The sequence below is a fragment of the Hyperolius riggenbachi genome, chromosome 11 (genome assembly GCF_040937935.1).
Source record: "Hyperolius riggenbachi isolate aHypRig1 chromosome 11, aHypRig1.pri, whole genome shotgun sequence".
NCBI lineage: Eukaryota > Metazoa > Chordata > Amphibia > Anura > Hyperoliidae > Hyperolius > Hyperolius riggenbachi.
Window position 1 is genome coordinate 29304267 of NC_090656.1, and position 144179 is coordinate 29448445.

At 45.7% G+C, this 144179-nt stretch overlaps 3 protein-coding genes across 5 annotated transcripts in view; 1 reads left to right on the top strand and 2 right to left on the bottom strand.

Annotated features, from left to right (window-relative positions):
• Positions 1-1290: 1290 nt before the first annotated feature.
• Positions 1291-59675, bottom strand: LOC137538674 (5-hydroxyisourate hydrolase-like). The gene is made up of 4 exons (XM_068260960.1): positions 59549-59675; positions 56793-56929; positions 3651-3786; positions 1291-1642 (listed from the first exon to the last, which is right to left on the bottom strand). Exons 1-4 carry the CDS (start codon positions 59597-59599, stop codon positions 1553-1555), a joined length of 414 nt encoding a protein of 137 aa, XP_068117061.1. The 5' UTR covers positions 59600-59675; the 3' UTR covers positions 1291-1552.
• A 9825-nt stretch (positions 59676-69500) lies between these two features.
• LOC137538149 (cadherin-1-like) lies at positions 69501-79407 on the bottom strand. Its single transcript, XM_068260172.1, has 4 exons — positions 79285-79407; positions 74980-75094; positions 72536-72741; positions 69501-69636 (listed from the first exon to the last, which is right to left on the bottom strand). The coding sequence occupies exons 1-4, from the start codon at positions 79324-79326 to the stop codon at positions 69625-69627; spliced, it is 375 nt and encodes a 124-aa protein (XP_068116273.1). The 5' UTR covers positions 79327-79407; the 3' UTR covers positions 69501-69624.
• A 14493-nt stretch (positions 79408-93900) lies between these two features.
• The window catches only part of DHX38 (DEAH-box helicase 38), an 81463-nt gene continuing 31184 nt past the window's right edge, over positions 93901-144179 (top strand). Inside the window, exons 1-17 of one of the 3 annotated variants that reach the window (XM_068260860.1) lie at positions 93901-94010; positions 106746-107113; positions 107985-108151; positions 110909-111022; positions 111144-111297; positions 112423-112541; positions 114805-114881; positions 118515-118670; positions 118790-118951; positions 121066-121173; positions 121252-121367; positions 123153-123290; positions 124068-124440; positions 134062-134202; positions 138397-138507; positions 138582-138698; positions 140285-140392. In XM_068260860.1, coding sequence (XP_068116961.1) covers positions 106815-107113; positions 107985-108151; positions 110909-111022; positions 111144-111297; positions 112423-112541; positions 114805-114881; positions 118515-118670; positions 118790-118951; positions 121066-121173; positions 121252-121367; positions 123153-123290; positions 124068-124440; positions 134062-134202; positions 138397-138507; positions 138582-138698; positions 140285-140392 — 2460 coding nt within the window. In that variant the 5' untranslated portion in view covers positions 93901-94010; positions 106746-106814. Of the gene's footprint in view, positions 94031-94056; positions 94131-106745; positions 107114-107984; positions 108152-110908; positions 111023-111143; positions 111298-112422; positions 112542-114804; positions 114882-118514; positions 118671-118789; positions 118952-121065; positions 121174-121251; positions 121368-123152; positions 123291-124067; positions 124441-134061; positions 134203-138396; positions 138508-138581; positions 138699-140284; positions 140393-144179 lie in introns of those variants that run through there. The other 2 variants (XM_068260861.1, XM_068260862.1) reach the window with 2 other exon arrangements.

A 144179-nucleotide genomic window follows, 5' to 3' on the forward strand; every position in this document is an offset into this window, starting at 1 on the left:
GGGGCCCATACACTCAGCCGATTTTCTGGCCGGTCGATCAAAATCGATCGATTGCTAATCGGTTGACCGATCGACCGATTGGCGGCCGATTTCGATTGCTTTCAATCGATCTGGCAGGATAGAAAATCCAGGTCAATCTGTTGAGATTGCTTATCATTTTGCATTGTCCCTAATGGAAATCTGATGGCAAAAAAATGGCATCAGATCGTTTTTTCAATAGATTTCAAACTGAAATCTATTGGAATTCTAATCCTAGTAAAAAATGTTCCTAAACACATCAGATAGATAAGAAATCTATCTGATGATCTATCTGCTGCTAATCTGACCAGTGTATGGCCACCTTTAGAATTCCAGTAGATTTCAGTTTGAAATCTATTGAAAATCGATCTGATGGCATTTTTTTTGCCATCAGCTTTCCATTAGGGACAGTGCAAAATGATAAGCAATCTCAACAGATCGACCTGGATTTTCCACCCTGCCAGATCGATTGAAATCGGCTGCCAATCGGTCAACCGATTTTGATTGATCGGCCAGAAAATCGGCTGAGTGTATGGGCCCCTTTAGATCTGCTGTCATCTATCCTGGGAGATCATACAATCACTGACACTTCTCTGTGTGTGTGTATGGTGAGATCTGCTGTCATCTATTCTGGATACAGGGACATCATACAATCACTGATACTTCTCTCTGTGTGTATGGTGAGATCTGCTGTCATCTGTTCTGGATACTGGGAGATCATACAATCACTGACAATTCTCTCTGTGTATTGTGAGATCTGCTGTCATCTATCCTGGATACTGGGAGATCATACAATCACTGACACTTCTCTCTGTGTGTGTATGGTGAGATCTGCTGTCATCTATCCTGGATACTGAGACATCATACAGTCACTGACACTTCTCTCTGTGTGTGTATGGTGAGATCTGCTGTCATCTATCCTGGATACTGAGACATCATACAATCACTGACACTTAAGATAGCCATACATCTAGTAATGATGGTCAGATCGACCAAGACAAAGATCTCTCTCTGATAAAATCTGATCATAGAGAGATCTGTCGGCGGCCCATAAACGGCAGGCCGATTTCCAACCAATTTCAGCATGAAATCTCTCAGTAATCGGCCTCATGATACTGCCAACTGGCTGCTGTCCCCGCAAATGTCAATACTAAATAATAATAGTTAATTTTTAAAAGTGGTTAAATATTGATTATTACTACACATGAATGTAGCACCAATAGAACTGTGTTTTACATGAAAATTGCTAACTCAGACAAAGACCAGATCAGCTTAGCCTGGGGCAGATTGTCAGCTACCCAAAGTTCCAGTTTATTTTAAAAATAACTTTTCTTGTTTCTTTGTAAATAGCTGCAAAGAGTATACAACATTCAGGGCAATTACAGCTCTCCAAGCTGATCAGCTAGCAGAAACCAGCAGGACGCAATTATCCATGGAGGTAAACCTAGACGCCCGGTCAGAGCAATCTTCTGAGATCGTTTCATTTCTGCGCAAGCTCGGAAATCTCCAGAAGCATTCAGATTTTTGCAGTGCTCTAGCTCCCTCTGTAGGTGGAATAGGAGTATGGACTGAGCAGAAGCGGTACATGATATTTCTGCTTTGGGTCAGTAATGGCGAAAACAACCTAAAGAAAAGAACAGAATAAACAGTTTAAAAATAGCTTGAGCAGTGGTGCAGCAATAAGGGAAGCGAGCCCTGGAGGTCCCAGCAGAGAAGTAATGATCACATCTGCATTTTATAATAGTGTTTACTATTATCAAAGTGTTCCCCTCCGTCACACCGGTCCAGGTGACCAAAGCTGGTTTCATGTATAGTGCTGGGGCAGAGGAGTTTGGTTATGCACTGGGGCATGTGGGTCTCTAGCTATGCCATTTGTGGTCTACGCTATGCAAAACAGAAATGTGCCTTCTTAAAACAAGCGACTTGCGATTATTCAGGTTGGAGTGAGCACTGAGGTCTCCCACAATGCTTCACTGCATCGTCCCACATAGCATCCTCAGCTACTATTAATCCACAAACAAAAGATATGGGCAGGCACACAGCAAAGGATGATCTGCAGGGCTGAGGGGTGTGAACGCACTAGATTGATAGAACACTCCAACGTACTCAAAGGATACAGACCAGGGTGCTGAGCAATACAACAAGATACCAGAATTGCTTGGCACTATATGAAGTGTTTAATTGCCAAAAAACGGTAAAGCTGATTTCCAGTGTAAAAACATTTACATACAAATGATTGAAGGATGGAACTTATCATTGCTGTCGGTGAAGGGGTGTCTTGGTGGACAGCCTGACGACCGTTTCGCTTTAAGCAAGCTTTTCCTGAGGCTCTTATGTGCACCTTGCGCCCACTGTCCACCAAGACACCCCTTCACCGCCAGCAATGATAAGTACCATCCTTCAATCATTTGTATGTAAATGTTTTTACAATGGATGTCCGCTTTACTGTTTTTTGGCAATTAAACACTTCATAAAGTGCCAAGCAATTCTGGTATCTTGTTGTTTTGCTCAGCTACTATTAAACAGCACTCTATCACATACAAATCCCACCCTCACCTCTGTCTACTACTCCTACTTGCTGCTGAGGACATATCACCAAATCCAGGGCTCTCTACCAGTCCTCATTCTGCCACCTTCATTCCCACCTTCCTCACCTCTGCCTGGTTGCTCACTCACCAGAAACTACCCCTCCCCCTTTTCTTAGGGCTTTCGCTGGTTTATCCAAACAGCAACATTCTTCACTAATCTCTAAAGCCCACCTCACCACCTGTGCTCTGTTCCCTACTCCCTTATTCTTATCCCCAGCTCTCCTTTTCCTTCATCCCTGCTCTAACCACTATCTTCAACCACTCCATCTCAACTGGCATTTTCCCTTTCTCATTTAAACAAGTAATCATAACACCACTAATCAAAGAACCTTCTTTGGACCCTACAGCCCTCTCTAAGTAGTGTCCAGTCTCGTCTTTGCTTCCAAATTGCTGGAAGTACACATCTATCCAGAACTGTCTGACTTTCTGTCTACTAACTCTGTGTTAGACCCTCTCCAGTCTGGCTTCTCACCATTTCACTGAAACAGTCCTCACTAATGTTGCAAACGACCTCCTTGTTGCAAAATACAAAGGCCAATTTACTATACTAATACTCCTTGACCAGTCCTATGCCTTTGACTCTGTGGATCACTCTCTGCTTCTGACATGCATCACTGGGTGTCAAGGTTCTAGCACACTCTTGGATTAGCTCCTACCTGTCTGGACACTTTACTGTCTTCTATTCCAACACTTACTTCTCTCCATGCCTGCCACCTGTTTGTGTACCATAAGGCACTGTTCTAGGACCTCTTCTCTATCCTATGGCAATTAATATGCTCAGTGTCACCTCATTGGTGATGACAATCAAATCTATCTCATCTCCTGATGTCTCTACGCTAATATCTCGAGTCGCTGGTAACTGCTCACTGAGCGCACAGTTCAGCTGCCTGTGGAAAAGGGCCCTTAGAGCCTCTACATAGCAGAAGACTGCAGCTACCATGTCCAAAGCCTGAAATAAGCCAATCGCAGAGATAGGAAGCTTCCCAATCTGCTCACGAGATGATCAGTACAGGTGATGAATAGGATCAGGATGACGACATATACCTCTACGTATGGGAAGAAGGTCTCCAGCTGTAGTGTCTTCCAATAGTCGCCAGTATCAAAGCGCAGCTGGAAGGTCCCGGCAGTGAGAGGCTCTCCTCGTAAAATCCCCGGACACCGCCCATCCTCATTGGTGACACTAGACAAAACAAATCAGTGCATGCGTTACACTGTGTCCCCATGTCCTCCATGGTTGGTTGCATCTCAATGACCACCCCCTAAGGTCACACACCATACAATCTTGGTTGTACAGATTTACCAAATCTATGTAGTATAAGGGGCCGGGCCAACGGATTGAAAATACCTTGAATGATTGATTGAATAAGCTCTTAAGCCTCATCTACATGTGTAGATGAGGTGGCGATCCGGCGGCTCGATTAGCCGCCGGATCGCCTCTTCCGTGTCCCCGCCGCGTCACCGCTCGTGCGCCGGAATCAATACCTGCTCGATTCCCGCTTGTCGCCGCGCCGCTTATCTTCCGCTCGATTCCCTGCCATTGTCCCCTCGCGGGGAGCGAGCAGGGAATCGGCGGCGGGGAGATCCGTCCTGTCGTATCTTATCAATCGAGCCGCATCAGCAGATCGCGGCCGCATCTACGCGTGTAGATGCGGCTTTATACTACATGATAGTGGTAAGATTGAACAATCAAGATTGTATGGTGTGTGTTGAGCCTTAAAGAGACTCCGTAACAAAAATTGCATCCTGTTTTTTATCATCCTACAAGTTCCAAAAGCTATTCTAATGTGTTCTGGCTTACTGCAGCACTTTATACTATCACTGTCTCTGTAATAAATCAACTTATCTCTCTCTTGTCGGCCTGTGTCTGGAAGGCTGCCAAGTTCTTCAGTGTTGTGGTTCTGCTATGAACTCCCCCTTCCAGGCCCCTCTATGCACACTGCCTGTGTATTATTTAGATTAGGGCAGCTTCTCTCTTCTCTCTTATCTTTTACAAGCTGGATAAATCGTCCTCTGAGCTGGCTGGGCTTTCACATACTGAAGACAAGGGCAAAGCTGTTTGCAGGAAGAAAAGAGCAGCCTGAAACTTCAGTGCATGAGAACAGGGGAAATAAACACACAAATGATCTCTTGAGATTCAAAAGGAAGGCTGTATACAGCCTGATTGTGTATGGATGTATTGTCTATGTGTGGACATACTGTACATCAACCTACTTCCTGTTTTGGTGGCCATTTTGTTTGTTTACAAACAAACTTTTTAAAACTGTTTTTCACCACTTTTAATGCGGCGAGGAGTGGCGAAATTGTGACAGAGGGTAATAGGAGATGTCCCCTAACGTACTGGTATGTTTACTTTTGAGCGATTTTAACAATACAGATTCTCTTTAAGGTGACCATACACTGGTCGATTTGCCATCAGATTTGACCAACAGATAGATCCCTCTCTGATCGAATCTGATCAGAGAAGGATCGTATGGCTACCTTTACTGCAAACAGATTGTGAATAGATTTCAGCCTGAAACCGATCACAATCTGTGGAGCTGCCGCTCTACTGTTTAAACTTCCTGCCGGGACAGGAAGTTCTGTGTAGCTGGAGCCCAGCGCGGAGAAGAAGCAGCAGGGAATCGCGCCGGCCGGAACAGGTAGTGTATACCCCCTGTATTGCGTCGGTCGTCGAGCATTCGGACGTCGCTATCGACGCACTCCTGACCCGCCGGCGATCGAGAAAAATCTTCCGCACGGACGGATCGACGGGAACGATCGATTTCGGACGGAAATCGATCGTTCTGTCAGCGGTGTGCGCGGCGATTTCACAGCCGATTCGATCACTGTGATCGAATCGGCCGTATATCGGCGGCAAAATCATTAGGTGTATGGGCCCCTTAAGAGAGAGTCATTTAGATGCTAATGATTTCAGCCTGCATGTAAATATAATGCAATTTGTGTACAGTTTGAAATGGGGCCCATCCAACGCCACAGGAAGTGCATCTGATTGGCCAAAATTTCTCCAAGCTGCATTTAATTAGCAACCGATCTGCACGCAAACCAGAATTATTGGAATCTGACTGACTACCCGTACCTGCTGCATCATCATGACCCAGTGCATATGTATGACTCACTGCCATGGCCAGTTCTGGACTTTTTGCTGCCTGAAGCAAATTTGTGAGGATGCATTCCCCCCCAACCCTCTGATTTGGAATGATCGCACAGCACCTGACAATTTGCACAGATATGCACAGTGCATTACAGCCACAGTGCGCCCCCTCCAAAAAAAAAAAAAAAACCCTGACTCAGTATAGGTAGGTAGGTAGCCAGGTACAGGTGCCCCTAGTATAGGTAGCCAGGTGTAGGTGCCCTCAGTATAGGTAGCCAGGTATCGGTGTCCCCAGTATAGGTAGCCAGGTAAGGTATAAGTGCCCCCAGTATAAGTAGCTAGGTGTAGGTGCCCCCAGTATAGGTACCCAGGCACAGGTGCCCCCAATATTGGTAGCTAGGTGTAACTGCCCCCAGTATAGGTAACCAGGTATAGGTGCCCTCAGTGTAGGTAGTTAGGTGTCACTCTTCAGGGCCCCCAGCGTCCTCTCCATGGTTACAGTGCTTCACTCTGCCTGTGAGCGCTGATCATAGAGAGAGGACGCTGGGGCTGCTGCTGAAGAGTGATGTCAGTTCAGGAACGCAGCGTCCCCTCCCCGCTGCAGATTGAGGGAGCCGCCGCAACAGCTACCTATACTGAGGGCACCTATACCTGGTTTCCTTTACTGAGGCCACCTATACCTGATTTCCTATAGAGTGCATATGTGTGACCGCTGCCTCATCATGGCCCAGTGTGCATGTGTGACCTGCATCACCATGACCCGACATGCTGTATTAGTGTGACCCATAAGAGTGATGTGCTGTATTAGTGTGACCCAAGTGATGTGCTGTATTAGTGTGACCCATAAGAGTGATTGTGCTGTATTAGTGTGACCCATAAGAGTGATTGTGCTGTATTAGTGTGACCCATAAGACTGATGTGCTGTATTAGTGTGACCCATAAGAGTGATGTGCTGTATTAGTGTGACCCAAGTGATGTGCTGTATTAGTGTGACCCATAAGACTGATGTGCTGTATTAGTGTGACCCATAAGAGTGATGTGCTGTATTAGTGTGACCCAAGTGATGTGCTGTATTAGTGTGACCCATAAGAGTGATTGTGCTGTATTAGTGTGACCCATAAGAGTGATTGTGCTGTATTAGTGTGACCCATAAGACTGATGTGCTGTATTAGTGTGACCCATAAGAGTGATGTGCTGTATTAGTGTGACCCAAGTGATGTGCTGTATTAGTGTGACCCATAAGAGTGATGTGCTGTAGTAGTGTGACCCATAAGACTGATGTGCTGTATTAGTGTGACCCATAAGACTGATGTGCTGTATTAGTGTGACCCATAAGAGTGATGTGCTGTATTAGTGTGACCCATAAGACTGATGTGCTGTATTAGTGTGACCCATAAGAGTGATGTGCTGTATTAGTGTGACCCATAAGAGTGATGTGCTGTATTAGTGTGACCCATAAGACTGATGTGCTGTATTAGTGTGACCCATAAGAGTGATGTGCTGTATTAGTGTGACCCATAAGACTGATGTGCTGTAATAGTGTGACCCATAAGAGTGATGTGCTGTAGTAGTGTGACCCATAAGACTGATGTGCTGTATTAGTGTGACCCATAAGACTGATGTGCTGTATTAGTGTGACCCATAAGAATGATGTGCTGTATTAGTGTGACCCATAAGAGTGATGTGCTGTATTAGTGTGACCCATAAGAGTGATGTGCTGTATTAGTGTGACCCATAAGAATGATGTGCTGTATTAGTGTGACCCATAAGACTGATGTGCTGTAATAGTGTGACCCATAAGACTGAGGTGCTGTATTAGTGTGACCCATAAGACTGAGGTGCTGTATTAGTGTGACCCAAGTGATGTGCTGTATTAGTGTGACCCAAGTGATGTGCTGTATTAGTGTGACCCATAAGACTGATGTGCTGTAATAGTGTGACCCATAAGACTGATGTGCTGTAATAGTGTGACCCATAAGACTGATGTGCTGTAATAGTGTGACCCATAAGACTGATGTGCTGTAATAGTGTGACCCATAAGACTGAGGTGCTGTATTAGTGTGACCCAAGTGATGTGCTGTATTAGTGTGACCCAAGTGATGTGCTGTATTAGTGTGACCCAAGTGATGTGCTGTATTAGTGTGACCCATAAGACTGATGTGCTGTATTAGTGTGACCCATAAGACTGATGTGCTGTATTAGTGTGACCCAAGTGATGTGCTGTATTAGTGTGACCCATAAGACTGATGTGCTGTATTAGTGTGACCCATAAGACTGAGGTGCTGTATTAGTGTGACCCATAAGACTGATGTGCTGTATTAGTGTGACCCAAGTGATGTGCTGTATTAGTGTGACCCAAGTGATGTGCTGTATTAGTGTGACCCAAGTGATGTGCTGTATTAGTGTGACCCATAAGAGTGATGTGCTGTATTAGTGTGACCCATAAGACTGATGTGCTGTATTAGTGTGACCCATAAGAGTAATGTGCTGTATTAGTGTGACCCATAAGAGTGATTGTGCTGTATTAGTGTGACCCATAAGACTGATGTGCTGTATTAGTGTGACCCATAAGAGTGATGTGCTGTATTAGTGTGACCCATAAGACTGATGCGCTGTATTAGTGTGACCCATAAGAGTGATTGTGCTGTATTAGTGTGACCCATAAGACTGATGTGCTGTATTAGTGTGACCCATAAGAGTAATGTGCTGTATTAGTGTGACCCATAAGACTGAGGTGCTGTATTAGTGTGACCCAAGTGATGTGCTGTATTAGTGTGACCCAAGTGATGTGCTGTATTAGTGTGACCCATAAGACTGACGTACTGTATTAGTGTGACCCATAAGACTGAGGTGCTGTATTAGTGTGACCCATAAGACTGATGTGCTGTATTAGTGTGACCCATAAGACTGATGTGCTGTATTAGTGTGACCCAAGTGATGTGCTGTATTAGTGTGACCCATAAGAGTGATGTGCTGTATTAGTGTGACCCATAAGACTGACGTACTGTATTAGTGTGACCCATAAGACTGAGGTGCTGTATTAGTGTGACCCATAAGACTGAGGTGCTGTATTAGTGTGACCCATAAGACTGATGTGCTGTATTAGTGTGACCCATAAGACTGATGTGCTGTATTAGTGTGACCCATAAGACTGATGTGCTGTATTAGTGTGACCCATAAGACTGATGTGCTGTATTAGTGTGACCCATAAGACTGATGTGCTGTATTAGTGTGACCCATAAGACTGATGTGCTGTATTAGTGTGACCCATAAGACTGATGTGCTGTATTAGTGTGACCCATAAGACTGATGTGCTGTATTAGTGTGACCCATAAGACTGATGTGCTGTATTAGTGTGACCCATAAGACTGATGTGCTGTATTAGTGTGACCCATAAGACTGATGTGCTGTAATAGTGTGACCCATAAGACTGATGTGCTGTATTAGTGTGACCCAAGTGATGTGCTGTATTAGTGTGACCCATAAGAGTGATGTGCTGTATTAGTGTGACCCATAAGACTGATGTGCTGTATTAGTGTGACCCATAAGACTGATGTGCTGTATTAGTGTGACCCATAAGACTGATGTGCTGTAGTAGTGTGACCCATACGACTGATGTGCTGTATTAGTGTGACCCATAAGACTGATGTGCTGTATTAGTGTGACCCATAAGACTGATGTGCTGTATTAGTGTGACCCATAAGACTGATGTGCTGTATTAGTGTGACCCATAAGACTGATGTGCTGTATTAGTGTGACCCATAAGACTGATGTGCTGTATTAGTGTGACCCATAAGACTGATGTGCTGTAATAGTGTGACCCATAAGACTGATGTGCTGTATTAGTGTGACCCAAGTGATGTGCTGTATTAGTGTGACCCATAAGAGTGATGTGCTGTATTAGTGTGACCCATAAGACTGATGTGCTGTATTAGTGTGACCCATAAGACTGATGTGCTGTATTAGTGTGACCCATAAGACTGATGTGCTGTATTAGTGTGACCCATAAGACTGATGTGCTGTATTAGTGTGACCCATAAGACTGATGTGCTGTATTAGTGTGACCCATAAGAGTGATGTGCTGTAATAGTGTGACCCATAAGAGTGATGTGCTGTAATAGTGTGACCCATAAGACTGATGTGCTGTATTAGTGTGACCCAAGTGATGTGCTGTATTAGTGTGACCCATAAGACTGACGTACTGTATTAGTGTGACCCATAAGAGTGATGTGCTGTAATAGTGTGACCCATAAGACTGAGGTGCTGTATTAGTGTGACCCAAGTGATGTGCTGTATTAGTGTGACCCATAAGACTGACGTACTGTATTAGTGTGACCCATAAGACTGATGTGCTGTATTTGTGTGACCCATAAGAGTGATGTGCTGTATTAGTGTGACCCAAGTGATGTGCTGTATTAGTGTGACCCATAAGACTGATGTGCTGTAATAGTGTGACCCATAAGAGTGATGTGCTGTATTAGTGTGACCCATAAGACTGACGTACTGTATTAGTGTGACCCATAAGAGTGATGTGCTGTATTAGTGTGACCCATAAGAGTAATGTGCTGTATTAGTGTGACCCATAAGACTGATGCGCTGTATTAGTGTGACCCAAGTGATGTGCTGTATTAGTGTGACCCAAGTGATGTGCTGTATTAGTGTGACCCATAAGAGTGATGTGCTGTATTAGTGTGACCCAAGTGATGTGCTGTATTAGTGTGACCCATAAGACTGATGTGCTGTATTAGTGTGACCCATAAGACTGATGTGCTGTATTAGTGTGACCCATAAGAGTGATGTGCTGTATTAGTGTGACCCATAAGAGTGATGTGCTGTATTAGTGTGACCCATAAGAGTGATGTGCTGTATTAGTGTGACCCATAAGAGTGATGTGCTGTATTAGTGTGACCCATAAGAGTGATGTGCTGTATTAGTGTGACCCATAAGACTGATGTGCTGTATTAGTGTGACCCATAAGACTGATGTGCTGTATTAGTGTGACCCATAAGAGTGATGTGCTGTATTAGTGTGACCCAAGTGATGTGCTGTATTAGTGTGACCCAAGTGATGTGCTGTATTAGTGTGACCCATAAGACTGATGTGCTGTATTAGTGTGACCCATAAGACTGATGTGCTGTATTAGTGTGACCCATAAGACTGATGTGCTGTAGTAGTGTGACCCATAAGAGTGATGTGCTGTATTAGTGTGACCCATAAGACTGATGTGCTGTATTAGTGTGACCCATAAGACTGATGTGCTGTATTAGTGTGACCCATAAGAGTGATGTGCTGTATTAGTGTGACCCAAGTGATGTGCTGTATTAGTGTGACCCAAGTGATGTGCTGTATTAGTGTGACCCATAAGACTGATGTGCTGTATTAGTGTGACCCATAAGACTGATGTGCTGTATTAGTGTGACCCATAAGAGTGATGTGCTGTATTAGTGTGACCCATAAGAGTGATGTGCTGTATTAGTGTGACCCATAAGAGTGATGCGCTGTATTAGTGTGACCCATAAGAGTGATGTGCTGTAATAGTGTGACCCATAAGACTGATGTGCTGTATTAGTGTGACCCATAAGACTGATGTGCTGTATTAGTGTGACCCATAAGACTGATGTGCTGTATTAGTGTGACCCATAAGAGTGATGCGCTGTATTAGTGTGACCCATAAGAGTGATGCGCTGTATTAGTGTGACCCATAAGACTGATGTGCTGTATTAGTGTGACCCAGAAGACTGATGTGCTGTATTAGTGTGACCCAAGTGATGTGCTGTAGTAGTGTGACCCATAAGACTGATGTGCTGTATTAGTGTGACCCATAAGAATGATGTGCTGTATTAGTGTGACCCAAGTGATGTGCTGTATTAGTGTGACCCATAAGAGTGATGTGCTGTATTAGTGTGACCCATAAGACTGATGCGCTGTATTAGTGTGACCCATAAGACTGATGCGCTGTATTAGTGTGACCCATAAGAATGATGTGCTGTATTAGTGTGACCCAAGTGATGTGCTGTATTAGTGTGACCCATAAGACTGATGTGCTGTATTAGTGTGACCCATAAGACTGATGTGCTGTATTAGTGTGACCCATAAGACTGATGTGCTGTATTAGTGTGACCCATAAGAATGATGTGCTGTATTAGTGTGACCCATAAGACTGATGTGCTGTATTAGTGTGACCCATAAGACTGATGTGCTGTATTAGTGTGACCCATAAGACTGATGTGCTGTATTAGTGTGACCCATAAGACTGATGTGCTGTAATAGTGTGACCCATAAGACTGATGTGCTGTATTAGTGTGACCCAAGTGATGTGCTGTATTAGTGTGACCCATAAGAGTGATGTGCTGTATTAGTGTGACCCATAAGACTGATGCGCTGTAATAGTGTGACCCATAAGACTGAGGTGCTGTATTAGTGTGACCCAAGTGATGTGCTGTATTAGTGTGACCCATAAGACTGACGTACTGTATTAGTGTGACCCATAAGACTGATGTGCTGTATTTGTGTGACCCATAAGAGTGATGTGCTGTATTAGTGTGACCCAAGTGATGTGCTGTATTAGTGTGACCCATAAGACTGATGTGCTGTAATAGTGTGACCCATAAGAGTGATGTGCTGTATTAGTGTGACCCATAAGACTGACGTACTGTATTAGTGTGACCCATAAGAGTGATGTGCTGTATTAGTGTGACCCATAAGAGTAATGTGCTGTATTAGTGTGACCCATAAGACTGATGCGCTGTATTAGTGTGACCCAAGTGATGTGCTGTATTAGTGTGACCCAAGTGATGTGCTGTATTAGTGTGACCCATAAGAGTGATGTGCTGTATTAGTGTGACCCAAGTGATGTGCTGTATTAGTGTGACCCATAAGACTGATGTGCTGTATTAGTGTGACCCATAAGACTGATGTGCTGTATTAGTGTGACCCATAAGAGTGATGTGCTGTATTAGTGTGACCCATAAGAGTGATGTGCTGTATTAGTGTGACCCATAAGAGTGATGTGCTGTATTAGTGTGACCCATAAGAGTGATGTGCTGTATTAGTGTGACCCATAAGAGTGATGTGCTGTATTAGTGTGACCCATAAGACTGATGTGCTGTATTAGTGTGACCCATAAGACTGATGTGCTGTATTAGTGTGACCCATAAGACTGATGTGCTGTATTAGTGTGACCCATAAGAGTGATGTGCTGTATTAGTGTGACCCAAGTGATGTGCTGTATTAGTGTGACCCAAGTGATGTGCTGTATTAGTGTGACCCATAAGACTGATGTGCTGTATTAGTGTGACCCATAAGACTGATGTGCTGTATTAGTGTGACCCATAAGACTGATGTGCTGTAGTAGTGTGACCCATAAGAGTGATGTGCTGTATTAGTGTGACCCATAAGACTGATGTGCTGTATTAGTGTGACCCATAAGACTGATGTGCTGTATTAGTGTGACCCATAAGAGTGATGTGCTGTATTAGTGTGACCCAAGTGATGTGCTGTATTAGTGTGACCCAAGTGATGTGCTGTATTAGTGTGACCCATAAGACTGATGTGCTGTATTAGTGTGACCCATAAGACTGATGTGCTGTATTAGTGTGACCCATAAGAGTGATGTGCTGTATTAGTGTGACCCATAAGAGTGATGTGCTGTATTAGTGTGACCCATAAGAGTGATGCGCTGTATTAGTGTGACCCATAAGAGTGATGTGCTGTAATAGTGTGACCCATAAGACTGATGTGCTGTATTAGTGTGACCCATAAGACTGATGTGCTGTATTAGTGTGACCCATAAGACTGATGTGCTGTATTAGTGTGACCCATAAGAGTGATGCGCTGTATTAGTGTGACCCATAAGAGTGATGCGCTGTATTAGTGTGACCCATAAGACTGATGTGCTGTATTAGTGTGACCCAGAAGACTGATGTGCTGTATTAGTGTGACCCAAGTGATGTGCTGTAGTAGTGTGACCCATAAGACTGATGTGCTGTATTAGTGTGACCCATAAGAATGATGTGCTGTATTAGTGTGACCCAAGTGATGTGCTGTATTAGTGTGACCCATAAGAGTGATGTGCTGTATTAGTGTGACCCATAAGACTGATGCGCTGTATTAGTGTGACCCATAAGACTGATGCGCTGTATTAGTGTGACCCATAAGAATGATGTGCTGTATTAGTGTGACCCAAGTGATGTGCTGTATTAGTGTGACCCATAAGACTGATGTGCTGTATTAGTGTGACCCATAAGACTGATGTGCTGTATTAGTGTGACCCATAAGACTGATGTGCTGTATTAGTGTGACCCATAAGAATGATGTGCTGTATTAGTGTGACCCATAAGACTGATGTGCTGTATTAGTGTGACCCATAAGACTGATGTGCTGTATTAGTGTGACCCATAAGACTGATGTGCTGTATTAGTGTGACCCATAAGACTGATGTGCTGTAATAGTGTGACCCATAAGACTGATGTGCTGTATTAGTGTGACCCAAGTGATGTGCTGTATTAGTGTGACCCATAAGAGTGATGTGCTGTATTAGTGTGACCCATAAGACTGATGTGCTGTATTAGTGTGACCCATAAGACTGATGTGCTGTATTAGTGTGACCCATAAGACTGATGTGCTGTAGTAGTGTGACCCATACGACTGATGTGCTGTATTAGTGTGACCCATAAGACTGATGTGCTGTATTAGTGTGACCCATAAGACTGATGTGCTGTATTAGTGTGACCCATAAGACTGATGTGCTGTATTAGTGTGACCCATAAGACTGATGTGCTGTATTAGTGTGACCCATAAGACTGATGTGCTGTATTAGTGTGACCCATAAGACTGATGTGCTGTAATAGTGTGACCCATAAGACTGATGTGCTGTATTAGTGTGACCCAAGTGATGTGCTGTATTAGTGTGACCCATAAGAGTGATGTGCTGTTTTAGTGTGACCCATAAGACTGATGTGCTGTATTAGTGTGACCCATAAGACTGATGTGCTGTATTAGTGTGACCCATAAGACTGATGTGCTGTATTAGTGTGACCCATAAGACTGATGTGCTGTAGTAGTGTGACCCATAAGACTGATGTGCTGTATTAGTGTGACCCATAAGACTGATGTGCTGTATTAGTGTGACCCATAAGACTGATGTGCTGTATTAGTGTGACCCATAAGAGTGATGTGCTGTAATAGTGTGACCCATAAGAGTGATGTGCTGTAATAGTGTGACCCATAAGACTGATGTGCTGTATTAGTGTGACCCAAGTGATGTGCTGTATTAGTGTGACCCATAAGACTGACGTACTGTATTAGTGTGACCCATAAGAGTGATGTGCTGTAATAGTGTGACCCATAAGACTGAGGTGCTGTATTAGTGTGACCCAAGTGATGTGCTGTATTAGTGTGACCCATAAGACTGACGTACTGTATTAGTGTGACCCATAAGACTGATGTGCTGTATTTGTGTGACCCATAAGAGTGATGTGCTGTATTAGTGTGACCCAAGTGATGTGCTGTATTAGTGTGACCCATAAGACTGATGTGCTGTAATAGTGTGACCCATAAGAGTGATGTGCTGTATTAGTGTGACCCATAAGACTGACGTACTGTATTAGTGTGACCCATAAGAGTGATGTGCTGTATTAGTGTGACCCATAAGAGTAATGTGCTGTATTAGTGTGACCCATAAGACTGATGCGCTGTATTAGTGTGACCCAAGTGATGTGCTGTATTAGTGTGACCCAAGTGATGTGCTGTATTAGTGTGACCCATAAGAGTGATGTGCTGTATTAGTGTGACCCAAGTGATGTGCTGTATTAGTGTGACCCATAAGACTGATGTGCTGTATTAGTGTGACCCATAAGACTGATGTGCTGTATTAGTGTGACCCATAAGAGTGATGTGCTGTATTAGTGTGACCCATAAGAGTGATGTGCTGTATTAGTGTGACCCATAAGACTGATGCGCTGTATTAGTGTGACCCAAGTGATGTGCTGTATTAGTGTGACCCAAGTGATGTGCTGTATTAGTGTGACCCATAAGAGTGATGTGCTGTATTAGTGTGACCCAAGTGATGTGCTGTATTAGTGTGACCCATAAGACTGATGTGCTGTATTAGTGTGACCCATAAGACTGATGTGCTGTATTAGTGTGACCCATAAGAGTGATGTGCTGTATTAGTGTGACCCATAAGAGTGATGTGCTGTATTAGTGTGACCCATAAGAGTGATGTGCTGTATTAGTGTGACCCATAAGAGTGATGTGCTGTATTAGTGTGACCCATAAGAGTGATGTGCTGTATTAGTGTGACCCATAAGACTGATGTGCTGTATTAGTGTGACCCATAAGACTGATGTGCTGTATTAGTGTGACCCATAAGAGTGATGTGCTGTATTAGTGTGACCCAAGTGATGTGCTGTATTAGTGTGACCCAAGTGATGTGCTGTATTAGTGTGACCCATAAGACTGATGTGCTGTATTAGTGTGACCCATAAGACTGATGTGCTGTATTAGTGTGACCCATAAGACTGATGTGCTGTAGTAGTGTGACCCATAAGAGTGATGTGCTGTATTAGTGTGACCCATAAGACTGATGTGCTGTATTAGTGTGACCCATAAGACTGATGTGCTGTATTAGTGTGACCCATAAGAGTGATGTGCTGTATTAGTGTGACCCAAGTGATGTGCTGTATTAGTGTGACCCAAGTGATGTGCTGTATTAGTGTGACCCATAAGACTGATGTGCTGTATTAGTGTGACCCATAAGACTGATGTGCTGTATTAGTGTGACCCATAAGAGTGATGTGCTGTATTAGTGTGACCCATAAGAGTGATGTGCTGTATTAGTGTGACCCATAAGAGTGATGCGCTGTATTAGTGTGACCCATAAGACTGATGTGCTGTAATAGTGTGACCCATAAGACTGATGTGCTGTATTAGTGTGACCCATAAGACTGATGTGCTGTATTAGTGTGACCCATAAGACTGATGTGCTGTATTAGTGTGACCCATAAGAGTGATGCGCTGTATTAGTGTGACCCATAAGAGTGATGCGCTGTATTAGTGTGACCCATAAGACTGATGTGCTGTATTAGTGTGACCCAGAAGACTGATGTGCTGTATTAGTGTGACCCAAGTGATGTGCTGTAGTAGTGTGACCCATAAGACTGATGTGCTGTATTAGTGTGACCCATAAGAATGATGTGCTGTATTAGTGTGACCCAAGTGATGTGCTGTATTAGTGTGACCCATAAGAGTGATGTGCTGTATTAGTGTGACCCATAAGACTGATGCGCTGTATTAGTGTGACCCATAAGACTGATGCGCTGTATTAGTGTGACCCATAAGAATGATGTGCTGTATTAGTGTGACCCAAGTGATGTGCTGTATTAGTGTGACCCATAAGACTGATGTGCTGTATTAGTGTGACCCATAAGACTGATGTGCTGTATTAGTGTGACCCATAAGACTGATGTGCTGTATTAGTGTGACCCATAAGAATGATGTGCTGTATTAGTGTGACCCAAGTGATGTGCTGTATTAGTGTGACCCATAAGACTGATGTGCTGTATTAGTGTGACCCATAAGACTGATGTGCTGTATTAGTGTGACCCATAAGAGTGATGCGCTGTATTAGTGTGACCCATAAGAGTGATGCGCTGTATTAGTGTGACCCAAGTGAGGTGCTGTATTAGTGTGACCCATAAGACTGATGTGCTGTATTAGTGTGACCCATAAGACTGATGTGCTGTATTAGTGTGACCCATAAGACTGATGTGCTGTATTAGTGTGACCCATAAGAGTGATGTGCTGTAGTAGTGTGACCCATAAGAGTGATGTGCTGTATTAGTGTGACCCATAAGAATGATGTGCTGTATTAGTGTGACCCAAGTGAGGTGCTGTATTAGTGTGACCCATAAGAATGATGTGCTGTATTAGTGTGACCCATAAGAGTGATGTGCTGTATTAGTGTGACCCATAAGAGTGATGTGCTGTAATAGTGTGACCCATAAGAGTAATGTGCTGTATTAGTGTGACCCATAAGACTGATGTGCTGTATTAGTGTGACCCATAAGAATGATGTGCTGTATTCGTGTGACCCAAGTGAGGTGCTGTATTAGTGTGACCCATAAGAATGATGTGCGGTATTAGTGTGACCCAAGTGAGGTGCTGTATTAGTGTGACCCATAAGACTGATGTGCTGTAATAGTGTGACCCATAAGAGTAATGTGCTGTATTAGTGTGACCCATAAGACTGATGTGCTGTATTAGTGTGACCCATAAGACTGATGTGCTGTATTAGTGTGACCCATAAGAGTGATGTGCTGTATTAGTGTGACCCAAGTGAGGTGCTGTATTAGTGTGACCCATAAGAATGATGTGCTGTATTAGTGTGACCCATAAGAGTGATGTGCTGTATTAGTGTGACCCATAAGAATGATGTGCTGTAGTAGTGTGACCCATAAGAGTGATGTGCTGTATTAGTGTGACCCATAAGAGTGATGTGCTGTATTAGTGTGACCCAAGTGAGGTGCTGTATTAGTGTGACCCATAAGAATGATGTGCTGTATTAGTGTGACCCATAAGAGTGATGTGCTGTATTAGTGTGACCCATAAGACTGATGTGCTGTATTAGTGTGACCCATAAGACTGATGTGCTGTATTAGTGTGACCCATAAGAGTGATGCGCTGTATTAGTGTGACCCATAAGAATGATGTGCTGTATTAGTGTGACCCATAAGAGTGATGCGCTGTATTAGTGTGACCCATAAGTGTGATGTGCTGTATTAGTGTGACCCATAAGTGTGATGTGCTGTATTAGTGTGACCCAAGTGATGTGCTGTATTAGTGTGACCCAAGTGATGTGCTGTATTAGTGTGACCCATAAGAGTGATGTGCTGTATTAGTGTGACCCATAAGTGTGATGTGCTGTATTAGTGTGACCCATAAGAGTGATGTGCTGTATTAGTGTGACCCATAAGAGTGATGTGCTGTATTAGTGTGACCCATAAGACTGATGTGCTGTATTAGTGTGACCCATAAGACTGATGTGCTGTATTAGTGTGACCCATAAGAATGATGTGCTGTATTAGTGTGACCCATAAGAGTGATGTGCTGTATTAGTGTGACCCATAAGACTGATGTGCTGTATTAGTGTGACCCATAAGACTGATGTGCTGTATTAGTGTGACCCATAAGAGTGATGCGCTGTATTAGTGTGACCCATAAGAATGATGTGCTGTATTAGTGTGACCCATAAGAGTGATGCGCTGTATTAGTGTGACCCATAAGTGTGATGTGCTGTATTAGTGTGACCCATAAGTGTGATGTGCTGTATTAGTGTGACCCAAGTGATGTGCTGTATTAGTGTGACCCAAGTGATGTGCTGTATTAGTGTGACCCATAAGAGTGATGTGCTGTATTAGTGTGACCCATAAGTGTGATGTGCTGTATTAGTGTGACCCATAAGACTGATGTGCTGTATTAGTGTGACCCATAAGAGTGATGCGCTGTATTAGTGTGACCCATAAGAATGATGTGCTGTATTAGTGTGACCCATAAGAGTGATGCGCTGTATTAGTGTGACCCATAAGTGTGATGTGCTGTATTAGTGTGACCCATAAGTGTGATGTGCTGTATTAGTGTGACCCAAGTGATGTGCTGTATTAGTGTGACCCAAGTGATGTGCTGTATTAGTGTGACCCATAAGAGTGATGTGCTGTATTAGTGTGACCCATAAGTGTGATGTGCTGTATTAGTGTGACCCATAAGAGTGATGTGCTGTATTAGTGTGACCCATAAGAGTGATGCGCTGTATTAGTGTGACCCATAAGTGTGATGTGCTGTATTAGTGTGACCCATAAGTGTGATGTGCTGTATTAGTGTGACCCAAGTGATGTGCTGTATTAGTGTGACCCAAGTGATGTGCTGTATTAGTGTGACCCATAAGAGTGATGTGCTGTATTAGTGTGACCCATAAGTGTGATGTGCTGTATTAGTGTGACCCACAAGACTGATGTGCTGTATTAGTGTGACCCATAAGTGTGATGTGCTGTATTAGTGTGACCCATAAGAGTGATGTGCTGTATTAGTGTGACCCATAAGTGTGATGTGCTGTATTAGTGTGACCCATAAGACTGATGTGCTGTATTAGTGTGACCCATAAGACTGATGTGCTGTATTAGTGTGACCCATAAGTGTGATGTGCTGTATTAGTGTGACCCATAAGACTGATGTGCTGTATTAGTGTGACCCATAAGAGTGATGTGCTGTATTAGTGTGACCCATAAGACTGATGTGCTGTATTAGTGTGACCCATAAGTGTGATGTGCTGTATTAGTGTGACCCATAAGTGTGATGTGCTGTATTAGTGTGACCCATAAGACTGATGTGCTGTATTAGTGTGACCCATAAGAGTGATGTGCTGTAGTAGTGTGACCCATAAGACTGATGTGCTGTATTAGTGTGACCCATAAGACTGATGTGCTGTATTAGTGTGACCCATAAGTGTGATGTGCTGTATTAGTGTGACCCATAAGACTGATGTGCTGTATTAGTGTGACCCATAAGACTGATGTGCTGTATTAGTGTGACCCACAAGAGTGATGTGCTGTATTAGTGTGACCCATAAGACTGATGTGCTGTATTAGTGTGACCCAAATGATGTGCTGTATTAGTGTGACCCAAGTGATGTGCTGTATTAGTGTGACCCATAAGACTGATGTGCTGTATTAGTGTGACCCATAAGACTGATGTGCTGTATTAGTGTGACCCACAAGAGTGATGTGCTGTATTAGTGTGACCCATAAGACTGATGTGCTGTATTAGTGTGACCCAAGTGATGTGCTGTATTAGTGTGACCCAAGTGATGTGCTGTATTAGTGTGACCCAAGTGATGTGCTGTATTAGTGTGACCCAAGTGATGTGCTGTATTAGTGTGACCCAAGTGATGTGCTGTATTAGTGTGACCCATAAGACTGAGGTGCTGTATTAGTGTGACCCATAAGAGTGATGTGCTGTATTAGTGTGACCCAAGTGATGTGCTGTATTAGTGTGACCCATAAGAGTGATGTGCTGTATTAGTGTGACCCATAAGAGTGATGTGCTGTATTAGTGTGACCCAAGTGATGTGCTGTATTAGTGTGACCCATAAGAGTGATGTGCTGTAATAGTGTGACCCAGAAGACTGATGTGCTGTATTAGTGTGACCCATAAGACTGATGTGCTGTAATAGTGTGACCCATAAGACTGATGTGCTGTATTACTGTGACCCATAAGACTGATGTGCTGTAATAGTGTGACCCATAAGAGTGATGTGCTGTAATAGTGTGACCCATAAGAGTGATGTGCTGTATTAGTGTGACCCATAAGACTGATGTGCTGTATTAGTGTGACCCATAAGAGTGATGTGCTGTATTAGTGTGACCCATAAGAGTGATGTGCTGTATTAGTGTGACCCATAAGAGTGATGTGCTGTATTAGTGTGACCCATAAGAGTGATGTGCTGTATTAGTGTGACCCAAGTGATGTGCTGTATTAGTGTGACCCATAAGACTGATGTGCTGTATTAGTGTGACCCATAAGAGTGATGTGCTGTATTAGTGTGACCCATAAGACTGATGTGCTGTATTAGTGTGACCCATAAGACTGATGTGCTGTATTAGTGTGACCCATAAGACTGATGTGCTGTATTAGTGTGACCCATAAGACTGATGTGCTGTATTAGTGTGACCCATAAGAGTAATGTGCTGTATTAGTGTGACCCATAAGAGTGATGTGCTGTATTAGTGTGACCCAAGTGATGTGCTGTATTAGTGTGACCCATAAGAGTGATGTGCTGTATTAGTGTGACCCATAAGAGTGATGTGCTGTATTAGTGTGACCCATAAGAGTGATGTGCTGTATTAGTGTGACCCATAAGAGTGATGTGCTGTATTAGTGTGACCCATAAGACTGATGTGCTGTATTAGTGTGACCCATAAGACTGATGTGCTGTATTAGTGTGACCCATAAGACTGATGTGCTGTATTAGTGTGACCCATAAGACTGATGTGCTGTATTAGTGTGACCCATAAGACTGATGTGCTGTATTAGTGTGACCCATAAGACTGATGTGCTGTATTAGTGTGACCCATAAGAGTGATGTGCTGTATTAGTGTGACCCATAAGAGTGATGCGCTGTATTAGTGTGACCCATAAGACTGATGTGCTGTATTAGTGTGACCCATAAGACTGATGTGCTGTATTAGTGTGACCCATAAGAGTGATGTGCTGTATTAGTGTGACCCATAAGAGTGATGTGCTGTATTAGTGTGACCCATAAGAGTGATGTGCTGTATTAGTGTGACCCATAAGAGTGATGTGCTGTATTAGTGTGACCCATAAGAGTAATGTGCTGTATTAGTGTGACCCATAAGACTGATGTGCTGTAATAGTGTGACCCATAAGAGTGATGTGCTGTATTAGTGTGACCCATAAGAGTGATGTGCTGTATTAGTGTGACCCATAAGAGTGATGTGCTGTATTAGTGTGACCCATAAGAGTGATGTGCTGTATTAGTGTGACCCATAAGACTGATGTGCTGTATTAGTGTGACCCATAAGACTGAGGTGCTGTATTAGTGTGACCCATAAGACTGATGTGCTGTATTAGTGTGACCCATAAGACTGATGTGCTGTATTAGTGTGACCCATAAGACTGATGCGCTGTATTAGTGTGACCCATAAGTGTGATGTGCAGTAGTAGTGTGACCCATAAGACTGATGTGCTGTATTAGTGTGACCCATAAGACTGATGTGCTGTATTAGTGTGACCCATAAGAGTGATGCGCTGTATTAGTGTGACCCATAAGAGTGATGTGCAGTAGTAGTGTGACCCATAAGACTGATGTGCTGTATTAGTGTGACCCATAAGACTGATGTGCTGTATTAGTGTGACCCATAAGAGTGATGTGCTGTATTAGTGTGACCCAAGTGATGTGCTGTATTAGTGTGACCCATAAGACTGATGTGCTGTATTAGTGTGACCCATAAGACTGATGTGCTGTATTAGTGTGACCCAAGTGATGTGCTGTATTAGTGTGACCCATAAGACTGATGTGCTGTATTAGTGTGACCCATAAGACTGATGTGCTGTATTAGTGTGACCCATAAGAGTGATGTGCTGTAATAGTGTGACCCATAAGAGTGATGTGCTGTATTAGTGTGACCCAAGTGATGTGCTGTATTAGTGTGACCCATAAGAGTGATGTGCTGTATTAGTGTGACCCATAAGAGTGATGTGCTGTAGTAGTGTGACCCATAAGACTGATGCGCTGTATTAGTGTGACCCATAAGAGTGATGTGCTGTAATAGTGTGACCCATAAGAGTGATGTGCTGTATTAGTGTGACCCAAGTGATGTGCTGTATTAGTGTGACCCATAAGAGTGATGTGCTGTAATAGTGTGACCCATAAGACTGATGTGCTGTAATAGTGTGACCCATAAGAGTGATGTGCTGTATTAGTGTGACCCAAGTGATGTGCTGTATTAGTGTGACCCATAAGAGTGATGTGCTGTATTAGTGTGACCCATAAGAATAATGTGCTGTATTAGTGTGACCCAAGTGATGTGCTGTATTAGTGTGACCCATAAGACTGATGTGCTGTATTAGTGTGACCCATAAGACTGATGTGCTGTAATAGTGTGACCCATAAGACTGATGTGCTGTAATAGTGTGACCCATAAGAGTGATGTGCTGTATTAGTGTGACCCAAGTGATGTGCTGTATTAGTGTGACCCATAAGAGTGATGTGCTGTAGTAGTGTGACCCATAAGAGTGATGTGCTGTATTAGTGTGACCCAAGTGATGTGCTGTATTAGTGTGACCCAAGTGATGTGCTGTATTAGTGTGACCCATAAGACTGAGGTGCTGTATTAGTGTGACCCAAGTGATGTGCTGTATTAGTGTGACCCAAGTGATGTGCTGTATTAGTGTGACCCAAGTGATGTGCTGTATTAGTGTGACCCAAGTGATGTGCTGTATTAGTGTGACCCATAAGAGTGATGTGCTGTAGTAGTGTGACCCATAAGACTGAGGTGCTGTATTAGTGTGACCCAAGTGATGTGCTGTATTAGTGTGACCCAAGTGATGTGCTGTATTAGTGTGACCCATAAGACTGAGGTGCTGTATTAGTGTGACCCAAGTGATGTGCTGTATTAGTGTGACCCAAGTGATGTGCTGTATTAGTGTGACCCAAGTGATGTGCTGTATTAGTGTGACCCATAAGACTGATGTGCTGTATTAGTGTGACCCATAAGAATGATGTGCTGTATTAGTGTGACCCAAGTGATGTGCTGTATTAGTGTGACCCATAAGACTGATGTGCTGTAATAGTGTGACCCATAAGACTGATGTGCTGTAATAGTGTGACCCATAAGACTGATGTGCTGTAATAGTGTGACCCATAAGACTGATGTGCTGTAATAGTGTGACCCATAAGACTGATGTGCTGTAATAGTGTGACCCATAAGACTGATGTGCTGTAATAGTGTGACCCATAAGACTGATGTGCTGTAATAGTGTGACCCATAAGACTGATGTGCTGTATTAGTGTGACCCAAGTGATGTGCTGTATTAGTGTGACCCAAGTGATGTGCTGTATTAGTGTGACCCATAAGACTGATGTGCTGTATTAGTGTGACCCATAAGACTGATGTGCTGTATTAGTGTGACCCATAAGACTGATGTGCTGTATTAGTGTGACCCATAAGACTGATGTGCTGTAATAGTGTGACCCATAAGAATGATGTGCTGTATTAGTGTGACCCATAAGAGTAATGTGCTGTATTAGTGTGACCCATAAGACTGATGTGCTGTAATAGTGTGACCCATAAGACTGATGTGCTGTAATAGTGTGACCCATAAGACTGAGGTGCTGTATTAGTGTGACCCAAGTGATGTGCTGTATTAGTGTGACCCAAGTGATGTGCTGTATTAGTGTGACCCAAGTGATGTGCTGTATTAGTGTGACCCATAAGAGTGATGTGCTGTAGTAGTGTGACCCATAAGAGTGATGCGCTGTATTAGTGTGACCCATAAGACTGATGCGCTGTATTAGTGTGACCCATAAGAGTGATGTGCTGTAGTAGTGTGACCCAAGTGATGTGCTGTATTAGTGTGACCCATAAGACTGAGGTGCTGTATTAGTGTGACCCATAAGACTGATGTGCTGTATTAGTGTGACCCATAAGACTGATGTGCTGTATTAGTGTGACCCATAAGACTGATGTGCTGTATTAGTGTGACCCATAAGACTGATGTGCTGTATTAGTGTGACCCATAAGACTGATGCGCTGTATTAGTGTGACCCATAAGTGTGATGTGCAGTAGTAGTGTGACCCATAAGACTGATGTGCTGTATTAGTGTGACCCATAAGACTGATGTGCTGTATTAGTGTGACCCATAAGAGTGATGCGCTGTATTAGTGTGACCCATAAGAGTGATGTGCAGTAGTAGTGTGACCCATAAGACTGATGTGCTGTATTAGTGTGACCCATAAGACTGATGTGCTGTATTAGTGTGACCCATAAGAGTGATGTGCTGTATTAGTGTGACCCAAGTGATGTGCTGTATTAGTGTGACCCATAAGACTGATGTGCTGTATTAGTGTGACCCATAAGACTGATGTGCTGTATTAGTGTGACCCAAGTGATGTGCTGTATTAGTGTGACCCATAAGACTGATGTGCTGTATTAGTGTGACCCATAAGACTGATGTGCTGTATTAGTGTGACCCATAAGAGTGATGTGCTGTAATAGTGTGACCCATAAGAGTGATGTGCTGTATTAGTGTGACCCAAGTGATGTGCTGTATTAGTGTGACCCATAAGAGTGATGTGCTGTATTAGTGTGACCCATAAGAGTGATGTGCTGTAGTAGTGTGACCCATAAGACTGATGCGCTGTATTAGTGTGACCCATAAGAGTGATGTGCTGTAATAGTGTGACCCATAAGAGTGATGTGCTGTATTAGTGTGACCCAAGTGATGTGCTGTATTAGTGTGACCCATAAGAGTGATGTGCTGTAATAGTGTGACCCATAAGACTGATGTGCTGTAATAGTGTGACCCATAAGAGTGATGTGCTGTATTAGTGTGACCCAAGTGATGTGCTGTATTAGTGTGACCCATAAGAGTGATGTGCTGTATTAGTGTGACCCATAAGAATAATGTGCTGTATTAGTGTGACCCAAGTGATGTGCTGTATTAGTGTGACCCATAAGACTGATGTGCTGTATTAGTGTGACCCATAAGACTGATGTGCTGTAATAGTGTGACCCATAAGACTGATGTGCTGTAATAGTGTGACCCATAAGAGTGATGTGCTGTATTAGTGTGACCCAAGTGATGTGCTGTATTAGTGTGACCCATAAGAGTGATGTGCTGTAGTAGTGTGACCCATAAGAGTGATGTGCTGTATTAGTGTGACCCAAGTGATGTGCTGTATTAGTGTGACCCAAGTGATGTGCTGTATTAGTGTGACCCATAAGACTGAGGTGCTGTATTAGTGTGACCCAAGTGATGTGCTGTATTAGTGTGACCCAAGTGATGTGCTGTATTAGTGTGACCCAAGTGATGTGCTGTATTAGTGTGACCCAAGTGATGTGCTGTATTAGTGTGACCCATAAGAGTGATGTGCTGTAGTAGTGTGACCCATAAGACTGAGGTGCTGTATTAGTGTGACCCAAGTGATGTGCTGTATTAGTGTGACCCATAAGACTGAGGTGCTGTATTAGTGTGACCCAAGTGATGTGCTGTATTAGTGTGACCCAAGTGATGTGCTGTATTAGTGTGACCCAAGTGATGTGCTGTATTAGTGTGACCCATAAGACTGATGTGCTGTATTAGTGTGACCCATAAGAATGATGTGCTGTATTAGTGTGACCCAAGTGATGTGCTGTATTAGTGTGACCCATAAGACTGATGTGCTGTAATAGTGTGACCCATAAGACTGATGTGCTGTAATAGTGTGACCCATAAGACTGATGTGCTGTAATAGTGTGACCCATAAGACTGATGTGCTGTAATAGTGTGACCCATAAGACTGATGTGCTGTAATAGTGTGACCCATAAGACTGATGTGCTGTATTAGTGTGACCCAAGTGATGTGCTGTATTAGTGTGACCCAAGTGATGTGCTGTATTAGTGTGACCCATAAGACTGATGTGCTGTATTAGTGTGACCCATAAGACTGATGTGCTGTATTAGTGTGACCCATAAGACTGATGTGCTGTATTAGTGTGACCCATAAGACTGATGTGCTGTAATAGTGTGACCCATAAGAATGATGTGCTGTAATAGTGTGACCCATAAGACTGAGGTGCTGTATTAGTGTGACCCAAGTGATGTGCTGTATTAGTGTGACCCAAGTGATGTGCTGTATTAGTGTGACCCAAGTGATGTGCTGTATTAGTGTGACCCATAAGACTGATGTGCTGTATTAGTGTGACCCATAAGAGTGATGTGCTGTAGTAGTGTGACCCATAAGAGTGATGCGCTGTATTAGTGTGACCCATAAGACTGATGCGCTGTATTAGTGTGACCCATAAGAGTGATGTGCTGTAGTAGTGTGACCCAAGTGATGTGCTGTATTAGTGTGACCCATAAGAGTGATGTGCTGTATTAGTGTGACCCATAAGAGTGATGTGCTGTATTAGTGTGACCCATAAGACTGATGCGCTGTATTAGTGTGACCCATAAGAGTGATGTGCTGTAGTAGTGTGACCCAAGTGATGTGCTGTATTAGTGTGACCCATAAGAGTGATGTGCTGTATTAGTGTGACCCATAAGAATGATGTGCTGTATTAGTGTGACCCATAAGACTGATGTGCTGTATTAGTGTGACCCATAAGAGTGATGTGCTGTATTAGTGTGACCCATACAAGTGATGTGCTGTATTAGTGTGACCCATAAGACTGATGTGCTGTATTAGTGTGACCCATAAGACTGATGTGCTGTATTAGTGTGACCCATAAGAGTGATGTGCTGTATTAGTGTGACCCATAAGACTGATGCGCTGTATTAGTGTGACCCATAAGAGTGATGTGCTGTAGTAGTGTGACCCATAAGAGTGATGTGCTGTATTAGTGTGACCCATAAGACTGAGGTGCTGTATTAGTGTGACCCAAGTGATGTGCTGTATTAGTGTGACCCAAGTGATGTGCTGTATTAGTGTGACCCAAGTGATGTGCTGTATTAGTGTGACCCATAAGACTGATGTGCTGTATTAGTGTGACCCATAAGACTGATGTGCTGTATTAGTGTGACCCATAAGAGTGATGTGCTGTATTAGTGTGACCCAAGTGATGTGCTGTATTAGTGTGACCCAAGTGATGTGCTGTATTAGTGTGACCCAAGTGATGTGCTGTATTAGTGTGACCCTTAAGACTGATGTGCTGTATTAGTGTGACCCATAAGACTGATGTGCTGTATTAGTGTGACCCATAAGACTGATGTGCTGTATTAGTGTGACCCATAAGACTGATGCGCTGTATTAGTGTGAACCATAAGAGTGATGTGCTGTATTAGTGTGACCCAAGTGATGTGCTGTATTAGTGTGACCCATAAGACTGATGTGCTGTATTAGTGTGACCCATAAGACTGATGTGCTGTATTAGTGTGACCCATAAGACTGATGTGCTGTATTAGTGTGACCCAAGTGATGTGCTGTATTAGTGTGACCCAAGTGATGTGCTGTATTAGTGTGACCCATAAGACTGATGCGCTGTATTAGTGTGACCCATAAGACTGATGTGCTGTAATAGTGTGACCCATAAGACTGATGTGCTGTATTAGTGTGACCCATAAGACTGATGTGCTGTAATAGTGTGACCCATAAGACTGATGTGCTGTATTAGTGTGACCCATAAGACTGATGCGCTGTATTAGTGTGAACCATAAGAGTGATGTGCTGTATTAGTGTGACCCATAAGACTGATGTGCTGTAATAGTGTGACCCATAAGAGTGATGTGCTGTATTAGTGTGACCCATAAGAGTAATGTGCTGTATTAGTGTGACCCATAAGACTGATGTGCTGTAGTAGTGTGACCCATAAGACTGATGTGCTGTATTAGTGTGACCCATAAGAGTGATGTGCTGTATTAGTGTGACCCATAAGACTGAGGTGCTGTATTAGTGTGACCCAAGTGATGTGCTGTATTAGTGTGACCCAAGTGATGTGCTGTATTAGTGTGACCCAAGTGATGTGCTGTATTAGTGTGACCCATAAGACTGATGTGCTGTATTAGTGTGACCCAAGTGATGTGCTGTATTAGTGTGACCCATAAGACTGATGTGCTGTATTAGTGTGACCCAAGTGATGTGCTGTAATAGTGTGACCCATAAGAGTGATGTGCTGTATTAGTGTGACCCATAAGACTGAGGTGCTGTATTAGTGTGACCCAAGTGATGTGCTGTATTAGTGTGACCCAAGTGATGTGCTGTATTAGTGTGACCCAAGTGATGTGCTGTATTAGTGTGACCCATAAGACTGATGTGCTGTATTAGTGTGACCCATAAGACTGATGTGCTGTATTAGTGTGACCCAAGTGATGTGCTGTATTAGTGTGACCCACAAGAGTGATGTGCTGTATTAGTGTGACCCATAAGAGTGATGTGCTGTATTAGTGTGACCCAAGTGATGTGCTGTATTAGTGTGACCCATAAGACTGATGTGCTGTATTAGTGTGACCCATAAGACTGATGTGCTGTATTAGTGTGACCCATAAGACTGATGTGCTGTATTAGTGTGACCCATAAGACTGATGTGCTGTAATAGTGTGACCCATAAGAGTGATGTGCTGTATTAGTGTGACCCATAAGACTGATGTGCTGTAATAGTGTGACCCATAAGAGTGATGTGCTGTAGTAGTGTGACCCATACAAGTGATGTGCTGTATTAGTGTGACCCATAAGAGTGATGTGCTGTATTAGTGTGACCCATAAGAGTGATGTGCTGTATTAGTGTGACCCATAAGACTGATGTGCTGTAATAGTGTGACCCATAAGAGTGATGTGCTGTATTAGTGTGACCCAAGTGATGTGCTGTATTAGTGTGACCCATAAGACTGACGTGCTGTATTAGTGTGACCCATAAGACTGATGTGCTGTATTAGTGTGACCCATAAGACTGATGTGCTGTATTAGTGTGACCCATAAGAGTGATGTGCTGTATTAGTGTGACCCAAGTGATGTGCTGTATTAGTGTGACCCATAAGACTGATGCGCTGCATTAGTGTGACCCATAAGAGTGATGCGCTGTATTAGTGTGACCCATAAGACTGATGTGCTGTATTAGTGTGACCCATAAGAGTGATGTGCTGTATTAGTGTGACCCATAAGACTGATGTGCTGTAATAGTGTGACCCATAAGACTGATGCGCTGTATTAGTGTGACCCATAAGAGTGATGTGCTGTATTAGTGTGACCCAAGTGATGTGCTGTATTAGTGTGACCCATAAGACTGATGTGCTGTATTAGTGTGACCCATAAGACTGATGTGCTGTATTAGTGTGACCCATAAGACTGATGTGCTGTATTAGTGTGACCCAAGTGATGTGCTGTATTAGTGTGACCCATAAGACTGATGCGCTGTATTAGTGTGACCCATAAGACTGATGTGCTGTAATAGTGTGACCCATAAGACTGATGTGCTGTATTAGTGTGACCCATAAGACTGATGTGCTGTAATAGTGTGACCCATAAGAGTGATGTGCTGTATTAGTGTGACCCATAAGAGTGATGTGCTGTATTAGTGTGACCCATAAGCCTGATGTGCTGTAATAGTGTGACCCATAAGAGTGATGTGCTGTATTAGTGTGACCCATAAGAGTAATGTGCTGTATTAGTGTGACCCATAAGACTGATGTGCTGTAGTAGTGTGACCCATAAGACTGATGTGCTGTATTAGTGTGACCCATAAGAGTGATGTGCTGTATTAGTGTGACCCATAAGACTGAGGTGCTGTATTAGTGTGACCCAAGTGATGTGCTGTATTAGTGTGACCCAAGTGATGTGCTGTATTAGTGTGACCCAAGTGATGTGCTGTATTAGTGTGACCCATAAGACTGATGTGCTGTATTAGTGTGACCCAAGTGATGTGCTGTATTAGTGTGACCCATAAGACTGATGTGCTGTATTAGTGTGACCCAAGTGATGTGCTGTAATAGTGTGACCCATAAGAGTGATGTGCTGTATTAGTGTGACCCATAAGACTGAGGTGCTGTATTAGTGTGACCCAAGTGATGTGCTGTATTAGTGTGACCCAAGTGATGTGCTGTATTAGTGTGACCCAAGTGATGTGCTGTATTAGTGTGACCCATAAGACTGATGTGCTGTATTAGTGTGACCCATAAGACTGATGTGCTGTATTAGTGTGACCCATAAGAGTGATGTGCTGTATTAGTGTGACCCATAAGACTGATGTGCTGTATTAGTGTGACCCATAAGTGTGATGTGCTGTATTAGTGTGACCCATAAGTGTGATGTGCTGTATTAGTGTGACCCATAAGACTGATGTGCTGTATTAGTGTGACCCATAAGAGTGATGTGCTGTAGTAGTGTGACCCATAAGACTGATGTGCTGTATTAGTGTGACCCATAAGACTGATGTGCTGTATTAGTGTGACCCATAAGTGTGATGTGCTGTATTAGTGTGACCCATAAGACTGATGTGCTGTATTAGTGTGACCCATAAGACTGATGTGCTGTATTAGTGTGACCCACAAGAGTGATGTGCTGTATTAGTGTGACCCATAAGACTGATGTGCTGTATTAGTGTGACCCAAATGATGTGCTGTATTAGTGTGACCCAAGTGATGTGCTGTATTAGTGTGACCCATAAGACTGATGTGCTGTATTAGTGTGACCCATAAGACTGATGTGCTGTATTAGTGTGACCCACAAGAGTGATGTGCTGTATTAGTGTGACCCATAAGACTGATGTGCTGTATTAGTGTGACCCAAGTGATGTGCTGTATTAGTGTGACCCAAGTGATGTGCTGTATTAGTGTGACCCAAGTGATGTGCTGTATTAGTGTGACCCAAGTGATGTGCTGTATTAGTGTGACCCAAGTGATGTGCTGTATTAGTGTGACCCATAAGACTGAGGTGCTGTATTAGTGTGACCCATAAGAGTGATGTGCTGTATTAGTGTGACCCAAGTGATGTGCTGTATTAGTGTGACCCATAAGAGTGATGTGCTGTATTAGTGTGACCCATAAGAGTGATGTGCTGTATTAGTGTGACCCAAGTGATGTGCTGTATTAGTGTGACCCATAAGAGTGATGTGCTGTAATAGTGTGACCCAGAAGACTGATGTGCTGTATTAGTGTGACCCATAAGACTGATGTGCTGTAATAGTGTGACCCATAAGACTGATGTGCTGTATTACTGTGACCCATAAGACTGATGTGCTGTAATAGTGTGACCCATAAGAGTGATGTGCTGTAATAGTGTGACCCATAAGAGTGATGTGCTGTATTAGTGTGACCCATAAGACTGATGTGCTGTATTAGTGTGACCCATAAGAGTGATGTGCTGTATTAGTGTGACCCATAAGAGTGATGTGCTGTATTAGTGTGACCCATAAGAGTGATGTGCTGTATTAGTGTGACCCATAAGAGTGATGTGCTGTATTAGTGTGACCCATAAGACTGATGTGCTGTATTAGTGTGACCCATAAGACTGATGTGCTGTATTAGTGTGACCCATAAGACTGATGTGCTGTATTAGTGTGACCCATAAGACTGATGTGCTGTATTAGTGTGACCCATAAGAGTAATGTGCTGTATTAGTGTGACCCATAAGAGTGATGTGCTGTATTAGTGTGACCCAAGTGATGTGCTGTATTAGTGTGACCCATAAGAGTGATGTGCTGTATTAGTGTGACCCATAAGAGTGATGTGCTGTATTAGTGTGACCCATAAGAGTGATGTGCTGTATTAGTGTGACCCATAAGAGTGATGTGCTGTATTAGTGTGACCCATAAGACTGATGTGCTGTATTAGTGTGACCCATAAGACTGATGTGCTGTATTAGTGTGACCCATAAGACTGATGTGCTGTATTAGTGTGACCCATAAGACTGATGTGCTGTATTAGTGTGACCCATAAGACTGATGTGCTGTATTAGTGTGACCCATAAGACTGATGTGCTGTATTAGTGTGACCCATAAGAGTGATGTGCTGTATTAGTGTGACCCATAAGAGTGATGCGCTGTATTAGTGTGACCCATAAGACTGATGTGCTGTATTAGTGTGACCCATAAGACTGATGTGCTGTATTAGTGTGACCCATAAGAGTGATGTGCTGTATTAGTGTGACCCATAAGAGTGATGTGCTGTATTAGTGTGACCCATAAGAGTGATGTGCTGTATTAGTGTGACCCATAAGAGTGATGTGCTGTATTAGTGTGACCCATAAGAGTAATGTGCTGTATTAGTGTGACCCATAAGACTGATGTGCTGTAATAGTGTGACCCATAAGAGTGATGTGCTGTATTAGTGTGACCCATAAGAGTGATGTGCTGTATTAGTGTGACCCATAAGAGTGATGTGCTGTATTAGTGTGACCCATAAGAGTGATGTGCTGTATTAGTGTGACCCATAAGACTGATGTGCTGTATTAGTGTGACCCATAAGACTGAGGTGCTGTATTAGTGTGACCCATAAGACTGATGTGCTGTATTAGTGTGACCCATAAGACTGATGTGCTGTATTAGTGTGACCCATAAGACTGATGTGCTGTATTAGTGTGACCCATAAGACTGATGCGCTGTATTAGTGTGACCCATAAGTGTGATGTGCAGTAGTAGTGTGACCCATAAGACTGATGTGCTGTATTAGTGTGACCCATAAGACTGATGTGCTGTATTAGTGTGACCCATAAGAGTGATGCGCTGTATTAGTGTGACCCATAAGAGTGATGTGCAGTAGTAGTGTGACCCATAAGACTGATGTGCTGTATTAGTGTGACCCATAAGACTGATGTGCTGTATTAGTGTGACCCATAAGAGTGATGTGCTGTATTAGTGTGACCCAAGTGATGTGCTGTATTAGTGTGACCCATAAGACTGATGTGCTGTATTAGTGTGACCCATAAGACTGATGTGCTGTATTAGTGTGACCCAAGTGATGTGCTGTATTAGTGTGACCCATAAGACTGATGTGCTGTATTAGTGTGACCCATAAGACTGATGTGCTGTATTAGTGTGACCCATAAGAGTGATGTGCTGTAATAGTGTGACCCATAAGAGTGATGTGCTGTATTAGTGTGACCCAAGTGATGTGCTGTATTAGTGTGACCCATAAGAGTGATGTGCTGTATTAGTGTGACCCATAAGAGTGATGTGCTGTAGTAGTGTGACCCATAAGACTGATGCGCTGTATTAGTGTGACCCATAAGAGTGATGTGCTGTAATAGTGTGACCCATAAGAGTGATGTGCTGTATTAGTGTGACCCAAGTGATGTGCTGTATTAGTGTGACCCATAAGAGTGATGTGCTGTAATAGTGTGACCCATAAGACTGATGTGCTGTAATAGTGTGACCCATAAGAGTGATGTGCTGTATTAGTGTGACCCAAGTGATGTGCTGTATTAGTGTGACCCATAAGAGTGATGTGCTGTATTAGTGTGACCCATAAGAATAATGTGCTGTATTAGTGTGACCCAAGTGATGTGCTGTATTAGTGTGACCCATAAGACTGATGTGCTGTATTAGTGTGACCCATAAGACTGATGTGCTGTAATAGTGTGACCCATAAGACTGATGTGCTGTAATAGTGTGACCCATAAGAGTGATGTGCTGTATTAGTGTGACCCAAGTGATGTGCTGTATTAGTGTGACCCATAAGAGTGATGTGCTGTAGTAGTGTGACCCATAAGAGTGATGTGCTGTATTAGTGTGACCCAAGTGATGTGCTGTATTAGTGTGACCCAAGTGATGTGCTGTATTAGTGTGACCCATAAGACTGAGGTGCTGTATTAGTGTGACCCAAGTGATGTGCTGTATTAGTGTGACCCAAGTGATGTGCTGTATTAGTGTGACCCAAGTGATGTGCTGTATTAGTGTGACCCAAGTGATGTGCTGTATTAGTGTGACCCATAAGAGTGATGTGCTGTAGTAGTGTGACCCATAAGACTGAGGTGCTGTATTAGTGTGACCCAAGTGATGTGCTGTATTAGTGTGACCCAAGTGATGTGCTGTATTAGTGTGACCCATAAGACTGAGGTGCTGTATTAGTGTGACCCAAGTGATGTGCTGTATTAGTGTGACCCAAGTGATGTGCTGTATTAGTGTGACCCAAGTGATGTGCTGTATTAGTGTGACCCATAAGACTGATGTGCTGTATTAGTGTGACCCATAAGAATGATGTGCTGTATTAGTGTGACCCAAGTGATGTGCTGTATTAGTGTGACCCATAAGACTGATGTGCTGTAATAGTGTGACCCATAAGACTGATGTGCTGTAATAGTGTGACCCATAAGACTGATGTGCTGTAATAGTGTGACCCATAAGACTGATGTGCTGTAATAGTGTGACCCATAAGACTGATGTGCTGTAATAGTGTGACCCATAAGACTGATGTGCTGTAATAGTGTGACCCATAAGACTGATGTGCTGTAATAGTGTGACCCATAAGACTGATGTGCTGTATTAGTGTGACCCAAGTGATGTGCTGTATTAGTGTGACCCAAGTGATGTGCTGTATTAGTGTGACCCATAAGACTGATGTGCTGTATTAGTGTGACCCATAAGACTGATGTGCTGTATTAGTGTGACCCATAAGACTGATGTGCTGTATTAGTGTGACCCATAAGACTGATGTGCTGTAATAGTGTGACCCATAAGAATGATGTGCTGTATTAGTGTGACCCATAAGAGTAATGTGCTGTATTAGTGTGACCCATAAGACTGATGTGCTGTAATAGTGTGACCCATAAGACTGATGTGCTGTAATAGTGTGACCCATAAGACTGAGGTGCTGTATTAGTGTGACCCAAGTGATGTGCTGTATTAGTGTGACCCAAGTGATGTGCTGTATTAGTGTGACCCAAGTGATGTGCTGTATTAGTGTGACCCATAAGAGTGATGTGCTGTAGTAGTGTGACCCATAAGAGTGATGCGCTGTATTAGTGTGACCCATAAGACTGATGCGCTGTATTAGTGTGACCCATAAGAGTGATGTGCTGTAGTAGTGTGACCCAAGTGATGTGCTGTATTAGTGTGACCCATAAGACTGAGGTGCTGTATTAGTGTGACCCATAAGACTGATGTGCTGTATTAGTGTGACCCATAAGACTGATGTGCTGTATTAGTGTGACCCATAAGACTGATGTGCTGTATTAGTGTGACCCATAAGACTGATGTGCTGTATTAGTGTGACCCATAAGACTGATGCGCTGTATTAGTGTGACCCATAAGTGTGATGTGCAGTAGTAGTGTGACCCATAAGACTGATGTGCTGTATTAGTGTGACCCATAAGACTGATGTGCTGTATTAGTGTGACCCATAAGAGTGATGCGCTGTATTAGTGTGACCCATAAGAGTGATGTGCAGTAGTAGTGTGACCCATAAGACTGATGTGCTGTATTAGTGTGACCCATAAGACTGATGTGCTGTATTAGTGTGACCCATAAGAGTGATGTGCTGTATTAGTGTGACCCAAGTGATGTGCTGTATTAGTGTGACCCATAAGACTGATGTGCTGTATTAGTGTGACCCATAAGACTGATGTGCTGTATTAGTGTGACCCAAGTGATGTGCTGTATTAGTGTGACCCATAAGACTGATGTGCTGTATTAGTGTGACCCATAAGACTGATGTGCTGTATTAGTGTGACCCATAAGAGTGATGTGCTGTAATAGTGTGACCCATAAGAGTGATGTGCTGTATTAGTGTGACCCAAGTGATGTGCTGTATTAGTGTGACCCATAAGAGTGATGTGCTGTATTAGTGTGACCCATAAGAGTGATGTGCTGTAGTAGTGTGACCCATAAGACTGATGCGCTGTATTAGTGTGACCCATAAGAGTGATGTGCTGTAATAGTGTGACCCATAAGAGTGATGTGCTGTATTAGTGTGACCCAAGTGATGTGCTGTATTAGTGTGACCCATAAGAGTGATGTGCTGTAATAGTGTGACCCATAAGACTGATGTGCTGTAATAGTGTGACCCATAAGAGTGATGTGCTGTATTAGTGTGACCCAAGTGATGTGCTGTATTAGTGTGACCCATAAGAGTGATGTGCTGTATTAGTGTGACCCATAAGAATAATGTGCTGTATTAGTGTGACCCAAGTGATGTGCTGTATTAGTGTGACCCATAAGACTGATGTGCTGTATTAGTGTGACCCATAAGACTGATGTGCTGTAATAGTGTGACCCATAAGACTGATGTGCTGTAATAGTGTGACCCATAAGAGTGATGTGCTGTATTAGTGTGACCCAAGTGATGTGCTGTATTAGTGTGACCCATAAGAGTGATGTGCTGTAGTAGTGTGACCCATAAGAGTGATGTGCTGTATTAGTGTGACCCAAGTGATGTGCTGTATTAGTGTGACCCAAGTGATGTGCTGTATTAGTGTGACCCATAAGACTGAGGTGCTGTATTAGTGTGACCCAAGTGATGTGCTGTATTAGTGTGACCCAAGTGATGTGCTGTATTAGTGTGACCCAAGTGATGTGCTGTATTAGTGTGACCCAAGTGATGTGCTGTATTAGTGTGACCCATAAGAGTGATGTGCTGTAGTAGTGTGACCCATAAGACTGAGGTGCTGTATTAGTGTGACCCAAGTGATGTGCTGTATTAGTGTGACCCATAAGACTGAGGTGCTGTATTAGTGTGACCCAAGTGATGTGCTGTATTAGTGTGACCCAAGTGATGTGCTGTATTAGTGTGACCCAAGTGATGTGCTGTATTAGTGTGACCCATAAGACTGATGTGCTGTATTAGTGTGACCCATAAGAATGATGTGCTGTATTAGTGTGACCCAAGTGATGTGCTGTATTAGTGTGACCCATAAGACTGATGTGCTGTAATAGTGTGACCCATAAGACTGATGTGCTGTAATAGTGTGACCCATAAGACTGATGTGCTGTAATAGTGTGACCCATAAGACTGATGTGCTGTAATAGTGTGACCCATAAGACTGATGTGCTGTAATAGTGTGACCCATAAGACTGATGTGCTGTATTAGTGTGACCCAAGTGATGTGCTGTATTAGTGTGACCCAAGTGATGTGCTGTATTAGTGTGACCCATAAGACTGATGTGCTGTATTAGTGTGACCCATAAGACTGATGTGCTGTATTAGTGTGACCCATAAGACTGATGTGCTGTATTAGTGTGACCCATAAGACTGATGTGCTGTAATAGTGTGACCCATAAGAATGATGTGCTGTAATAGTGTGACCCATAAGACTGAGGTGCTGTATTAGTGTGACCCAAGTGATGTGCTGTATTAGTGTGACCCAAGTGATGTGCTGTATTAGTGTGACCCAAGTGATGTGCTGTATTAGTGTGACCCATAAGACTGATGTGCTGTATTAGTGTGACCCATAAGAGTGATGTGCTGTAGTAGTGTGACCCATAAGAGTGATGCGCTGTATTAGTGTGACCCATAAGACTGATGCGCTGTATTAGTGTGACCCATAAGAGTGATGTGCTGTAGTAGTGTGACCCAAGTGATGTGCTGTATTAGTGTGACCCATAAGAGTGATGTGCTGTATTAGTGTGACCCATAAGAGTGATGTGCTGTATTAGTGTGACCCATAAGACTGATGCGCTGTATTAGTGTGACCCATAAGAGTGATGTGCTGTAGTAGTGTGACCCAAGTGATGTGCTGTATTAGTGTGACCCATAAGAGTGATGTGCTGTATTAGTGTGACCCATAAGAATGATGTGCTGTATTAGTGTGACCCATAAGACTGATGTGCTGTATTAGTGTGACCCATAAGAGTGATGTGCTGTATTAGTGTGACCCATACAAGTGATGTGCTGTATTAGTGTGACCCATAAGACTGATGTGCTGTATTAGTGTGACCCATAAGACTGATGTGCTGTATTAGTGTGACCCATAAGAGTGATGTGCTGTATTAGTGTGACCCATAAGACTGATGCGCTGTATTAGTGTGACCCATAAGAGTGATGTGCTGTAGTAGTGTGACCCATAAGAGTGATGTGCTGTATTAGTGTGACCCATAAGACTGAGGTGCTGTATTAGTGTGACCCAAGTGATGTGCTGTATTAGTGTGACCCAAGTGATGTGCTGTATTAGTGTGACCCAAGTGATGTGCTGTATTAGTGTGACCCATAAGACTGATGTGCTGTATTAGTGTGACCCATAAGACTGATGTGCTGTATTAGTGTGACCCATAAGAGTGATGTGCTGTATTAGTGTGACCCAAGTGATGTGCTGTATTAGTGTGACCCAAGTGATGTGCTGTATTAGTGTGACCCAAGTGATGTGCTGTATTAGTGTGACCCTTAAGACTGATGTGCTGTATTAGTGTGACCCATAAGACTGATGTGCTGTATTAGTGTGACCCATAAGACTGATGTGCTGTATTAGTGTGACCCATAAGACTGATGCGCTGTATTAGTGTGAACCATAAGAGTGATGTGCTGTATTAGTGTGACCCAAGTGATGTGCTGTATTAGTGTGACCCATAAGACTGATGTGCTGTATTAGTGTGACCCATAAGACTGATGTGCTGTATTAGTGTGACCCATAAGACTGATGTGCTGTATTAGTGTGACCCAAGTGATGTGCTGTATTAGTGTGACCCAAGTGATGTGCTGTATTAGTGTGACCCATAAGACTGATGCGCTGTATTAGTGTGACCCATAAGACTGATGTGCTGTAATAGTGTGACCCATAAGACTGATGTGCTGTATTAGTGTGACCCATAAGACTGATGTGCTGTAATAGTGTGACCCATAAGACTGATGTGCTGTATTAGTGTGACCCATAAGACTGATGCGCTGTATTAGTGTGAACCATAAGAGTGATGTGCTGTATTAGTGTGACCCATAAGACTGATGTGCTGTAATAGTGTGACCCATAAGAGTGATGTGCTGTATTAGTGTGACCCATAAGAGTAATGTGCTGTATTAGTGTGACCCATAAGACTGATGTGCTGTAGTAGTGTGACCCATAAGACTGATGTGCTGTATTAGTGTGACCCATAAGAGTGATGTGCTGTATTAGTGTGACCCATAAGACTGAGGTGCTGTATTAGTGTGACCCAAGTGATGTGCTGTATTAGTGTGACCCAAGTGATGTGCTGTATTAGTGTGACCCAAGTGATGTGCTGTATTAGTGTGACCCATAAGACTGATGTGCTGTATTAGTGTGACCCAAGTGATGTGCTGTATTAGTGTGACCCATAAGACTGATGTGCTGTATTAGTGTGACCCAAGTGATGTGCTGTAATAGTGTGACCCATAAGAGTGATGTGCTGTATTAGTGTGACCCATAAGACTGAGGTGCTGTATTAGTGTGACCCAAGTGATGTGCTGTATTAGTGTGACCCAAGTGATGTGCTGTATTAGTGTGACCCAAGTGATGTGCTGTATTAGTGTGACCCATAAGACTGATGTGCTGTATTAGTGTGACCCATAAGACTGATGTGCTGTATTAGTGTGACCCAAGTGATGTGCTGTATTAGTGTGACCCACAAGAGTGATGTGCTGTATTAGTGTGACCCATAAGAGTGATGTGCTGTATTAGTGTGACCCAAGTGATGTGCTGTATTAGTGTGACCCATAAGACTGATGTGCTGTATTAGTGTGACCCATAAGACTGATGTGCTGTATTAGTGTGACCCATAAGACTGATGTGCTGTAATAGTGTGACCCATAAGAGTGATGTGCTGTATTAGTGTGACCCATAAGACTGATGTGCTGTAATAGTGTGACCCATAAGAGTGATGTGCTGTAGTAGTGTGACCCATACAAGTGATGTGCTGTATTAGTGTGACCCATAAGAGTGATGTGCTGTATTAGTGTGACCCATAAGAGTGATGTGCTGTATTAGTGTGACCCATAAGACTGATGTGCTGTAATAGTGTGACCCATAAGAGTGATGTGCTGTATTAGTGTGACCCAAGTGATGTGCTGTATTAGTGTGACCCATAAGACTGACGTGCTGTATTAGTGTGACCCATAAGACTGATGTGCTGTATTAGTGTGACCCATAAGACTGATGTGCTGTATTAGTGTGACCCATAAGAGTGATGTGCTGTATTAGTGTGACCCAAGTGATGTGCTGTATTAGTGTGACCCATAAGACTGATGCGCTGCATTAGTGTGACCCATAAGAGTGATGTGCTGTATTAGTGTGACCCATAAGACTGATGTGCTGTATTAGTGTGACCCATAAGAGTGATGTGCTGTATTAGTGTGACCCATAAGACTGATGTGCTGTAATAGTGTGACCCATAAGACTGATGCGCTGTATTAGTGTGACCCATAAGAGTGATGTGCTGTATTAGTGTGACCCAAGTGATGTGCTGTATTAGTGTGACCCATAAGACTGATGTGCTGTATTAGTGTGACCCATAAGACTGATGTGCTGTATTAGTGTGACCCATAAGACTGATGTGCTGTATTAGTGTGACCCAAGTGATGTGCTGTATTAGTGTGACCCATAAGACTGATGCGCTGTATTAGTGTGACCCATAAGACTGATGTGCTGTAATAGTGTGACGCATAAGACTGATGTGCTGTATTAGTGTGACCCATAAGACTGATGTGCTGTAATAGTGTGACCCATAAGAGTGATGTGCTGTATTAGTGTGACCCATAAGAGTGATGTGCTGTATTAGTGTGACCCATAAGCCTGATGTGCTGTAATAGTGTGACCCATAAGAGTGATGTGCTGTATTAGTGTGACCCATAAGAGTAATGTGCTGTATTAGTGTGACCCATAAGACTGATGTGCTGTAGTAGTGTGACCCATAAGACTGATGTGCTGTATTAGTGTGACCCATAAGAGTGATGTGCTGTATTAGTGTGACCCATAAGACTGAGGTGCTGTATTAGTGTGACCCAAGTGATGTGCTGTATTAGTGTGACCCAAGTGATGTGCTGTATTAGTGTGACCCAAGTGATGTGCTGTATTAGTGTGACCCATAAGACTGATGTGCTGTATTAGTGTGACCCAAGTGATGTGCTGTATTAGTGTGACCCATAAGACTGATGTGCTGTATTAGTGTGACCCAAGTGATGTGCTGTAATAGTGTGACCCATAAGAGTGATGTGCTGTATTAGTGTGACCCATAAGACTGAGGTGCTGTATTAGTGTGACCCAAGTGATGTGCTGTATTAGTGTGACCCAAGTGATGTGCTGTATTAGTGTGACCCAAGTGATGTGCTGTATTAGTGTGACCCATAAGACTGATGTGCTGTATTAGTGTGACCCATAAGACTGATGTGCTGTATTAGTGTGACCCAAGTGATGTGCTGTATTAGTGTGACCCACAAGAGTGATGTGCTGTATTAGTGTGACCCATAAGAGTGATGTGCTGTATTAGTGTGACCCAAGTGATGTGCTGTATTAGTGTGACCCATAAGACTGATGTGCTGTATTAGTGTGACCCATAAGACTGATGTGCTGTAATAGTGTGACCCATAAGAGTGATGTGCTGTATTAGTGTGACCCATAAGACTGATGTGCTTAATAGTGTGACCCATAAGAGTGATGTGCTGTAGTAGTGTGACCCATACAAGTGATGTGCTGTATTAGTGTGACCCATAAGAGTGATGTGCTGTATTAGTGTGACCCATAAGAGTGATGTGCTGTATTAGTGTGACCCATAAGACTGATGTGCTGTAATAGTGTGACCCATAAGAGTGATGTGCTGTATTAGTGTGACCCAAGTGATGTGCTGTATTAGTGTGACCCATAAGACTGACGTGCTGTATTAGTGTGACCCATAAGACTGATGTGCTGTATTAGTGTGACCCATAAGAGTGATGTGCTGTATTAGTGTGACCCAAGTGATGTGCTGTATTAGTGTGACCCATAAGACTGATGCGCTGTATTAGTGTGACCCATAAGAGTGATGTGCTGTATTAGTGTGACCCATAAGACTGATGTGCTGTATTAGTGTGACCCATAAGACTGATGTGCTGTATTAGTGTGACCCATAAGAGTGATGTGCTGTATTAGTGTGACCCATAAGAGTGATGTGCTGTATTAGTGTGACCCATAAGAGTGATGCGCTGTAGTAGTGTGACCCATAAGACTGATGCGCTGTATTAGTGTGACCCATAAGACTGATGTGCTGTATTAGTGTGACCCATAAGACTGATGTGCTGTATTAGTGTGACCCATAAGACTGATGTGCTGTATTAGTGTGACCCAAGTGATGTGCTGTATTAGTGTGACCCATAAGAGTGATGTGCTGTATTAGTGTGACCCATAAGACTGATGTGCTGTATTAGTGTGACCCAAGTGATGTGCTGTATTAGTGTGACCCATAAGACTGATGTGCTGTATTAGTGTGACCCATAAGACTGATGTGCTGTATTAGTGTGACCCAAGTGATGTGCTGTATTAGTGTGACCCATAAGACTGATGCGCTGTATTAGTGTGACCCATAAGAGTGATGTGCTGTATTAGTGTGACCCATAAGACTGATGTACTGTATTAGTGTGACCCATAAGAGTGATGTGCTGTATTAGTGTGACCCATAAGAGTGATGTGCTGTAGTAGTGTGACCCATAAGACTGATGCGCTGTATTAGTGTGACCCATAAGAGTGATGTGCTGTATTAGTGTGACCCATAAGAGTGATGTGCTGTATTAGTGTGACCCATAAGAGTGATGTGCTGTAGTAGTGTGACCCATAAGACTGATGCGCTGTATTAGTGTGACCCATAAGACTGATGTGCTGTATTAGTGTGACCCATAAGACTGATGTGCTGTATTAGTGTGACCCATAAGAATGATGTGCTGTATTAGTGTGACCCATAAGAGTGATGCGCTGTATTAGTGTGACCCATAAGAGTAATGTGCTGTATTAGTGTGACCCAAGTGATGTGCTGTATTAGTGTGACCCATAAGACTGATGTGCTGTATTAGTGTGACCCATAAGACTGATGTGCTGTATTAGTGTGACCCATAAGAGTGATGTGCTGTATTAGTGTGACCCATAAGAGTGATGTGCTGTATTAGTGTGACCCATAAGACTGATGTGCTGTATTAGTGTGACCCATAAGACTGATGTGCTGTATTAGTGTGACCCATAAGAATGATGTGCTGTATTAGTGTGACCCATAAGAGTGATGCGCTGTATTAGTGTGACCCATAAGAGTGATGTGCTGTATTAGTGTGACCCATAAGAGTGACGTGCTGTATTAGTGTGACCCATAAGAGTAATGTGCTGTATTAGTGTGACCCAAGTGATGTGCTGTATTAGTGTGACCCATAAGACTGATGTGCTGTATTAGTGTGACCCATAAGACTGATGTGCTGTATTAGTGTGACCCATAAGAGTGATGTGCTGTATTAGTGTGACCCATAAGAGTGATGTGCTGTATTAGTGTGACCCATAAGACTGATGTGCTGTATTAGTGTGACCCAAGTGATGTGCTGTATTAGTGTGACCCATAAGACTGATGTGCTGTATTAGTGTGACCCATAAGACTGATGTGCTGTATTAGTGTGACCCATAAGACTGACGTGCTGTATTAGTGTGACCCAAGTGATGTGCTGTATTAGTGTGACCCATAAGAGTGATGTGCTGTATTAGTGTGACCCATAAGACTGATGTGCTGTATTAGTGTGACCCATAAGACTGATGTGCTGTATTAGTGTGACCCATAAGAGTGATGTGCTGTATTAGTGTGACCCAAGTGATGTGCTGTATTAGTGTGACCCATACAAGTGATGTGCTGTATTAGTGTGACCCATAAGAGTGATGTGCTGTATTAGTGTGACCCATAAGACTGATGTGCTGTATTAGTGTGACCCATAAGACTGATGTGCTGTATTAGTGTGACCCATAAGACTGATGTGCTGTATTAGTGTGACCCATAAGACTGATGTGCTGTATTAGTGTGACCCAAGTGATGTGCTGTATTAGTGTGACCCATAAGACTGATGTGCTGTATTAGTGTGACCCATAAGACTGATGTGCTGTATTAGTGTGACCCATAAGACTGATGTGCTGTATTAGTGTGACCCATAAGAGTGATGTGCTGTATTAGTGTGACCCATAAGAGTGATGTGCTGTATTAGTGTGACCCATAAGAGTAATGTGCTGTATTAGTGTGACCCATAAGAGTGATGTGCTGTAGTAGTGTGACCCATAAGGGTGATGTGCTGTATTAGTGTGACCCAAGTGATGTGCTGTATTAGTGTGACCCATAAGACTGATGTGCTGTATTAGTGTGACCCATAAGACTGATGTGCTGTAGTAGTGTGACCCATAAGAGTGATGTGCTGTATTAGTGTGACCCAAGTGATGTGCTGTATTAGTGTGACCCATAAGACTGATGTGCTGTATTAGTGTGACCCAAGTGATGTGCTGTATTAGTGTGACCCATAAGAGTGATGTGCTGTATTAGTGTGACCCATAAGACTGATGTGCTGTATTAGTGTGACCCATAAGAGTGATGTGCTGTAGTAGTGTGACCCATAAGACTGATGTGCTGTATTAGTGTGACCCATAAGACTGATGTGCTGTATTAGTGTGACCCATAAGAGTGATGTGCTGTATTAGTGTGACCCAAGTGATGTGCTGTATTAGTGTGACCCATACAAGTGATGTGCTGTATTAGTGTGACCCATAAGAGTGATGTGCTGTATTAGTGTGACCCATAAGACTGATGTGCTGTATTAGTGTGACCCATAAGAGTGATGTGCTGTATTAGTGTGACCCATAAGAGTGATGTGCTGTATTAGTGTGACCCATAAGAGTAATGTGCTGTATTAGTGTGACCCATAAGAGTGATGTGCTGTAGTAGTGTGACCCATAAGAGTGATGTGCTGTATTAGTGTGACCCAAGTGATGTGCTGTATTAGTGTGACCCATAAGACTGATGTGCTGTATTAGTGTGACCCATAAGACTGATGTGCTGTAGTAGTGTGACCCATAAGAGTGATGTGCTGTATTAGTGTGACCCAAGTGATGTGCTGTATTAGTGTGACCCATAAGACTGATGTGCTGTATTAGTGTGACCCAAGTGATGTGCTGTATTAGTGTGACCCATAAGACTGATGTGCTGTATTAGTGTGACCCATAAGACTGATGTGCTGTAGTAGTGTGACCCATAAGAGTGATGTGCTGTATTAGTGTGACCCATAAGAGTGATGTGCTGTAGTAGTGTGACCCATAAGACTGATGTGCTGTATTAGTGTGACCCATAAGACTGATGTGCTGTATTAGTGTGACCCATAAGAGTGATGTGCTGTATTAGTGTGACCCAAGTGATGTGCTGTATTAGTGTGACCCATACAAGTGATGTGCTGTATTAGTGTGACCCATAAGAGTGATGTGCTGTATTAGTGTGACCCATAAGACTGATGTGCTGTATTAGTGTGACCCATAAGAGTGATGTGCTGTATTAGTGTGACCCATAAGAGTGATGTGCTGTATTAGTGTGACCCATAAGAGTAATGTGCTGTATTAGTGTGACCCATAAGAGTGATGTGCTGTAGTAGTGTGACCCATAAGAGTGATGTGCTGTATTAGTGTGACCCAAGTGATGTGCTGTATTAGTGTGACCCATAAGACTGATGTGCTGTATTAGTGTGACCCATAAGACTGATGTGCTGTAGTAGTGTGACCCATAAGAGTGATGTGCTGTATTAGTGTGACCCAAGTGATGTGCTGTATTAGTGTGACCCATAAGACTGATGTGCTGTATTAGTGTGACCCAAGTGATGTGCTGTATTAGTGTGACCCATAAGAGTGATGTGCTGTATTAGTGTGACCCATAAGACTGATGTGCTGTATTAGTGTGACCCAAGTGATGTGCTGTATTAGTGTGACCCATAAGACTGATGTGCTGTATTAGTGTGACCCATAAGAGTGATGTGCTGTATTAGTGTGACCCATAAGAGTGATGTGCTGTATTAGTGTGACCCATAAGACTGATGTGCTGTAGTAGTGTGACCCATAAGACTGATGTGCTGTATTAGTGTGACCCAAGTGATGTGCTGTATTAGTGTGACCCATAAGACTGATGTGCTGTATTAGTGTGACCCATAAGACTGATGTGCTGTATTAGTGTGACCCATAAGACTGATGTGCTGTATTAGTGTGACCCATAAGACTGATGTGCTGTATTAGTGTGACCCATAAGACTGATGTGCTGTATTAGTGTGACCCATAAGAGTGATGTGCTGTATTAGTGTGACCCATAAGACTGATGTGCTGTATTAGTGTGACCCATAAGAGTGATGTGCTGTATTAGTGTGACCCATAAGACTGATGTGCTGTATTAGTGTGACCCATAAGACTGATGTGCTGTATTAGTGTGACCCAAGTGATGTGCTGTATTAGTGTGACCCATAAGACTGATGTGCTGTATTAGTGTGACCCATAAGACTGATGTGCTGTATTAGTGTGACCCATAAGACTGATGTGCTGTAATAGTGTGACCCATAAGAGTGATGTGCTGTATTAGTGTGACCCAAGTGATGTGCTGTATTAGTGTGACCCATAAGACTGATGTGCTGTATTAGTGTGACCCATAAGAGTGATGTGCTGTATTAGTGTGACCCATAAGACTGATGTGCTGTAATAGTGTGACCCATAAGAGTGATGTGCTGTATTAGTGTGACCCAAGTGATGTGCTGTATTAGTGTGACCCATAAGACTGATGTGCTGTATTAGTGTGACCCATAAGACTGATGTGCTGTATTAGTGTGACCCATAAGAGTGATGTGCTGTATTAGTGTGACCCATAAGAGTGATGTGCTGTATTAGTGTGACCCATAAGACTGATGTGCTGTATTAGTGTGACCCATAAGAGTGATGTGCTGTATTAGTGTGACCCAAGTGATGTGCTGTATTAGTGTGACCCAAGTGATGTGCTGTATTAGTGTGACCCATAAGACTGATGTGCTGTATTAGTGTGACCCAAGTGATGTGCTGTATTAGTGTGACCCAAGTGATGTGCTGTATTAGTGTGACCCATAAGAGTGACGTGCTGTATTTGTGTGACCCATAAGAGTGATGCGCTGTATTAGTGTGACCCATAAGACTGATGTGCTGTATTAGTGTGACCCATAAGACTGATGTGCTGTATTAGTGTGACCCATAAGACTGATGTGCTGTATTAGTGTGACCCATAAGAGTGATGTGCTGTATTAGTGTGACCCAAGTGATGTGCTGTATTAGTGTGACCCAAGTGATGTGCTGTATTAGTGTGACCCATAAGAGTGATGTGCTGTAGTAGTGTGACCCATAAGACTGATGTGCTGTATTAGTGTGACCCATAAGACTGATGTGCTGTATTAGTGTGACCCATAAGAGTGATGTGCTGTATTAGTGTGACCCAAGTGATGTGCTGTATTAGTGTGACCCATAAGAGTGATGTGCTGTATTAGTGTGACCCATAAGAGTGATGTGCTGTATTAGTGTGACCCATAAGAGTGATGTGCTGTATTAGTGTGACCCATAAGACTGATGTGCTGTATTAGTGTGACCCATAAGAGTGATGTGCTGTATTAGTGTGACCCAAGTGATGTGCTGTATTAGTGTGACCCATAAGAGTGATGTGCTGTATTAGTGTGACCCATAAGAGTGATGCGCTGTATTAGTGTGACCCATAAGACTGATGTGCTGTATTAGTGTGACCCATAAGACTGATGTGCTGTATTAGTGTGACCCATAAGACTGATGTGCTGTATTAGTGTGACCCAAGTGATGTGCTGTATTAGTGTGACCCATAAGAGTGATGTGCTGTAGTAGTGTGACCCATAAGACTGATGTGCTGTATTAGTGTGACCCATAAGACTGATGTGCTGTATTAGTGTGACCCATAAGAGTGATGTGCTGTATTAGTGTGACCCAAGTGATGTACTGTATTAGTGTGACCCATAAGAGTGATGTGCTGTATTAGTGTGACCCATAAGAGTGATGTGCTGTATTAGTGTGACCCATAAGAGTGATGTGCTGTATTAGTGTGACCCATAAGACTGATGTGCTGTATTAGTGTGACCCATAAGACTGATGTGCTGTATTAGTGTGACCCATAAGACTGATGTGCTGTATTAGTGTGACCCATAAGAGTGATGTGCTGTATTAGTGTGACCCAAGTGATGTGCTGTATTAGTGTGACCCAAGTGATGTGCTGTATTAGTGTGACCCATAAGAGTGATGTGCTGTAGTAGTGTGACCCATAAGACTGATGTGCTGTATTAGTGTGACCCATAAGACTGATGTGCTGTATTAGTGTGACCCATAAGAGTGATGTGCTGTATTAGTGTGACCCAAGTGATGTGCTGTATTAGTGTGACCCATAAGAGTGATGTGCTGTATTAGTGTGACCCATAAGAGTGATGTGCTGTATTAGTGTGACCCATAAGAGTGATGTGCTGTATTAGTGTGACCCATAAGACTGATGTGCTGTATTAGTGTGACCCATAAGAGTGATGTGCTGTATTAGTGTGACCCAAGTGATGTGCTGTATTAGTGTGACCCATAAGACTGATGTGCTGTATTAGTGTGACCCATAAGAGTAATGTGCTGTATTAGTGTGACCCATAAGAGTGATGTGCTGTATTAGTGTGACCCATAAGAGTGATGTGCTGTATTAGTGTGACCCATAAGACTGATGTGCTGTAGTAGTGTGACCCATAAGACTGATGTACTGTATTAGTGTGACCCATAAGACTGATGTGCTGTATTAGTGTGACCCATAAGACTGATGTGCTGTATTAGTGTGACCCATAAGAGTGATGTGCTGTATTAGTGTGACCCAAGTGATGTGCTGTATTAGTGTGACCCATAAGAGTGATGTGCTGTATTAGTGTGACCCATAAGAGTGATGTGCTGTATTAGTGTGACCCATAAGAGTGATGTGCTGTATTAGTGTGACCCATAAGAGTGATGTGCTGTATTAGTGTGACCCATAAGACTGATGTGCTGTATTAGTGTGACCCAAGTGATGTGCTGTATTAGTGTGACCCATAAGAGTGATGTGCTGTATTAGTGTGACCCATAAGACTGATGTGCTGTATTAGTGTGACCCAAGTGATGTGCTGTATTAGTGTGACCCATAAGACTGATGTGCTGTATTAGTGTGACCCATAAGACTGATGTGCTGTATTAGTGTGACCCATAAGAGTGATGTGCTGTATTAGTGTGACCCATAAGACTGATGTGCTGTATTAGTGTGACCCATAAGAGTGATGTGCTGTATTAGTGTGACCCATAAGACTGATGTGCTGTATTAGTGTGACCCATAAGACTGATGTGCTGTATTAGTGTGACCCATAAGACTGATGTGCTGTATTAGTGTGACCCATAAGAGTGATGTGCTGTATTAGTGTGACCCATAAGAGTAATGTGCTGTATTAGTGTGACCCATAAGAGTGATGTGCTGTATTAGTGTGACCCATAAGACTGATGTGCTGTATTAGTGTGACCCATAAGACTGATGTGCTGTATTAGTGTGACCCATAAGAGTGATGTGCTGTATTAGTGTGACCCATAAGAGTGATGTGCTGTATTAGTGTGACCCAAGTGATGTGCTGTATTAGTGTGACCCATAAGACTGATGTGCTGTATTAGTGTGACCCATAAGACTGATGTGCTGTAATAGTGTGACCCATAAGAGTAATGTGCTGTATTAGTGTGACCCATAAGAGTGATGTGCTGTATTAGTGTGACCCATAAGAGTGATGTGCTGTATTAGTGTGACCCAAGTGATGTGCTGTATTAGTGTGACCCATAAGAGTGATGTGCTGTATTAGTGTGACCCATAAGAGTGATGTGCTGTATTAGTGTGACCCAAGTGATGTGCTGTATTAGTGTGACCCATAAGAGTGATGTGCTGTAATAGTGTGACCCATAAGAGTGATGTGCTGTATTAGTGTGACCCATAAGACTGATGTGCTGTATTAGTGTGACCCAAGTGATGTGCTGTATTAGTGTGACCCATAAGACTGATGTGCTGTATTAGTGTGACCCATAAGACTGATGTGCTGTATTAGTGTGACCCATAAGACTGATGTGCTGTATTAGTGTGACCCATAAGAGTGATGTGCTGTATTAGTGTGACCCATAAGAGTGATGTGCTGTATTAGTGTGACCCATAAGAGTGATGTGCTGTATTAGTGTGACCCATAAGACTGATGTGCTGTAATAGTGTGACCCATAAGAGTAATGTGCTGTATTAGTGTGACCCATAAGAGTGATGTGCTGTATTAGTGTGACCCATAAGAGTGATGTGCTGTATTAGTGTGACCCAAGTGATGTGCTGTATTAGTGTGACCCATAAGACTGATGTGCTGTAATAGTGTGACCCATAAGAGTGATGTGCTGTATTAGTGTGACCCATAAGAGTAATGTGCTGTATTAGTGTGACCCATAAGACTGATGTGCTGTAATAGTGTGACCCATAAGAGTGATGTGCTGTATTAGTGTGACCCATAAGAGTGATGCGCTGTATTAGTGTGACCCATAAGAGTGATGCGCTGTATTAGTGTGACCCATAAGAGTGATGCGCTGTATTAGTGTGACCCATAAGAGTGATGTGCTGTATTAGTGTGACCCATAAGAGTAATGTGCTGTATTAGTGTGACCCATAAGAGTGATGCGCTGTATTAGTGTGACCCATAAGAATGATGTGCTGTATTAGTGTGACCCATAAGAGTGATGTGCTGTATTAGTGTGACCCAAGTGATGTGCTGTATTAGTGTGACCCATAAGACTGAGGTGCTGTATTAGTGTGACCCATAAGACTGAGGTGCTGTATTAGTGTGACCCAAGTGATGTGCTGTATTAGTGTGACCCATAAGAGTGATGTGCTGTATTAGTGTGACCCATAAGAGTGATGTGCTGTATTAGTGTGACCCATAAGAGTGATGTGCTGTATTAGTGTGACCCAAGTGATGTGCTGTATTAGTGTGACCCAAGTGATGTGCTGTATTAGTGTGACCCAAGTGATGTGCTGTATTAGTGTGACCCATAAGACTGATGTGCTGTAATAGTGTGACCCATAAGACTGATGTGCTGTAGTAGTGTGACCCATAAGACTGATGTGCTGTATTAGTGTGACCCAAGTGATGTGCTGTATTAGTGTAACCCATAAGACTGAGGTGCTGTATTAGTGTGACCCATAAGAATGATGTGCTGTATTAGTGTGACCCATAAGACTGAGGTGCTGTATTAGTGTGACCCAAGTGATGTGCTGTATTAGTGTGACCCAAGTGATGTGCTGTATTAGTGTGACCCATAAGACTGATGTGCTGTATTAGTGTGACCCACAAGACTGATGTGCTGTATTAGTGTGACCCAAGTGATGTGCTGTATTAGTGTGACCCATAAGAATGATGTGCTGTATTAGTGTGACCCATAAGAGTGATGTGCTGTATTAGTGTGACCCATAAGAGTGATGTGCTGTATTAGTGTGACCCAAGTGATGTGCTGTATTAGTGTGACCCATAAGACTGATGTGCTGTATTAGTGTGACCCATAAGACTGATGTGCTGTATTAGTGTGACCCATAAGACTGACGTACTGTATTAGTGTGACCCATAAGAGTGATGTGCTGTATTAGTGTGACCCATAAGAGTGATGTGCTGTATTAGTGTGACCCATAAGAGTGATGTGCTGTATTAGTGTGACCCAAGTGATGTGCTGTATTAGTGTGACCCATAAGACTGATGTGCTGTATTAGTGTGACCCATAAGAGTGATGTGCTGTATTAGTGTGACCCATAAGACTGATGTGCTGTATTAGTGTGACCCATAAGACTGATGTGCTGTATTAGTGTGACCCATAAGACTGATGTGCTGTATTAGTGTGACCCATAAGACTGATGTGCTGTATTAGTGTGACCCATAAGACTGATGTGCTGTATTAGTGTGACCCATAAGACTGATGTGCTGTATTAGTGTGACCCAAGTGATGTGCTGTATTAGTGTGACCCATAAGAGTGATGTGCTGTATTAGTGTGACCCATAAGACTGATGTGCTGTATTAGTGTGACCCATAAGACTGATGTGCTGTATTAGTGTGACCCATAAGAGTGATGTGCTGTAATAGTGTGACCCATAAGACTGATGTGCTGTATTAGTGTGACCCATAAGAGTGATGTGCTGTAATAGTGTGACCCATAAGACTGAGGTGCTGTATTAGTGTGACCCATAAGAGTGATGTGCTGTATTAGTGTGACCCATAAGACTGATGTGCTGTATTAGTGTGACCCATAAGACTGATGTGCTGTATTAGTGTGACCCAAGTGATGTGCTGTATTAGTGTGACCCATAAGACTGATGTGCTGTATTAGTGTGACCCAAGTGATGTGCTGTATTAGTGTGACCCATAAGAGTGATGTGCTGTATTAGTGTGACCCATAAGACTGATGTGCTGTATTAGTGTGACCCAAGTGATGTGCTGTATTAGTGTGACCCATAAGAGTGATGTGCTGTAATAGTGTGACCCATAAGAGTGATTGTGCTGTATTAGTGTGACCCATAAGACTGATGTGCTGTATTAGTGTGACCCATAAGACTGATGTGCTGTATTAGTGTGACCCATAAGAGTGATTGTGCTGTATTAGTGTGACCCATAAGACTGATGTGCTGTATTAGTGTGACCCAAGTGATGTGCTGTATTAGTGTGACCCAAGTGATGTGCTGTATTAGTGTGACCCATAAGACTGATGTGCTGTATTAGTGTGACCCACAAGACTGATGTGCTGTATTAGTGTGACCCAAGTGATGTGCTGTATTAGTGTGACCCATAAGAGTGATGTGCTGTATTAGTGTGACCCAAGTGATGTGCTGTATTAGTGTGACCCATAAGACTGATGTGCTGTATTAGTGTGACCCATAAGACTGATGTGCTGTATTAGTGTGACCCATAAGACTGACGTGCTGTATTAGTGTGACCCAAGTGATGTGCTGTATTAGTGTGACCCATAAGAGTGATGTGCTGTATTAGTGTGACCCATAAGACTGATGTGCTGTATTAGTGTGACCCATAAGAGTGATGTGCTGTATTAGTGTGACCCATAAGACTGATGTGCTGTATTAGTGTGACCCATAAGACTGATGCGCTGTAGTAGTGTGACCCATAAGAGTGATGTGCTGTATTAGTGTGACCCATAAGACTGATGTGCTGTAGTAGTGTGACCCATAAGACTGAGGTGCTGTATTAGTGTGACCCATAAGACTGAGGTGCTGTATTAGTGTGACCCAAGTGATGTGCTGTATTAGTGTGACCCATAAGACTGATGTGCTGTATTAGTGTGACCCATAAGAGTGATGTGCTGTATTAGTGTGACACAAGTGATGTGCTGTATTAGTGTGACCCAAGTGATGTGCTGTATTAGTGTGACCCAAGTGATGTGCTGTATTAGTGTGACCCATAAGACTGATGTGCTGTATTAGTGTGACCCATAAGACTGATGTGCTGTATTAGTGTGACCCATAAGACTGATGTGCTGTATTAGTGTGACCCATAAGACTGATGTGCTGTAATAGTGTGACCCATAAGACTGACGTACTGTATTAGTGTGACCCATAAGAGTGATGTGCTGTATTAGTGTGACCCATAAGAGTGATGTGCTGTATTAGTGTGACCCATAAGACTGACGTACTGTATTAGTGTGACCCATAAGAGTGATGTGCTGTATTAGTGTGACCCATAAGAGTGATGTGCTGTATTAGTGTGACCCACAAGACTGATGTGCTGTATTAGTGTGACCCAAGTGATGTGCTGTATTAGTGTGACCCATAAGAGTGATGTGCTGTAATAGTGTGACCCATAAGAGTGATTGTGCTGTATTAGTGTGACCCATAAGACTGATGTGCTGTATTAGTGTGACCCATAAGAGTGATGTGCTGTATTAGTGTGACCCATAAGACTGATGTGCTGTATTAGTGTGACCCATAAGACTGATGTGCTGTATTAGTGTGACCCACAAGACTGATGTGCTGTATTAGTGTGACCCAAGTGATGTGCTGTCTTAGTGTGACCCATAAGAGTGATGTGCTGTATTAGTGTGACCCATAAGAGTGATGTGCTGTAGTAGTGTGACCCATAAGACTGAGGTGCTGTATTAGTGTGACCCATAAGACTGAGGTGCTGTATTAGTGTGACCCAAGTGATGTGCTGTATTAGTGTGACCCATAAGACTGATGTGCTGTATTAGTGTGACCCATAAGAGTGATGTGCTGTATTAGTGTGACCCAAGTGATGTGCTGTATTAGTGTGACCCAAGTGATGTGCTGTATTAGTGTGACCCAAGTGATGTGCTGTATTAGTGTGACCCATAAGACTGATGTGCTGTATTAGTGTGACCCATAAGAGTGATGTGCTGTATTAGTGTGACCCAAGTGATGTGCTGTATTAGTGTGACCCATAAGACTGATGTGCTGTATTAGTGTGACCCATAAGAGTGATGTGCTGTATTAGTGTGACCCATAAGAGTGATGTGCTGTATTAGTGTGACCCAAGTGATGTGCTGTATTAGTGTGACCCATAAGACTGACGTGCTGTATTAGTGTGACCCACAAGACTGATGTGCTGTATTAGTGTGACCCAAGTGATGTGCTGTATTAGTGTGACCCATAAGAGTGATGTGCTGTATTAGTGTGACCCATAAGACTGATGTGCTGTATTAGTGTGACCCATAAGAGTGATGTGCTGTATTAGTGTAACCCATAAGAGTGATGTGCTGTATTAGTGTGACCCATAAGAGTGATGTGCTGTATTAGTGTGACCCAAGTGATGTGCTGTATTAGTGTGACCCATAAGAGTGATGTGCTGTATTAGTGTGACCCAAGTGATGTGCTGTATTAGTGTGACCCATAAGACTGAGGTGCTGTATTAGTGTGACCCAAGTGATGTGCTGTATTAGTGTGACCCATAAGACTGAGGTGCTGTATTAGTGTGACCCATAAGACTGATGTGCTGTATTAGTGTGACCCAAGTGATGTGCTGTATTAGTGTGACCCATAAGACTGATGTGCTGTATTAGTGTGACCCAAGTGATGTGCTGTATTAGTGTAACCCATAAGACTGAGGTGCTGTATTAGTGTGACCCATAAGAGTAATGTGCTGTATTAGTGTGACCCATAAGAGTGATGTGCTGTAGTAGTGTGACCCATAAGACTGATGTGCTGTATTAGTGTGACCCAAGTGATGTGCTGTATTAGTGTAACCCATAAGACTGAGGTGCTGTATTAGTGTGACCCATAAGAGTGATGTGCTGTATTAGTGTGACCCATAAGAGTGATGTGCTGTAGTAGTGTGACCCATAAGACTGATGTGCTGTAGTAGTGTGACCCATAAGACTGATGTGCTGTATTAGTGTGACCCAAGTGATGTGCTGTATTAGTGTAACCCATAAGACTGATGTGCTGTATTAGTGTGACCCATAAGACTGATGTGCTGTATTAGTGTGACCCATAAGACTGATGTGCTGTAGTAGTGTGACCCAAGTGATGTGCTGTATTAGTGTGACCCAAGTGATGTGCTGTATTAGTGTGACCCAAGTGATGTGCTGTATTAGTGTGACCCAAGTGATGTGCTGTATTAGTGTGACCCAAGTGATGTGCTGTATTAGTGTGACCCATAAGACTGATGTGCTGTATTAGTGTGACCCATAAGACTGATGTGCTGTATTAGTGTGACCCATAAGACTGATGTGCTGTATTAGTGTGACCCATAAGACTGATGTGCTGTATTAGTGTGACCCAAGTGATGTGCTGTATTAGTGTGACCCAAGTGATGTGCTGTATTAGTGTGACCCAAGTGATGTGCTGTATTAGTGTGACCCAAGTGATGTGCTGTATTAGTGTGACCCAAGTGATGTGCTGTATTAGTGTGACCCATAAGACTGATGTGCTGTATTAGGGCGGACAGACTCACCTTCGGCTCACCGGCTTCCATTTGGCTTCATTGCTGTCATACTTGGACAAGGACAACGTCAGGCCTTTGGCTGGGATCCCCTGCGCTGTGTTTAGGACATGCGTGGTCAGCAGACTGGGACTGGCCCCCGACATCTCCTGACGAGTCAGAACACACAGTGAACAGCATTTATCTACAGTACACATCATACATACATAATGATCTCTGTGTGCTCTGCCTCTTATGCTGCTAATTTACTGACCCCAGCTTTGGCCTGATATGAGCCAGGTGACACAAACTCTTCCCACCTAATAACAGACAGTATTGAGGAGCAGTAGCGTAGCTAGAGATCATGGGGCCCCATAGCAAAACTTTCATGGGGCCCTCAGATGGAGGCATTCTTAAGCAATGCCCCCTCCCCCTATCCTATGGATATAAGTTAACTGGGCTATTTTCATTATCATGCAATCAGCACTGCACATATTTCATGGGCATTGAGACAAAGCCAGAGGGTGGAGAATCACAGGAAAGTTAAAGAGACTCTGTAACATCAGAAACATCCCCTGGGGGGTTCTCACCTCGGGTGGGGGAAGCCTCCGGATCCTAATGAGGCTTCCCACGCCGTCCTCTGTCCCACGGGGGTCTCGCTGCAGCCCTCCGAACAGCCGGCGACAGAGCCGACTGTAGCTTCAATATTTACCTTTGCTGGCTCCAGCGGGGGCGCTGTGGCTGCTTTCGGCACGGAAATAGACGGAAATACCCGATCTCCGTCGGGTCCGCTCTACTGCGCAGGCGCCGGAAACTTGCGCCTGCGCAGTAGAGCAGACCCGACGGCGATCGGGTATTTCCGCCTACTTCGGAGCCGACAGCCGTCAGAGCGCCTGCGCAGGAGCCAGGAAGGTAAATATTACGTCACGGCTGCACGGAGGGCTGCAGCGAGACCCCTGACGGATGGAGGACGGCGTGGGAAGCCTCATTAGGATCCGGAGGCTTCCCCCACCCGAGGTGAGTACCCCCCAGGGGACGTTGTGTCGTTACAGTTCCTCTTTAATGGTGAATACATTAAGTACCCACTGGGCCCCACAGCAGCTGCTATGCGTATTGCAGTATAAGGGCTCGTTTCTACTACAGCGGCACGATTCCGTTGCAGAAAACGTGTGATCGAATCCGCATGCGGTTGCGGATTTGTTCGCGTTTGTATGCGTTTCACGTGAAACCGCTCACTGTTTGCGTTATGTGATTTTAACCAGGTCAATGCCGGTAAGCATTAACATGGGGTTTTAAGCGAAAACGCACAGAAAATCGCAAGACTTAACTGCTTGCGATTTTCCTATTAATATCACGCGTGTGTGAGGCGAGCAAGTTCTGATGGGTCTGCTGAGCAGATTTTTTCTGCACAGCAAACCGCACAGAATTCCAGACAAGTGGAAACAGGCCCATTTACTATAATGGGTTATGCGAATCTGCATGCAGAAAACTCATGCAGATTCGCTGTAGTTGAAACGGGCCCTTAGAGGCAGAGGATCAGGAGGATGGCCAGGCAACTGGTATTGCTTAACGTGGACCCGAACTTTTGCACAGGACAGAAGGGAAAACAGAGAGAAATGCACCCTGTATGTATTTAGAGCGTTTAGGCTGTTTAATTCCCCCTCATCTGTGTTTAATCACAAGTTGTAATTTGATCCTCCTCTGTCACATGACTGCCACAGCAGATAAGCAGGTAAGGCCATTTAAAGGAGAACTGTAGTGAGAGGGATATGGAGGCTGCCATATTTATTTCCTTTTAAGCAATACCAGTTGCCTGGCAGCCCTGATGGTCTATTTGCCTAAAGAAGTGTCTGAATCACACCAGAAACCAGCATGCAGCTAATCTTGTCATATCTGTCTAAATTTGTCAGAAACACCTGATCTGCTGCATGCTTGTTCAGGGCCTATGGCTGAAAGTATTAGAGGCAGAGGATTAGCTGAATAGCCAGGCAACTGGTATTGCTTAAAAGGAAATAAATATGGCAGCCTCCATATATCTCTCACTACAGTTCTCCTTTAAAAGCACAGGCTGTAAACAATATGTCTGCTTCCATGAATCAGGAAATAGAAACAGAGCATTTGTGTCAGCTGTAACAAAGAAACGTTTTTGTTTAAAGGTCATTATGCTGTTGCTTATCTTTTAGAGCAGAGGTCTGAGTTCAGGTCCACTTTAACAGGAAATAAATATGGCAGCCTCCGTATACCTCTCACTTCATTTTTAGAGATATTACCAAATCAATGTTTGATGAATGCACATGTGATTATAGTGGAATGTCATCTGACAGGATCAGCTCATGATAAGGATACTGCTGCTTCCAAAAATAAATTCAGACAGCCAATAAAAGGTATTTAGACAACAACCTTCTGTAGACGTGACCTCTGCACTCTCCTCTGCTGAGCAGCCCACATTACCTCTATCCCTGCACAGGCCACTATCCCTGCACAGGCCACATTCCCCCAGGCCTTCCTCATATTGCAGCCAAAGTTTGTTTGTAATTAGTTAAAAAGTTTGGCAGCTGCAGCTGGGCCTCTGTTCAGCTGATTCCTCCCCCCTCAGGCCAGTGTCTGCTGCTGGTCACATTACTGGTGATTGCTGCTCCTCTCTGGTTATATCTGCCCAGTATTCACCTACCTGAGGTCCAGGCAGTTCTGTGCAGAATCAGAGGAAATCCTGTTACTTCCTACTCAGGGAGGGGTGTGTAATATAGGTATACAGTGACATGTAGAAGCTAGCTCTGCAGTATAATTACCTGTGTGCCCTGCAGCTGCTGCCTGATAAGCTGCAGCCGGTGACTGCTCATGCCAGCAGCTCTGCGCTTCACAGCCTGGACCTTTGGACTGTCAGCAGGGTTACATGTCCGAGGGGTCCTAGTTAACTTTTACTATCTTGTGCATTTGCCAGTCAGTTCTCTAGCTGATTGTCCCTGAGAGTAAATGGTCACTGACCCTGGGAGGTACAGAGGGGAGGCCATACCGCCCAACTGTTTAAGATCAGAAAGCGGGAACCTTAAACGACACTTATACCTTAAAAAAAAAAGAAGTCCTGTGCCCACGCCGGGACAAAACGATCCTCCACTTGCACTGAATCTGCGCAGGATGCTCCCTGCGATGGACGCTTTTGCCGCGCAGGTGCAATGGCCGTTGAGCGGGAAAACAAAAGTGAGCCACGGCGGGGAAACGGAGGATTGTTTTGTCCCGTCGCGCGCACAAAACGTCTGCAAGGGGCCAGTAGAAGCCCCAGGTAAGTTAAACTTTTTTTTTAAAGATATTACAGGTGTCCTTTAAGCCTTGTTCACATTATAAATCGCCTGCGCTTTGAGCTCAGAAAAGTGCTTTTGCTGAGCAATTGAGATTTTCACTTCCTGACGTTGGTCAGGAAAATGAACTCTTTTTGACCTGGAAATGAATAAATACTATGTATTTATGGTACTTATCCGTTAGCCGGGCGCATCCAGCAGGTGGCGCTAATTACTATTCCTCCTCCAGGCCGACATGGATAGTAGGGAAAGATGTAACTCTGGTGGAGTTTTGTCGCCACCTAGAGGATGCGCCCGGCTAATGGATAAGTACCGTATTTATTCTTAAAAGCCATCGGGAAATTGTTATACAAAGTGCTTTTTCAAGCGTTTTGCAATTTCCTTATAGCTTCCATTATAGCAAGTGCTCAGAAAATGGTACATGTAGCACGTTTGCGATTTCAATGAAATCGAAACGCTTACATGTAAACACTCTCATAGGGAATCATTGCACAGTCGCTTTTGAGGCGGTTTCTAAAGTCGCCAGTGCTTAAAAAAAACCTGCAGGGTCAGGTAAACACATTTTTAAGCAGAAAAATACATATATTTACACAGACCTGCACACCAGTCCTGAAAGGGACAAATGAGGAAGAAAGAGGGAGAGGATTCCCAAAGAGGGACTGTTCCTCCAAAAGAGGGACAGTTGGGAGCTATGGCGGGTAGCCCTGTCACTTGGGCATATTGGGGAGGGGGGGGGGTCTGTGTCACCTGGGCATATTGTGGAGGAGGGTACAGAGGGATGACGTTGTCATTGGGCACATTGGGGAGGAAGGTACAGAGTGAGGGCTGTGTCACCTGGGCATATTGGGGAGGGAGGTATAGAGGGATGACTGTGTCACCTGGGCATATTTTGGAGGGAGGTACAGAGGGATGACTGTGTCACCTGGGCATATTAGGGAGGGAGGAACAGAGGGATGACTGTGTCACCTGGGCATATTGGGGAGGGAGGATACAGAGGGATGACTGTGTCACCTGGGCATATTGAGGAGGGAGGATACAGAGGGATGACTGTGTCACCTGGGCATATTGGGGAGGGAGGATACAGAGGGATGACTGTGTCACCTGGGCATATTGAGGAGGGAGGATACAGAGGGATGACTGTGTCACCTGGGCATATTGGGGAGGGAGGATACAGAGGGATGACTGTGTCACCTGGGCATATTGGGGAGGCAGGTATAGATGGATGACTGTGTCACCTGGGCATATTGGGGAGGGAGGATACAGAGGGATGACTGTGTCACCTGGGCATATTGGGGAGGGAGGATACAGAGGGATGACGTTGTCATTGGGCACATTGGGGAGGAAGGTACAGAGTGAGGGCTGTGTCACCTGGGCATATTGGGGAGGGAGGTATAGAGGGATGACTGTGTCACCTGGGCATATTGGGGAGGGAGGTATAGAGGGATGACTGTCACCTGGGCATATTTTGGAGGGAGGTACAGAGGGATGACTGTGTCACCTGGGCATATTAGGGAGGGAGGAACAGAGGGATGACTGTGTCACCTGGGCATATTGGGGAGGGAGGATACAGAGGGATGACTGTGTCACCTGGGCATATTGAGGAGGGAGGACACAGAGGGATGACTGTGTCACCTGGGCATATTGGGGAGGGAGGATACAGAGGGATGACTGTGTCACCTGGGCATATTGGGGAGGGAGGATACCGAGGGATGACTGTGTCACCTGGGCATATTGGGGAGGCAGGTATAGATGGATGACTGTGTCACCTGGGCATATTGGGGAGGGAGGATACAGAGGGATGACTGTGTCACCTGGGCATATTGGGGAGGGAGGATACAGAGGGATGACTGTGTCACCTGAGCTTATTGGGGAGGGAGGTACAGGGGGGGGGGGCTGTGTCACCTGAGCATATTGGGGAGGGAGGATACAGAGGGATGACTGTGTCACCTGGGCATATTGGGGAGGGAGGATACAGAGGGATGACTGTGTCACCTGGGCATATTGGGGAGGGAGGAACAGAGGGATGACTGTGTCACCTGGGCATATTGGGGATGCAGGTATAGATGGATGACTGTGTCACCTGGGCATATTGGGGAGGGAGGATACAGAGGGATGACTGTGTCACCTGGGCATATTGGGGAGGGAGGATACAGAGGGATGACTGTGTCACCTGGGCATATTGGGGAGGGAGGATACAGAGGGATGACTGTGTCACCTTGGCATATTGGGGAGGGAGGATACAGAGAGATGACTGTGTCACCTGGGCATATTGGGGAGGGAGGATACAGAGGGATGACTGTGTCACCTGGGCATATTGGGGAGGGAGGTACAGAGGGAGGGCTGTGTCACCTGGGCATATTGGGGAGGGAGGATACAGAGGGATGACTGTGTCACCTGGGCATATTTTGGAGGGAGGTACAGAGGGAGGGCTGTGTCACCTGGGCATATTTTGGAGGGAGGTACAGAGGGAGGGCTGTGTCACCTGGGCATATTTTGGAGAGAGGTACAGAGGGAGGGCTGTGTCACCTGGGCATATTTTGGAGGGAGGTACAGAGGGAGGGCTGTGTCACCTGGGCATATTTTGGAGGGACGTACAGAGGGAGGGCTGTGTCACCTGGGCATATTGTGGAGGGACGTACAGAGGGATGACTGTGTCACCTGGGCATATTTTGGAGGGAGGTACAGAGGGATGACTGTGTCACCTGGGCATATTTTGGAGGGAGGTACAGAGGGAGGGCTGTGTCACCTGGGCATATTTTGGAGGGAGGTACAGAGGGAGGGCTGTGTCACCTGGGCATATTGGGGAGGGAGGTATAGAGGGATGACTGTGTCACCTGGGCATATTTTGGAGGGAGGTACAGAGGGAGGGCTGTGTCACCTGGGCATATTTTGGAGGGAGGTACAGAGGGAGGGCTGTGTCACCTGGGCATATTTTGGAGGGAGGTACAGAGGGAGGGCTGTGTCACCAGTGCATATTGGGAGGGAGGTACAGAGGGAGGGCTGTGTCACCAGTGCATATTGGGAGGAAGACATACTATTACTAACTTAATTTCTAGCTAGTATCTTATCTATGTACTTTATTACTGTCCCTGGTACTGTATTTCCCCTGGGAGCTCTCTTCTTCTCGGTTGCTGCAGTGATGTCACTAAAGAAGCTGAGGATCTTCTTTTCACACCTTGCTGATACATCTGTCCCCTTCCAATAACAGAATAGAAGGTGATTTGTGCTGTTTTGTTTCCCTCCTATCTTTGTGACAGCTCTGATGAGCAGCATGCATGCTAAAAGGGCACTCCGTGGTGATGAGGAGGGGGTGATGATGGCACAGTGTTACTCTTTCTTTATTGGTTAGTGGTACCCTTTAAAGAAGAATACAATGCATTCACCCTAAAAATCACTGACACTGGGCTCCTGAAAAGTGTGTGAATTAGTAGCTGTATGATTGCAGATGCAGCATTTGCAGATTAAAGGAGAACTGTAGTGAGAGGTATATGGAGGCTGCCATATTGATTTCCTTTTAAACAATACCAGTTGCCCGGCTGTCCTGCTGTGCTGTTTGCCTGCACTAGTGTGAATCACACTAGAAACAAGCATGCAGCTAATCTTGTCAGATCTGACAAAAATGTCAAACACCTGATCTGCTGCATGCTTGTTCAGGGCCTAGGGCTAAAAGTATTAGCGGAAGAGGATCAGCAGGACAGCCAGGCAACTGGTATTGATTAAAAGGACATAAATATGGCAGCCTCCATACACCTCTCACTACAGTTCTCCTTTAAAGGACAACTGCAAGGACAGGGATATGGAGGCTGCACTGTTTATTTCCTTTTAAACAATACCAGTTGCCTGGCTGCCCTGCTGATCCTCTGCATGTAATACTTTTATCCACAGACCCTGAACAAGCATGCAGCAGATCAGGTGTTTCTGACATTATTATCAGATCTGACAAGATTAGCTGCATACTTGTTTCTGGTGTGATTCAGACACTACTGTAGCAAAATAGATCAGCATGGCTGCCAGGCGCATACAGTGAAAAATGGCGTAGGGAAAAATGGCGCACCGATAAATCATTAAGAACTCTATCGTTTTGATGGGGAATACATAAATACGATAAATAGCATTTTAATGATTTATTGTCATTTCAAATGTTATTATTTAATTGCTGGGCCAGTGGAGACAATGTAGCTGCTGGGAGAGTCTGATTTTGATGGGACATGGTGGTAGATGAGCCCAGACAGGACGGCCAGGCAGCATTACCACAGCACACATTTTCCCATCACTCACTGCTGCCGCACAGCACTGGGCTTCGGCTTCTGTAGAGTGACCATACGTCCCGTATTGCCTGGGACGCGTCCCGGATTCGGGGTCCGCTGTCCCAGGCAGCATGAGGTCCCGGGAAACGTCCCGCTTTCAGCAGCGGGACGTCCCAGCCTCGGGACTCTGGCCACTCTATAGACGCCGCTGCCAGTTCATGAGTATAGACGCCGTGCCAGTTCATTGCCCGCAGCCCCGCTCCAGCCTCCTCTTCCGGTGTCCGTTCCGACACCGGCAGGCGAGCAGGGCTACGGCAAGATGGCTGCCGAAGCCCTGTACTGGAGACTATTTGTGTCTCCAGTACAGGGCTTCGGGCGCCATCTTGCCGTAGCCCTGTCAGCGCGGGAGACTAGCAGGAGGAAGGTGGTCCCGGGAGCAGCGCGCCAGAGGCCGGAGACTTCTGCCAGGTGAGTAAATGCTTTCTTTTCCAGGTGAAATGTTTGCCCGCATTGCGTTTCTTTTCTGGTGAAATGTTTTCCCGCAGTGTGTTTCTTTTCTGGTGAAATGTTTGCCCGCATTGCGTTTCTTTTCTGGTGAAATGTTTGCCCGCATTGCGTTTTTTTTTCCAGGTGAAATGTTTGCCCGCATTGCGGTTTTTTTTCCAGGTGAAATGTTTGCCCGCATTGCGTTTCTTTTCTGGTGAAATGTTTGCCCGCATTGCGTTTCTTTTCTGGTGAAATGTTTGCCCGCATTGTTTCTTTTCTGGTGAAATGTTTGCCCGCATTGCGTTTCTTTTCTGGTGAAATGTTTGCCCGCATTGCGTTAATTTTGTACTGACATGTTGCCCGCATTGCGTTTATTTTGTACTGACATGTTTGCCCGCATTGCGTTTATTTTTTACTGACATGTTTGCCCGCATTGCGCTTATTTTCTGGTGAAATGTTTGCCCGCATTGCGCTTATTTTCTGGTGAAATGTTTGCCCGCATTGCGTTTATTTTCTGGTGAAATGTTTGCCCGCATTGCGTTTATTTTCTGGTGAAATGTTTGCCCGCATTGCGTTTATTTTGTACTGACATGTTGCCCGCATTGCGTTTATTTTGTACTGACATGTGTGCCCGCATTGCGTTTATTTTGTACTGACAGGTTTGCCCGCATTGCGTTTATTTTGTACTGACATGTTGCCCGCATTGCATTTATTTTATACTGACATGTTGCCCGCATTGCGTTTATTTTGTGCTGACATGTTGCCCATTGCGTTTATTTTCTGGTGTCCGGGGTAACTGTTACTGCATTTATTATTTAATGGTCATAGATGGCTATGTTTGCTGCTTTGTGGTTACGGTATACTATTAGCATCACACAGTTTCTGCACACCCATGATGCAAAGTCTCGTTTGTCCACATCATGGCGTAAACACTGCTTTCTTATGCCTCGCTGTTACATCGTTACGTTAGCTCCGCCCATACAATGTCATGGCCACGCCCATTTTTCGCGCCCCCCCCCCCAGTCTTCGTCGCTGCGCGCTCCTCAGTCCTCCCCACTTTTCGCCGCGGCGCGATGCGCGCGCCGCCCCCCCCCCCCCCCCCCCCCCCCACGGCCCCCTCCCCGTCCCAGGTTGGACCCACAAAAATCTGGTCACTCTAGCTTCTGGCACACATGAGAGGAGTGCAGGTTAGATACTGCACAGAGCGCTGGGGAAGCACTGGCTGGAGAAGTGCAGCAGAACTGCACAGAAGAGGATTAGTAGCATGCTGGAGGTCCAGTACGCCGGACGCCTTCCCAGCGCCCGCTGTCACCCAGACCAGAAGAGCATCCAGCGGGGGTATAAGTGCCGCTCACAGCGCTGTGGAAGAGGCAGTCTGCAGGTAGGCGCACAGTCCATGCCCACAGCGCCCGGAGCAGGAAAAGCAGAATCTTTCTGGTGCACCATTGAAAAGCACGGTTAACGTAATTTACAGTTTTGAAGTGCCCTGTGCTATAATTTCCCCCCTGCACTTAAATAGAGGCTGTGCGCCAAAATGTTGCACTTCAAAACGGTAAATTATGTTTACCGTGCTTTTCAATGGTGCGCCAGAAAGTTTTGTTGCTGTTTGCGCTATTTTTTCCTGCTCCGCTGCCAGGCAATTGGTATTGTTTAGAAGAAAATAAATATGGCAGCCTTCATATCACTCTCATTACAGTTGTCCTTTGAAGTGTACGAGAGCTCTCATAACCGTCAGTCGGCTCCAGTCTGGCATAAGAGAAGTGCGCCCTCTATGTATCTCTCCAGTCTCCAGCAGCTGCAAAGAGCGCACTTCTCCTGCGTAGACTGGAGACGACTGACGGAAGTGCGGGGATCCGGTACGGGTGCTGCAGAAGACTGAGGACAGTGGCGTGGGAGCGATCGGAGCTTATGGGGCTGGAGGAAGCCCCAGGTACGTATAAATCTTTTTAGTTATGAGAGCTCTGGTTTCCATTAAGTTTTCTGTTTTTGCTTTTTCTTGAACAGATCCAGAACAGTCTGATGTTTCAGCTGCAGGCCTCTGCATGGGACAGCGATCCTATACAGTGCTGGAATAATTACCTTTCAGCAACTCTGTTTTCTAATATGACCCAGAAGAGCTCTGAAAAACTCTAACTAGCAGAAACAAATATATTGGATGTAAGCCTCTTTGCTGCTGCTTTTCATTACCTGAGATGACGGAAAAAATAAAATGTATACATACCTGGGGCTTCCTCCAACCCCCTGTAGGCTGAGCAGTCCCTCACCTCCTCCTCGGCTGTCTGGATCCTCCACTATGGCTCCCGGTAAGTTAGTGAGGCGGATCGTAGTGCGCATGTGCTGCCTGGCCACTTGTGTGCCCTATTGCGCTTGCCAGGAGCGTTCTGCGCGTGAGCAGTACTACTGTGCAGGTGCAGAACACTCCTAGACACAGGAGTGGGACGGGGGAGTGCGTGCAGCTGGAATACGCCTGTGCCGACTGGCTCACTTACCAGGACCCAGAGAATAGAGGCAGTGGAGGAGGATGTTGATGGACTGATCAGCCTGCAGGGGCTGGAGGAAGCCCCAGGTATATATACATTTTCTTCTTTAAGTCGTCTCAAGTACACTTTAGGACAGGGGTCCCCAAACTTTTTCAGTCAAGGGCCGATTCAACAAACTTCAGACTGCTGGGGGGCCGGAACATGCATAAAATTATGATTAAAAACAATACATTGAATCTACACACTCACCCTTCCAATCTGTACCGAACTTGGCTGCTCGTCTCATTCATCTTTGTTCTTGCTCTTCCTCTGCTTCTTCTCTCTGTCAAGCTCTACATCTTCATTGGTCTCCAGTTAACCAAAGAATCCAGTTCAAACTCTTAAAGGATACCCAAAGTCCTCCTCCAACATCTGGCCAAGTGATAATAACCTGAAGACTGCCTCTAGGGATATATTTTGCATACTACCCTCATGGCCAGCACTGCTATTAAGGCAAAGGGGGCAATTACCCCAGGGCCCCTGACAGCTGCCGGGCAACCCCATGTGCAGCCAGAACTCCAGGTGGTCACCCCTCGGACTGGTCCTGGGCAGCGCCGTTTCTAGGGGCTTGCCAGGCGTGCGACTGCCCTGAGTGCTGTGAGGTGGGGGGGGGGGGCTGCGGCCTCACTGGGACTCAGCTGCGAGTAGGGTGGCCTGACTTCTCCCTCCATTCTGCTTCCCGGGGCCACCCTCCGTGTTCCCTCCTCCACTGCAGAGTAAGCACAGCGGAAAGCCTCGTATTGAGCAACTCACCTTCTTCCCGCTCCAATTGCCGATCACTTGTCGCTGATCTCCTCTGCATAGCCGCTTATACACTCTCTACTTCCTGCTGATCAGGAAGTAGAGCGTGTATACACGGCTATGCAGAGGAGACCAGCGGCAAGTGATCAGCGATTGGAAGGGAAAGGGAGGTGAGTTGGTAATATGAGGCCTCCCGCTGCGCTTACTCTGCAGCTGAGGGGGGAGGGTGGCCCCGGGGAGAGGAAGGGAGGGAGAAGTCGGGCCGCCCTCCCTGCTGCTGAGTCTCAATGTGACCGCGGTTCCCCCCTCCATCATCCATGGAAATGCACCTATACCTAGCTAACATATACTGGCTGCACCTATACCTAGCTACCTATACTGAAGGCACCTATACCGAAGGCACCTATACCTAGCTACCTATACTGAAGGTACCTATTACTTAGCTACCTATACTGAAGGCACCTATACCTAGCTACCTATACTGAAGGCACCTATACCTAGCTACCTATACTGAAGGGACCTATACCTAACTACCTATACCGAAGGCACCTATACCTAGCTACCTATACTGAAGGCACCTATACCTAGCTACCTATACTGAAGGCACCTATACCTGGCTACCTATACTGAAGGCACCTATACCTAGCTACCTATACTGAAGGCACCTATACCTAACTACCTATACTGAAGGCACCTATACCTAGCCCCCTATACTGAAGGCACCTATACTTAGCTCCCTATACTGGGAGCACCTATATCTAGCTAACCTACACTGGTGGCGCCTATACCTGGCTAACCTATACTGGCGGCACCTATACCTAGCTAACCTATACTGACTGCACCTATACCTAGCTACCTATGATGAAGGCACCTTTACTTAGCTACCTATAATGAAGGCACCTATACCTAGCTACCTATACTGAATGCACCTATACCTAGCTACCTATTCTGGGGCACCTATACCTAGCTACCTATACTGGGGCACCTACACCTAGCTACCTATACTGAAGGCACCTATACCTAGCTACCTATTCTGGGGCACCTATACCTAGCTACCTATTCTGGGGCACCTATACCTAGCTACCTATACTGGCAGCACCTGTACCTAGCTACCTCTACTGGCAACACCTATACCTAGCTAACCTATACTGGCGGCACTTTGCCATTTTAGCCAAGAGGCAGATTTTAGCCTGGTGCAGCTTTTGATAAATAGTGTTATTTTTCTCCAAAACAGAATTATTATATTATATTGTATATTATTACAATAGTAATATATATTGTATATTATTAATACTTTGCGATCAACAAAGTATTTAGTTTGTATGTAAACTTTCCATCCATCCAATTTGATTTTATAGAGATTCTGCATACAATATAATAGTGCATTGGTTCTCAGAGGATTCTGGGAAATAGCTTACACTTGTATGGATATGAAATAAGAGACAGACACTGTCCTGGGCAAACATTTATTAAATTATGTAGAAAAAGCCTTGGCATAAAGTGTAGATCAGCCTTCCTATGGGAAAGACAATACAAATCACCCAACAGGGACAGTCCGGAGGTTCCGGGACAAGAATCAGGCCGTCTCCTGGAAGGTGGGGAGAAGAGAGAGAGAACACATAATTATGGCTGCCCTCAGGCTCAGGACCCCCAGCATCAAAACCCTCATCAGGACGCCAATGCTGACCCTTCACTTCCTTTTATTTTAGTTTTGTGAAAGAGAAATTTCAGATACAATGTAATAACAAGATGTACGCATACATGTGTGATGATATCAATATGGCTGCATTTCCTGTGTTTGGATGACAACGGGAATGAGTCCGTAAAACCCACCAGCCTCCCAAGATACTTACCTTACCTTGCCTGACCTTAACCTCGCCCTGTGCTTATCACCATTCCTCCCAACTTTTTGAGATGAGAAAAAGGGACACTTAAGCCACGCCCCTGATCACGCCCCCATCTCACCCCTAGTCACGCATACTGTAAAGATTTCATAAGAAAAATATGTTGTTTTTATAATTCGAACCACACTGGTCCTTTCTATCCTGGTTCATTTTCCTTCATTTTAAAATTAGTAATATATCAATTTAAAGGATGGGAATAAAGTTTAGAGTCAAACACATTTTTTAGTAGAGAAATATAAATATTTTCATAGAAAGAGGGACTGTCCCTCCAAAAGAGGGACAGTTGGGAGCTATGTTATCACTACCCGCCTCCTCTCCCATGCCATACAGTAAGGCCTTGTTCACATCTAAAATCGAAATCGCAAACACAAGCGATTTGCGATTTTGTGCACAATTTTTTTGCGCCTTTTGCAGAGCGATATTTTTTAATTCACTACCTGACGCAAGTCAGGAAGTGAACTCTTTGACCCGGACACAATGTACAAATACAACGTATTTATTCTTAAAATCGAGAATGCAATCGCCGCACAAAGCGATTTTGTGAGCGCTTAGCGCTCTTCCTATTCCTTCCATTAGAGCAAAATCGCCCCAAAAATGGTCCAGGTAACGATTTGCGGAGTGCAGAGTGGATGAAACGTGCTGATATAAACCTTCTCATAGGGAATCATTGCAGACGTGTTTTGTGGGCGATTTTGAAAATTGCCTGCGCTTGAAAAAAGGCAGATAACGCCCCTAGATGTGAACGAGTCGTTACACACTCTGCCTCTGCACAGGACCAGGGGAACCTCTGTGCTTGCAGGAGAGCTAAATATGTTATTCTATCTAGAGCATGACTACAAATTATGGTGCCCCCAACATAACTTTGATGGGACTCCTCCACTGTGACCTCAACCCCTCTCCTCCCTGTCAACCTCCCCCCCCCCCTCCATTGACCCTCCATGGCTTGGATGCCCATCTGGCAGGGGTTATAACAACAAAGGTGGCCACCATGATCTTACCCCATAACAGGGCACCTGCCATGATCTCCACCAGGCCTAACAGTGCACCCTCCATGACTGACTCTCACACAAATCGGCGCGCCCTCCATGACTGACCCCATCCATAACAGTGCGCCCACCATGACTGACCCCCCACTCATAACAGTGCACCCTCCATGACTGACTCCCACACAAATCGGCGCGCCCTCCATGACTGACCCCATCCATAACAGTACGCCCACCATGACTGACCCCATCCATAACAGTGTGCCCACCATGACTGACCACATTCATAACAGTGCGCCCACCATGACTGACCCCATCCATAACAGTGCGCCCACCATGACTGACCCCATCCATAACAGTGCGCCCACCATGACTGACCCCATCCATAACAGTGCGCCCACCATGACTGACCCCATCCATAACAGTGCGCCCACCATGACTGACCCCATCCATAACAGTGCGCCCACCATGACTGACCCCATCCATAACAGAGCGCCCACAATGACTGACCCCATCATAACAGAGCGCCCACCATGACTGACCCCATCCATAACAGTGCGCCCACCATGACTGACCCCATCCATAACAGTGCGCCCACCATGACTGACCCCATCCATAACAGTGCGCCCACCATGACTGACCCCATCCATAACAGTGCGCCCACCATGACTGACCCCATCCATAACAGAGCGCCCACAATGACTGACCCCATCCATAACAGTACGCCCACCATGACTGACCCCATCCATAACAGTGCACCCACCATGACTGACCCCATCCATAACAGTGCGCCCACCATGACTGACCCCATCCATAACAGTGCGCCCACCATGACTGACCCCATCCATAACAGAGCGCCCACAATGACTGACCCCATCCATAACAGTACGCCCACCATGACTGACCCCATCCATAACAGTGCACCCACCATGACTGACCCCATCCATAACAGTACGCCCACCATGACTGACCCCATCCATAACAGTACGCCCACCATGACTGACCCCATCCATAACAGTGCACCCACCATGACTGACCCCATCCATAACAGTGCACCCACCATGACTGACCCCATCCATAACAGTGCGCCCACCATGACTGACCCCATCCATAACAGTGCGCCCACCATGACTGACCCAATCCATAACAGTGCACCCACCATGACTGACCCCATCCATAACAGTGCGCCCACCATGACTGACCCCATCCATAACAGTGCGACCACCATGACTGACCCCATCCATAACAGTGCGCCCACCATGACTGACCACATCCATAACAGTGTGCCCACCATGACTGACCCCATCCATAACCGTGTGCCCACCATGACTGACCCCATCCATAACAGTGTGCCCACCACGACTGACCCCATCCATAACAGTGCACCCACCATGACTGACCCCATCCATAACAGTGCGCCCACCATGACTGACCCCATCCATAACAGTACGCCCACCATGACTTCCTCCACTCATAAGAGTGCAGCTACCGTACCATCACTCAAAAATTTAGGGCCACCGTGTGGCTGCAGGAGCCACTTCCCCAGTAGCTACTCCTGCCTTCATATTTCAGCTAATGAAGTGAGAAGGCCTTTCTATACCTGGTGCTCCCGCTCGTTCCACACAAACACGGTCACTGGGTATTTTTTGCCAGCCGCATCCCAGGCATTCAGTACAAAGCTGTGCGATCCAGTGTGGAGGGTGACCGGCCTCTTCACTGTCACTTTCCCATCAGGGAACACTCGGAATCGGGTGTCATCAGGAGAGTACAGGGCGCGAGTTCCGGGCACGCAGGTGTTGAAATTCACTAAGACGGAAAAGTACAGTGTGTCAGCCATCTTGTTCAGTTCATGTATGTTTCTCTTAAAAGGGAACCTGAAGTGAGATATATATTGAGGCTGCCATCTTTATTTCCTTTTAAACAATACCAGTTTCCTGGCAGTCCTGCTGGTCTATGTGGCTGCAGTAGTGTCTAAGGGCCAGTGCACACCAAAAAGCGCTAGCGTAATCGCAAACGCTTAGCGCTTTTTGAAGTGATTTTTCTAGGCAAGTGCCTAGCGATTTTCTAATCATGCCGAGCGATTTTTTTGAGCGTTTTCGTGTAGCATTTTTTATTTTTCATTACAGTAGAGCTGTAACTGAACAACTTCTGTAACAAAAACGCTTAGAAAATCGCTCTGCTCTAGCGCTTTTTAGAGCGATTTTCCACTTTCCTGAATCGCCTCAGAAATCAGCAGAAATACTGCAGGACCCGCGTTTGCGTTTGGGAAAAAAGCACATCGCTCTGGTGTGCTCCATCCCATTCAAATACATTAGCCAAGCACTTTTTGGAGCGCATGCGTTTTTAAAAGCGCTCAGAAGCGCTCTTGGTGTGCACCAGCCCTGAGTCACACACCTGAAGCAAGCATGCGGCTAATCTTGTCAGTTATTTGTCAGAAACACCCGGTCCTCATACTTGTTCAGAGTCTATGGCTAAAAGTATTAAGGTGGCATACATCTGTAGGCTTGGCAGTTCATCAACCGTCAGATTCAATAATTATTATTGAATCTGATGAAAATTGGTGCCGCCAAAAGCATGACCAATTGTCAATTCAACCAACAATTCAAAATTGGTTCGAAGTTAATCGCATATATCAATCAGACATGCTGGAAAATCTTGGGCCGACATCCTCAAACTGGTGCGATGCGGCGGTAATAGCGTGCGCTAATCACAAATGACAAACACAATTTCCCCCCTAATGTTTAATGTACAGTTGCACATCTATGCACTTTCTGATGTTCATGTGTGTCTGCCTTCTGCACACGTTGCCGAAATATGGACGGCAACGAGTGCAGTGTGAACGGGGCCTTATACTTTACCAGTGCTATATGCTGGCAACCACATGGGTAACTACGAGGATGGGGACAAGTGAAGTATAATGGCACGGGCCGGGGGGAGGGGGACATAAAATATTAGTGGGACATTGGCTTGGGGTGGCGATTAGGCGTCACATGGTGGATTCCCGAGATATTTCATGCTGAAATCGTCCGGGAATCGGTCTGCGGTGTATGGGCAGCAAAGAGATCTCTCTAATTAGATTTGATAAGGAGAGAGATTTGTCTCTTGGTTAATCGGCTACCAAGATCGCTAGATGTATGGGCACCTTTAGAGGCAGAGGATCAGCAGGACTGCCAGGCAACTGGTAATTGTTTAATGGAAATAAACATGGCAGTCTCCATATCCCTATCACTGCAGGTCCCCTTTGAGGCCCCTTTTACACTAGAGCACTTTATTTGCATCACCCTTTCTGCATGTAGGGTGATGCAAATGCAAAGCAAGTGTATAGGGCCTAGTATACTAACCACTTTGCGTTGAGCTGGAAGTACCGAATTCGCAGCCGACCTCGGCGATGCTGCTGCGGCGGCAGAATGCATTGAAGTCAATGCGCAATGCAGAAATGTTACATTCTTTGGCGACGGCAGAATGACACAAAAAAGATGGGGAAGACCGTAATCCAGCCCGACGCACTTCCTGTTCAGCAGGAGCTCCGTCAATGGGTAAGGGGCGGTAACATGTGGCGAAGGGCGCGTGCGGGGAGGTGGTGCCATGCAAATGACCCTGTTAGCCCAATCTGCTGCAGGGTCATATGAATCTATTTTTTGGCATTGTAGTGTGATGCGTCACCTGTGCAGTAGAGTGGACCCAACTGGGATCGGCTATTTTCACCTGAGCCGAGCGCCGCTATTGCGCCTGCGCTGGAGCCGGGGTAGGTAAATATTGCAGGCACTACTGCACCTGCGCCACAGCCTGACAAATTGTTGGCTGTGGCTTCGGAGGGGCCCAGAGAGAGCACCATGGGACGGAGGAGGACGGGGGAAGCCTCAATCGGATCCAGAGGCTTCTCCCTCCTGAGGTATGTACCCCACAGGGGCCCTTTTTTCAATACAGAGTCTATTTAAGCTTGTTTAAAAATGGCATTTATTACAGTAAAGTTGCCAGGAGATGCCCGTGGCATTCACAGAGCTGATAATGACTGCATCCCAGGGAAAGTGGGGCGCTCCTCACCTCTGCCCAGGACTCTTCCTCTCTCCAGATGTTTCCGGGTCACAGAGAAGGCGTAGCGCTGCTCACTGAAGCCCGGCTCACATGGTGCTGCCTCTTCAGGTGTTCCCAGGGTCACCTGCAGGAGTCAAGATCACAGGACAAGTCACATGACCGCAGGCACTGTCATCAGCGCAGGTAACTTATGACTCAAATATAAAAGGCTGTCCAAGACTCAGTCTAAGGCCCGGCTCACACTGTCATGCGGATGCAGAAACGGCACGGTAAGTGCGTCCGCTCAGGATGCCATCATGTCATTTGTCACGTGTTGTTCACATACCTGCCGCTTAGCATCCGCTGCGTTTGCGTTGCCAGCCGTCCGCTTTGTCCCGTTACATTATTACGCTATTGTCTTTTCAGCTTTCTATATCACCCGACTCATATGCAAACAGCATGATTTGCACAGCTGATAAAACTTCTGCAGCTGATAGTATCTGAAGAGAAAGGGTCCCAATGATGCTTCCCCCTCCCCTGTAGCTGCAGGCAATCCAGTGCTGGCTCCCCCAAAGTGTCCCGGAATCCTCCCTCGACAAGCCTGACAAGCGCTGATTTATTTACCTTTTACTGGCTCCAGCAGGGGCGCTGTTGCGGCTCTCTGCATGGACTGCGAAAATAACCAATCTCTGTCGGGTCCGCTCTACTACGCAGGCCCGACAGTGATCGGCTATTTCCGCCTATCTCTGAGTGGAGAGCCGATACTGCGCCTGCGCTGGAGCTGGGAAGGTAAATATTTACATCCCCGCTGTTCGAGGAGCTGTATCGCCGCCGCCGTGGGACCGAGGAGGATGGGGGAAGCCTCAATAGGATCCGGAGGCTTCCCCCACCCGAGGTGAGTACCCCCCAGGGGAGGTTTTTTTTATGTTTTACGAGTCTGAAGCATTCCAGAAAACATGTTTTTACTTTAAAGACCTCTTTAACATTAATGCCCTACCTGAAACGCCTCATCCCCGTGGCTGAATACTCAATCACCCCAAACTCCCTGGGGCAAATTTCTGAGCTCCTTCCATGTAGAGGCAGAGCTTTGTGCAGCAGCTCTGCCTCTGCTCACGTCAATCTGCGCGGATCTCCACCTCCTCCCGCCCCTCTTAGTCTTCTTTCACTGAGAGGGGCGGGGGAGAGGCGGTGATCAGTGCAGATTGACGTGAATGGAGGCAGAGCTACAGAGCAAAGCTCTACCTCCCCCAGGCAGCAAAATCCATGATCTGGAGAGTCCCCGGGAGTCAGGGTTGCCAACCTAATTTCGGATTTTTGATGGACAAAAGGCCCAAAAAAGCAGGACACACAATATTTTGGACGGACAGGGGGCAGAGTCAGAAGCGCACTTTTAAGTAGAATTGTGGATGGGGGTAAGCTGTGGGCAGTTTTACTTTTTTAGTATTTATATAGCACTGACATCTTCTGCAGCACATTACAGAGTACATAGTCCTGTCACTGACTGTCCACAGAGGAGCTCACAATCTAATCCTACCACAGTCATTGTATAATGTCCTGCCATATTTTTATTATGCATTATATAGCGCTGACCTCTTCTGCAGGATTTTACAGAATATAGAGCCATATTTTATTTCCTCCTTAATTATATCTTATATGGACTTTATGTGCCACATGACTGCAGTTCAAAGCAGCTGCAATGATATTGTGTGTCACCAGCCGCTGCAATTCATGCTGTGAGATGTAGTCCATTAATGTGGGCACAAACCCAGCCAGGACATATAGTCACATTTATGGACCACATCTCCCAGCATGCATTATTGCAGCAGCAGGTCAAGAGTGCAGAACATCACTGCAAATGCTTTGAACTGCAGTTCAAGCAACATGGGGGCACCTGAACAGACCACAAGATGACACTAGAGATCATCCTCTGAAAACACACACAAAAACAAAATTATGATACTCAAGTCCCTCCAGCAGTGTGCTTACAATCATTATAGAAGGGGGAGCACTGTGACTGGTAAGATTAGTTGCCAGCCACATGCAGATTCCAGCTGGGGAGAGGTAAGGGGGACACAGACACAGCAGGAGAGATGATTTAAGCTCTGCACTATTTTCACGTTCAGTTGGGAATGGGCAGTAGAGGAGAGATGAGCAGTGCAGGGGAGTGACAGGCTGTCTGTGAGGCAAGCATGCTGAGCACTGCTTGATTCTCCTCTCCTCACCAAAGTGAACAAACTGTGCAGAGCTCAAATCCCCTCTCCTGCTGTGTCTCCCCCCAGCTGAGCTGCACTGAATGTGGCTGCAACTCGTTACCCACTGACATTTATAATGTATACCTGCTGCCTGGGGAGAAACTAGAAGAGGAGGACGAATTGACAAGGGAACTTCGTGCACCCACGCTGTGCATGCACAGCTCACTCCACGCCAGTCAGTAGCAGTCTGGAGTCTGTCTGGACGGGGATTGTGTGTGGGCGGGCTTGCTAGGCAGCCTCTCTTCTTCATTGGCTGGAGAGAGCTGCCTGAGTTAAGGAGTCGACTGATTGGAGGAAGGGCGGGACAAAGTAGGAAGATGAAGCATGTAAATTTCATAGCTCAGCCGCCCGGGGAGCGGGGACAAGCCTGGCTGGCTGGCTGACTTTGCCGGGATGCGCACATGCGCAGTAAGAATCGCGGCAACAGGCGCCTGTTTAGACGGACGTCTGTCTTAAAAGGACGGACACTATGGACAGGGGATTTTTAGTGTAATAAGTACGGACTGCCCGGGAGTTTGGGGTGATTAACCCTCCTGGCTGCGTCCACGGGAGGGATTTTTTAAAATAAAATGTGTTTTTTTTATTTGTTGTTTTTTATTTGTTAGCTAGCACTTCGCTAGCTAATTATGTGCCCCAAGTCCCCTGGCACCTCTCTGAACCCCCGCCCCCCCGATCGCCGCCAGCAATATATACCCGTCCGCAATCTTGCGAGAGCTGCAGCTTCACCAATGAGCTTCACTCGTTGCTATGGCGATGATCGGACATGACGTCAGTCCCGATCTTCCCCATAGCGAAGCAAGGAGCTAATTGGGAGGCTGTACCATCGCGGGATCCCTGGGGGGTATGTATAACGGCGGCGATCAGTGGGGACTGGAGGGACTTGGGCCACATGGTTAGCTAGCGAAGTGCTAGCTTGACAAAATACAACCATTTTTATTAAATAAAAAAACTCCTGGGGCCATGTGATCCCCTGCGGTGGCAAACCCGAGCGTTCAGCTCGAGGTTAATTGAGTGTTCAGCCGTGGAATGCGGCGTTTCAGCTAGGGCATTAATGCTAGTGTTCAGCAGAGTCTTGTGTACAGTGCTGCTCTACCCCCAGCCTTTCTACCCCTCCCCAAGTGCTGTGTACTGTACTAATGCTTGATGAGTCTGGGCACAGAGAGAAAAACCTTTCTATTCTCTGCACACTTGTTCTAATGGCTGCATCTGCTCAGCCACTGATTGTAGACAAAGATTTGTAGACAGTCCTTATTCAGTGTGCAGCAGGGTCTTGTGTGCAGCGCCCTGCCCCCAGTCTCTCCACCTCTCCCCAAGTGCTCTGTACTGTAGTGATGCTGGAGAAGTCTACAGAGCCAGTTCTGCTACCATCCATCTGAGGTGGACAGAGTGAGTGTAATAAGCTGAGGCTGGGAGAACACTCATCCGTTGGTTTTCTGTATGCTTTTTCTGCACGCCATGCATCTGTATGTGTGAAAACATGCACGTTTTATCAAAGGAGCTATTGTAATTGATAGAGAAAATGCTTTCAGTGCTTCACTGCTGTCAGTTTTTATCTGCATGGGGAAAAAGCATTAAAGTGTGCACTGGCCAATTGCATAACAGTGGTTCTTGTGCAGAACCCGGGGGAGGGGGGGGGGGGTAGTGTCAGGAGTGGGCACCATCCAAAGTTTTGCAGGGGGGCTCAGTGAGTTCTAGTTACACTCTGGTCCTCATGCCCACCGATCATCCCTCCGTTCCTTTGTAAATGCCCGGTAAGTTGTGGCCGCAAGGTCAGGCACTACACACTTGTTGGTTATAAAAGAAAAAAAAAAGCATATGGAATCCTGCAACACCTCCCCGAGGCCTTTGTGACTTCAGTTTAATTCTGTAATAAAAATATCCCAAACCAGACAATAGCACAGCTGATGAATGCAAAACTTTCCAGGGATTGTGGGAATGGATTGCTCTGCCCTCTTGCTTGTGTGTTTAGGCTGATGCAATTCCACACAGGCTAGGGATGGTCTATGAGGGACCTCCTCTGGTACAGTCACACTATGACAACCTAGAGATGACCTGTCCAAGCATGAAATGCAGCTTTGCTTACCTCGATGAGCAATATGAAGAAAGCGAAGTGATAAAAGCTCATCTTTGCAGAGCAGAGAAACGCTCACTCCTGGCCAGTCTGGAAGACTCCAGAAAATGTCCTTCAATCCCTCCCTCTCCTCCTTCTTACAGGATGTGGCAGCACTCAGACCCTCCAGCTGTTTAAGCAATTACAGATGTGAAAAGGCTGACTCTGCATTCTTCTGCCTTCAGTGCTTCAGGGCCTGAATCTCAGAGAAGACCCAATACAGGTCTAGGAAGGGCCAGCTCATGTAGATGGATTCCGCCACTGACCGCATATGTAGGCTGTGCAGTACTTGTCTTCATCTCCATCCAAAATCCGTCTCAGTTACAGGAAACATTGCCCTGTAGTAACAGAAGGTGCGGGACCTGCTCATATTCGTACATCTGAAAACGGCGTCCGGTAAATTTGGGTGCCGGGTAATGCTGATTGTGGGATCTCTTAACTATATTCTACTATGTTACTAATATTCTACTATGGCCTTCCATAACCTGTTTCTCACACTATCTATGCGTAACACTAAGGCTGAGTTCACACTGTACCAGATGCACAACGACATACTACCCAACTTTTTGAGGTAAAAAAGAAAAAAAAAGAGGAACTGTAACCCAATCAGTGGCCGATACCCCCTTTTACATGAGAAATCTTTTCCTTTTCACAAACGGATCATCAGGGGGCGCTGTATGGCTGATATTGTGGTGGAACCCCTCCCACAGTGTGATGTCATGACCATGGTCCTGACAGTTTGCTGTCTGTGAACCTTGCTGTATTGTGGGAAATAACGGCTTTTCCAACTGCCAAGCAACCAGTATCTCCCTCTGTGCATATGTATATGGTCAGTGATTGGTGAATCAGAAGGCTTAAAGTGAACTTGAACCAAGTAAAATTATTTAAAGAGCACCTGTACTGAAAAAAAGTTCCCCTGGGGGATACTCACCTCAGTAGGGGGAAGCCTCTGGACCCTATCGAGGCTTCCCCCGTCCTCCTCGGTCCCACGGCAGTCTCGCTGCAGCCCCCGGAACGCACAAGGGACAAATCCGACAGCCTGTGCAAAATTTACCTTTTCGGGCTCCAGTGGGGGCGCTGTTGCGGCTCTTCTGATGGAGATAGGCGAAAATAGCCGATCTCCGTCGGGTCCGCTCTACTGCGCAGGCGACTTGCGCCTGCGCAGTAGAGCGGCCCAACGGAATTCGGCTATTTTCGCCTATCTCCGCGGAAAGAGCGGATACTGCGCCTGCGCTGGAGCCGAAAGGTAAATATTTACATTAGCTGACCCGGGAGGATTTTCTCCGCCGCCTTGGGACCGAGGAGAACGGGGGAAGCCTCAATAGGATCCGGAGGCTTCCCCCACCCGGGGTGAGTACCCCCCAGGGGAGGTTTTTTCATTACAGATTTTCTTTATTTAAAACTAGAAATAAGCCTGCCCATTTCCAAATGGGCACTAGGGATTGGCTGCGACCCCCCCTCACTCCCTTCTCCCACCTTCCGCCGACACACGTGCGCACAGCTGTGCTCACCAATGTGCATGCACGGGCGCGCTCCTGAGTGCGTGCACACGCCCGCCCCCCTGAACCTGTTCACCTGCTGTCCCAAGTCCGCCTGTGTACTGCGCATGCGCGCTGGGCAAAACGCATGGGCACAGGAGGACGCAGAAACACTGGGGTTTTATTATATAGGATAAACACATGATTTATCTGCAAATGAATATTACATACTTACCTTGCCGTCGGTTCCTCTCAGAGGCTCACCATTTTCTTCTAACAAGAATTCATAGTTACATAGTTATTTGGGTTGAAAAAAGACGTACATCCATCGAGTTCAACCAGAGAACAAAGTACAACACCAGCCTGCTCCCCCACATACCCCTGTTGATCCAGAGGAAGGCGAAAAACCCTTACAAGGCATGGTCCAATTAGCCCCCAAATGGAAAAAAATTCCTTTCCAACTCCAGATGGCAATCAGATAAAATCCCTGGATCAACATCATTGGGCATTACCTAGTAATTGTAGCCATGGATGCCTTTCAACGCAGCGAAAGTATCTAAGTCCCCTTTAAATGCAGGTATAGAGTTTGCCATAACTACTTCCTGTGGCAAGCAATGCATTCCAATCCACATCTTAATCACTCTTACTGTAAAGAACCCTTTCCTAAATAAATGGCTAAACCGTTTTTCCACCATGCGCAGATCATGTCCTCTAGTCCTTTGAGAAGGCCTAGGGACAAAAAGCTCATATGCCAAGCTTTTATATTGCCCTCTGATGTATTTATACATGTTAATTAGATCCCCTCTAAAGCGTCTTTTCTCTAGACTAAATAAACCCAGTTTATCTAACCTTTCTTGGTAAGTGAGACCTTCCATCCCTATATCAATTTTGTTGATCGTCTCTGCACCTGCTCTAAGACTGCAATATCTTTCCTGTAATGTGGTGCCCCGAACTGAATTCCATATTCCAGATGTGGCCTTACTGGAGAGTTAAACATGGGCAATATTATGCTAGCATCTCGAGTTTTTATTTCCCTTTTAATGCATTCCAAAATGTTGTTAGCTTTAGCTGCAGCGGCTTGGCATTGAGTACGATTATTTAACTTGTTGTCGATGAGTACTCCTAAGTCCTTCTCCAAGTTTGATGTCCTCAACTGTATTCCATTTATTTTGTATGGTGCTAGACCATTGGTACGACCAGAATACATGACTTTACATTTTTTAACATTGAATTTCATCTGCCATTTATGTCCCCATATAGCCATCAATTCCTTACAGTTCCAACTAGTCATACTTGTCTCTCCGGACACGGAAAGCTTTAGGGGCATTTTCCACTTTATCAGTTGTTATTAGTTATAACTGAAGGGACAACTTATCTGCAAGGTACTGTCCATGTTTCCCTATGGCTCAAGTGGGCAATATTACAGATTAACGGAGCGCTGCCAGACTCCTAGCCAATGCCCCCTCCCCGCAGCTCACACATCTCCCCAGTACTGCAAAGTCTTAAAGAGAAACTCCGACCAAGAATTTAACTTTATCCCAATCAGTAGCTGATACCCCCTTTTACATGAGAAATCTATTCCTTTTCACAAACAGACCATCAGGGGGCGCTGTATGGCTGATATTGTGGTGAAACCACTCCCACAAAGAAATTCTGAGTACGTACTTTTGGCAGTTTCCTGTCTGGGAACTTTGGTTCATTGTGGGAAATAGCTGTTTACAGCTGTTTCCAACAGCCAAAACAGCAAGCAGCAGCTACATCACTTGCCAGCAGTAAAAATGGCACCATGTGATAAATGTCAGAATATAAATCAGGGATTTAAAGAGAACCCGAGGTGGGTTTGAAGAATATTATCTGCATACAGAGGCTGGATCTGCCTATACAGCCCAGCCTCTGTTGCTATCCCAAACCCCCCTAAGGTCCCCCTGCACTCTGCAATCCCTCATAAATCACAGCCACGCTGCTGACAAATAGCTTGTCAGAGCTGGCTGTGTTTATCTCTATAGTGTCAGTCTGCTGCTCTCCCCGCCTCCTGCAGAACTCCAGTCCCCGCCTGCATCCCTTCCCTCCCTGCTGATTGGAGGGAAGGGACGGGGGCAGGGACCGGAGCTATGCAGGAGGCGGGGGAGCAGCTGAGACTGACACTACAGATGTAAACAGAGCCTCACAGCACGGCTGTGATTTATGAGGGATTGCAGAGTGCAGGGGGAACTTAGTGGGGTTTGGGATAGCAACAGAGGTGGGCTGTATAGGCAGATCCAGCCTCTGTATGCAGATAACATTCTTTAAACACACCTCGGGTTCTCTTTAAAAGATTTTACAATGGGCAAACACTGACTAAATCGTTTATACATAATTATTGTAAAAATGAAGCACTTTTTTATTACATTATTTTCACTGGAGTTCCTCTTTAACTGGTTACCAGTAAAATGGAGAATCCATTCTAAGATCTGCCTGCTGACATTCAACGCTCTAAACCACATAGGACCTAAGTACGTAGCTGAAGTATATGCCCCTCCACGCACCCTCTGCTCTGCTAGAATGTTGAACATTTTCACAATATTCTAATGGTCTGAGATTTTGATTTTGGGGTTCTCATAAGCTGTACGCCATAATCATCAAAATTGTAACAAATAAAGGCTTGAAATCTCACTTTGCATGTAATGAGTCTATTTCATATATTAGTTTCCTTTCCTTTTAAGTTGAATTACTGAAATAAATGAACTTTTGCTCGATATTCTATTTTTTTTTTCGAGTTTCACCTGTATTATACCTCTTCAGAATGTCTTGCTGCTTTTTCTCCACAGGGGGGCGGTGATGCTTTAAAATATAAATCCAGCATATCTATTATTATGGACTTCATCGCCCTCTTGTGGATACAGCTGGTGCAGCTATTGTGATCAACAGAAAAGGAAGTGTGTTACGTAAGCTTATTGCATTATATAAGTTGGACGCTGCTGTCTGTACACCACATGTACAGACGTGTACAGAAGTTCAGGTTGTCCTGCAATTGGCTTTTACGCTCTGATAATACAACAAGAGCCAGTTGTGCTGATAACACCATTGGGGATTTTAAAGGGTAACTGAAGAGACAAGATGAGATAAACGCGTATGTACAGAGCCATTCCTGCATACGGCTATTCAGTGTTCCTTTATTTTTTTTGTCACCGTAAGGATTAAGAATTCAGGTATGCAAATGGTACTTTCTCTACAGTAAACGTGCCCATACAGCTATCGATTCTGATTCAATCGACTAAGCAATCAACTTTATTGGAGGATCAACTTCAGTGTGGTTGATTGAAAGTCCATCGACTAATGACTCACACACTGCAAGCGATATCCTATGCGATTCACCTTCACTAATCGATCTGACCGATGTTGTGCCACCATGCTCTGGATGCAAACATCGATTCAGTGTCGATCGAATGATAAGTAAACAGTAGCCGATTCCTGTGGGATTGACCAATATCTTCCATCCTGCTCGACTGAAAAAGGTGGACATGCTTTCTGCCACTTTCTATTGATTGGGCATACTAGAACAAACTCAATTCTCAATTCAATAAAATGATTGAATCGAATGGTCAATCGTACAAGCAAGTGACTAGATGTATGGCCACCTTTAGACATGAGTTGGACTACAGCATAACTTTCACTGATAACTAATTACAGGCCATAAAACTCTTCCCTGGCAGTCTGAGGGCAGGGAATAGATAAGAAAAGGTCAGTAGTTTGGGTCGGTCCACACTGGTCAGGTTGCAGATCGGAATCATTGATTGGCACCAGTTTTGTGTGCAAAGTTCTCTATGTAGAGGGAGATCAGTTTTTGCCTTTCATTGCCTACGCGGGTATCTGGACTCTGTGAAAATCTGCAAAATCCAGACTCTGTTCAGTTTTCTAAAATGGAGCCCACAGATCCGTTTTTTTTTAAGTGTGTGAAGACAGCCGCTAGTTTTAACATATGTATACATGGCTCCGTTTTTGTCCAGGGCCAGAAAACAGAGCCACGTATACGGTTTTGGGGATGTTATGTGGGGGGTGCGGATAGGTCCCCCGGCAGTAGTGTTGCACCGGGAGGTTGTCTGCGCTCCCCCCCTCGCCCCATTGTTGGTGTGCTCACTCCCAGGATGCACATATGCACTACAGGTAAGCAAAATACGCAAGAGTAGGGCATCTATCCTTTGGGGGGGCAGCATGGATGGTTCTCCCTAGGCGTGGGCTGCGTCTGGGGAGTACACCGTTCATGTTTTCTCGCTCCCCCCCCCGAAAGACAGTTGCGGCGCTCCCAGGCAGCGGATGCTTTCTGGGGGTGTTTGCGCTGCCCCTCATTTCTTGGGGGTACAAGAAGGCTTACATGCGGCGCCCCTGTTGAGATGCAAGAATTTGCGTGGGCCAACTCCTGCAGGAATGTTAGGGAGGTAGCCTTAGATCCTGCACTATCTGGTAGGTGAATGCAGTTTGCAATGCTTTGCCATTTTAATTAGACGAGAGTCAGTTTAAATTCAAATGAGTCATTAGACTTGAGGCAGCCAGTATATAAGTCAGGTGAAACTGGTTAGAAGCACACACCCAGAGCAGGGACAAGGTCCTCCAGCACCCAAGGCTGAGACACCAAAGTGCGCCCCTCCATCCCTCCCACCCCAGCCGTCACACACGGATTGCTATTAGACTAAGAGGGCCACAGGGCCCACAACCTCCCCAACACCTTAATATCTAGTTATATGGCTTGCAGTCACTGTCGTGTATCCCCTTTTCTTATTTATTTCTGCTTCATACACACTTAGGAATGACAGCTGAATGAATTGTGCGCCCCCTCCTACACTGCGCCCTGAGGCTGGAGCCTCTCCAGCCTATGCCTCGGCCCGGCCCTGCACACACCTTTCACTCTCCTTAGACATGCATTGTATACAGTTTTGAAACAAGTGTGAACAGACCCTTAATGATGGGAGCTGTAAAACATTAAGGCTGCTTTCACAGTGGGACGTTAAAGTCCCACGTTAGAGCAGCCTGTAACGCAGAGTAACGCACAGCAATGAAAAATCAATGGGCTGTTCACAGTGCCCACGTTGCGTTACAGTGTAACGCTGCACGTTCTGGGAAAGTGCAGCATGCTGTATGTTGTTAGACTGTGTGCACATGCTCAGTAATGGCCTTTTTTTATATTTTGCTGCTGGAGAGGAGGCGGGGAGAGTCCGCTAATGTAGCCAGCCACATGGTTACTTAATATTCACTGCACTTGCAGTGTTGTCTTCCTGGAGCGGCCGCTGATTGGCTGGCGGGACCACGTGATCGGAATGATCACGTGGTCTCTGCAGTCTGTACTGCGCAGTGCGTACAAAGAGCTGCATAACGCGGCTCGCTCTGGCGTCCTCCTCCAACACCACCAGGCGTTGCGTTAGGGGCACGTTATGCGACCTATAACGTCCCCTAAAATGCAACGTCTTGGTGGGAAAGAGGCCTAAAAGACTGACATTCAGAATTTCCGAAGAGAAAATATAAAATAATAAACTGAAAATGTTAGCTTTAAAACACAAAATAAGACGGTGGGGATTCCAGAAAAGTCTTTATTTAGAAGAAGGACAGTACACACAACAGTTTATATTCACTTTAGGTTGGCTTTAGGCCTGTGTTCAGTAGAGGTAGAAATGATGCTTAGAAGTTACTGAAACGTTACAGGAATGTCAACAAATGCTTCTTAAAGTGCTACAATACAGTCCCAGTTATCTCCAAATGTGTCACTAGACTGTATTTGCAAAAAACGTTCACAATAGTCCATACACTTTCAATTAGACCATATACAATCTACAGTCCAACAAGTAAATCTTCAGGGTGTGTGTGCGCTCTATACGTGCTTCAGGATAAAAGCCAAATGTCATTTATGTGTGTATATATAGACAGCGTTTCAGCCTCCCTTAAGATTCCACTACCGATCACCCCTTGTGGGAGAGAACTCACCCGATTGTAGAGATCACTGCAAGACTGGTCATAAAGCGCTTTCTATGCTCCCCTCGATCACTCCAAGTGCTGGGCTTTCTTCTGTCTCCCTAGATTGGTTGTCAGTGGACAGGGCCGTTTCTTAGGCAGTGCGACCATCCCGGGCACACACCGGCAAGTAGAAGAGGGGCGCAGGTAAAGGAGATAACCTCTAGGGAGCTGCTGACGCGCGGTGCAGCCAAATGGAAGATTACCAGTGCGATCACCTTCCTTGACTCCTCCTAGGCTGCCTGCATCCAACGTCAACGTGGCAATACAAGGACACAGAGGCAAGTAATTGTGTACAGAACATGCCTCTGTGTCCTATTAAGATTTTTTTTAAAAACGCCTTGGGTTCTATTTAAAGCTAATGGGAATCGATATGTAATAAAACAGATACTTACCTAAGGAGAGGGAAGGCTCTGGGTCCAATAGAGCCTTCCCTCTCCTCTTCCGGTGCCCGGTTGCAGTGGCAACTCCTTCGTTTGAATCCACCACCGTGGGGGACTTCGGAAGTCTTTGGGAGCTGCTACCAAAGACAGGCAGCTCTATACTGCGCACATGCGAGAGAGGGCACTCGCGCATGCGCAGCATGGAGTGGTCCGTCTTCGGGAGCAGCTCCCAAAGACTTCCGAAGCCTCCTTCGGGGGCAGATAGAGCAGTATTTGACCAAATTGGTTGAATATTGCTACGGGGGAGCCAGCGCTGGAACGAGGGATCCGTGAGATGAGCAGGAAGGCTCTATACGACTTAGAATCTTCCCTCTCCTTTAGTAAGTATCTGGCTTATTTTTTCTACATATCGATTCCAGGGGCGTAACAATAGACCCTGCAAGGGATGCCTCCGCAGGGGGCCCAGAAGCCACAGGGGGCCCGTGGGGGGAAAAGTTTGAGAGACTGACAGCTAAGGGCATGGAGAAAAAAACGTATTCTGCTCTCACACCATTGTTATATTGACTGCATGTGTCCAGCACACAGATAAGGAATCACACACACTTTGGAATTGTACACTGTCCCTGCTCCCTAGGGTTCGTAAAAAACATCTGTTTCACACTGCTGCAAAGTTCTGATGACTAGATGTACAACCTTACAAACAAAGGAGTCACATTTTGAAAAAAAGTTGTAGACTTTCCCTTTTCAGCAAAAGGATTCCTAGATTCTTATCACACAGGCTAATGACTTTATGGCCTCTGAATACTTTTACAACCAGTGGAGTGGAGATTACTGTTGCTGCTTCATTGAGAGCTTGTTGTCTCAAGATCTTGTAATAACAGTATCAATCAGTGACATACATTCTGAATGTTTTGCCAAAGTTACATTCAATACTATATCTTAGGGGGGACCCCATTCAAATTTTTTTTTTGGGGGGGGGCGTGGGGTGGACGAGGGCATCCAAAGTTTCGCAGGGGGGCCTAGTGATGTCTAGTCGCGCCCCTGATTGATTCCCATTCACCTTAAAGCAAACCTGTGGGGGGAAAAAGATCCAAGTTAGATATTTACCTTAGTAGAAACCTCTATATGATCCTTCTCCACCCCACCACTGCTTGCCAGGATCCTCTTCTTCTTTGCGGCTACAGACCTGTCCATGTACGAGCGCAGGCGATAGTACGGCATGAGTGGTTCTGTGCTACTGCACAGGTTCTACTTGCACTTGCGTCATGTGGCTGCGCTCATACACAGTAGTGCAGCCATGAGAACATATTTGACAAGCTCTTGAATATGTTTGTTGGGTCCAAGTGCTGGATCGGTGGGGCCGAGGAGAAAGGGGAAGCATCTGGAATATTCGGAGGCCTCCCTCTACTGAGGTATCTAACTTGGAACGTATTATTCCTCACAGTTGAACGTTCAAGTTTATCTAAACGTAAAATATACTGGTAAATCCCCAGTAGCCCTAGGGCTAGTGCTGACTGTCACATGCCTCCTACTGGCCACACCACTTAGTGCCTCCCAATCTTCTTCAGCCCACAGACCATCCAATCTCATGGATGCAATTGATGTGTTGGAGCAGCTGGAATAGGCCAGAAGATGACTATGCATACTCTGTAAAGTGCTGCAGAAGATGTCAGTGCTATACAAATACATAACAATAATATGGTAGGACATTGATCTATGACCAAGGTAAGGTTAGATTGTGAGCTCCTCTGAGGACAGTCAGTGACATGACTATGTACTCTGTAAAGTGCTGCAGAAGATGTCAGTGCTATACAGGGAGTGCAGAATTATTAGGCAAGTTGTATTTTTGAGGAATAATTTTATTATTGAACAACAACCATGTTCTCAAGGAACCCAAAAAACTCATTAATATCAAAGCTGAATATTTTTGAAAGTAGTTTTTAGTTTGTTTTTAGTTTTAGCTATTTTAGGGGGATATCTGTGTGTGCAGGTGACTATTACTGTGCATAATTATTAGGCAACTTAACAAAAAACAAATATATACCCATTTCAATTATTTATTTTTACCAGTGAAACCAATATAACATCTCAACATTCACAAAGATACATTTTTGACATTCAAAAACAAAACAAAAACAAATCAGTGTCCAATACCTTTGTTTGCAAGGACACTCAAAAGCCTGCCATCCATGGATTCTGTCAGTGTCTTGATCTGTTCAGCATCAACATTTCGTGCAGCAGCAACCACAGCCTCCCAGACACTGTTCAGAGAGGTGTACTGTTTTCCCTCCTTGTAAATCTCACATTTTATGATGGACCACAGGTTCTCAATGGGGTTCAGATCAGGTGAACAAGGAGGTCATGTCATTAGTTTTTCTTCTTTTATACCCTTTCTTGCCAGCCACGCTGTGGAGTACTTGGACGCGTGTGATGGAGCATTGTCCTGCATGAAAATCATGTTTTTCTTGAAGGATGCAGACTTCTTCCTGTACCACTGCTTGAAGAAGGTGTCTGTAACGAAAAATCCGCAACCCCGGATGGATTGCGGAAATATGGTCGCATCCAGTCCGGCAAGTGGACCTTTCAACGCGGGATGCGGAAATTCGTCCGCATCCGCTGCGCAAACCCGTCCGAGCACTCTGCTCCAAACTCACCAGCATGGGCCCAGGTATATTGGACCATATCCAATTTCTGAAAGGGTTAATCGTGTCACTTAGAAGGTCAACTTACCCCCTTCTCTAAAGGTGGGAAATGCCTTTCATGTGTCGCTCTTGAAGCCGGCTGTTCAGGTGGATTCCCTCCCGCCTCACCCTGTCATGGTTGATGGTGAGCCCGAATGGGAGGTTGAGGAGATCTTGGACTCCAGACGAGTTCAGGGTTCAGTACAGTATTTGGTGCATTGGAGAGGGTACGGTCTAGAGGAAAGGTCCTGGGTCAAAGCAGGTGATTTACATGCTGATAATCTTAGGAGACGGTTCCATGAGCTCCATCCTGACTGGCCTGGTGGGACGTGTCCGGAGTCCACGCCTAGAGGGAGGGGTACTGTAACGAAAAATCTGCAACGCCGGATGGATTGCGGAAATATGGTTGCATCCAGTCCGGCAAGCGGACCTTCCAACGCGGTATGCGGAAATTCGTCCGCATCCGCTGCACAAACCCGTCCGAGCACTCTGCTCCAAACTCACCAGCATGCTGCTCACCAGGGCTCTGCCATCTTGCCTCTAGGGGGCGTGCGCGCATGACAGACACGCCTTTATACTCTTAGAAAGCGTGTCAACTGACCTAGAGGTCAGCTGACATTTTAGCCTGCTCTAATTGGTTGCTGCCTGGGGTGGAGACTTCTCTCCCAGGCAGTATATAAGGAAGTGCTTTTCAGTCACACTTCGTCTGTGTTTGCGATACCCTGTGTCAGCACTCAGACCTAGGCAGCTTTGTCTCTGATATTGTGTTATATATTGGTTTATCGCCAATATATACACATATTATACTGTTTGATTTATCGTGTATGATTCTGTGCCTGTCTTGACTACTCTTCTGCTTCCTGATTTTGTACTTCGCCAGCCCGTACCGTTATCGACTATTGGCTTGGTTTCGGACTATTCTCTTGTCTCACGTTTCTGTACTGCTGCCACCTGATCTGTTGCCGAACCTCATTTTGTCTGACCTTTCTCCCTTCAGTGGAACGTCTCCCACTGTAGGGTTCTATCTGAGGCTTGCCTCTTTGAGACGACCGCCACTAGCAAACCCTTGCTGCTAGAGGCTGAGACTCCTCCACTCCGTCCTTTGGAGGATCTCACACACGGGGTTCCCATTCAGAGGTAACCACACCTCTGAGGAATTACAGTGTGGTGGATATTTCCACAGACTTGAATTTACGCTGTATATTATTATTGTTGTCTGCTGCTCCAGCTTGCTGGAGGTTGTATCTCTGTGCCCTATAGAGATACTCTATTGTACCAAGCACCCTCTTGCATACGATTGTATCGTGTCACGCTATACTTGCATTATTGGTGATTTTGCAGATCACCATATAATCAGGTATAGCATCTGTATTATTGGTGATACTGCAGATCACCAATAATCAGAATATCTGTGCTTGCTGACACCAATCGTTACAGTGTCTTCCAGAAACTGGCGGTAGGACTGGGAGTTGAGCTTGACTCCATCCTCAACCCGAAAAGGCCCCACAAGCTGATCTTTGATGATACCAGCCCAAACCAGTACTCCACCTCCACCTTGCTGGCGCCTGAGTCAGACTGGAGCTCTCTGCCCTTTACCAATCCAGCCACGGGCCCATCCATCTGGCCCATCAAGACTCACTCTCATTTCATCAGTCCATAAAACCTTAGAAAAATCAGTCTTGAGATATTTCTTGGCCCAGTCTTGACGTTTCAGCTTGTGTGTCTTGTTCAGTGGTGGTCGTCTTTCAGCCTTTCTTACCTTGGCCATGTCTCTGTGTATTGCACACCTTGTGCTTTTGGGCACTCCAGTGATGTTGCAGCTCTGAAATATGGCCAAACTGGTGGCATCTTGGCAGCTGAACGCTTGACTTTTCTCAGTTCATAAGCAGTAATTTTGCGCCTTGGTTTTTCCACACGCTTCTTGCGACCCTGTTGACTATTTTGGATGAAACGCTTGATTGTTCGATGATCACGATTCAGAAGCTTTGCAATTTTAAGAGTGCTGCATCCCTCTGCAAGATATCTTACTATTTTTGACTTTTCTGAGCCTGTCAAGTCCTTCTTTTGACCCATTTTGCCAAAGGAAAAGAAGTTGCCTAATAATTATGTACACATGATATAGGGTGTTGATGTCATTAGACCACACCCCTTCTCATTACAGAGATGCACATCACCTAATATGCTTAATTGGTAGTAGGCTTTCGAGCCTATACAGCTTGGATTAAGACAACATACATAAAGAGGATGATGTGGTCAAAATATTCATTTGCCTAATAATTCTGCACTCCCTGTATAAATACATAATAATAATATGGTAGGACATTGATCTATGACCATGGTAAGGTTAGATTGTGAGCTCCTCTGAGGACAGTCAGTGACATGACAATGTACTCTATAAAGTGCTGCAGAAGATGTCAGTGCTATATAAATACATAATAATAATATGGGAAGACATTAGACTATGACCATGGTAAGGTTAGATTGTGAGCTCCTCTGAGGACAGTCAGTGAAATGACTATGTACTCTGTAATGTGCTGCAGAAGATGTCAGTGCTATATAAATAAATAATAATAATATGGTAGAACATTACACTCTTACTATGGCAGGCCCAGATTTACTTCACAGAAGCCTAGACGTCGCCCACCATGAACCTGCAAATCCCCACTAAACTGCACTGCAAGTGTGGTAGCTGCCCCAGCTGTCACTTCTCCCTTACTGCCCCTGCCCAGTGTAGGTAGCTACAGGTGTCCCTTAGTATTAGTTAGCCTGAGCTATCCTCAGTATTAAGTAGCTAGAGGTGCCCCAAGTATTAGGCAGCTAGTGGTGCCCCCAACTGAAGGGAGATCTGGTCCGTGGAATGCTGAGAGCTGGGTGAGGAACCTCTCATTTACACTCTGCTCAGGACTCTGCATAGGAAAGGAGGGAGGGGGGGCACTAGGGAGGGGAGTGAGCCGCCTTTCCAGCATCAGGCGCCTGTAGGCACGTGCCTACAGTGCCTTATGGTAAATCCAACCCTGGGCTATTGTAGGCAGGGCCAGGCCGAGAGAGGCTCCAGCCTCAGGGCGCAGTGTAGGAGGGGGCGCACAACTCACTCAGCTATCATTCCCCTATTGTGTTTGAAACAGAGAGAAATAAAAAAAGGGGATACATGGCAGTGACTGCAAGCCAGATAACTAGTGAGTAAGGTGTTGAGGGGGTTGGGGGCCCTGGGGCACCTCATAGTATAATAGCAATCAGCAGGGCTGGATTTACCATAAGGCAATGTAGGCACGTGCTTCAGGCACCTGATGATGGAAAGGTGACTCACTTCTCTCCCCTAGTGCCTCCCTCCCTCCTTCCCTGTGCAGAGCCCCGAGCAGAGCATAAATGACAGATTACTCACCCAGCTCTGAATTCAACTGACGAGATCTCCCTTCAGCCAGGGGAATCTCTGGCTACCTAATATTCGGGGACATCTCAAGCTAATATTAAGGGTACTTCTTGTTACCTAATACTAAGGGGCACCTGTGGCTACCTACGCTGGGCAGGGAAAGTCAGCCAGCCAGCACACTTGCAGTGCACTTTGGTGGGGGTTTGGGGGATCATTGGGGTTGAAGTCTAGGGTGCCAGGACATCTGTGCCTATAGGCTCCTGTGACGTAAATCCGGGCCTGGCAATCGGTGTGAAGGCTGGGGTGGTGGTAGGCACACTTTGGTGTCCAAGCCTTGAGTGCTGGATTGTGAGCTCCTCTGAGGACAGTCAGTGACATGACTGTACTCTGTAAAGTGCTGCAGAAGATGTCAGCGCTACATAAATACATAATAAAACTATGGTAGGACATTAGGCTATGACTATGGTAGGATTAGACTGTGAGCTCCTCTGAGGACAGAAAGTGACACGACCATGTACTGAGTAAAGTGCTGCAGAAGAAGTCAGTGCTATATTACATAATGCAGTCACAGATTAAAGCAGTGAGCACACAGGAATCTAAGTGACTCTCCTCCAGTAATCACAGCGAAGTCTTTCAGATCAGCATACAGGAAGTGCTGCAGTCACATGACTCTGACATCAGGAAGGATTGCGTCCATGAGTCCCAACATGGCCGTCGGGAGCGGAAGTGCTGTCTGTAGTTGTGAATAAAGTTTTGTTGAGAGCACAGCGGAATGCTGGGATGATGGCGGCGCCCAGACGTTGAGGATGTGAGTTCAGCCGGCTACCGGTATTTATTGACGGGATGGGAGGGATGGGGAGCTGTTAGTATGACGTCACGTCTGTGGGGGGATCCTTGGATGGAGCTGAGAGCGTCCTGTACCCCCCAGGTACCTCATTTCCCTCCACTGCACTGTGTGTGTGGCCATGTAGCCCCCCAGACTATACCCCCTGATCATGTACTGGTCACCCCATTACTGTACCCCCTGATCATGTGCTCATCACTCCATCACTGTACCCACTGTCCATGTATCCCCCCTCCCCACACTATTCACCCTGATCATGTACCCATCACCCCACCACTGTACCTCATGTCCATGTATCCCCCCTCCCTACACTATACACCCTGATCATGTACCCATCAGCCTGCCACTGTACCCCCTGTTCATGTATCCCCCCTCACCACACTATACACCCTGATCATGTACCGATCACCCCACCACTGTACCCCCTGATCATGTAGAGATCACCCCACCACTGTACCCCCTGATCATGTAGCGATCACCCCACCACTGTACCCCCTGATCATGTAGCGATCACCCCACCACTGTACCCCCTGATCATGTAGCGATCACCCCACCACTGTACCCCCTGATCATGTACCGATCACCCCACCACTGTACCCCCTGATCATGTACTGATCACCTCACCACTGTACCCCCTGATCATGTACCCATCACCCCACCACTGTACCCCCTGATCATGTGCCCATCACCCCACCACTGTACCCCTGTCCATGTATCCCCCCTCCCCATACTACATCTCCTGATCATGTACCCCATGTCCATGTATCCCTTCACCCCACACTATACCCCCTGATCATGTACCCATCACCCCACCACTGTCCATGTATCCCCCCACCCCACACCTTCTGATCATGTACCCAGCGTCCATGTATCCCTTCACCCCACATTTTACCCCCTGATCATGTACCCATTACCCCACCACTGTACCCCTTATCCATGTATCCCCTGCCCCACACTACACCTCCTGATCATGTACCCACGACTGTACCCCCTGTCCATGTATCCTTTCACCCCACACTATACCCCATGAGCATGTAGCCCTCACCCTTCCACTGCACCCCCTATCCATGTATCCCCTCACCCCACACTACACCTCCTGATCCTGTACCCATCACCCCACCACTGTACCCCCTATCCATGTATCCTCCACACTACACCTCCTGATCATGTACCCCTCCACTGTACCTCCTATCCATGTATCCTCCACCCCACACTATACCCCCTGATCCTGTATCCCTGCCCCCATCTCTACACTACACCCCCTATCATAGTATCCCTTACCCCACACTACACCTACTGATCATGTACCCCTCACCCCTTCACTGTACCCCCTATCCATGTATCACCCTGCCTCACACTACACTTCCTGATCATGTACCCCTCACCCCTCCACTGTACTCCCTATCCATGTATCCCCCACACTACACCTCCTGATCCTGTATCCCCCCATCCCTCACCCCACCACTGCAGTTTATTATCTTCTCCCTTTACCCACTTCATTCCACCCTCTACTTCATCATCTGTCCTTGTAATGTAAGTATTTGTATAGCATCATCATCACTTGTGGTTGGCCCAGTGCACACCAAAACCGCTAGCAGATCCTCAAGACGCTAGAGGTTTTTGGAGCTGATTTCAGAGCGACTCTAGGCATGTTTAGAGATGTTTTCTAAACATGCCTAGTGTTTTTGGGAGCGTTTTTGTGTAGCAGATTACAAATACTGTTACAGTGAAAGCTGTTACTGAACAGCTTCTGTAACAAAAACGCCTGGAAAACTGCTCTGATGTAGCGTTTTTCACAGCGGTTTGCGTTTTTCCTCTACTTTAAATTGAGGACGAAACGCTTCTGCAAACCCGAACGTGCAGCAGGAGGCCGTTGGCAGTAGAAGACATCTAGAGACATATATAGATAGCAGCAACAAACAATAGCATCAGTTAACATCATACACAATCGCATCACACATCACATTATTATAGAGTTCCACAGTTCTAAAAGTGACATACGGTAACCAACAGTAGGCCTGTGGGGCTGTTGACTGGATGGCTGTTAAAGCCAGTTACAGGACCTGGGCCGCAGCATCCTGAGGTGAGTGTTGCACTGATGGAAGTATGTGGAGGGAATTAAGGAGGCTGACGGCAGAAGGGAAGATAAGTTTCTGTGTCTTGTGGTCTTTGTGTGGATGGCTGAAGCCTCCGACCCAATGGAAGCAGTCCGAAGTAGTGGTGGCCTGGGTGTGAAGGGTCGTTGGCAATCCTCAATGGCCTGCATTGCAGTCTTTTGTTGTGAAGGAGGGCAAGTGAGGGGAGGGGGCTACTGATGATCCTCTCTGCCGCCCTGATAATCCTCTGAAGTTTGTTCCTGTCGCTGGCGGTGGCACCATCGTGCCATACCAAGATGGAAGAACAGAGGATCGATTCGATTGTGGTAGAGTAGAAGCTAGTCATAATCTCTCGGGCCATGCCAATCTTCCTCAGCTGGCGGAGGAAGTAGTCTCTGCTGGGCTTTCCGCTGGGTGGCAGTGATGTTGGTCTTCCAGCTGAGGTCACTGGAGATGGTGGTGCCCAGAAGATGGGCGCAGGGCACTCTAGCTACCTCAGTTCCATCAATATAGATTGGAGGTGGGGTGGGAGCAGATTTCCTGAAGTCAACGATTAGCTCAACAGTTTTTGCAGTGTTAAGTACCAGCCTGTTCTCCTTGCACCAGTTGCAGATTCTCTCCACCTGCTGACAGTACTCCTGGATGTTATCCTTTGTGACAAGGCCAACGATGGTGGTGTCGTCAGCGAACTTGATGACCTTGACAGAGTCTGCCCCGGATCTTCAGTTGTTCTTGTAGAGGGAGAACAGCAGTGGGGACAGGACACAACCTTGAGGAGCATCTGTGTTTGTGGTCATAGCTTGTGAGTGGATGTCGCTCAGCTTAACGACTTGGGACCTGTTGGTGAGAAAGTCTGTGATCCAACGGCATAGGTCTGAGTGGACTCCCAGGTGCAGCTCGATCATCCTGGAGAATGCGTGGGCCGATCGTGTTGAAGGTAGAGCTGAAGTCTAGGAGTAGTATCCTAGCGTACGTCTCCGGCCTGTCGAGGTGTTCATTGATGAGTTCCACGCAGATGTTTATTGGTGAAGATGGCGGAGAGGATGGGAGCGAGTTGCCGAGCTCAGGTTTCCAGGCAGGCTGGAGATACTACATCAGGACCGGAGGCTTTCCTGGCATTTAGTGTTGATAGGAGGCGCAGGACATCTATCTCGCTCACCACCGAAGGAGGAGGTGGGCTGCGGATGTTGTTCACAGGGCATGGAGGGGAGGTGGACGGTACCAAGTGCCACCCTGGTGCTTCCTGGCGTTTGAACCTGCAGTAGAATCCGCTAAGTTCTTCAGCAAGTTCCAGGCTTGGTGTTGAGGCGGGAGCTTATAATTAGTGGCAGCCTTCAGTCCCTTCCATACAGCGCATGGGTTGTGTGGGCATAGGTTGTGTTTCATCCTCTGTGTACTCGTTTTTGGCAGCCCTCAGTCCGCGTTTAAGGTCGTTTCTTGCCCTTCTGTAGAGGAAGGGTATGGCCAGGAGTGATGCCTGTTAGAGAGCATTGTAGAGGAGGAGTATGGCCACACTACCATTCGCCCTACCTCTCAAGCCCGCTGTCTGGGTGTCACCCTGGACTCCACACTCTCCTTCACTTCCCACATCCAAAACCTCACAAAGTCCTGCAACTTCCACCTTCGTAACATCTGTAAGATTCGCCCTTTCCTGACCTCTGCCACCACCAAACTCCTCATCCATGCCCTCATAATTTCCCGCCTTGACTACTACAATGCCCTGCTGTCTGGTCTCCCTATGACCCGAACAGCCCCACTGCAGTCCATCATGAATGCGGCAGCCAGAATTATCCACTGCTCCCATCGCTCCACCACGGCAGATCCCCTCCTAGAATCCCTCCACTGGCTTCCTATCCAGTCCAGAATCAGATTCAAGATACTGTGTCTGACCTACAAATCTGTCCACAAAACCTGTCCAACCTACATTTCCGATCTTACTCAGAGGTACACTCCGCTCTTCCAATGAACTTCGCCTAACCACCCCCCGCATCACCCAGTCCCATGCACGCCTCCAGGACTTCTCAAGAGCTGCTCCAACACTATGGAACTCCCTACCTCCACCCATTAGGGCAGCCCCCTTCTTCAACATCTTCAAGAAAGCCCTCAAAACTCACCTTTTCACTCTGGCCTACTACCCCTCACAAGTGCTTTCAACCTACAGCTGAACTCTGGTCCCCTACCATTCGTGTCCTTACCTCTCCCTCTAGATTGTAAGCTTTTGGGCAGGGTCCTCCTCCTTTTGTGTCCTACCTGATCTGGCACCTCCATTACTGTGAACCCATGCCATGCATTTGAGTGAACCTAACTTGCCTAATCTCCATGCTTCATCCAGTGACTAAGCATAACCTTGTACTAATACTGTGCTGTGTGATCTGGTTTTCTTGTATTCCTGTATTGTCATATTGCTGTATGTCACCCCTAAATATTGTCTGTAACCTAAATTAATGTTCAGCGCTGCGTAATATGTTGGCGCTTTATAAATACAATAAATAATAATAATAATATTAGAGAACATTGTAGAGGAAGGGTGTGGCTAGGAGTGATGCCTGTTAGAGAGCAGTGTAGAGGAAGGGTATGGCCAGGAGTGAAGCCTGTTAGAGAGCAGTGTAGAGGAAGGGTATGGCCAGGAGTGAAGCCTGTTAGAGAGCAGTGTAGAGGAAGGGTATGGCTAAGAGGGAAGCCTATTAGAGAGCAGTGTAGAGGAAAGGTGTGGCTAGGAGTGATGCCTGTTAGAGAGCAGTGTAGAGGAAAGGTGTGGCTAGGAGTGATGCCTGTTAAGGTCCGTACACACGCCGGACTGGAGGCATGACGGGTCCGTCGACACCTCCCGCTGGGTGGGCGTTCCAACGACAGTCCGGCGTGTGTACAGTCTGTCTGGCCGGCGGATCGCTCAGAAACAGCCGTATCAGTCTGCAGACAGACTGTACACACGCCGGACTGTCGTTGGAACTCCCACCCAGCGGGAGGTGACGACGGACCCGTCATGCCTCCAGTCCGGCGTGTGTACGGACCTTAACAGGCATCACTCCTAGCCACACCTTTCCTCTACACTGCTCTCTAACAGGCATCACTCCTAGCCACACCTGGGGCTGGTGTTTGTGTGGTGTGTTTTTTTTATTTTTAAAAACTGCTGAGTATCCATTCTTTCACTTCTGTTGTACGCGGTATGAGGACACAGGACCACTATGGGAATTATTCCCAAAGCCTTTTCACTGGTTTTCACCTTATCTATGTTACATTTTTAAAGCGGAATATAACCCTGCATTTCAACTTTGCTCTAAAACATTATTTAAAGCATATTATATGCAACCAGCATTTTTTTTTTTACAACACCAGCATTGGAAGGGTTAAACACAGAGGTTTAAAGTTCCATGGAGAGATATGCAGAAGTTCAGATAGATACATTTTAACTAAATAGAATGTAACAAGTAATGTTACACACTCTTTGGCTGTCCTCCAGCTCCTTCTCAGTCAGAGAGATGAGTCACATTCAACACTTAGATACATTTATGTAAACAAAATGTATCTATGTCAGCTTCGGATGCCTCTGCAGAAATCTCCAGGAACTTTAAAGCCCTGTGTAACCCTTCCAATGCTGGTCTAGTAAAAAAAAAAATGCTGGTTGCATATAATATACTGTAAATAATGTTTTAGAGCAAAGTTGAAATGCAGGGTTATATTCCGCTTTTTTAAGCTCCCAAAGAGCAAAAATATAGTATATTACAATTAAGGTAAGAAAAGTAATATTGAAATTAAGTTAATCAGGAACAACTTACTTTGAGTGATTATTTTGCTTGTAAAGCTACATACACACTTCCAACAAGTGCACATGTCCACCCGCACGACTTGACGTATTGCATGTCCACACGTCCGGACAGATGAACGACTAACTCATTTACATACTGCACACGCAAGCGGAACGACGGACTACACATTGAAATCAAGTACAAGTCGTTTACAAGTCGTTAAAATGTCTCTTACACACGCATCAACTGCACAATATCAGACCAACCCTCGTGTGAATAGATCCGACAGTTTGATCATTCGAAACACCTGTTATCAGTCGCTCGTCGAGTTGTTTGCACGCGTACACATGCCTGCATGTCGTCCAACAGTCTAAAACGGACTAAAGTCAGACGACAATCGGGTAGTTTGGTTGAGCGTTTGTACGGGCCTTAATTGTAAACCAACCGTAACCAACAATTGAACTTCATCCTAATCAGTAGCTGATACCCCCTTTCCCATGAGAAATCTTTTCTTTTTCACAAACTGATCATCGGGGGCGCTGTATGCCTGATATTGTGGTAAAACCCCTCCCACAGTGTGATGTCAGGACCATGGTTCTGACATCACACTGTGGGAGCCTTGTTGCGTTGTGGGAAATAACCGCTGTATACAGCTGTTTCCAACTGACAAAAAAGCAAGCAGCACCTCCTTTCAGTGACATCACCTGCCAGCAATAAAAATGTCGCCATGTGATAAATGTCAGAATGTAAATCAGGGAGAGGAAAGATTTACAATGGGCAAACACTAACTATATAATTTATACCTACCGTATATTCTGGCGTAGAAGACGACAACCCAACTTTTCCAGTTAAAATATAGAGTTTGGGAGTGATGTGCAAGAATAGATTGCGCTGTGCCCATAAAACACGCCTCTTTCACCCGTCTGGCCCCGCCCTTGCATCCTATTTACCTCCTTCTCTGCCTCTCAGATCTCACACATGTGCGCCTGCGCTGCTTCACTACAGTCCTCAGCAGCGAGATCTGAGAGGCGGTAACAGGATAGGAGTATCACCTGGCATCAATGACACCCGGCGTATAAGACGACCCCTCACTTTTCAGAAGGTTTTCAAGGCTTAAAGGGATACTGTAGTGGGTTGGGGGAAAAGGAGTTGAACTTACCCGGGGCTTCTAATGGTCCCCCGCAGACATCCTGCGCCCGCACAGCCACTCACCGATGCTCCGGCCCCGCCTCTGGTTCACCTTTGGAATTTCAGTCTTTAAAGTCTGAAAAACACTGCGCCTACGTTGTCGTGTCCTCAATCCCGCTGATGTCACCAGGAGCGTACTGGGCAGGCACAGACCATACTGGGCCTGCGCAGTACGCTCCTGGTGACATCAGCTGGAGCGAGGACACGGCAATGCAGGCGCAGTGGTTTTCAGACTTTAAAGTCTGAAATTCCAGAGGTGAACCAGAGGCGGGACCAGAGCATCGGTGAGTGGCTACGCAGGCACAGGGTGTCTGCGGGGGACCATTAGAAGCCCCGGGTAAGTTCAACTCCTTTTCCCCTGACCCCCCCCCCCCCCCCCCTACAGTATCCCTTTTAAAGGAGTTATCAAGTTTCTATAAGTAGAATAAGGGCTACTTATCCGGGGCTTCCTCCAGCCCTAAGCTCCCAGCATGTCCCTAGCCACAGTTCTGCATGCAGCTGTTCGCCGCCGTGGCCTTCCGGTAACCGCCAATGACGTCAGGCCGACCTGGAGGTCGGCCTGTACTGCGCCTGCGTGAGCCAATCACCGCCACGTGGACTGTAGCATACTGCGCAGGCACAGAACTACTGTGCCTGCGCAGTACGCTCTGGTCCACGTGGCGGTGATTGACAGCGTAGTACAGGCTGACCTCTAGGTCGGCCTGACGTCATCACGGTGCGGGAGGCAGAGGCGGCGAACGGCTGTGTGCAGAGCTGCGGCGAGGGACATACTGGGTAAGTAGCCCTTATTTTAGTTATAGAAGCCTGATAACTCCTTTAAAAAGTAGTCTTGCACGCCGGAATATACAGTAATTAGTGTAAAAATCAAGCACTTTTTTATTACATTATTTTCACTGGAATTCCTTTTTAAATGTGCTGAAAGGATATTTGTATCAGGTGATAAATTAAATCATTTATGAGAAGTTTTTAGAGCTCAGAGTGGGGTTACCCTTAGTTACAAGCTTTTCTGCATGTTGCTTTGGATTGTGAGGTTACGCGGTCAGATAAATAAGACTGCTTTGTACATGACAACTTATGTAGAGCTTGTTTTGTATGACCTGCACTCCTCTGTGAGGTTTTCCTGCAGTGTCATTTGACCAATGTTGAACTGGGATTTTGTGGTTTTATCTGCCAAGTTTCATGATTAATATGGCGAGGGCAGGTATTAGTGAGAGGAAAGTCCACTACGGATGTGACCGAGCTGCAACAGTGTAAAGGTACGCACAATAACTGTCACTCAACGGGATCTGGACGTGATCCCTCAGGTAAAGCCCCATCTATGCGGTACAATTTTACGTCAGATCGATGGATCTTTTATATAATTTCCGATCGGATTCCAATTGATTTTGCAATGGATATTGGGTACTTATAAATGCAAAATAGATCGGAAACAATTTGGACAGCTACACACAATGCTATTTCTTATTAGAGCACTGGTCGATCTGAGGGAAAATTGTACCGTGTAGATGGGGCTTAACAGTTCGGGACTGGGATCTGTACAGACACATTGCTAGGCTATAGCTTTGCTATGCATCCTGTTGCTGTGAAGGTGGGAGGAGACGTGAGGGACAATGGCGCTGTGCATGATGGGTTGGCTTTTAGTGGGTGGAGCAATGAGCTAAGTGCAATTGCACGAGTTGCTCTGGCACTCCTCATCTTTTGGCAGCGTATCAGGGCAGTTGTGAAGCTGGTCATACATTTTGATTTTGCGGGCCGATTGGCCATTTGTGCCGCGGCAAGCATGCCCAAATGACGAATCGACTGATTTTATGTGGAAATTAGTTGAATGTATTGATTGAGCGTGCTGGAAGATCTCGCTCCGACGTGGTTGATTGAGTAGGCAGTGTTAACTGTTTGCGAGATTGTGACATACGGGAAGGACCTCGGGCCGCTGTCTTCAACCCCCCCCCCCCCCCCCCAAATGTTCATGTGCCGCCTGGGTGCCCTTGCATTGGCAATCTCGCCTGCCCCAGCTGCGGTGCTGCCTGGTCTTGTCCATTGTCTCTCTGGGGCAATTTTAGACGCGAGTGACATCTCATTTGCCACGTGGTGTACACGCCCTCAGCACTCACTCAGGGGAAGCAATGGACAAGACCAGGAGCAGCTGGACAGTTTTGGCAGCTGGAGCTCTGTGCTTCTTTGTTCGTCATCCTTGCTGTCCAGGGAATGCGACGCAACCATCGCCAACACCACAACTCGAAGGAGTCGATTTTTCTTCTATCTGCTTTTTTTTTTTTAATATATTTTTTTTAAGGTTCCAACTTTCGCAGCCATTCATGATTATGGGGAAAACTGCATGAACCAGTCTACATTTGGTCGTAATGCTAATGTCTTTGCTTTTCCATACTTGGTTCATGCTACCCATCGTGTTTGTGCCGAGGGTTATCCGACGTTTTATTTCATGATTGCAATCTCTATTTCGATCGATCTGAGACATAGTTTTAGGTAAACCTATTACCTCCAAAGGAGGTCTGACTGGAAATTTGTGGGGATGGAGACACCCTGAGTATTAAATAAGTTTTCCGTTGGCATAAAATCCATAAAAAAGAGGTATTCTCTTTGCTCTCCAGAAAAAAGGACACCTGTTTAGTTGGAAAAATTTTAATTAAAAATAGACAATGCGTTTCACAGGTACTAGCCCACTTCCTCAGTACAGTCAATACACAGTGCCTTGCAACAGTGTGCATTGAGTATGGGTGCACTTTTAACAAAGGCACTATTACAAGGCACTGTGTATTGACCTGAGGAAGCAGGCTAGTACCTCTGAAACGCGTTGTCTATTTGTTTTGCTTTAAAAACTTTCCAGTTGAACTGTCCTATCTTCTGGAGAGGTAAGAGAATACCTCCTTTTTTTTTTTTTTTTTATGACAATAGGAAGCTATTATTTAAAGGATGCCTTAGTCCTAACAATATGGCAAAAATCACAGCTTGTGTTTGGTATGGGGAGTAGTACAGAAGCTTACGCACCGCATACGAGAGATATCGGCGCGGGAGACTTGGGCACAGAATACAGCTGCTATATGGCTGATCCTGCTGCTGCACAAGTTCCCGGCCGTGTTAAATACTATTCCCCCTCCAGGCCGCCATGGATGGTGGGGAATGAAATAATTCGGCTTAAAAGTAACTTCAACTCCGTCTTCTGACGGCACCGTAGTTACTCCCTGCACACTGCTATAGCCGTAATTCCTATTACGGCCTATGGTGTCACCGGCCTATGGTGTCACCGGCTGCGCCCAAATCTCCAGCGCTGGAATCACCTTGTTCATACCGTGCTTCCCTTGCCCCGGCATCAGCCTGCGCTTTGCTGTAAATCGGCCTGGTTGGAAGTCCTGGTCAGTGCATGTGCAGTATGTCTGCAGGAATACGTGCGCACTCCCGCGGGAAGACTTACCCAGCGTGCGCACACTGGGCTTCAGGGAGTGTGGTCACAAGGAGCCCAAGCGGACATACTGCGCATGCGCAGCGAAGAATGTCCGAATCAGAGGGTGCGCGCTGGGTAGGTCTTCCTGCTAGAGTGCACACGTACACACACGGACAAAACTGTGCATGTGACAACCCCGCCAACCAGTACTTAGGAACGGGCCACTTTACAGCTAAACGGAGGCTGACGCTGGGGCAAGGGAGTTGCGGTAAGCTTCTGCACTACTCCCCATACACACCCAGGGCGCCATTTTTGCCATATTGTTAGGGCTAAGGTATCCTTTAATACTCTGTGTGCCTCCACCCCAATAAACAGAACACAGGGCAGCTTCTCAGGTCTTGTGGAGTCTGGATCTGGGTCACACTTGGGGAACCTGCACAGTATTGGGGAGGCGACATTTCAGTGTAGGTCTTAAAGTGGACCTGAACTCTTGCACAGGGCTCAAGGGAAAATAACAGAAATGTTCCCGGTTTGTATTTAAAGAGTTAAGCCTGTGTAATTCCCCCTCGTTTATCTCTAATCGCTAGATGTAATTTGATCTCCCCCCTGTGTCACATGACTACCTATGACAGATAAGGCCATTTGAACGTACAGGCTGTAAACAATATGTCTGCTTCCATGAATCAGGAAGAAGAAACTGTGCAGATTTATTTTAGGATTTGTATCCGCTGTAACAAAGAAATGTTTTTTCTTTAAAGGTTATTATGCTGTTGCGTATCTTTTAGGCTACTTTCCCACCAAGACGTTGCGTTTTAGGGGACGTTACGGTCGCATAACGTGCCCCTAACGCAACGTATGGTGGTGTTGAAGTTGGACGTCAGATTGAGCTGCGTTATGTGGCTCTCAAAGCAGCCGCTCCAGGTTAGTGATAGGAAGTCCGGATCTTTTTAAGGATTTGGATCATTTGAATCGGATCATTGAAAAGATCCGGATCTTTGAACTGAATCATTTGAATCATTTTACTAGGGAAGCAGACTGGGGGTGAAATGACTAGCAGGACAGGACTTTCCCTGCACTGTACATTCATTCTGTATGTTCCTCTTTCTTCCAGACAGACATCCACTGTGAACCGAATCTTTCATTGTGATGATCCGGATAATTCGACTCACAAAAAAGATCCGGATCAAATGAACGATTCCTTCATGATCGGGACAACACTACAGTCCCACCAAGAGTCACACACAGTGCAGTGAATATTAATTAGCCAATAGCCATGTGGCTGGCCACAGAGGAGGAGGGGAGACCTCCTCCTCCAACATTATTGAGCATGTGCAAACAGTCTAACGTGGCTTAGCCCAGTATAACGTACAGCATGCAGCACTTTGTTTAAATGTGCTGCGCTACTATGTAACGCAACGTGTGCACTGTGAACAGCACATTGATTTTACAGTGCTGTGAGTTAGGCTGCGTTACTGGCTGCTGTAACGTGGGACTTTAACGTCCCACTGTGTTCCCAGCCTTAAGGGAAGATGAAAATGTATCTCCTAGGATAGAACTCAGATGAAAAAGTTAATTGCATATGGGCCACGGTGTGGAAAACCTCTACAGCAGGGGTGTCAAACTCAAGTACGAAATCATACACTGGGACCTAGTCGTGGCCAACCTCAATGTCTACTGGCCACCTTCCTCCCTTATAAAAGTTCCCAGGTATCTAATGGCCCCTGTCTAACCCCTATACAAAGAAACCCCGGATCAAATGAACGATTCCTTCATGATCCGGACAACACTACACTTCCACCATGAGTCACCACAGTGCAGTGAATATTAGCCATGTGGCTGGCTGCAGAGGAGGAGGGGAGACCTCCTCCTCCAACATTACTGAGCATGTGCAAACAGTCTAACGTGGCTTAGCTCAGTATAACTTACAGCATGCAGCACTTTGTTTAAACGTGCTGCGTTAGTATGTAACGCAACGTGGGCACGGTGATCAGCACATTGATTTTACAGTGCTGTGAGTTAGGCTGCATTACTGGCTGCTGTAACGTGGGACTTTAACGTCCCACTGTGAAACCAGCCTTAGAGCAGAGAGGAGTTCTGAGTTCAGGTCCGCATAGTTTAGTTTTACATGTGTATGAGTATGGTTTGCCTTTAATATATTTTGGTCAGCGCTCCTCTTTAAGGTTGCATTTTTTGCCTCGTCTTCATTGAGTTGTCTGTGCAGGATGTTGGATTCCATCATTGATTGTTATTGTGTGTTTTTTGTTTTCAGAGACCACTAATGCCGAATAGCTCTATGTTTTTGCCGTGCGTGTGCTGAAGAGGGCGCTGTGCTAGCAGCATGGACGATGATGCTTCTCTGTACAGGTTGGAGGGTGTTGACCCTTCCCTCGAGAAAGGCGGCCTGGTGATCAAGAAGAAGAGCGACAGCAGTGAGCAGCATGTGTTCAAGGCCCCGGCTCCGCGCTCCTCCCTGCTGGGCCTGGACCTGCTAGCTGCGCAGAAGAGGAAAGAGCGGGAAGAGAAGGAGCGCCAGGAGGGAGACAAGAAACAGAAATCTGGCTCCAGAGACTGGGAGGAACGAGAGAAGAACTCGGACAGCTCCTCTGACAGAGTCAGCAGAGGAAGCCATGGTGACAGGTAAGCGGCCTTTTCTCCAATCCAGCTCAGGTTCACATGAAGAGACACCCTCATGGCTAGTGCACACCTTCACATCGCTGTGCAATACTTCACCCCACAGCACCTGCGCTGCTCTCCATGGCAGTGCTGACCCCATTTAAAGAACATCTGTAAAATAATAAAATAAAAAATAAATCTCCTTACCTCAGAAGGGCGAAGCCTCTGAATCCTACTAAGGCTTCCCCTGTTTCCCTGTCTCTCTCCATGCCTGGACACGGTAGTGGCCCTGGCCACGCAGCCCCCCCCCCCACCCCCAGTTATCTGATTCCAATCATCAGTGAGGGCACCCCACTATGAGGGACATGTTTGGTTCACCATTAACTCTTTATTTCCCACTTTGGTGTGCAATGGCAAGAACACTGTCCAGAGAATAGTTTGGGACATTTGAGACATTTTGCCAACAAAAATTTCACAATATGTTGGGTTAATAGAATAATGAAGGGGGGGGGGGGGGCATACTGGTTTGGGACCCCCACTCTCTGTGCAGCGCTGGGAAATGTTATAAATTATTTTTATAAGGCAGTGATAATTTTTGGCAGCAAATTGTAGCCATTGCAGCCATGAACAACTTCTTAGTCCAGGTGAGAGATGAAAAAATGGTCAATGGTTCATAGATTTTAGCCCCGGACACGAAAAGAACGTCATTGAGCAGAGATTAGGAGGATAGATACAATTGTTTGTCTTCAGTTTATTTTCACCTCAGGGTTTTTTTAAGGTGGCCCATTGCTTCAGCTCAGAAAGGAGGAGCACTGTATAGAAAGTGTGTAATGTCTCAGGCAGAGACTGATTGTTGCAGGCCTGTTCCACACTATTAACGGAACTCTTTTTCCAGACATTACAGAACAGCCCGTGTGGAGACTCCGTCCTACACCGGAGGGGTGAATGAGGAGTTCCTGGCTCGAAGTCGACAGAGAGAGCGGGATAGGAGAGAACACGGCGTCTACGCATCTTCTAAGGACGATCGGCAGCGCCGGAAGGAGCGGAGCAGCCGTGATAGAGGTGAATTACAGCTTGATGTGAAACTGTGCTCTATTTTTATTAAGATACAGAAAGGATTAACCACTTGAGGACCACAGTGGTAAACCCCCCCCCCCTAAAGACCAGGCACATTTTCTCTAAAATGGCCACTGCAGCTTTAAGGCCAAGCTGCAGGGCCGCACAACACAGCACACAAGTGTTTCCCCCCTTTTCTCCCCACCAACAGAGCTCCCTGTCTCTTCTGATCGCCCCCAAGTTGTTTTTTTTTTTATAAATATTTGATTGTTTGTTTTTTACTGTTTTTGACAGTTTTTTTTTATTTTTTATTTTTCAATCCCCTCCCTTCCCCCCCAGCCGGCCAATCACGGCGATCGGCTGTCATAGGCTTCTGCCTATGAGAGCCGATCGCTCTCTTGTCCCCCAGGGGGACAGCCATGTCACACGGCTGTCCCCAGTACAGTGCTGCTGCTGATCGCACAGTACTAACAGTAAATAGCCGCTCGGAGACTGAAGGCGGGGGGGGCGCTCCTTCCCCTGAGCAGGAGATGCGCGTGCAGCCTGCGCGCGATCTCCTGCAAAATCCAGCCCCAGGACTTGGTCCTGGGGCTGCCGCCGCAGCCACGCACATGGGCGTGGAGCGGTCTCCAGGTAGTTAATTGGCTGTGTTTGACTTGTTGGGAAACTTACCGTATTTTTCGGACTATAAGACGCTCCTGACAATAAGACGCACCTAGGTTTAGAGGACAAAAAGCAGGGGGAAAATATATATACTAAACCTGGTGCATCCATGGTGAAGGGGCATCTTGTGGTTTATGCCCCCTTTGAATCTCATGCCCCCTTGTACTGCTCCATGTGTCATCCTCTCTCCCCCTTGTGTCCTCCTCCTGATCTCCTTGTATCCTTCTCTATGCCCCTTTGAGTCCCCATGTGTCCTCAAGTTTGTCCCCCTGTGTACTCTGCATGGGTACAGTACAGGAAGTCCCAAACATTGCAGCGTGTTGTAGGTTCGTATTGGCAGGCGTTCACAAGTCAGGAACTCCCTGCATTTGGACTATAAGACGCAGTGACTTTTTTCCTCACTTTTGGGGGAGAAAAAGTTAAGTCTTATAGTCCAAAAAATACAGTATCTCTGCCGTAAAAGCTCCCCTGACTGTTCTTTGAATAGTACCGTAATTGAAGTTGCTAAAAATCAGCAAACACAGCAGAGCAGTTTTTTCACTGAAGGATTTAGTGACTGAGCAGCTCTCGAAGCATAGCAGACAAAACTTTTTTGTCACCAAAAAGATGGAATGAATCTGCAAATTTGATAATAAACCACATCCATGTAATGACCTCTCTTAGCCATGCTGTACTCTGAGCTGCAGGAACTCTGAGTTTTACACTGATGACATTACCCTGTTACCAATGCAAATAGGATAACTCTATGGGCGATAAAGCATAGGAAAAGGTGTTTATATTGTATTTTATCCCAGCCAGTAATTCCAGATTTAATATACATTAGCTAAATAAATACCATTGTGGCTGCTTCCTAGTGTAGAGTTCATGGGCTTCTTACTTCAATGTGACCTCATGTTCGTTCTCCGAGTCTTAAAGTTGTTGCGTTTTTGTTTTTTTTTAAATAATGTACGGTTTTCTTGTGTATTGGGTTCTCCAGGATTCTTTGGCATGCTAGGATTACCGGCTGTATTACTATGTTAAAATTCTGTCTCTGTACTGTCCCATATGCTGGTTTTCTTATTCCATATCATATATTTGTTAAAGGGAACCTGAAGTGAGGGGGATATGGGGGCTGCCATATTGATTACTTTTAAACAACACCAGTTGCCCGGCAGCCCTGCTGATCATTCCAGGATTAGGTAGTAGTGTTTGAATCACACACCTGAAACAAGCATGCAGCTAATCTTGTCAGATATCTGTCAGACGCACCTGATCTGCTGCATGCTTGTTCAGGGCCTAAGGCTAAAAGTATTAGAGGCAGATGATCAGCAGGACAGCAAGGCAACCAGTATTGTTTTAAAAAGGAATAAATAGGGTAGCCTCCATATCCCTCTCACTTCAGATGTCCTCTTTAGTATACTTCTACCAACACTTTAAAGTGGACCTGAACTCTTGCACAGAACAGAAGGAAACCCTGGAGAAATACATCCTGTATGTATTCAGAGTTTAGCCTCTCAAATGCACCCTCATCTGTGACTAATAACAAGTGTAATTTGATCCTTTAGCTGAGCAGAGCAGCTAATTTGTAAACACAGGATGGTAAACCTATGTCTGCTTCCATGAAAGCAAGAAGTAGATGCACTGCCGATTTATTGCAGGATTTATATCAGCTGTAACACAGATTTTTTTTTTCTGTATAGGCTAATATGCTATTGCTTATCTTTTAGCGCAGAGAGGTAGTTCTGAGTTCAGGTCCGCTAGACGATAGGCTGAAGCCTATCACAGCCGATTGCTGTAATTGGCTAACAGGGGGAGGGAGAACTGTAAATTTTTTTATTTTATTTAAAACTAAAATACACACACACGCACGCACGCGCGCGCGATCGATCGATCAGACCCCACCAACAGAGAGCTGTGTTGGTGGGGAGAGGGGGGGGGGATCGCTTATGTGCTGAGTTGTTCGGCCCTGCAAAGAGGCCTTAAAGGTGCAGTGGCCCAATTTGTGAAAAATGGCCTGGTCTTTAGGGGGGTTTAAGCCCGTGGTCCTCAAGAGGTTAAAGCGCCATGTGCTCACTTGGTCACATAATCATGTTTTGAATTCTCCGCTCTGTTACCTGGCAGATGACCGCAGCCACCGGAGCAGCAGGTCGGAGCGAGACAGGTCTGAACGGGACGGCGGCTCGGAGAGGAGTTCTAGACGTGGTGAACCTGACAGTCCGAGGCACAAAGCCAGAGGTATGGGGGTTGGAGCTCATGTCTTCACTATAATGGTGACTGGGAATGCTTGCTTGGTCTCAGCGGAAGGTGGCCACTATCTGCTTGGTGTAAATCTGGTCGATCTTTGTGTGCTCTCCAGATTCCTCCACTCCCTCTCGTTCCACATGGGAGGAAGAGGAAAGCGGCTATGGTGGATCTCAGCGCTCTCAGTGGGAGTCGCCTTCTCCGTCCCCTTCATCCCGGGACTCTGATCGAAGCCACCGCAGCGAGAGGGAGAGTTCAAGAAGAGATCGGTGAGTGTCTCATGAGAAACGTGTTTTCTCTTATAACTAAAGTTTTGTTGTCCCAGTCATTACCATTGGGGGCAGGAGATGGGCAAAGCTCTGTCCATTCACGCAGCATGGGTTGCCAAGAGATGACGAATGTAACTCTTTCTAATTAATTTCTATGGAACTCCAATAGTATAGTCCCTGACTAGGAGTCCCTGGTCTCTGAGAAAGCGGGTAAGGAGCCCGTGAAACGGCTGTTAGACCTTTTTCTCCCCTGTATGCCTGTAATGTCTGACGCTACCTGTGGAAATAAACCTTAAGCATTCAGCCTTGAGTGCCCAGCGCTGTTTTTCCTCCTACTACTGCATAGTCCCTGACTAGTTTCGTCACCTGACTTTCTTAAGGGATTCCCTTGAGCAAGTCAGGTGACGAAACCGGCCGGGTATTACATTGCGGAGACAGCCGGGAGGCAGAGGAATGATTAGGGAGATGTGCGGGTAGCTGGGCTCGCATAGAGTGATAAAGTTAGAAGCTTTCTCCATTTGACCTCCGCACCTGCGCTAAGCTGTATGCCTGTTATGGACATACGTGGACACTGTGAGTTTTAATTTGTGATTTTATGGAGAGATAAAGTTTTTTTTTTTTTTTTTACGTTAAATTCCATATCAGTGGTCCAGATTGGTCTGTGGTGGAGATGATAGAACGATTATTGCTACATAGCGCAGATTGTCAAGATATTGATATGAGACTTTGTCATGCTGCTTCTACTCTGTGGAACTCATTACCACACTCACTCAGGGCAGCTTCAATGCAGATGGAAACGCATCTTTCTAGTCTGGCATTTACAGACAGGCAGCCATTTCCTCTGTGACAGAATTGACCCCCGCCACAAATTACTGAACCGAGACATGGGATGTATTTATAGTCCTATGGAAAAGTGCTACACAAATGATAAAAATTTAGTTTTGCTCCGCTTTTGTTTCTCCACCCTGTCAATAATTAATACACACTGTTACTTGACTGTAAACCTGTCATAGTAAAAAGGATATCCGAGGTAAAAAAAAAACTTTGGATATCCTTTAACAAATATACCTTTACATGCCCTGTAACGACATTATGTGAAGTAATGCTATCTGTTCTTGCGCTCAGGTCGGTGAGGATCTCGTACACAGATGACACACCCCTTCCCACTCCGTCCTACAAGTTTAACGAATGGGCTTCTGAGAGGCGCCACCTGGGGGCAACTCCCCGCCTCTCCCAGGGAAAAGGTAAGTGAAGGGGTGGCGGTGAGATGGGAGTAATGGGAGTGTAATGTATTTGAACTTAAAGCGCACCCAAACAAAACTTTTTTTAATTCAAACGATTTAGTTGCACCGCTCTGACACATACAAGGATAAATAAACACTCCTTCAAGCCGATGAGCATTTCAGTGCATGCTTTTCACCCTTCTCTTTTCATAACTAGGGTTATACAGGTGGCAGCCATTAGCAATTCCTCCTTTGCTGGACACCATCTACTCCACCAGTCTGCCGGATTCTGTCCCGGCAATATGGAAGGCAGGGAGGGGTTCCTCCAATAAATGTAAAATATTTTATATTTGTCATCATGCAGCTGAAAAAAGGCTGCTATTTATTATTATAATTTAGAAAATAGATTTTATTTCTGAACTCTTGTATTATTAATTTGGGTTCACTTTAAAATGCATGTGTTTTGGTTCTTGGAAGAAATGCTCAGTTAAAAATGGCCCAATGTAGAATCTCATTGTAGAAAAATACGCAATGCCTGAAAACACAAAATAAAGCACGGAAATACATGAATAATGTTTTTTCACATGTACAATTTCACACTTTGTAGTGGAAATAGGCCCTAAGAAGCAGATCAGTAGGACAGCCAGCTAGTTTACATTGTTTAAAAGGATATAAATGTCAGCCTTCATATACTGTATCTCTCACTTTAGGTGTGTTTTGGAACCTAGCCTGCTTCTCTCTGGAAGGGACGGTTTCCCATCCAAGAATCACTTTTTCTGATGAAAAAAATGCTCCTTGCTGAGGCCCCCCCTTCAGAGACACACGCAGGACACTGGCTACACAGCACTTGCGTGTGCTGAATCAAGACGCTGGAATCCTGTGCATAAGAGGAGAAACTAGTCTCCACAGCAACTGACAACAAGAGGTGTCATTACCTGTGCCAGCTTCTCTGAAGTGGGGGGCCTCAGCGGGGAGCATTTTTTTTTCATCAGAGCCGTACGTCATTGTCCTGAGACGTACGGCAGATCAGAGGAACTTTAACTGCACTAATGTGCAGGTAGACGTTGGGTGAAACCTCTCCCGATACATCGAAGGGGGAGATTACAGCTTCAGATGAAACGTCTGATAAGGCAGCCTCCTCCTGCAGAATGGAATGTGCTGGTTCAGCGTCGCTTAGCTTTCTCTGGCGACGGGACTCCAGCACTGATTTAGGGTAAAGCAATATTGAAACAGAGTTTTATTCAGCCTCAATACAAGTCTTACACATTGCTACAATTGCACATAGTTTATATTAAATGAGAATAGAAGCATAATTTAGCCGTAGTGCCCCTTTAAAAACATTTGGTGCTCTGGCCTTTTCCTATGCAGCCCCAACACTGTGGAACTCACTTCCATGAGAGGCACCTCCTCTGGACAGCTTCAAGAAAAGGCTAAAACTCCACCTCTTCTCTTGAGCCTTTGACAATACCTAATGCTCGGTCAAAGCGCTTTGAGTCCCCAGGGAGAAAAGTGCTAAAAAAAAAATTGTCCACTCGTAGGCCTAAGCCCGTTACAGTAACGGGCTCTAGGTGTCCTTCACTAACCCCCTCCCGCCGCATGTCAGCGCGCACCGCCAGTGTGTGCCCACCCGCCTTCAAGGCCCCGTCCTCCTGTCCCAGGGCCGCCCGCGTGCCACACATGCGCATTAGCGCAAAGGGACAGGAGAGGGCGCAGGGAGCTGGGGTTTATTGTATAGGATTCCTCCACAGATACCAATGCTCAGCAAAGTCTGAGTGATAGAGTGAACCATAGGTGAGAGTTATATGGAAACTGCCATATTTATTTCCTTTTACACAATACCAGTTGTCTGGCTGATCGTCTGCCTCTAATACTTTCAGCCATAGACCCTGAACAAGCATGCAGCAGATCAGGTGTTTCTGACATTATTGTCAGATCTGACAAGTTTAGCTGCATCCTTGTTTCTGGTGTTATTCAGATACTACTGCAGTCAAATAGATCAGCAGGGTTGCCAGGCAACTGGTATTGTTTAAAAGGAAACAAATATGGCAGCCTCCATATCCCTCTCACCTGGGGTTCACTTTAATGGATCAGTTTTCTGGTGGTCTTTTCTGAGGGGCCAAATTACACCTCCTATGTCTACCCTGGGATCTCTGAGGCAGCTGTTAGGGACAGGCAGGTGATGGGCATTAGCTTTGGGTTGTGTTGCATAGATGAAGCACAGTGAGTGGTTGGATGTCTGTGCAGGCTGGTATATGTAGTGACTTGCTGCTTTGGTTTTGTGCAGGAAAAGGGGACGGTGATGAAGATGGGATCCGTTTCATATCAGATGACGACCAGAGAGAGTGGGAGGAGGATCAACGGGTGAGAGCACACTGTCTGCCTATCACTAAGCATTATATTCCTCTGCTATCCTCCATTCACCTTTTCCCACTTCTTTTCCTGCATCTCCCCCCTCCGCTGGAACTCCCTCTTCAATTTCCTATGTACTCCCCCAATCCTTCAAATCTACGTATATAACTTAAAGGATACCTGAGGTGACATGTAACATGATAGACATGTACATGTACAGTGCCTAGCACACAAGTAACTATGCTGTGTTCCTTTTTCTTTCTCTGCCTGAAAGCGTTAATCAGGTATGTAAGTGGCAGTTCCTGTCTGAGTCAGGACTGGGTCAGACAACAGTGTGACCCTCACTGATAAGAAATTACAACTATAAAACAGTTTCCTAGCAGAAAATGGCTTGTGAGAGTAGGAAATAGATAAAAAGGGTCCATAGTTCATAGATTTTAGCTCTGGCATACCTCAATGAATGTGTCATTGAGCAAAAACAATAAAACAGTAAAGTTTTAAATCTAAAATAAAACTGCAATATCTTTAAGTCATTTTTAGGAGAAGGAAGATAGATACAATTGTTTGTTTCATTAATTTATTTTCACCTTGGGTGTCCTTTTAACATCAACTCTTAATGCAAGCATATAAACTGATCTAGGCCAGCATTTAATTTTTGTGGCGCAACCAATATTTCCCCCTGATCTCTGCGGAGAGACACATAGTACCTTGTACAGGAATACTTGAAAATCTGTGAACACTTGATTTTTGAGTTTTCAGTGGTTTTGTGTAAATATGGTTGAAACAGTATTCATTTTCATGGAAGGGCCAAATCTAGATAATGAGAAAACTCTGTTAAACAAATTAGTCCAACACAGTTTGCTTGTCCATTTATCTGTTGGAAAAACTGGTGTAAATTTCTTAATACTCAAAAGGGATCAATGAGATGCAAAGTTTTGAGTTCATGAAGGATTATGTAAATTTGTATGCACATTTATGCGGATTGAAAGTGGACCAATCAAGTGCCGGCAAGGTTTAAATTGATTGGTCCATTTTCAAGCTGCATAAATTTGCATGCAAATGTACATAAGCCTGCATGAAGTCAGAAATCTGCATCACATTGATCATCACTAGTACACAGTCCGTCCTAGGGCGGTCTGGTGGAGCTGATGTGGGCTTGAGTCACACTAGCGTTGATCTGTGTCGGAAGCGGACGCCTAATTAATATTGCTGTTTTTATAATGCAACATTAGTGAGTCAGTGGGGTGCCCTGTTGGTTTTGTATTTTAATTTGGCATATGAAATTTAACACAGGACACCTGTGAGAAGGACCATAGATGCTGTAAATTGATATGGTCAGCGAGATGCAAATTATATCTTCTTTCTTTCTTTCATGTAAATTATAGTCTGCTTTAAATTGGGCCAATCAGAATAACTTCCTATCCATTCTTATTGGTCCACATTCACGCTGCATAACCTTTACATGGAATTTGAATGCAAGGAGGCATTATCTGGATCTCATTGATCATCCCTGGGTGTAAGTAACCTAGACCAGCGGCGATGGCAATCGATCGACAATGTCCAGTTTCATTGTGGTCTTTACCGTTAATTCCATGAGTTTTTTTCTGCGGACATTCCCCCGTCACTCCCCTAGCAAATGGAATGATTGAGAAATGCCGATATTTAACACTATTGTGAATTTACCCATAAAGATAGGGGGGCTTCAAGTTCTGCTGTATAAATTAGACTGGACTTCTCTTCTTTACACCTGAGTCTCATTCCTTTTATTATTATTTAGTATTTGCATAGTGCCAACATTTTCTGCAGTGCTGTACAGAGTATATTTTGTCTTGTCACTTAACTGTCCCTCAGAGGGGCTCACAATCGAATCCCTACAATAGTCATATGTCTGTCTGTATCATAGTCTAGGGCCAATATAGGGGGAAGCCAATTAACTTATCTGTATGTATTTTGGATGTGGGAGGAAACCAGTGCCTGCAGGAAACCCACGCAGATACAGAGAGAACATACAAACTCCGTGCCCTGGCTGGGCGACAGTACTAACCACAACGCCAATGTGCTACCACCATGCTCCTTAATTGAAACATTAAATATATTTGCAGAGGCACATACTTGGTGCAGTTTCTTCTGTTTTTTATTTTTTTTATTTATGGGCGTCACTAGTCAGGAGGAGATTAGGGATGTAAGCCACTAGAACATATTATTGATTTTCTATAGTGCCATCATCTTTACGGTGTTGTAAAGAGTAAGATAGACATGCCATTTTCCTTCTAGACCCAAGAGTTACAGCCAGCAGAAATCACATTTCACTCCTAATAGCCCTGCTGCTAGGATGGTGCATTCACATCTTATGTAAGGTATCTGAAAAGAGTCCCCCCTCAGCTACGGTTAGGTGTGTTTTTCCTGCTTGCATGTTATAACCTGTGTTCATTGCAATAGCAGTGAGTTCTCTAAGGGCTCTTTCACATCAGACAACGCGAACAGGAGCCGTTCTCCTGCACGCGTTGTCTGCCTGCGGCGTGTCGTCGGGTATCTGCGGTGCGACGCACTCAGCGGCGGTAGCTGGTAATTAAACCCGACGGAAAACGCCGGCTCGCGGGTGCGTTGAAGGAAAAACTGCGCCCGGGTGCGTCGGAACCGCAACGCATCGAAACGCAGCGTCGAGTGTGAAAGGTAAAATGAAAGTCTATGGACTTTCATCTTACCTTGGTTAACGCAGAAAGTCTGCCCTAATGTGAAAGAGCCCTCACATGGGACTACTTACCTAAGCAGATCAGCTCATACAAACATTCTAAGCTCTAAACCATCCTTTCCCCGACAGTAAACCATTGGTAACAGTGTATTTCCATTCCAAACGCCTTCCATATGCCTCATTATTTGGAGAACTGCTGCAGTCACATGACTACCACTGAGCCACATGGGTTCCCATGTGACCTCATACAGCATTGACTCCTGGGAGAAGAGGTGTGGCTGAGCTGTGGCTCCCCAATCCGCTCAATTAAGACTAGCATCAACCCCTTTCCTGTACATGTCAGTGAAGGGAGGTGGACTTCAAAAGTGGTCTATCTCTCCATGGGACAGCTGTTCCATCCAGGGATGTGGAATTGGCACAAAAATCATCCGCCTCCAACTTCTCAGTTTATGAAGCTACCGGATCAGCAGTGGTTTGTGGAGCAGCAGTGGTTTGTGGGCTGTCGCTATGCCACTGAATTTAAGGAGGAACTGTGACCAAGTATTGAACTTCATCCCAATCAGTAGCTGATGCCCCCCTTTCCCACCAGAAATCTTTACCTTTTCTTGAATAGACAATCAGAGATGTCAGTATGGCTGGTATTGTGGTGAAACCCCTCCCACAGTGTGATGTCGGGGCCTAGGTCCTGACATCACAGTGTGGAAGCCTTGTTGCATTGGGGAAAGAATGGCTTTTTCCAACTGCCAAGCAACCAGTATCTCCCTCTGTTTTAGCCAATTGCAATGTCAGTGGGTGTGGTTATAAAGGCAGTTGGTGCTGTCTGTGTTTTTCATGTCTACCAGTAGTAAAGATGATTACATGCAGGCTGATTGTGGATCAAACAATATGAACAAATTACATGGTGAATATCAAGTGAATATCGATCATTTCTTGTCCCTTCTCTCTCCTCCCAGCAAGCAGACAGAGACTGGTACATGATGGACGAGGGGTTCGATGAGTTTCACAACGCCCTGACCTCTACCTCCGAGGACTATGTACGCAAGAGAGAGCAGCAGCTCCAGAAACAGACGCACAAGAGAGTTTCTGCTCAGAGACGTCAGATCAATGAGGTAAATGATTGTTATCCAGACCCCTAAATAAGCCGGGTTCCATTACTGTACTACCGATCTCCATAGATTCCAGGGAAATGCTTAGCTCATCATTTCACTGTGATATTTATTTCCAACAGGATAACGAGCGCTGGGAAACTAACCGCATGCTGACCAGCGGAGTGGTGCAGAGGCTGGAGGTAGATGAGGACTTTGAGGAGGACAACGCAGCCAAAGTGCATCTGCTGGTTCATAATCTGGTGCCCCCGTTCCTGGATGGCCGGATTGTCTTCACCAAGCAGGTAGAGTACATGTGGGACTTAAGGGTGGACTCGACGGAGCAGGAAATTTTGGACCAAATGGAAATTCAGAAATGCAGAACAATACGGTGTGTGAGAATCACTTGTAGAGTTAAGGTAGCCATACACTGGTCGATTTGCCATCAGATTCGACCAACAGACAGATCCCTATCTGATCGAATCTGATCAGAGAGGGATCGTATGGCTACCTTTACTGCAAACAGATTGTGAACCGATTTCAGCCTGAAACCGATCACAATCTGTGGTGGTGGTGGTGCTGCCGCCGCTTCCCCCATCCCGCATACATTACCTGCTCCGCCGGCTCGACTCCCGGGTCTCCGCTCTTCTTCTCCGCTCTGGTCTGCTCTGGTCTCCGGCATGCTTCCCTTCTTCCTGTCTGGGGGAAGTTTAAACAGTAGAGCGCCCTCTACTGTTTAAACTTCCTGCCGGGACAGGAAGAAGGGAATCATGCCGGAGACCAGAGCGGAGACGGAGAAGAAGAGCGGAGACACGAGATTCGCGCCGGCGGAGCAGGTAATGTATGCGGCTCTATTGCGTCGGTCGTCGGGCACTCGAACGCCGCTAGAGATGCGCTCTTTACCCGCGGGCGATCGACGGTTATTTTCCGCACGGCGCGATCGACGGGATCGGACGGAATGGATCGAAATTCGGCGTGTAGCGTGAACGATTGGCAGCAGATTCGATCCCAGTGATCGAATCTGCTGTCGAAACGGCGGCAAATCGGGCCAGTGTATGGCCAGCTTTAGTTTTTATTGGTCAAGTAAGTTTACACTTCTAAGATGTTTGATATGGAAGTTGCTCAACTCAAGCAGCCAGCCAGTGTGGGTGGAGCCCCACTGGAGGCAGCCAGTGTGGGTGGAGCCCTCCCTGGAGCAGGCAGGGAGCTAGCGTGAGTGGAGCTTCACCTGGAGCAGGCAGGGAGCCAGCTTTACAGGTCAAGTTTTTTTTTTTTTTTTTTTTAAGGGTGTGTAGGGGCTTGGGGGGGGGGGGGAGAGGACACCAAGATTAGAGATGATCAATCAGATGCAAGTTCAATTCAAATATGCTAGCACTTCTCTGCAAGTCTCTTACAGGATTCACACCAATGTTACAGGTAAATCGGGGCCCTGACTGACCAGCACGTCTGTTTAAAGTGAAACTGAGCTGAAAATAAACTGATAAACCTTTACCTGTCGTTCCACTCTTTTAGAATCCCTCGGACTTATTTTATTTTGAAAGCTGAAAAATTAGGTTTAATTAATTGTCTCAGCTGAATGACAGGATTTCTTTGCACTGACTGACCGAGTTGAAAAGCCAAGTTGTATGAACTTTTAGCCTTTTTTATCTATCCCCTACACTCTGAATTTGTTCTGACAGCAAGGAGTTTAATGGCTGTCATTCTTTAAAGGATACCCGAACTGAAATGTGACATAATGAGATAGACATGGGTATGTACAGTGCCTTGCACACAAATAACTAGGCTGTATTCCTTTTTTTCTTTCTCTGCCTGAAAGGGTTAAATATAAGGTATGGAAGTGGCTGACTCAGTCTTGACTCAGACAGGAAGTGACTACAGTGTGACCCTCACTGATAACAAATTCCAACTATAAAACACTTTCCTAGCAGAAAATGGCTTCTGAGAGCAAGAAAGAGGTAAAAAAGGGGAATTTATTATCAGTGAGGGACACACTGTAGCCACTTTCTGTCTGAGTCAGGGCTGAGTCAGCCACTTGCATACCTTATATTTAACTTTCAGGCAGAGAAAGAAAAAATGGAACACAGCATAGTTATTTGTGTGCTAGGCTCTGTACATACACATGTCTATCTCATTATGTCACATTTCAGTTCGGGTATCCTTTAACAGGTGAGGGTAGTGCTATAGTTTAACTAGGCCCCGACTAGAGCGAAACTATCACTTGCATTCTTTTTATGTTGTTTGGTCACACTGAGCTCCTCCTCCACTGTTGTCCATTTTTTTGTGTGTGTATCTCTTGATAAGCCTACATAGTTGGGGGGTTTTGGGCCAGTCAAGTCTATATCATTGATTGGGGTCCCATTTAAAGCATTCGGCATGTTTTATTGTGCACCACGCTTAGAATCGCGTCTCTATATTGCAGCCAGAGCCTGTTATCCCGGTACGTGACCCCACCTCCGATTTGGCGATTATCTCCAGGAAGGGCAGCCAGCTGGTGCGCAAACACCGCGAACAGAAGGAGAGGAAAAAGGTACATTGTTGAATTCTGAGCTTTGCTATTCATGTTCAGTCAATGTTGGGCGACTCCTATAACTTTATCTATCCTCAGGCTCAGCACAAACACTGGGAACTGGCCGGGACCAAACTTGGAGATATTATGGGGGTGAAGAAGCAGGAGGAGGAGAAAGACAAGCCAGTGGCTGAAGATGGCTCTGTGGATTACAGGTGGGATATCTTGCTTTTTGCTCTTTAAGGCGATAAGGGGGAGGGAGCAGCCAGTATGGCTGGAGTATGGCGGGCAATAAGAAATGTGCTAATGAGATACCAAAATTAACTACATACTCAGAGGCTACCTTCAGTGTAAACTGTGCGTCAGAATGTTCAGCAGTTCGGGAGACTTGGACCAGATGTAACGCGTTTCGCATGTTCGATCCCGCTTCGTCCGGCAATAACAACGGAGCAATATCATATGTGGTCAGTAGAAGAGCCAGGCACCTCTGAAGCGGGATCAAACCTGCGAAACGCTTTGCATATTTGGAGTTCATAAATAAAATATATTGACTCTACTACAGTCGTTGTGTGTCTACTTGGAGGAGGTAAGTCCACCACTACCTCCTCTATTTACCAAGAATTTGGTTTTTAAGCTCATTTAGCTTCCTTTTATCCTTTTGGCGCCTCTGTTCTCCTGCATAATATTGAGTCCACCCTGGGTGGAGGGTTGAACCCCCTTTTTCTCATCTATAGAGAGCTTCTGAGTGGGGTCAGGAAAATCTCCCCACCTGCTTTTATAGTGGTTGCCTAATTTTAACCCTGGTTTGTGAGTATTAATATTTACTCTATCTAGTAATTATTTACCAGTACATATTACACTATTGGGGCTCTTGGTGTTCCTTGTTTTTAGGCTTCTCTCCATGCATGAGCGTGGCTGTACTGCACGGCCATGCTTATGCATACAGAGGAGAGCGGTCGCGTTTTTTACAAGAGTGTCCCGGGCAGCAGCGGTGGTCTCCAGGAGGGCACTGGAAGCCTTTGGAGGATCCAGAGGCTTCCTCCTTCTTAGGAAATGTATTTTTCTTTTTATTCATGTTTCCTCAGGTTTACGTTAAAGTGTCACAAGGGGAGGGACTTTCTCCTGACACTCTTGGCACCTCTTCAGGGTGTAGCTGGTAAAATGTGAATGTTTTTTTCAGGCGTCACTCAGTACAAGACTTCATTGTACAGTGTGACACCTGAAGCATTTAATCAGTGTTAACAGCCTCCTGAGGTTTACTCCAGAGGAATTAGGAACTTTGGTTTCTTTGTTGCCGGGAGGAGGGTGTCTTTATTAGTGAGTTGTGCTTTCTTTGTTGCCAGAAGCAAGAAGTCTCTGTAATCAGTTAGTTGAGTCTTTGTTGTTGGGTGGAAGTGGTCTCTATAATCAGTAAGTTGTGTGTTTTTGCCGAGTGGAAGTGGTGTTTCTATAATACATCACTTGCTCTTTCTTTGTTGCCAGAAGCAAGAGGTCTCCATAATCAATTATTTGTGTTTTTGTTCTCGGGAGGAAGGGGTCTCTATGATCAGAAAGTTGTGTATCTGTTGCTGCATAGAAGTGGTCTCTATAATCAATTGTTTCTTTGTTGCTGGGAGGAAGTGGCCGCTATGATCAATAAGTTGAGTCCTTTTGCCAGGAGGGAGTGGTCTCTATGATCAGTAAGTTGAGTATGTGTTGCCGGGAGGAAGTGGTCTCTATGATCAGTAAGTTGTGCATCTGTTGCTGCATAGTAGTGGTCTCTATAATCAGTTAGATGTTTCTTTGTTGCCGGGAGGAAGTGGTCTCTATGATCAGTAAACTGAGTATCTGTTGCCGGGAGGAAGTGGTCTCCATGATCAGTAAGTTGTGTTTCTGTTGCTACAGAGAAGTGGTCTGGATAATCAGTTTTTTCTTTGTTGCCGGCAGGAAGTGGTCTGTATGATCAGTAAGTGGTGTATCTGTCTCTAATCAGCAAGTTATTGTATTTTGCTTCCATTCAGGGCGGAGCAGAAGTTTGCAGATCACATGAAAGAACGCAGCGAGGCCAGCAGTGAATTCTCCCGGAAGAAGACCCTGATGGAGCAGCGGCAGTTTCTGCCCATCTTTGCAGTGCGGCAGGAGCTGCTGAACGTTATCAGGTACGGAGCTGACACTGCAGCTTTCTGATATTCTTGAACTCTGGTCTAATCTTTAGTACAGTGCATAAGCGCCACACCAGTAGTAGAAAACAAGAACCACACATACAGCTGCTGTAGGTACCATTACACTGATGGGTGTTGAATATGTAGAAAGAACGTCTGCACATATCCAGATGTAGAAACAGGATGACAAGCTGCTTTCTCGCAGACTTCACTATAATTGTCCCTTCATATTGAATGGGTTGCGTTTGCGGCCTCCTCGGGGGACATGGCTTGCGGCCTCCTCGGGGGACATGGCTTGCGGCCTCCTCGGGGGACATGGCCTGCCAGTCCTTTGCTTGCAACGTCCTCGGGGATCGTGACTCACGGCGGTGTCCTTGTTGGTCTTTTTTTGAGGGGTCCTCGGGGGTCTTGACTTGCAGCGTTCTAGGGGCCCTTTGCTTGCGGTGCCCGCTGGGCCCTTTGCTTGCGCAGTCCGCTGGGCCAATTGCTTGCGCCGCCCGCTGGGCCCTTTGCGCCGCCCTCGGGTCTTGGCTTGCGCCATCCTCGGGGTATCTGCATTGGTGCAGAGGCCAGTGTATATAATATGATCAGGAAGTGGGAGAAGGCTTGGCAATGGCAGGATAGTGTGGTTAGGCCCAGGAAAGGTGCTAATGCCCCGCAGAGCAGAGGTATAGAATGTGCATAGTTTTACCCCCAGTTAGGTGTGGAATGATCACTGTAGGACTCCTGTAAACATTTGCATGTTACCCTGGAATTGCTTCTCTTTCCCTGCAGAGACAACAGCATTGTGATTGTGGTGGGGGAGACGGGCAGCGGGAAGACGACACAGCTCACCCAATACCTACATGAGGACGGGTACACGGACTATGGCATGATCGCTTGCACGCAGCCGCGTAGGGTGGCTGCCATGTCTGTGGCCAAGAGAGTGAGCGAGGAGATGCAAGTGAGTCTGGGGGAAGAGGTTGGCTATGCCATCCGGTTTGAGGACTGTACATCGGAGAAAACGCTCATTAAATACATGACTGACGGTATCCTGCTGAGAGAGTCCTTGCGTGAGGCCGACCTGGACCACTACAGCGCTGTTATTATGGACGAGGCCCACGAACGCTCGTTGAACACAGACGTGCTGTTTGGCCTTCTACGTGAGGTAAGGTTAGGCCAATAAATGACTTCTGTATTGATAGGTGCACAGCTGCAGACAAGCAGAGCTCTGTATGGATAGGTGCACAACTGCAGGCAAGCAGAGCTCTATGGATAGGTGCACAACTGCAGGCAAGCAGAGCTCTGTATGGATAGGTGCACAACTGACAAGACAAATAACATTTATATTGCGCTTTTCTCCTTGCGGACTCAAAGCGCCAGAGCAGAGCAGCAGCCACTAGGGTGCGCTCTATTGGCAGTAGCAGTGTAAGGGAGACCTGCCAAAGGTCTCCTACTGAATTAGTGCTGGCTTACTGAACAGGCAGAGCCGGGATTCGAACCCTGGTCTCCTGCAGACAAAAAGAGCTCTGTATGTATAGGTGCACAACTGCAGACATGCATGGTTTTGCATGGACAGGTGCGCAACTGCAGACAAATACAGCTCTATGGATAGGGGTACAGCTGCAGACAAGCACAGCTCTGTATGGATAGGTGCACAGCTCTGTATGGATAGGTGCACAGCTCTGTATGGATAGGTGCACAGCTCTGTATGGATAGGTGCACAGCTCTGTATGGATAGGTTTACAGCTGCAGACATGCACAGCTCTGTATGGATAGGGGCACAGCTGCAGGCAAGCAGAGCACTATGGATAGGTGCACAGTTGCAGGCAAACACAGCTGTGTAAGGGAAGCACAGCTCTGTATGGATAGGTGCACAGCTCTGTATGGATAGGTGCACAGCCCTGTATGGATAGGGGCACAGCTGGAGACAAGCACAGCTCTGTATGGATAGGGGCACAGCTGGAGACAAGCACAGCTCTGTATGGATAGGTGCACAGTTGCAGGCAAGCACAGCTGTGTAAGGGAAGCACAGCTCTGTATGGATAGGTGCACAGCAGCAGAGAAGCAGCTTTGTAAGGATCGGTGCAGCTGCTAACCTGGTCTAAACCCTCCAGGCTTCTTACACCCTTTATTAAGGTTTAGCCCCCACCGCAAAAATTCTGTTAGCTTTTATTTGTTAATAATCACGCCGAAAAATTGCTGCATGCAGCGCGATAGCCATTTCATACAAATTGCAGTGCTGCAGTAGGATCACCCTCATAGGCTTACATTAGCGAAGTGCTTTCCAAATCGCCAGCAATTTGAAACGTGCTCAGGAGCGCTTCCAGTTGGAACCAGCCCTAACAGCTTCTGAACAGGGAGGGTCAGTGAGGAGCTTATAATGCTGGATACACACCATGCGTTTTCGCGTTCGATGCGGCCGTCGATTTGCGTCGATTATTTCCGAACGAATTTCGAGGATTTTTAGGTCGAATGCCATGTAAAGTATGGCAAATCGACCTAACGATCCATCGAAGCTTGAATCGGACATGTCGGAAATCGAATCGACGCGAATCGACGGCCGCATCGAACGCGAAAACGCATGGTGTGTATCCAGCATTAGTCTGTTGTGGAAATATAATGCAAATTTACTCAGCTTGAAAGTGGAATAATTTAATTGCAATAGCTCCTGCATTTGATTGGTCCATTCCTTAAAGGATACCCCAACTGAAATGTGACATAATGAGATAGACATGTGTATGTACAGTGCCTAGCACACAAATAACTATGCTGTGTTCCTTTTTTTTTCTTTCTCTGCCTGAAAGAGTTAAATATCAGGTATGTAAGTGGCTGACTCAGTCCTGACTTAGACAGGAAGTGACTACAGTGTGACCCTCACTGATAAGAAATTCCCCTTTTTGATCTCTTTCTTGCTCTCAGAAGCCATTTTCTGCTAGAAAAGTGTTTCATAGTTGTAATTTCTTATCAGTGAGGGTCACACTGTAGTCACTTCCTGTCTGAGTCAGGACTGAGTCAGCCACTTGCATATACCTTCTATTTAAATCTTTCAGGCAGAGAAAGAAAAAAAGGAACACAGCATAGTTATTTGTGTACTAGGCACTGTACATACACATGTCTATCTCATTATGTCACATTTCAGTTGGGGTATCCTTTAAAGCGGAATATAACCCTGCATTTCAACTTTGCTCTAAAACATTATTTACAGTATATTATCATATGCAACCAGCATTTTTTTTTTTTTTTTTTACTAGACCAGCAATGGAAGGGTTACACAGAGCTTTAAAGTTCCTGGAGAGAAATGCAGACGCATCCGAAGCTTACAGAGATACATTTTGTTTACTTAAATGTATCTAAGTGTGGCATGTGACTCACTCTCTCTGACTGTGCAGGAGCTGGAGGACAGCCAAAGAGTGTGTAACATTTATCACTTGTTACATTCTATTTAGTTAAATGTATCCATCTGAACTTCTGCATATCTCTCCATGGAACTTTAAACCTCTGTGTGTAACCCTTCCAATGCTGGTCTAGTAAAAAAAAAAAATGCTGGTTGCATATAATATGCTGTGTAAATAATGTTTTAGAGCAAAGTTGAAATGCAGGGTTATATTCCGCTTTAAGCTGCATACATTTCCATACAAGTAGCATCACCACTTAAAGTGTATCTGTGTAGCAAAAATAGTTCCCCTAGGACAGGGCTGGGCAAACATAAAAAAATCGGTGTGGCCATGACAGGATGTGGGCAGGGACAGAACAGGAGTGCATCAAAAAATGGGTGTGACCAAGACGGGGTAACTAATGTAACAGTGTAACACAGACAGTGGGTCCAAGTTTTTTTTCTTCCGAAACACAGGCAGAGTGACCCTAAAGGTAATTAGACAACATTCTCCCCACCCACAAACAAGAAAGGCCCAGGGACAGCAGGCAGAGCCCCTCAGACAGCAAGACATGTTTTTGTGGTAGCATTTCACCAAAAAATACACATAATGGCACAGTCCTTCCCCAGAAAATACAGATAATATGCAGTGTTTCACCAGAAAATACACAATGCACAGCGTTTCACCAGAAAATACACGTAATGTGGCAGCATATCACTAGAAGATACATGTAATGTGGCAGTGTTCACTAGAACATGGGCAGGGCTTCTCTTTTATGTACCCTGACCCCCCCCTCCCCCATTAGTGCCCCCCAAAATCCCTGGTGCTAGTGGTGCACCTGAAAGAAAAAATATTTTACGCACCTAGCAGAAGACCTCCTCTACAGGCCCCCAACGTAGCTCACCAAACATCTGTGCAGTAAATCCGGCTGCAAAACTCCCACACTGACAGGCAAAGCAGGGCTTCAAGAAAATGGCTCCCAAAGCCCTGTACTGCCATTTTCCCGTAGCCCTGCTCCAGCCTGCTGGAACCCTAAGACTTCCGCAGGCTGGAGGTGATCTGCAGCCAGTGAACTGCATAGCGTCTATTAGACACCATAAGCCTTTTAACCTCTTGGGGAGGGACACACAATATGGCCCGCGGGCTGTACAGGGAGTGCAGAATTATTACTCAAGTTGTATTTTTGAGGAATAATTTTATTATTGAACAACCATGTTCTCAATGCAGAAAACAGAGCAAGCGCTCACCAACATGGGCTGCAACTGAATGACTCATCACCTCAAATGCACCGCGCTTATAGCTCAAATACACACTCAGCAATCAGACAGATGCAAAACATATGCATAACTAAATACTTACCATGCAAAACAGGATAGCACAATGGGTGCTGCTAGCCTGGTAGTTACAGAATTATGGAAACAAAGTAAAAGTAGAAGGCTGCGCATCCCTGACCCAATACTGTACAATTGAATGGTTAATCGCTGTGGCACACACCGCCCCCCCCCCCCCCTGGACTGAAATGTACGCCCGCATCCAAACCATGCAATACTGGTCTATGGAGAAATTTTAGCTTCCATCATAGTTTTGCATGCAAAAATATAATATACTGGACATCTGCACCAACGTTGAGGTAAATCTCCAGAGCAGATGTCCTAACACTAACTAACCTAAACCTGTTTTCTGCTGTCTGTATTGAATGTAAGTTACACATTTTAGCATAGCTGCTGCCAGGGTAAAGACATTTGCTTTTAATTTAGGTTAGTTAGTGTTAGGACATCTGCTCTGGAGATTTACCTCAACGTTGGTGCAGATGTCCAGTATATTATATTTTTGCATGCAAAACTATGATGGAAGCTAAAATTTCTCCATAGACCAGTATTGCATGGTTTGGATGCGGGCGTACATTTCAGTCCAGGGGGGGGGGCGGTGTGCGCCACAGCGATTAACCATTCAATTGTACAGTATTGGGTCAGGGATGCGCAGCCTTCTACTTTTACTTTGTTTCCACGTTCTCAATGAACCCAAAAAACTCATTAATATCAAAGCTGAATATTTTTGAAAGTAGTTTTTAGTTTGTTTTTAGTTTTAGCTATTTTAGGGGGATATCTGTGTGTGCAGGTGACTATTACAGTGCATAATTATTAGGCAACGTAACAAAAAACAAATATATACCCATTTCAATTATTTATTTTTACCAGTGAAACCAATATAACATCTCAACATTCACAAATATACATTTCTGACATTCAAAAACAAAACAAAAACAAATCAGTAACCAATATAGCCACCTTTCTTTGCAAGGACACTCAATAGCCTGCCATCCATGGATTCTGTCAGTGTTTTGATCTGTTCACCATCAACATTGCGTGCAGCAGCAACCACAGCCTCCCAGACACTGTTCAGAGAGGTGTACTGTTTTCCCTCCTTGTAAATCTCACATTTTATGATTGACCACAGGTTCTCAATGGGGTTCAGATCAGGTGAACAAGGAGGCCATGTCATTAGTTTTTTTTTTTTTTTTTAATACCCCTTCTTGCCAGCCATGCTGTGGAGTACTTGGACGCGTGTGATGGAGCATTGTCCTGCATGAAAATCGTGTTTTTCTTGAAGGATGCAGACTTCCTGTACCACTGCTTGAAGAAGGTGTCTTCCAGAAACTAGCAGTAGGACTGGGAATTAAGGTTGACTCCATCCTCAACCCGAAAAGGCCCCACAAGCTCATCTTTGATGATACCAGCCCAAACCAGTACTCCTTCTCCACCTTGCTGGCATCTGGAGTCGGACTGGAGCTCTCTGCTCCAGGGACGGGCCCATCCATCTGGCCCATCAAGACTCACTCTCATTTCATCAGTCCATAAAACCTTAGAAAAATCAGTCTTGAGATATTTCTTGGCCCAGTCTTGCCGTTTCAGTTTGTGTGTCTTGTTCAGTGGTGGTCGTCTTTCAGCCTTTCTTACCTTGGCCATGTCTCTGTGTATTGCACACCTTGTGCTTTTGGGCACTCCAGTGAAGTTGTAGTTCTGAAATATGGCCAAACTTGTGGCAAGTGGCATCTTGGCAGCTGCACGCTCGACTTTTCTCAGTTCATGGGCAGTTATTTTGCGCCTTGGTTTTTCCACACGCGTCTTGCGACCCTGTTGACTATTTTGCATGAAACGCTTGATTGTTCGATGATCGCGCTTCAGAAGCTTTGCAATTTTAAGAGCGCTGCATCCCTCTGCAAGAAATCTCACTATTTTTGACTTTTCTGAGCCTGTCAAGTCCTTCTTTTGACCCATTTTGCCAAAGGAAAGGAAGTTGCCTAATAATTATGCACACCTGATATAGAGTGTTGATGTCCTTAGACCACACCCCTTCTCATTACAGAGATGCACATCACCTAATATGCTTAATTGGTAGTAGGCTTTCGAGCCTATACAGCTTGGAGTAAGACAACATGCATAAAGAGGATGATGTGGTCAAAATACTCATTTGCCTATTAATTCTGCACTCCCTGTAGTTTGCCCACCCCTGCCCTAGGGGGTACTTACCGCAGGTGGGGAAAGCCACTGGATCCTAAAGAGGCTTCCCTCGCACTTCCCTTGCAGCCCGGCGCCAATGCTTGGAGGTCCCCCCCGTTAAGTATCCAATTTCTTCCTTCAAACAAGTCACAGGTTTACTTTATTTAATTGCATCTAATTGACCAGCCCTGTTTCCGAATAAGCTCCAAAGGTGTCAGGCCTGCTGGTTTTATACTGCAAAGCATGATGGGTGGGGAATGTCTTCAAATGAGAGGTCGGTTCCATATGGGCTAAAGCTTAGTAGCTCGGCCCAGAAACTAGACGGTCAGTGAGATGCTAAGATTTCCAGCATTCATGCAAATGTAATGCAAATTGTATGGAACTTGGAATTTGGGCCAATAAAGTTGCACTTCCTGCAGTTTTTCACTCAAATGTGGCGCTTGTTTTTTATTGAGAACAAGTCTTGTTACAAACCTAATCGGGAAAGCGAACATGCGGAAGGTGTTCTCCCATTGCCTGGCTTAGCAGTGCTAATGGAAGAACCTAACCTCTTGTTCTCAGTTTTCTATAACTACATCGGACAACATGGCAGTATAACTGCTATTAGAGAAACTTCAGCTACTTCCTGGTTTTTCTGATTAGCTCAGTTTCAAGCCACTTACGGTTTGTATTAAACTTGCATGCAAGCTGGACTTATCTGCATCTCATTGAACATCTCTGCCAGCGTTGTAACTGACCGTATGCAGCCGCTTGGAAACTCCGCCTCTCTCCCAGCCTGAAGCAGATGCAGGGGCTACGTATTGGCTTTACACTCAGCTTCTCCTAGATGGCAGAATTTAGAACAGGAGAAGTTTGATCATGTGACCAGGTCGATCAGTGCAGGTATGTAGGTGCTTTATTACATTGGAAATGTGTTGTAATAAATTAGGGGCCTCTTAAGGTTTAAAATCAGATGTTTTTCTTACTGACTGGACTTAGTATTACTTCAGCCAAGCGGTTTTATTTTTACTTTTGGGGAATTGTCGCTTATTTCCTGAACTGGCATGAAGTGAGTTAATCTCTCCGGGCCGCATTGGTAGCTGTGTACTCTATGAAGTGGTATAGCGCAGCAGGCAGACGATAAATACCCGCTGCCAAGTGTAGGGTACACCACCCCTGCAAATGTGCAACCAATGATGGAAAAAGGACACCGCACACAAAAGGCTTCAGAAAAATGCTTGTATTCTTAGCTAAAGCATAGCAGACATAACCTGTTTTGGGCAGAGCCCTTCCTCAGGTGTCCCAAAAAATGGATTTAACTTGCCTGGGGCTTCTTCCGGTAGTGTTGGTCCCTCAGCTTCCTCTGAGTCGCCTTTGTTCTCTTTCGTTGTCGGCTCAGAAATATCTGCTACTGGAGCGCCAGTTGCACTTACTGCGCATTCCTGTCTGCAAACGCCTGAGATTGCTCTCCCTGAGTGTTCTGTGCATGTGCAGTTCTCAAAAGAATGAATTGTGCATGCGGTGATGTGGTGTACTATCCCAGCGACGGGACAGTAGGCGGGACTGGAGCTCCAATCACAGATATTTCTAAGCTGACTGGGAGAGGGGAGGGAATTCCGAGGACGCCGAGGGGCCTGGCAAACCATGGGAAGCAGAAGGAGCCACAGGTAAGTTTAAGTCCATTTTTGGAGGGCAAGTTCTGTTGTGCTTTAAAGGGAGCCTAAACTGAGAAGGATATGGATTTTTCCTTTTAAAATAATACCCGTTGCCCGACTCTCCTGCTGATCCTGTGTCTCTAATAATTTTAGCCACAGCCCCTGAACAGGCATGCAGATCAGGTGTTCTGCCTGCAGTCAAGACTGGATTAGCTGCATGCTTGTTTCAGGGTGTGATTTAGCCACTGCTGCGGCCAAAGGGATCAGCAGGACTGCCAGGCAACTGGTATTGTTTAAAAGGAAATCAATATGGCAGCCTCCGTATACCTCTCACTACAGTTCTCCTTTAAAAGGAAACCTCCATATCCCTCTCAGTTTAGGTTCCCTTTTAAAGGGAGTATTGACGCTGCCATCTTCATTGTTTTAAAGCAGACCTGAACTTCCTCTCTGCCCTAAAAGATAAGCAACAGCATAATAACTTTTAAAGAATTTTTTTTTGTTACAGCTGAGACAAATCCTGCATTAAATCTGCAGTTTGTCTACTTCCTGTTTTCATGGAAGCAGACATAGGGTTAACATCCTGTGTTTACAAATTAGCTTCTCTGCCATGGCAGTCAGCTGATACAGGTGAGAGATCAAATTACAACGTGTGATTAGTCACAGATGAGGGGGGATTAGACAGGCTAAACTCTCTAAATACATACAGGGTGCATTTCTCTCTGTTTTCCTTCTGTCCTGTGCAAGAGTTCAGGTCTTTTTTTTTTTTTTTAAAGTCCTTGTGAGTTGTGCTAAAATAATTAAATAAAAAGCCAGATACTCGCCTAAGGAAAGGGGAGGCTCTGGGTCCTAATGAAACTTCCCTCTCCTCTCCCGGTGGCCTCGGTACAGCGCTGAATCCCCCGCCGCGGGGACTTCGGAAATCTTCGGGAGCCAAATCCTCCTGAAGACAGGCGGCTGCATGCTGTGCAAGTGCGTGATAGAGGGTGCTGGCACATGCGCAGTATGGAGCGGCCTGTCTTCCAGAGCACTCGGGGTCCCCTAAGACTTCCGAAGTCTCCCTTCCGCGGCGGAGACAGCAGCATTCGACCGAATTAGTTGAATACTGCTACGGGGGATCCTGCGCTGGAACGGGGACTGGGAGAGGAAAGGGAAGGCTCATTGGGACCAAGAACCTTCCCTCTCCTTACGCAAGTATCCAGATTTTTTTTTCTTTTTTCAGCACGGTTCCCATTAACTTTAATAAACAATGCCTGACTTCTGTGCTGATACTCCGCCTCCAATACCATGAGTTGCTGGCCCAGAATGAGCAGATCAGATGCTGTGACTCTGGTGTGACTCCGCTGACTGCATGCTTGTTCCAGGCGTGTGACTCAAACACAGCTAAAGCCAAAAGCTCAGCCTGACAGCCAGGCAACTGGCATTGATTATAAGGTAATAAATATGGCAGCCTCCGTATCGCTCTCAATTCAGGTTCCCTGATCATGACAGTGGTTCATAATGGTACACCAATCGCTATTACCCAATCGATTTCTGGATGTTGAGTGATTGATAAGTTTCCTTATCAGGGCGTTATCAACTTGTATCTAGCTAGCTTCAGAAGCTCTTTTGGGGATAGTGGCAGAATCTGCTGAACGGGGACACAGACGGCAGTAACAACCTGTAAAGGCTAATGGTAAATATTTATTTGGAGCTTTTGCTGCTGTCCACATCCCTATTGGGAAAATTCTGCCTAATGCTAGATAGATTTTTTTTTTTTTTCCCAACATGTTGGAAAAAAAAAATCTATCTGGCAGGTAAATCTACCAGAAAATTGTATGGTGTGTGTACCTAGCTTTATTGTGTTTGGGACCTCCATGCCTTTTGTAATGCTGGGTACACACGATATATTTTTTCAGCTTGATTTCCTGCTCAAGTCCCTTATCTTTTCTTATCTATTTCCATTCACTTCTATGAGAAATCGAGCTGTAAAACGATCAAAAGTACGATCAGACATGTCGGAGATTATCTATCGAACCATCTATCTGCCGAAAAAACGCATTGTGTATTCCCAGCATAACGCCTCGTTAGTCTCAGTGAAAGCAATAAAATCTTGTGGAGGTTCCTCACATTCCAGAAGATATGTACCCATTTCCTGTAAGGGCTACAAGTGAGGGAAAGTCAGCTAGGGGACACGGCGGCAATAAATGCCCAAAAGAGGCTATAATCGCTTTCAGCACAATCCAAAAAGATAATACACATATTTTTGTTCCTAGTTTTTGACATTTTGCTTGTCTTCCAGGTTGTCATCCGGCGATTGGATCTGAAATTGATTGTCACTTCAGCCACAATGGACTCGGATAAATTTGCCCGTTTCTTTGGTAACGTCCCTATTTTCCATATCCCAGGGAGGACCTTTCCTGTGGACATCCTGTTCAGCAAGGTGAGCTGATTTCTTTCATCAGGGGGCTGCACTGGCGGGCTCCATCATTCTCTGAACACTTCCTCCAGGTTTCTCTTGCACTAGACTAGTCCCTCCCACTCCCCATTTTTTTTTTATTTGAATAGGAAAATTAAAGGACACTTGTAGTGAAAGGTTTATGGAGGCTGCCATAATTATTTCCTTTTGAACAATAGCAGTTGCCTGGCAGTCCTGCTGATCCATTTGGCTGCCATAGTGTCTGAATCACACCAGAAACCAGCATGCAGCTAATCTTTTCAGATGTGACAATGTCAGAAACTCCTAATCTGCTGCATGCTTGGTCGGGGTCTATGGCTGAAAGTATTAGAGGCAGAGGATCAGCAGGATAGCCAGGCAACTACTGTATATTAGTATTGCTTAGCAATCAGCAAGAGCTTTTTCAAATCCCTAGCGCAAAGAAAAAAAAAAAAAAGCTCTTGCTGTGTTTGAACCAGGCCTTTCTGATGATAGCAGTCATATTAAAAAAAAAAAACTGTCAGCACAAACTACCCTCATCTTATAAAACACACCCACTAACAATGTGATCTAGCTTGCAAAAAAAAAATTAAATTTGTATATATATATATATATATATATGTGTATATATATATATATATATATATATATATATATATATATATATATATATATATATATATATATATATATATATATATATATATATATATATATATATATATATATATATATATATATATATATATATATATATATATATTCTCGGCTCTGCCTGTTTAGTATGCCAGCACCTATTCAGTAGGAGACCCTGGGCAAGTCTCCCGAACACTGCTACTGCCTATACAGAGCGCTCCCTAGTGGCTGCAGCTCTGGCGCTTTGAGTCCGCCAGGAGAAAAGCGCAATATAAATGTTCTGTGTTTTTTATACACACACGCACCCCCAACCCCCCCCCCCCCCCCCCCCCTGTATAGCCCCCTCTACTGTAGCTAGATGGACCCAAGGATGGTACAGCTGTGTCTCAAGATGCCACTAGATGGCGTCATAGATTACCACACAGAATCCCCGATGATTGCACTGCTGACATGTTGCTTGCACGCTCTGCTCCACAAGCCGGGGACACAGGTAGTGATAAGCAGCGCACTCTGCCCACCATGTTGCAGGGGATGCGGGGCACAGACACAGCAGGGAGTCAGCTGGCAAGAGCACGATCTTTACGCTCCTCTGCTAGTAACAAAACCTGCTCCACCGTTCATTCTGCTCCACTGACTTGCATATATGCCAAGAGGGTAACTTTTCTTCACACATTTTTTTTTTTTTTTTTTGTGCTGAAAAATTAGCCTTATACACAAGTTAATAAGGTGTATGTATATTATTATATTGCGAGCGCACACACATACATCTACCTTTCTGGACATTTGGCAACAGCTGTCATCTCCCACAATGCAATGAGGTTCACAGAGAGGAAACTGTCACGGCCAGGGCACTGACATCACATTATGGGATCAATATCGGCCACACAGACCACCCTGGTGATCTTTTAGAGAAAAGGTAGAGATTTCTGGTGGGAAAGGGGGTATCTGCTATCTACTGTTGGGATGAAGTTCAGTCCTTGGTTAAAGCTTCTCTTAAAAGATGTTTGATATTCATACATTTATAAATTGGGCGCGGTCTATGTGCCTGCCTGACCTGGTGTGTGAAGGTAGGGGAACATATATGGGGGACATTCCACCTAATGCTGAGATTTCCACAAGTTTCATCTGAGCATCTGCTGTCTAGTGATAGAGATGGGGTGGTAACATGGATGATCCATAAGAAATACCATGATGTAATACTCTAGGACACATACTGAAATACATTTTCATGGTGTTTTATGAATCGCTTCCAGGTTTTTTTTATCTCTTCAGTTCTCATCTTATTCTGCTATTCAACTAAATGCAGCCTTTGAGTCTCTATTTTTTCATAACTGTGGTTGTGCTGACACCTTGTGGCTTTTTTGGATATTGCGTTTCTTTTATGAACTGGAGTTTCTTTACATTTTTCATTGTATTACTGTACTCTATAATAGTTATATTTTTTTATCCATCTTCTCTGTCCCAGTTATTCCATGTATTGTATGACTGATGGATGCTTATGAATGTTCATCAACCACTTCAGTAACAACATATAAAACCCCCTTAACCATTTCAGCCCGCGGGGATTTTTCACCTTATACATCAGAGCATTTTTCACCTCCCATTCATTCGCTAATAACTTTATCACTACTTAACACAATTTATTGATCTATGTCTTGTTTTTTCCGCCACTATTTTGGCTTTCTTTGGGTGGTACATTTTGCTAATAATTATTTTTTTATAAATGCATTTTAACAGGATTAATAAGAAAAAAATGGAAAAAATTCATTGTTTCTCAGTTTTGGTCCATTATAGCTTTAAAATAATCCACGCTACCATAATTAAAACCTATGTATTTTATTTGCCCGTTTGCCTCGGTTATGACACCATTTAAATTTTGTCCCAATCACAATGTATGGCGCCAATATTTTATTTGGAAATGTGCATTTTTCTGTTTTGTGTCCATCACTATTTACAAGTTTATAATTAAAAAAAATGCATATTTAAAAAGTTCAGACCCTTAGGTAACTGTTTTTTTTTTTTTTTTTTTTTTTTTTATTTACTTTTTTTTAACTGTAATTTTTTTTCCCATTAAAAATTTTATTTGGGTAATATTTTGGTGTGGGAAATAAACAGTTAATTTTTTATGTTATTATATGTGTAAATTGTAATGTAAAAAATATGTAGATGTAGTTTTACTATTTGGCCACAAGATGGCCACCTTCAGTCTTTTTTTTTTTTTCTCTCCTTGTGCTTCTCGCTAACCGGAAGCACAAGGACGGGGGCCTTTTTTTTTTTTTTTTTTTTTTTTTTTTTTTTTATTTTATTTAATTTTATTTGCAGAAAGACTGAAGCCTCTAGTTTGAGCGCTTCGGTTTTTCTTCTGGGGACACGGATCGGTGATCCCAGGGCTACCGGGGGACAGCACGGGAGTGCGCCGCAGCACTGCCGCAGAGCAGCCGTCCGGACGTGAGGATCATGTCCAGGAGGCAGAAATGGACTCTGTATTAAAAAAAAAAAAAAAAAAGTCCCCTGGGGAGGTACTTGCCTCGGGAGGGAGAAGCCTCAGGGTCCCAATGAGGTTTCCCCCATCCTTGTAGCTTCAGGGAATCCAGCGCTGGCTCCCCCGAATTCTCCCGCGACAAGCTTGACCAGGCTTGATCTAGGTTTACCTCTCCGGGATCCGGCGCAGTAGCGGTTCTTTGTTCGGGCTAGGCGGAAATAGCCGAGCCCGATGGTATCCGCTCTACAGCGCAGGCGGATAAGGACTTGCGCCTGCGCAGTAGAGCGGGTCGAACGGGTTCGGCTATTTCCGCCTAATCCCGAAGAGGAGCGGATAGTGCGCCTGCGCAGGATCGAGGTAGGTAAATATTTACATCGCCGCACTTCAGGGGGGCTGCAGCAGGAGATTGCTGGGATACCGGAGGACGGGGGAAGCCTCGTTAGGATCCAGAGGCTTCCCCCTCCCGAAGGAAGTACCCCCCAGGGGACGTTTTCTTAGTACAGGTTTTCTTTAAGGACCAGAGCAGTGTTGACGTTTTAGCTCTGTCCCTATTCAGCAATAAATATACCACTCCTTAGACAACTAAGTGTCATATACATGGTTTTTGTTTTGGAAGAAACTATTTTTTTGGGAAGCATTTTCTTCCAATAATTGTATTTTTAAGCTTTTTAAAGCAAAATAGATGGAAAAAAAACTGAAAAAATACTTTTATAAGTTTTTACCCATAATAGTTTGAAAATAAAAAGTGCTAACTGTAATTTAAAAACTGCTGTAATAGATACGAGGAAACTAGGCCTAGATGTGATAATATACAGCTGTATAATCCGACTGTTTTGGTCTTGTCGGTGGAGAGTGTTGAAGGGATATGACTCTCTACCAGGCTCTGTGGGAGAAACTTTTTTGGTAACTCTCTGTATTAGTTATATTATGGAGAAACAGAACCATCCAGACTGGGGTCTCGGAGTGTTGCTCTCTGATAGGGGCCTGGGCATTGCCATCTGCCGGGGGTCCGGGTTGTTCCTTTGTCTCAGTAGTTCTGTCTCGATGTTTGACCTACTCCTTTTTTTTCTGTGTCTCGGCAGACTCCGCAGGAGGACTATGTGGAGGCTGCGGTGAAGCAGGCACTGCAGATCCACCTGTCGGGAGCACCAGGGGACATACTGATCTTCATGCCTGGACAGGAGGACATAGAGGTGAGTCTCTTATCTCTCTGGGGCTGGATACTCCTGGAGTGTGACATAAAGATGCTAACACTCTTCTCTTCCAGGTGACATCAGACCAGATTATTGAGAGGCTGGAAGAACTGGAGAGTGCCCCTCCTCTGGCTGTCTTACCAATCTACTCCCAGCTGCCCTCCGACCTTCAGGCCAAGATCTTCCAGAAGGTAGGTGATGACTACAGAGCTGCGTCTGCTACCTAATCGTACCCAGTTCTGGGGGTTCCGCATACGCTGGGAATCCATAGCTCAGCTCCGACCTGAGAGGCTTCTGTCTGCATGGAGGATGTATGTTCCTCCAACAGCAAGCGCATGCCTAGTAAGGATGAGCGAGGACGTTCTTACAGAAAGTGAGATCCTGCAGTGTGTGGGAGAGGCAGAGGCATTGCTGGCCCCAAAGATCAGAGGCACGTGTCCCGGATCTATTCTGTGGTGTTCTGGATGGTCCCCCAGGCAGAGTAGAGCCACCACAGCACCCAGCATGGCACCACACAGTATCCAGCATGCCCACAGAGGCAACTCGGCACCCAGCATGGCATTACAGCACCAGCAAGCCCCAAAGAGGCACCATAGTACCCAGCATAGCACCACAGCAATGGGAGGTATGCTGGGTGCTGTGCTTCCTCTATGTGGGCATATTTGGTGCTGTGATGCCTCTAAGGGGGCATGCAGGGAGCTGTGGGTTTTCTATGGGAGCATGCTGGGAGTTGTGGTGCCTCAATGGGAGGTAATCCACTAGAAGGTCAGGGAATGCTACGGGCGGAATGGCAGCAGGCCAGCTCACTCAGCAGAAATCCAGACCAGCCAGTACAGAAGCCAGGTAACTCTATTTATATGCTATGCTGCATTTTTGTTTTGTATTAATGGGGCTTCATTCAACATATTGCTGGCAGTCCTACTCAGACCGCTGTTAAGTTCATGTTAATTTGGCTCCACCCATGACCACACCCACATTTTGTTGCATTGCCACACCCATCTTTTGGCTGCAGTGCCCAAAAGTGCCCCAGATCTCTTAAGCTGGTCATACACTAGGCCGATTCCCCGCCGATCGACAGCAGATTCGACCACTGCAATCGAATCTGCTGTCCCATCGTTCCCGCTACACGCTAAATTTCAATCTATTTCGTCGGATCGCTCCGTGCGGAAAATTACTGTCGATCGCTAGCGCCGTTCGAGTGCCTGACGACCGACGCAATAGAGCGGCAATACATTTACCTGCTCCGCCGGCACGACTGCCCCGCGTCACCGCTCTGGTCTGGTCTCCGGGTCCGGCATGCTTCATTTCCTCCTGCCCGGCAGGAAGTTTAAACAGTAGAGGGAGCTCTACTGTTTAAACTTCCTGCCGGGCAGGAAGAAGTGAAGCATGCCGGACCCAGAGACCAGACCAGAGCGGAGATGGAGCAGCGGTGACAGGAGCAGCAGAGCAGGTAATGTATGCGAGGGGGGAGGGCCGGTATGCACCACCACCACCACAACATATTGTGAACGGTTTCAGGCTGAAATCAAATTCGATCAGAGAGGGCTCTATCTGTTGGTTGAATCTGATGGCAAATCGACCAGTGTATGGCTACCTTTAGGATCCTAGGAATGCCCCTGGGGAGGGGAGAGGTATGCGGGCTCACCTGGATTATGGGTTACAGTTACTGATTGGAGATGCAGAGTATAGTGCTGACTGGAGGTCTCTAGTTCAGGCTGAGATGTGAAGGGCTCCTCTTATTCCTGCATGTAATGTGTACTGTGCTTTGTGTCTGCAGGCTCCGGACGGGGTGAGGAAATGCATTGTGGCCACTAACATTGCCGAGACATCACTGACTGTGGATGGAATCATGTTTGTCATAGATTCCGGGTACTGCAAGCTGAAGGTGAGACTCTTACATCTAAAGCTTTGTGTAAGGAGGGATTGTGCCAACAAACCACCAGCATAGCTGTCATCCTTAGGAGGGGGCTGCTGCACATAGATGTCACACAGGAAATGAGGGTTGCAGTACATGGATGTCACACAGGGAAGTGTATATGGATGTTACACATGGAGTGGGAAAAGGGCTGCTGTACATAGATGCTAAACCTGGAAGAAGGCTGGAGGCCTGCTGTGCTTAGAATGGGAGGGGGCTGCACATGGAATGGGAGGGGGCTGCACATGGAATGGGAGGAGGCTGCTGTACATGGATGTTACACATGGAAGAGTGGGCTGCACATAGAATGGGAGGGGGCTGTTGTACATAGATGTTACACATGGAAGAGGGGGCTGCACATGGAATGGGAGGGGGCTGCAGTACATGGATGTTGCACATGAAAGGGGAGGCTGCACATGGAGTGGGAGGGGGGCTGTTGTACACGGATGTTACACATGGAAGAGGGGGCTGCACATGGAATGGGAGAGGGCTGTTGATCATGGATGTTACACATGAAGGAGGGCGCTGCACATGGAATGGGAGGGGCTGCTGTACATGGATGTTACACATGAAGGAGGGTGCTGCACATGGAATGGGAGGAGGCTGCTGTACATGGATGTTACACATGAAGGAGGGTGCTGCACATGGAATGGGAGGGGCTGCTGTACATGGATGATGCACATGGAATGGGAGGAGGCTGTTATACATGGATGTTATACATGGGAGAGAGGGCTGCACATAGAATGGGAGGGGGCTGTTGTACATAGATGTTACACATGGAAGAGAGGGCTGCACATGGAATGGGAGGGGGCTGCAGTACATGGATGTTGCACATGAAAGGGGAGGCTGCACATGGAGTGGGAGGGGGGCTGTTGTACATGGATGTTACACATGGAAGACGGGGCTGCACATGGAATGGGAGGAGGCTGCTGTACATGGATGTTACACATGAAGGAGGGGCTGCACATGGAATGGGAGGGGCTGCTGTACATGGATGTTACACATGGAAGAGGGGGCTGCACATGGAATGGGAGGAGGCTGCTGTACATGGATGTTACACATGAAGGAGGGTGCTGCACATGGAATGGGAGGAGGCTGCTGCACATGGATGTTACACATGGAGGCTGCTGCACATGGAATGGGAGGAGGCTGCTGCACATGGAATGGGAGGAGGCTGCTGTACATGGATGTTACACATGAAGGAGGCTGCTGCACATGGAATAGGAGGAGGCTGCTGCACATGGAATGGGAGGAGGCTGCTGTACATGGATGTTACACATGGAGGAGGGGGCTGCACATGAAATGGGGGGCTGCTGTACATGGATGATACACATGGAAGAGGGGGCTGCACATGGAATGGGAGGAGGCTGCTGTACATGGATGTTACACATGAAGGAGGGCGCTGCACATGGAATGGGAGGAGATATATTTTTTGCTATGGGGCCAAGTGAGATCTACTTATGCATCGGATAGTGACCCTGAAGGGAAAAAAAAACTCCTGATGTGGGTACTTAACTTGGTAGAGGGCAGCCTCTGGATCCTCCAGAGCAGGGGCGTTTCTAGGGTCCTTGGAGATCAGTGGCACCTGTGGGCACCAGGCGGGGAGGTACATGCGCGCGCCGCAGCAAAAAATGGGCGTGGCCATGCGGTGAGTGGGCGTGGCCATGGGTGGGGCCAAATGTACATGAACTTAGCAGCGGTGTAAGCTACGGATAACGGGCCTGCCCATCGAAATATTGGACGGAGCCCCCTGTCCTTTATTTCGATCATTTACAATCAGTATAGGCATAGATCAAAGATGTATACGCACATACAATTTTGATTGGTCAATCACTGACCCCCAATTTCCCACCCCCGTGCAGTAAGTGGGCCAACAGACAATGAATTTTATGAACAGAGCTAAAATTGGCTAATCAAAATTGTATGTGTGTACCAGGCTTTACAGCTAATACTGTACATACTGAAAGTAGCAGGGATCAGCATACAATACAGCTGGTTTACAATCAATAAAGGCACAGAGTAACACCTTACACTGTACACACTGGAGGTAAATCAGCACACAGTGCAAGCACTAGAGAACAGCGTATACTGTACATACTGTAGGCAGCAGAATTCAGCACACTGCAGCTAGCGTGCCAAAAATATGACGATCACGTTGTGCGGCGTGCTTATCGCGCCGCACCAAAAAATGGGTGGGCCATGGACCAGAATATAGGTGTGGTAACGGGTGGAGACAAATTTACATGAACCTAGCAATGGTGGGACATCAGATTAGGACAGTGGTGGCGAACCTTTTGGAGGCCGAGTGCCCAAACTGCAACCCAAAAGTCACTTACCGGTATCTATCGCAAAGTGGCAACAGCAATTTAAACTAAATACTGTACAAACGTTTTAACTCATACATGAACATTATGGAAAATCCAAGTTGAAAATAAACTGTGAAGATAAACAATTTCATCCATCCTACTCCTGAAAAATATATTCAATTTTTTAGAACCTCACAGTTTTATTTTCTGTTTTAAAACGCTAAAAAAGTAGGTTTAATGCTATTGTCTCATATAAGGATTCAGCTTTTCCCATAGTCTCGCAGTTAGCAATCATGTGACCCCCAACAAGACATATTCAGCAATCATGAGGCCCCCAACAAATCAGGAGGCCCCCAACAAGACAAATTCAGCAATCATGAGGCCCCCAACAAGACAAATTCAGCAATCATGAGGCCCCCAACAAGACAAATTCAGCAATCATGAGGCCCCCAACAAATCATGAGGCCCCCAACAAGACACATTCAGCAGTCATGAGGCACATAAATAGACAGCATTTCACATAAATAGGCAGAATGCCCCCTTAATATGGTAGCCCCCCCAAGTTAGGTAGTGAGTGACAGGGACCCCCAGGTTAGCTAGTGAGTGACAGGCGCCTCCAGTTAGGTAGTGAGTGACAGGGACCCCGATAGTGAGTGACAGGGAGCACCTTTAGGTAGTGAGTGAGTGCCAGGGAGCCCCTTTAGGCAGTGAGTGAGTGACAGGAAGCCCCTTTAGGCAGTGAGTGAGTGCCAGGGAGCCCCTTTAGGCAGTGAGTGAGTGACAGGAAGCCCCTTTAGGCTTTCTGACCATTTTTCAGGTCTGCATGCTGCAGGTCCCTGGAAAGGGAGACCCGTTTTCACTCTGCAAGTTTCAGACTTGCTGTTCTGGGGAGGGATTTGCATTCACTCATCTGGTTATTGATAGCTCTGCCTCTTTTGAAGGCTTGCAGTATAAATGCCATTTCCTCTCAGAATTCCCTGCTGGTCATAAAGGTTGGGTTCTGCTGGACTTGCCTTGAGTTTCAGTCCCTCTGCTGATTGTTTGCGAATATTGTTTTAGAGTAGTTATCCTTGGGAGTGCACTAGCATTCCTTCTAGTGCAGTCAGATTGTTAATTATCTGTAGGGCCTGGTTCTGTCTTGTCTTATCTGTTGCGATTGCACTTTCTCCAGCGGCGGCTGATAGTGAATCGCTCTGTTTGTTGGGATCGCATTCGCCTTAGCGGTAGAGGCGGTGGATCTCCCTTGTTTGACTTTTGGAGTATAACCTTAGCTGCGGTTGCTACTGGTTACTCCTTTTGTTTGTCTTGTCTTGCACGAACGCTTGCTGCTGTCTGGGGTGAAGCAACTGATTAGCAGGCGTTCGCGTTATTTGTCTATCGTCATTTTCAGTGTTCAATAGTTAGCTAGGGTTGGTGCGCTTTGTCGCCGTTGCGCTTAACGTGCGGCGACC

What these genes read in the sequence shown, in the direction of transcription:
- LOC137538674 (XM_068260960.1), bottom strand. Translation starts at nt 59,599, where the DNA reads ATGAGCAGTCACCGGCTGCAGCTTATCAGGCAGCAGCTGCAGGGCACA. An exon ending in AGCAGCTGCAGGGCACACAG is followed by an intron (nt 56,930 to 59,548) that starts GTAATTATACTG and finishes CTGACTCGTCAG; the next exon opens with GAGATGTCGGGGGCCAGTCC. An exon ending in CCTTCTTCCCATACGTAGAG is followed by an intron (nt 1,643 to 3,650) that starts GTATATGTCGTC and finishes TCTTTTCTTTAG; the next exon opens with GTTGTTTTCGCCATTACTGA.
- LOC137538149 (XM_068260172.1), bottom strand. Translation starts at nt 79,326, where the DNA reads ATGAGCTTTTATCACTTCGCTTTCTTCATATTGCTCATCGAG. An exon ending in TCTTCATATTGCTCATCGAG is followed by an intron (nt 75,095 to 79,284) that starts GTAAGCAAAGCT and finishes TGACTCCTGCAG; the next exon opens with GTGACCCTGGGAACACCTGA. An exon ending in AGGAAGAGTCCTGGGCAGAG is followed by an intron (nt 72,742 to 74,979) that starts GTGAGGAGCGCC and finishes TTTCCGTCTTAG; the next exon opens with TGAATTTCAACACCTGCGTG.